We start from the raw sequence: 123,335 nt of genomic DNA on the forward strand, positions 1-123,335 counted from the left end.
TATGTTTGCACTTTATCCTGTTGTAAATCACTTTGAACAACATCTGGATGAAAAGTGCTCTATATTACGCTCGCTATGATTATTATTATTTTGAGGCCCTCTGCTGGCTGGGATTGACATTGGATGCTGTGTCCCAGTTGTCTACACGATACACAAGCCAGGGCAGTACGATATGGCGAGCAAGCTGTTGCCAATGTAGCAGACTCACCCTCTCCGTGCAGCTGACGAATCCAAAGGAACTGCAAACACCCGTGTAATTTGGCACCAGCAACATCGCAGGATTTCCCAGTCAGCATGGAACTTAACTGCCTTAGGGGACTCCAGCTCCAATTTCTTTCTCAGGGTGTACTCCCAAAGCCTTTCCCCATGGGTGGATACAGCTGCAAAGCAGCGGAGGTTGAGATCAAGGTTTTCCCTCTCAATGAGCTGCCACCCACACCTGGTGAGCCCCGTCTGCTCAAGATGACTACTTTAAGGGTGCCAGTAACCCGCCTTTGCCCCTTCTCCTGTCAGTAGAAACAGTTCCACAGGCTTAATAGCTAAGCCACACGCGAAAGCCAGGAGCCGAACTTGGTTGTCACAGGCTATTTGAGACGCACACCATTGGGAGTGTTTAATAGGTAGCAGAAGCATATCCCCATTACCACCCCAGGCTATAACAACCTTAAGCATTATTATTACCATATGTCCAATGGAGGTGATAGGAAATCAAATTGAGCTCTGCTGCGGTGCTGATAAAGAACTTCCTCCTCTTGAATTTATATTCTATAAATATAAAAATGGACAATCACAAATTACAGTGCACTACTCAACATAACTGCAAGTTAACAGGCATAACAAATCACTTGCATAATTAAAAATACATGTAGTCATGTTCTCAATATTTTTTTGTTTGTACAATTTGTCTTTTGCACATTGACAGTACAGTCTTTGTTATCTATAGAGTTTATAAATCCAATTGCATTTATGTATTTTTCCTGTAAATGCCTGCAAGAAAATGAGTATAGGCAGTACATGGTGACACACATTCAGTGGCCACTTTATTAAGTAGAACTGTACACCAGCTTGTTAATGCAAATATTTAACTAGCCAATCATGTGGTAGCAACTCAATAAAAGCACACAGACATGATCAAGAGGTTGTTGTTTAGATCATACATCAGAATGTGGAGGAAACGTGATCTAGGTGACTTTGTGGAATGATTGTTGGTGCCAGATGGGGTGGTTTGAGTATCTCAGAAACTGTTGATCTCCTGGATTTTCATGGACAAGTCTCTGGAGTTTACAGAGAATGGTGCAAAAAACAAAAAAAAAAAAATCAGTGAGTGGCAGTTCTGTAGGTAAAAATGCCTTATTAAAGAGAGAGGTCAGAGAAGAATGGCCAGACTGGTTCAAGCCGACAGGAACTCAAATAACCACGTGTTAGAACATTTGACCATAACACATAGTATTTGGTCAATTAATTATCCCTTTCAATCTCATTCTCCTGCCTTCTCCTCATAACTTTTGATTCCCTGATTAATCAAGAACCTATCAACCTCTGCCTTAATATACCCAGATGACTTGACCTACACAGCAGCAACGAATTCCACAGATTCAACACCAACTAGCTAAGAAATTTTCACTGAAAAAATGTGTGAAATGGATTTCCTTCTACTCAGAGCCTGTACCCTCTGGTGTCCATCTCCCACTATTGGAAACATCCTCTCCATATCATCCACTCTATATAAGCCTTTCAATATTTGATAAGTTTCAGTGAGATTCCCCCCACCATTCTTCTAAATTCCAGTGAGTACAGGCCCAGAGCCATCAAACTCTTGTACTAACCCTTTCATTCCTGGGATAATTCTCGTGAACCTTCTCTGGACCCTCTCCAATCCAACACATCTTTTCTTAAATAAAGGGCCCAAAACTGCTCACAATGTTCCAAGTGCAGGCTAACTAATACCTTATAAAGCCTCAGCATTACATCCTTGCATTCATAGTCCAGTCCTCTGGAAATGAATGCTAACATTGCATTTGCTGTCCTTACCACCAACGCAACCTGCAAGTTAACCTTTAGAGGATCCTGCATGAGGACTCCCAAGTCCCTTTCCACCTCTGATTTTTAAAGTTTTCTCTCCATTTAGAAAATAGTCTACACCTTTATTCCTTCTACCAAAGTGCATGACCATACACTTCCCTACACCGTATTCTATCTGCCACTTCTTTGCCCATTTTCCCAATCTAAGTCTTTCTGCAGACCCTGTTTCCTCAACGTGACCTATCCAGGAGACTTACCTACCTTCAGACTTTTCAGCTTCCCAAACACCTTCCTAGTAATGATCTTATCCACCCTTTAAAACACTTCTTCAGTTTTGGGATTTACCTATCCTGCGCTTTCCAAATTTATCCCAGAAACACCAGCTATTGCTGTTCTGCCGTCATCCCAGCTAGTATCTCCTTTCAATCAACTTTGGCCAGCTCTTCTCTTGGGCTTCTCCAATTCCCATTACTCCACTGTAATACTGATATTTCCAATTTTAGCTTCTCCTTCTCAAACTGCAGGGTGAATTCCATCCTATTAGGATCACTGTCACCTAAGGGTTCCTTTACCTTAAGATCCCTAATCAAATATGGGTCATTACATAATACACTGTCCAAAATTGCTATTCTCTGAGTGAGCTTAACCACAAGCTGCTCTGAAAAGGCATTATATAAATTCAATCTCTTGGATCCATCCCCAATCTACCTGCATATTGGAATCTCCTGTGACTATTGCAACACTGTCCTTTTGACATGCCTTTTCTATCTCCCATTGTAATTTGTAGCCCACATTCTGGTTACTGTTCAGAGGACCGTATCTAACTCCCATCAGGATCATTTACTTTGCAGTTTCTTAACTCTACCCACAAGGCTTTTACAACAGTAGTGTGCAGAAGAGCATCTGTGAACACATGAGAAGCTGGGCTACAGCAGCAGAAGATCACAAACATAAACGCAGTGACCACTTTATTAGGGTGGCAGGGTGGAGATACGTCTCTAACAAAGGAGGTGTAAGGCGCTCCTTCCCTCCGCTAGCCTGTAGGTCACCCTTGGCCAAGGTGCAGCATCTGATAAGCCCCTGATCAGGGTCATGGGAAGCCATGGGAGCAGGTGATGGATGGCCTGATGAGCAGCTGGTGTATATCACGTCCTGGTTATGCAACCAATTGCATAGTCAATGGCAGACAGTCAGTGAAGAGTACTAATAGCTGGAGTCACCTGTTATGTAAAGATACTGCCCAAAAGGTGGCAATAGCAAACTACTTCTGTAGAAAAAATTGCCAATAACAGTCATGGTCATCGAGCATGGTCGCCCATATCATACGACATGGCATATAATGAAGGTATGACTAAGTGTAGCACCAAAATAATAGTTAGATTTACTGATTTCTTTTAAATGCTTACCCTGTGTTACTTTGGTTTCACTTCCAGTTCCAAATCCAGAAATAAAATCTGTCACTTCAAAAACCACTCTTGAAATAGGAAATAGCATATCTCTTCAATGCCACTCCATAAATGGAAGCTTTCCTGTGACTTATTCATTATTTCGACACACAAAACATATCTCCACTATCAAGAAGCCTAACAACGAACCTGCTATCTTTAATGTGCGCATAAACAATACTGAAGATGGTGGTGTGTACAAGTGCAAAGCTACAAATGAAATCTCAGGTGTGCACAAATATAGTAAAGGGATCAGCTTTACGATAAAAGGTATGTTTTCTTACTATTTGACTTAGCAAATGAATCAGATTTTTTCCAAAACTATACAGCACTTCTCTTTGATCAAATGCAAAGTCCCATTGAATTATTTTCCTTGGTTATTCATTAAATAAAATATGCCTTGGTTTTTGAATGGGTTTTCATTCAAAAATTGGCTGAAGACGGACTCAAGAATCTTGAGGGCTTCTGCACTTAGAGGGAGTCATACGTTCAGAAGATAATAACATGGTCACTTGCCCTCATTCCCCCCCAAAGATCTGCACGTGTTCTGGTCCCCTTTACTGAAAGTCAAGCAACACTAGGAGCCAAACACCATTCATAATGAAACCATCCTCTTCTTTGATACCCCATCTACCATCTTAAACATGCAATCCATGTCCCACTTCCAAATTGTGTGTACAGTGAGCACCCTTTACCTTCCGGAAAATGCATTGACGCTACTTGTCTAAGCATTTCTGACAGTGCCTGTCAAGCTTGCTGCCAAAAAGGATAAGGGCTTCCAGCACAAGAAAAAGCCACCAATTGCAGGTTCCTTTCCAAGTGGCATAACATCCTGATTCCTTCATTGTCACTATGTTTAAACCCCGAAACTCCATATCCCACAACATTGTGGGAGAAGCTTCAGAAGAAAAAACTGCAGAATTATAGAAATCAGATCAAAGGCAATTAGGGATAGGAAATTAGTGCTGGATTTGCCAATGCTGTCCAAACTCATAGATTCATAGCAAGATAGATAGCTAGGTAGCTAGCTAGATAGATTGCTAGGTAGACAGCAAGATAGATAGCAAGTTAGATAGATAGATTTCTAACAAGCTAGATAGGTAACAATCGAGAGAGAATGATAGCAATAAAGATAGAGATTTTTAAAAGATTGGGACTTTCCAGATTGACCCTGGATAGAAGATGAAATTGAACATTGTCATTGAGCCACTTATTACAATGTGAAAACATCATGATCTTTTGAATTCTCTCTTCTCAGGTTTCCAGTCAGGTATAGGTGTTGATTTCAATCGATGTTACGATGACAAACTCTGCCTCCTTCATCAGGGATGATGCCTGGGCACATCTAGTCTGATGGTATTTATACCCCCATCGTCCATCCCTCATGATTGGTTAGTCCATATCCAATCAGGATTCTGCTGTCCCACCTTGTTTACAATCAAATTCCAGTTCTTACTTAGAGTGACCTTTACCTTTGTCAAAATTCTTTTCCTCTAGTCTTATTTCAATGGTTTCTTTCACTAGAGGGTCCCAAAAGCCACTAGTTGACCCCTTAAAAGGACCAACAGGAAGAACCCATTGCTATTGCCTGTCTTCCCTATATTTCCACAGTTTCTGGATGGATCACTAGGATCCTGAAGAAATAGAAACACAGAAATGTGGAAAGCCTACAGCACGATACAGGCCCTTCGGCCCACAAAGCTGTGCCGAACATGTACTTACTTTAGAAATGACCTAGGGTTACCCACAGCCCTCTATTTTTCTAAGCTCCATGTAGCGGACTAATACCATCTGCAAACCCACAAGGAGGCTCAAGTCACAGCTTATGCAGGCCAAAGATGACCTGGGACTCAGTTCAGCTGGCGTTTACAGGATTTCCTGTGAATGTGGAGCAGCGTATATTGGCCAGATGGGACGCATGGTGGAAACCTGGATCAAGGAGTGCAGGAGGCGTATCCGTTTGGGTTACCCGGAGAAACTGGCGGTAGCAGACATTGCATTCACTACGGCCACAGGATTGATTTCGGCACAGAACTTCGATGGCTTTTGGGACTGCCTGGTGAAAGAAGCCACTGAAATAAAATTAGAGGCAAAGAATTTCAACAAAGACAAAGGTCTCGCTCTAAGTAAGAACTGGGATTCAACTGTAAACAAGGTGGGACAGCGGAAACCTGATTGGATGAGGAGTAACCAATCAGGATGGACAGATGACCGGACTAGTCATGCCCATGTATCATCTCTCATGAAGATGGCAGAATTTGTCATTGAAATGTCAGTTAAAATTGATACTTGTACCCGGCTGGAAGCCCGAGAAGAGATTATTTGACAAGTACCAGAAAATCAGTAGATCCTTTTTCATCATGATCTTTGTTTTGAATGCAGTAGCACTATTGGTCCAACTATCTGATGACCTCCATAACCAGTTTGGTGAGATTGCATTTGCTGTAATAAGGCCAATTATTTTGAAAAATATATCAGGTTTATCATTTTATTATTAATGGTACAAATAGTAATATAAATAAATCTTTCTGGAACTATTTCAATAATCAGTGGGGAGTAGTAAACAATAATTTCTTCTGAAATAAAATATCCTTTTTCTGCAGGTACCACTTCAAATAAGTGGTTGTATTATACAATAATACCTCTTCTACTGTTAGTGGGAATTTTAGTAATTATCTGTATTAAAGGTAAGTGTCACACCTTGTTACATCCAATGCTCATTGTTATTTTAGATATTTTGCTAATTTGGTGATTTAAGTTTTATCTTTAATGCTTGTATTTCTTTCAGTAGGTAGAAACCAAATCAATAAAAGGTAGGATTTCTTAACCTGTCGTATTCAACTAATAGCTCCTGGTATATTTTGATTTCACAAGATGAATATCAAAGGAATAAAAGATTAGAATAAATATACAGGTATTTCAAAGTAACTAAGAAATTCTACACAATTACAGCATTGCCTAAAGTTGAGACAGTAATTAAAATCCCATGTAATTAGTTCTCATATTTTCTTATGACATAGTTGCCGTTCAACCCTTCAGAACAATTATATCAATTCCATATGCCCATCATTTCACTAATAATAATTTCTCTTTCAGACGTCCATTGGCTCACACCTCCCAACCCTCTGATTCTCCTCAGCCAATCAATCTACCAGCTAGCAGATGTAGGAGATGTAGGACCAGAGTGCCAAGGGAGAGCCATGCAGTCATAAGAACATACAAACTCCAACATCAACAGTACTTGAGTCAGTATTGAATGGAGTTTAATGTTTGGAGCTTGAGACAGCAGCTTTGTCAGCTGTATCACCGTCTCACTCTGTGAATGATGTCAAGACTGGAATGGAAACTTAAAGCAGAATAGCAGATGTCCAATTCCTGATTGCCTACAGATTAGTTCTAGCAGCATGACCACCAAAATAGTTTATCCAATAAAAAGTGGAGGGATCAATCTATGTTTCACATTAACATCCACAAAATGCTGGAAGAACTCGGCATCTATGGAAATGAATAAACAGTCGACATTTCAGTCTGAGACCTTCCATCAGGCTTGAAAAGGAAGGAGGGAGAAGCCAGAATAAGAAGGTAGGGAAGGGGAGGGAGGGCAAGCTGGGAGGTGATAAGTGAAGCCAGGTGGGTGGGGGAGGGAAATGAAGAAGCTCAGAGATGATAGGTGGAAAAGGGAAAGGGCCAGAGAAGGGATCTGATAAGAGGGGAGAGCGGACCATAGGAGAAATGGAAGGAGAAGGGACACCAGGGAGAGCTGATAGGTAGATGACAGGAACAGGTAAAAGGGGGCCAGAGTGGGGAATTGAATAAGGGGGGATTTGTAGAAATCAGATTGGATGCTACCTAAATGGAATATAAGGTGTTGCTCCTGTAAGCTGAGGGTGGCCTCATTGTGGAAGAAGAGGAAACCATGGACCAAAATGTCAGAATGGGAATGGGTATTGGAATCAGAATGGCTGGCCACTGGGAAATCCTGCTGTTTGTGTGATTTAATACATTTCTGCAAACTTTGCTCATCAGCCCATCTATATTTTGGTCCAAGTAGTTACATATATCACCAACGGGAAGTGGAGGAATAGATCTATGGTCAGTATTACTTACTGAATTCAATGTTATATTTCCCTTAAGTTTTCACATGTTTATATATTTAGATTTAACTGATAAAAATAAGGTTTTTATTGCGTTGCAGTGAATTTAAGGAAATTTAGACCATCGTTATCCTCCAAGAGCTCAATGAGCCAGAGAGCTATGCTGGCTGGAGTCAGGGCGTTATGCTTTCACTCTTGGTAGGGTCACCCATGCCAAACAGGTCAAAGGGTAGAGTCCAGGCTAAGAGAGGTCCATCGGTTCTCCAGGTTCAGGAGTTTAGCTCAAGGTTAACAATCCTGACTAGTAAAACAAAACTGTTACAGAAACAGCAATGAAGAATCCTTCTACGTCTGGGTAGAGGATTTTCAGTGTTGCCCTAAACGCCAGCAGTGTAACGGGCAGTTAAATAAAAGAACATCATAATTATAGTATATCACAAACAACAACAAATCTTGTCAGATGTAATTCATTTTTAAAGTAGAAATTTAGCATGTTTTAATTTCTAATTTAGAAATAATAATTTTAAAATGTAATAAATGTAATTTCAGGTACAAAACACAGGAACGGCATAATCAAGGTAAACTTACTTTCTCTGTTTATAACCTGGGAATAATTCTCGATGATCCTATCAAGATAAAGTGTTTACCTTTCGAAAACTCCATTTCATTTTGTTTCTAGGACCTCTGAAAGAAAATACAATGATCATTTACAGTAAAGTCAGTAAAATGACATATACAAACGCAAAAAGCTTCTTGTAATTTGCTCACAGTGCTGGACTATAAAATCACCATGACATTAACCATAAAAACAAGAAATTGACCATCGTTCAATCTGGTGGAAAAAAAATTAAAACAAATTACAGAGAAAAATCACGACTGCAATTTATTTCATGTTCTGAATTTATATATGCATACTTTAAAAAGTCAAAAGTATGTTCAAAACTGTTGCTTTACGTCCAATTTTATTTATTTAGAGATACTGTGTGGAACCGGTTCTTCCGATCCAATGAGTCAAACCACCTAGCAACCAATTTAACTCTAGCCTAGATCATGGTACAATTTCCAACGGGCAGTTAACCTACCGACCGGTACATCTTTGGAATGTTGGAGGAAAGTGGAGCACCCGGATAAAACTCACTCACTCGTGAAGGACGTACAAACTCCTTACGGACAGCGTTGGCATTGAACTCTGCTCTCGGCAACACCCCGCGGTGTAGTAGCGTCACACTTGGAATGGCATGGTAGCGTAGTGGTTAGCGCAATGCTTTACGGTATCAACGACCTGGGTTCAACTCCCATCACTGCCTGTAAGGAGTGGTATGTATTCCCTCTGGGTGGGTTTCCTCCGGGTTCTCCATTCCAAAGATGTACCGGTAAGTAGGTTAATTGGTCATTGTAAACTGTCCCGTGATTAGGCTGGGTTTAAATCAGGGGATTGCTGAGTGGTGTGACTCAAAGGGCTGGAAGGGCCTATTCCGCACTGGATCTCAATAAATATATAAATACAGCGCTGTAAACCCCAGAATTAGTTTCTCACATAATCAAAGTAAATTTATTATTAAATTTACTTAAAATTAAATTTATTACCCGATCTCAGATTGGGTGCAGGTTATTCTCGAGAGAGAGGGCAAGAACCCAGATGTTGTGGTCCATGTAGGGACCAACGACGTGGGTAGGATGAGTGAGGGGGTCCTGCGTAGTGAGTTCAGGGAGTTAGGTGAGAAGCTGAAGGGCAGGACCTCCAGGGTAACAATCTCGGGATTGCTACCTGTGCCACGTGCGAGTGAGGCAAGGAACAGAAAGATTATAAAGATTAATACGTGGCTGAGAGGATGGTGCAGGAGGGAGGGCTTCAGGTTTTTAGATAATTGGGCTGTGTTCCAGGGAAGGTGGGATCTGTTCCGATGGGACGGTTTACACCTGAACTGGAGCGGTACTAACATTCTTGCAGGAAAGTTTACTAGTGCTTCTTGGGGGGGGGGGTGTTTAAACTAAATTTGCAGGGGGCAGGGATCCAGAATGTGAGAGAGGATAGCAAGATGAAGAATAAAGGACAGGCGGGGACTACACGGTTCTGGAATATTAAGTGTGTAGTAGAGAAAGGTGAGGCGGAACAAGTGATAAGGAGGACACATGTACAGAGGGATGGTCTGACGGAACATGGAGTTAAATGTGTTGAAAGAATAAGTAAATTTAGGAAGGACAACAAAATTCAAGGGGTGTATAGCCCGATGGGAGTTCGGGGAGCTGGGTTAAGCACAATAGGCAGTGATTTAAACAGAGAGAGGAGAAATGGGCTAAAAATTCTATATCTGAATGCACGAAGTGTCAGAAATAAGGCGGATGAGCTTGAAGCTCAGGTGCGAATGGGTAACTATGATGTTGTTGGGATAACGGAGACATGGCTGCAGGGAGATCAGACCTGGGAAATGAATGTACAAGGGTATACATGCTATCGTAGGGACAGAAATGTGGGCAGAGGGGGTGGGGTGGCCCTGTTGGTGAGGAATGAGATTCAGTCCTTTGCAAGGGGGGACACAGGATCAGGAGAAGTAGAGTCTGTGTGGATAGAACTGAGGAACAGTAAGGGCAAAAAGACCCTAATGGGTGTTGTCTACAGGCCCCCAAACAGTAGCATGGATATTGGGTGCAAGTTGAATAGGGAGTTAACATTGGCATGTGGCAAAGGTAATGTCGCAGTAGTTATGGGGGATTTCAACATGCAGGTGAATTGGGAGAATCAGGTTGGTGCTGGACCCCAGGATAGGGAGTTTGTTGAGTGCCTACGGGATGCATTCTTGGAACAGCTTGTACGAGAGCCGACCAGGGACAAGGCTATTCTGGATTTAGTCTTGTGTAATGAACAGGATTTGATAAGCGATCTTGAAGTAAAGGAGCCATTAGGAGGTAGTGACCATAATATGATAAGTTTTTATCTGCAATTTGAGAAGGATAAGGGCAGATCGGAGGTGTCAGTGCTGCAGTTGAACAGGGGAAACTATGGAGCCATGAGGGAGGAGCTGGCCAAAGTTGACTGGACGGATATCCTAGCAGAAAAGACAGTGGAACAGCAATGGCAGGTATTTTTTGGAATAATGCACAAGGTGCAAAATCAGTTCATCTCCTGGAGAAGGAAGGATTCAAAGGGGGGAACGGGGCCACAGTGGTTGACAAAGAAAGTCAGAGATTGCATAGCATTTAAAAAAAAGGAAATATGACAGAACTAAGGTGAGTGGGAGGACAGATGATTGGGAAATTTTTAAGGAACAACAGAACTTAACTAAAAAGGCAATACAGGAAGAAAAAATGAGGTACGAACGCAAGCTAGCCAGGAATATAAAGGAGGATAGCAAAAGCTTTTTTGGGTATGTGAAGAGAAAGAAGATAGTTAAGAACAATGTTGGGCTCTTGAAGAATGAATTGGGTGAAATTGTTATGGAAAACAGAGAAATGGCAGAAGAATTTAATGAGTACTTTAGATCTGTCTTCACTAGGGAAGACACAAGCAATCTCCCAGATGTATGGATGGGCCAAGGACATAGGGTAACAGAGGAAATGAAACAGATTGACATTAAGAAGGAAACTGTGATGAGTAGACTGATGGGACTGAAGGCTGACAAATCCCCAGGTCCAGATGGTCTGCATCCTAGGGTGGCCCTGGAAATTGCGGATGCATTGGTAATCATTTTCCAATGTTCCTTAGATTCAGGATCAGTTCCTGAGGATTGGAGAATGGCTAATGTTATCCCACTTTTTAAGAAAGGAGGGAGGGAGAAAACAGAGAACTATCGTCCTGTCAGCCTAACATCAGTAGTGGGGAAGATGCTAGAGTCCATTATTAAAGATGAAATAGTGGCATATCTAGATAGCAGTGATAGGATTGGGCCAAACCAGCATGGATTTACCAAGGGCAAATCATGTTTGACTAATCTGTTGGAGTTTTTCGAGGATGTAACCAGGAAGTTAGACAAGGGAGATCCAGGGGATGTAGTGTACCTCGATTTTCAGAAGGCATTTGGTAAGGTCCCACATAGGAGATTGGTGGGTAAAATCAGAGCTCATGGCATTGGGGGGAAGATATTGACATGGATAGAAAACTGGTTGGCAGATAGAAAGCAAAGGGTAACGGTGAATGGGTGTTTCTCGGAATGGCAAGTGGTGACTAGTGGGGTGCCACAGGGCTCGGTATTGGGACCACAACTGTTTACGATTTACATCAACGATTTAGATGAAGGCATTGAGAATAACATCAGCAAGTTTGCTGATGATACTAAACTGGGTGGCAGTGTGACATGTGATGAGGATGTTAGGAGAATTCAGGGTGACTTGGATAGGCTGAGTGAGTGGGCAGATACTTGGCAGATGACGTTTAATGTGAATAAGTGTGAGGTTATCCACTTTGGGAGTAAGAACAGGAAGGTAGATTATTATCTGAACGGTGTAGAGTTAGGTAAGGGAGAAATACAAAGAGATCTAGGAGTCCTTGTTCATCAGTCACTGAAGGTGAATGAGCAAGTGCAGCAGGCAGTGAAGAAGGCTAATGGAATGTTGGCCTTTATTACAAAGGGAATTGAGTACAAGAGCAAGGAAATCCTTTTGCATTTGTACAGGGCCCTGGTGAGACCACACCTGGAGCATTGTGTACAGTTTTGGTCTCCAGGGTTAAGGAAGGACATCCTGGCTATAGAGGAAGTGCAGCGTAGATTCACGAGGTTAATCCCTGGGATGTCCAGACTGTCTTACACAGAGAGGTTAGAGAGACTGGGCTTGTACATGCTGGAATTAAGGAGATTGAGAGGGGATCTGATTGCAACATATAAGATTATTAAGGGATTGGACAAGATAGAGACAGGAAATATGTTCCAGATGCTGGGAGAGTCCAGTACCAGAGGGCATGGTTTGAGAATAAGGGGTAGGTCATTTAGGACAGAGTTAAGGAAAAACTGCTTCTCCCAGAGAGTTGTGGGGGTGTGGAATGCACTGCCTCGGAAGGTAGTGGAGGCCAATTCTCTGGATGCTTTCAAGAAGGAGCTAGATAGGTATCTTATGGATAGGGGAATCAAGGGATATGGGGACAAGGCAGGAACCAGGTATTGATAGTAGATGATCAGCCATGATCTCAGAATGGCGGTGCAGGCTCGAAGGGCTGAATGGTCTACTTCTGCACCTATTGTCTATTATCCAAGTGCCAGAACAAATAGACTGAGGAACAGCTTCTACCCCAGAGCTGTAGCCTCCATCACACCACTCCCACAGAACAACGACTGAAACTGTGAGCACACACAAGGACTCAAATACTTGCACTAACGGCACTTTGTGCATTACTGTGATATTCTGGTGCCGCTGCAATTTATTTTCTGCTACTTAACTGTTTAATACTGCTTTTCTATTACTGTCCTGTTTTTATCTACCACTTTATTTAATTGCCTGAGTGGAAGCCAAACAGAGTTTCATGGTACCTATGTATAATGACAATAAAGATAATTCAATTCAATTCAATTCAATATATGTCATCATAAACTACCTTGAGATTCATTTTCTTGCAGGATTTACAGGAAATAAAGAAGTACAATAGAATTTATGAAAAGCTATACACAACAAAGACAATTTGCTCAAGCCTCTACTAATCCACAACATTCTTATAAATGTGGGTTTGGTTAGTTGGATTACTAACTAAATATTCCCCATTAATTGTCAGTTTCTTTGTGTTAATTGGAGGGTGGATTTCCATTCATTCCAACTGAATAACAGCTTGGTAGAAGAAATATAGGAGTAAACTATGTTCTATACAGGGAGATAATTCATAAATCAGAGGCGCAAAAGGACTTGGGAATTCATGTAATCCAAAGACAAAGTTTAGCTTTATTTGTCACATGTATGTCAAAGGATACGGCGAACCAGCACAGTCTGCGGATTTGCTGGGAGCGCTCCATGCTTTCGGCACCAGCACAGCATGCCTACGACTTATTAACCCTGACCTGAATGCCTTTTGGGATGTCTGAGCAAATCAGAGCTCCCGAAGGAAAGCCACACGGGTCATGGGAGGAAGGAACGTCCAGCTCCTTACAGACAAGCAGAGGGAATTTGAACCGCTGATCTTCCAAATGCTGCGGCTGCAAAGCATTACGCAGACTGCTACTCTACCATATGCCGCTGTTCTTCCAATCTACCATCATCAACATATTTTGATACTTTTTTTTTTAAAACAAAATTTTCAATCAAATTAGTCAATCAGGATTACCCACCACAAAACCGTGCTGACTATCTCTGAAGAAAACCCTGCCTTTCTGAATGTTGATTAATTTTGTTCCTTTGAATTTTTTTCCAATAACTTGCACGTGGCTTATGATTACTTGCTTATCCCAGCTGCCATTCTTAATAGGAAAATAGTAAAGGGGATGATAGTCAAAACTCTGAGGCTAGCATTGACACTTAACAAAAGGTCACTCTAGACATGCAACTCAACGGGAAGAGAATTACTTTCTAAAATTATGAAAGGAAAACTATTGAAAGTGGAAATCTGAGATAATCGCAGTAAAATATGAAGAATTTGTCCTGAGAAATAGCTGAACTTCAGCTGCAAAGGATACTGCAACATCGGGATGAGTACACATAAAGGGAATAGAGTGAGAAAAGTGTAAGATAAAACAAACAAAGCCAAGTCACTGACCAACAGCAGCAGGAGAGAGACGTATAAGCCAATATGAATTAACCACAATGATTTGGAAAAATAATTTGTGTGTATCATAATTAACTTCCACTTTAATTTGTTTTTGCAGATACCAACGTGGACAACACTTGCTCTGTAAGTAAAATTTTACTTTCTGTGACATTACTATGACAGTACATAACACTTTGCAACAAATGTAAGTTTCCAAGTTCATAAAATTTTATATATACGGTTGAATACCAATAGTATTAGCTTAGCAGATCCATCCAGAAAGAACATAACATTCGCCTTCCCAACGTCTCCCATCTGACATCTAGCATTCAAGTTTTCTTTTAATGAATTAATGAAGTGTTTTTGCTCCCATTACCTTATCAAAGGTCCTAGTTCACACTTTGCTCACTCTGTGTGAAAAAGATTTTCCAGTCATTGGTTTCATGTGGAAGGGAAAACAAGTAACTAACAGCCCTGTTGTGTTTCAGATCTTTTTACCTATTAACTTATAAATGACAATGATTGCAATAAATGCAAATTTAGTTTTTTGAAGCAATAATTAAGAAAATACGAGGATGAGTCTCTTTGTAATTTCAATTTAAAAAGCAATACACAAAGATTGGAGTATGGAAAGTGGCATTCTAACTTTAGGGGAATGTGGTCATATGATTGGAGTACCAGTGAGACACAAACAATGAATGGCTACTAGAAATACAGCAGGCTAGCAACAAGCAAAGTGATGGTAAATGTTTAATGTAACTTGATTTTGGCTTTGAAATATAGGGAATTCTTCTTAAGTGGTAAGAAGTTTTTGGTTTTGAACCCAAAAATAATGAACATTGATATATTGAACACATCCCTGATGTGTGCTAAACTATTGTTTACTGTATAGTAAACAATATATAGTACTGTATAGTACTGCATTTATATACAATTTATATACTATACAATATATAGTACTGTATAGTACTGCATTTATAGGGCTTGAAGAAGGGTAGTCCCAAAGACACAAGAAATGCAAAGTGGCATGCCTAATCCTTTTCTAACTTGGGGCTCATGTTCCATTTCTTATATCTTTTATCCTTTTTTAATACCCAGACAGGAATCCTGTCGACCATTAATTCCCTGCTAATAGCGCAAGAGTACACCTCCAACCCTCCTCCACACATCGAAAACTTGACAACCTTTCAAATTGTCTTTATGACAGCAAAGCCCAACTGAGCCGAAGTCACAAATGGAATGAAAGCCAACTTATTTTACTCTCACTAGATGGCTTCTTGTCTTGACTCAAATAATCGTCCAGGATCCAATCATAGGCACGATCATGACGTGTGCATTGCAAATGCCTCTAATGTGCCCTAAGTTTAATTACCCTCCTTTCATCTTCTGCTATATCAAAAGCACATTTACCTTTCCTACAAAATCTATCCTTCTCTCACCTCAACTCAGAACTAATTCCACAGCCTATAGTCTCACTTTCAAGGATTCTACAACGCATGTTCACAGTATTAATTATTTACTTTAAAAACTATTATTGGCACAATTTTCCTCTTTTGTACATTGGATGTTTATCAGTCTTTATTTTGTATAGTTTTTAGTGAAAACTATTGCATTCCTATAAATGCCTGCAAGAAAATGAATCTCAGGGTAGTATATGGTGACATACACTGTACATACTTTAACAATAAATTTGCGTTGAACTTTGACATTCCTTGCCCAATTCCCTCAGACTTGTCACCTGCTTAGGTTTATAGAAGTCTTCGAAGAGTTAGTTTTCACCATTAATAGGACTTTAAAAATAATTCTACACATATTGGAAAATAGCTTACTTGAAAAAAATTCTCCCAAAACTACACCAATGGAAAAAAACATGGTAATCACAGAAAGAAAACAATCATGGATTAGAAAAGTCTAACCACAGCAATGACAATACAAAAATGGAGCACTCCAGAAATAATTCTGACAGTTCTTTTTCTTTATATCAGAATGAAGATAAAGTCATATACACCCAACTTAACTTACAATCCCAGAAGAATGAGAAAGCACAACAAGAAGAAGCAATAGTTTATGCCACAATTAATTTCAATGAATAGTGATGGAAGGACCATTGAAGTGTAGAGCATTGTTGTCAAAATTAGGAAGTATTTACAGCAGAAAATGCTCAAAACACTCAACAGTTCTGACAACATTCATGGTCCTCGGCCTCCACATCCTTCCTACAATGAGGTGACTAGAAATGAACACAGTATTCCACGTCTGGTCTAACTTCATATAGCTGCAACATTACCTGGCAAACTTATATTATGTTTTAGGATAGATTGGATAGACAGATACTTTATTGATCCCAAAGGAAATTACAGTGTCACAGTAGCATTACAAGTGCACAGATACACAAATACTAGAAGAGAAGTAAGAAAGAAAAAAATGTTACCACAAACAGTCTAACAGGAGGGGTCATCACTTCCCCGCTATAGAGCCTAATGGCCGAGGGTAAGAATGACCTCATACAGCGCTCTTTGAAGCTGCACAGTTGTCTTAGTCTATTACTAAAAGTGCTCCTCTGTTCAGCCAAGGTGGTGTACAGAGGGTGAGAAACATTGTCCAGGATTGCCAGGATTTTCCATAAGTTCCTTTGTTCTACCACAGCCTCCAGTGTCCAGACTGACTCCTATAACAGAGCCAGGCTTTCTAATCATTATTGAGCCTGTCGGCATCACGTGTTGATGCCATTGCCTCAGCACACCACTGCATAGAAGATTGTACTGGCAACAACAGACTGGTAGAACATGTGAAGGAGAGGCCTGTATACTCCAAAGGACCTCAGTCTCCTCAGGAAGTAGAGGCAACTCTGGCCCTTCTTGTACACAGCTCCACTTGGTGCTCCACTCAAGTCTGTCATCCAGGCGCACCCCCAGGTACTTGTAGGTCCTCACCACCAATAGTTACAGGAAGCAATGCAGGCTTAGTCTTCCTAAAGTCCATCACCATCTTTGTCTTACTGATGTTGAGCTGCAGATGATTCAGCTTGCACCATTTGACAAAGTCCTTCACCAGGGCCCGATATTTATTCTCTTGTCCTCCCTTTATACACCCAACTATTGCTGAGTAATCAGAGAATTTCTGCAGAACATGACTCAGTGTTCTATCTAAAGTCTGAGGTATACGGGGTAAACAGGAAGGGAGTCAATACAGTCCCCTGTGGGGCCCCAGTGCTGCTTATAGCCACGTCTGATACAGCTCTGAAGCTCCACAAACTGTGCTCTGCCAGTCAGGTAGTCCATTACCCAGGATGCAATGGAAGTGCCAACCTGCATTGAACGGAGCTTTTCCCCGAGTAATGAGGGCTGTATGGTATTGAAGACACTTGAGAAATCAAAAAACATGATCCTCACAGTGCTGTCCTACTTATCCAAATGGGAGTCGGCTCTTTTCAGCAGGTAGATGACAGCATCATCAACTCTAATGTGCTCATGGTAGGCAAACTGCAGAGGATCAAAGGCTGATCTGACCAGGGGTCAGAGGTGAGCCAGTACCCACCTTTTTAGGATCTTCATGATGTGAAATGTCAGGCCCACTGTAAGGTTGAGTAAGTTTGGTATAGGCCCCCAAATCCTAAGAACTTTCTACAGGGGCACAATTGGGAGCATCCTGACTGGCTGCATCACTGCCTGGTATGGGAACTGTACCTCCCTTAATCGCAGGATTCTGCAGAGAGTGGTGCGGACAGCCCAGAGCATCTGTAGTTGTGAGCTTCCCATGATTCAGGACATTTACAAAGACAGGTGTGTAAAAAGGGCCTGTAGGATCATTGAGTAATGAGTCACCCCAACCGCAGTCTATTCCAGCTGCCACCACCTGGGAAACAGTACTGCAGCATAAAAGCCAGGACCAACAGGTTCCGGGACAGCTTCTTCCATCAGGCCATCAGACTGATTAACTCACGCTGATATGAGTGTATTCTGTTACACTGACTGTTCTACTTATTATAAATTACTATGATTGCACATTTAGATGGAGACATAATGTAAAGATTTTTACTCATGTATGTGAAGGACGTAAGAAATAAAGCCAATTCAATTCAGGTAGTCATTCAAGACAAGATAGAGGCACAATGAGGCAAGCCAGGCAGAAAGGTTGTTTCCACTGCTACGTGAGACTAGAACAAGGGCACATAGCCTGAAGATTCATGGGAATAGATTTAAGACAGAGATGAGGAAGAACTGCTTTTCCCAGAGAGTAGTGAATCTGTGGAATTCTCTGCCCAGGGAGGTAGTAGAGATGACTTCATTAAATATATTTAAGACACCATTAGCTTTTTTGCATAGCAGAGTAATTAAGGGTTACAGGAAAAGGCAGGTAGGTGGAGCTGAGTCTATGACCAGATCAGTTTGAATGGCAGAGCAGGTTCAATGGGCCAGAAGGCCAACTCCTGTTCCTATTTCATTGTTCTTATGAAATAGACCTACTGTCAAACATTAACTCTGTTTCTCTTTAACAGATGAAGCCTAGCCTGCTGAGTGTTTCCAGCATTTTCATTTATTATTTTTAGATTTTTGTTTTGGATTTTCAATAGAAAGTACTTGCTCTTTTCATTAATTGAACTTGATTTTTCTTCATTTTGTATTAAATAGCTGGTCATTGTATTAATATGATGAAAAGCAAATGCTTTATTTGTGTAAAGGAAATAAACCAGCTTGCAAATGGTGAAAGCAGTTGTAGTTTTGGGCATTGCTGTTACACGGTGGCCATTCATGATGGAGCTGCTTGTTTATGTGTGATGTCACTGACCCTGGGTTTGCCATGTCCTACCACGGCACATGGTAGGAATAAGCTGATGCTGGAGACCTTCATCATTCACTCTAGATGCACTAAGATTATGTCCCAGCACATGACAGCACAGAATCATATCATTCGGCCTTTCTAGTCTATGCCGGACTAGGTAATCTGGCTAGTCCCATCAACCTGCACCCCGACAGTAGCCCTAAATACCCATCCCATCCATGTAGCTATCCAAATTTCTCTTTAACGTTGAAACTGAACCCACATCAATCACTTGTGCTGGCAGCGCATTCCACACTCTCTGAGTGAAGATGTTCCCCTTAAACATTCCATCTTTCCTGCTTAACCCTCAACCATCAGGCTCTTGAACCAGTGGGCATAACATCACTCAACTCCATTCACTCAATCACTGAACTGTTCCTACAACCTATGAATTTATGTACAAGGACTCTTCATCTCATGTTCTGGATATTTATTGCTTTTTTTCCCTTTGTATTTGCACAGTTGTCTTTTGCATATTGGGTGTTTGGGTGCAGTCTTTCATTGTTTCTATTACGATTCTTGGATGTACTGAGTACACCCGCAAGAAAATGAATCTCGGGTTTGCATACGGTTACATATGTACTTTAATAAATTTACTTTGAACTTCAACCAGTGACCTCTTATTGTCTCACCCAACCTCAGCGGAAAAAGCCCATTTGCATTTACCCCATCTTGACCGCTCATTATTTTGTTTACCTGTATTAAATCTCCCCTCAATCTTCTACATTCTAGGGAATAAGGTTGTAACCCATTCAACCTTTCACTATAACGCAGGTCCTCGTCCCATCAACATCCTTGTAAATTTTCTCTACACTCTTTCAATCTTATTTACATTTTTCCAGTAGGTTGGTGACCAGAACTATACATAATTCCAAATTAGGTCCCTCAAATATCCTATGCAGTTTCAACATAACACCCCAACTCCTATACTCATTACACTGACTTATGTAGGCCATTGTGTCAAAAGCTTTCTTTATGAGCCTACCTACCTCTGACAACTTTCAAGGAATTATGGAACTGTATTCACAGATCCCTCTATTCTACCACACTCCTCTGTGCCCTGTTGCTCACTGTGTAGGACCTACCCTGGTTTGTCCTCCCAAAGTGCAACACCTCACACTTGTCTGCATTAAATTCCATCTGCCATTTTTCAGCACATTTTTCTAGCAAGCCCAGATCCCACTGCAAGCTTTGATAGTCTACCTCGCTGACCACTACACCACCAATCTTGGTGTCATCTGCAAATTTGCTGATCCAGTTTGCCACATTATCATCCAGATCATTGATATAGATGACAAATAACAATGGACCCAGCACTGATCCCTACAGCATACCACTAGTCACAGGCCTTCAGTCAAGAGAATCAACTATCTACCAACTCTCTGGCTTCTCCTGCAAAGCCAATGTCTAATCCAATTTACTACCTCATCTTGAACGTCAAGTGACTGAACCTTCTTGACCAACCTCCCATGTGGGACCTTGTCAAATCTCTTACTAAAGTCCATGCAGACAACATCCATTGCCCAGCCTTCATCAACTTTCTTGGTAACTTCCTCAAAAAAAACTCAGTAAGTTTGTTTAGACACAACCTACCACGCACAAAGCCATGTTGACTATCCCTAATCAGTCCCTGTCTATCCAAATACGTGTATATCCAGTCACTTAGAATCCCCTTCAATTACTTTCACACTACTGATGTCAGGATTACCAGCCTATAATTCTCTGGATCATTCCTACAGCCTTTCATAAACAATGGAACAACATTAGCTATCCTCCAATTCTCCAGCATCTCAACCATGGCTAAGGATGTTTTAAGTATCTCTGCTAGGGCCCCTGTAATTTCTGCACTTGCTCCCACAGGGTCTGAGGGAACACCTCATCAGCTCCTGGGGATTTATCCACCCTAATCTGCCTCAAGACAGCAAACATCTCTTCTTCTGTAAACTATATATGGTCCATGACCTTGCTGCTACTGTGTCTCATCTCTATAGGCTCTGTATCCATCTCCCAATTAAATACAAATGCAAAAAAATCTATTTAGGATCTTCCCTCATCTCTTTTGGCTCCACACATAGATTAGTGCTCAGATCTTCCTGTGGACCAACTTTGTCCCTTGCTGTCCCAACATCATGAATGACAGTAATGCTTCACTTCCAGACAAGCCTTTTATGCTTGCTTTGAAGGGGAGAATAAAACTACAGCTGTAAGGATCCCTGCTGCACCCAGTCACCCTGTGATCTGTCTCAGAGCCAACGTCAGGCTGACTTTAAGGAGGGCGAATCATCACAAGGCAGCAGGTCACAGTGGGTTACCTGTGCCAAGCAACTTGCGGGAGTATTACAAGACATTTTGAATCTCTCACTGCTATGGTAAGGAGAACCCACCTACCTAAAGGGCAACAATTATACCAGTGCCCAAGAAGAGCAGCGTGAGCTGGCTTAACTACTATCACCCAGTAGCATTCACATCTACGGTGATGAGTTCGGTCATTGTTGTAATCAACTCCTGCCTCAGCAAGGACCTGGACCACTGCAATTTGGCTGTTGCCATAATAGGTCTACAGCAGTCACGATCTCACATTCTCGGATCACCTGGACAATACAATTATCTCTCAGGATGGTGTTCATTGACTATAGCTCACCATTTAACACCATCATTCCTGCAGTACTGACCGAAATGCTACAGAACCTGGGCCTTGTACCTCACTCTGCGACTGGATCCTTGACTTCCTAACTGGATTGGTAATAATATCTCCACCTTGCTGACAATCAACACTGCCGCACCTCAGATGTGTGCTTAACCCACTGCTCTACTCTCCCTACATCCATGACTACACGGCTAGGCATAGCACAAATGCAACCAATAAATTTGTTGATTTGTTGATGATACAACCATTGTTGGCAGAATTTCAGATGGTGATTGGAGGGTGTATCGGCTAGTTGAGTGATGTCACAGCAACAACCTTGCACTCAACATCACTAAGACCAAAGAGCTGTTTGTGGATTTCAGGAAGGGTGAGATGAGCGAATACAAACCAATCCTCACAGAGGGATCAGAAGTGGAGAGAGTGAACAATTTCAAGTTCCTGGGTGTCAATATCTGAGGATTTCTTCCCCTCTGCCATATGATTTCTAAATGGGCATTGAACCCATGAACACTACTTTTTTAAAATTTCTGTTTTTGCACTATAGCTTAATTTAACTATTTAATATATATATACTTACCATAATTCAGTTCTTATATTTATCATATATTGCATTGTACTGCTGCCACAAAGTTAACAAATTTCACAACATACGCCAGTGATATTAAACCTGTTACTGATTCCTTTTGCTATTAATATATCTGTGTAAGTCCTTGGGATTCTCCTTCACCTTATCCACTAGAGCAACTTCATTCCTTCTTTTAGCCCTTTCAATTTCCTTCTTAGATATTCTCTTGCATTTCTCACACTCAAGTACCTCTTTTGTTCCTACCTGCCTATCTATACCTGCTATGCACCTCCTTTTTCTTAACCAGGGCCTCAATATCTCTTGAAAACCGAGGTTCCTTAAACCTGTTTTTTATTTTGACAGGAACATACAAACACTGCACCTTCAATATTTCGCTTCTGAAGGCCTCCCTTTTACCAAGTACACCTTTGCCAGAAAACAAGTGGAAAGTGGGGGTGGAGGTGGGATCTCGTTTGGAAATGGCGGAAGTTACGGAGAATTATGTGCTGGACGCAGAGGCTAGTGGAATGGTAGGGGAGGACAAGAAGAATCCTACCCCTGGTGGAGTGACAGGAAGATGGGGTGAAGGCAGACATGCATGAAATGGAAGAGATGAGGTGAGGGCAGCATTAATGGTGGAGAAAGGATAGCCACTTTCTTTGAAGGTGGAGGACATCTCATTGGTCCTGGAATGAAAAGCAGATGTGGCAAAGACTGAGAGAAGGGGATGGGATATTTGCAAGTGACCGGGTGGGAAGAGGTGTAGTCCAGGTAGCCGTGAGACTCAGTGTGGGTTTGTATAAGATATCAGTGTCTCCGGAGATTGAGACAGAGATATCAACAAAGGGGAGAGAAGGGTTGGAATTGGACCAGGTAAATTTGAGGACAGGGTGGAAGTTGGAGGCAAAGTTGATGAAGTCGACTAAGTCAGGATACACAACTCAGCATTCAACACAATCATATCCTCAGTTCTAATCTACAAGCTCTAAGACATGGGCCTTCATACCTCCTTCTGCAACTGGATCCTTGACCTTCTCACCTGGAAATCACTGTCTGTGCAGGCCAGAAATAACATCTCCTCCTCACTGATAATCAACACTGGTGCACCTCAGGGTGTGTGCTTAGCCCACTGCTCTACTCTCTCTACACCCATGACTGTGTAGCTAGACACACCTCAAATGCCATCTACAAATCTGATGACACAACTACTGTTGGCAGATTTTCAGACGGTGACAAGATGTATAGGAGCGAGATAGATCAGCTGGCAGTAACTCAACGCATAACAGCATACAGACATAGTCAAGAGGTTCAGTTGTTGTTCAGAGCAAATATCAGAATGGGGAAAAATGTGACCTAAGTGGCTTTGACCGTGGAATGATTGTTGATCTCCTGGGATTTCATGCATAACCGTCTCTAGAGTTTAGAGAGTGGTGCAAAAAAAATAAATTTCGGTGAGCTGCATTCTATGGGTGAAAATGATTCTATAAGAGAGGACAGAGGAAAATGGCCAGACTGGTTCAAGCTGACAGGAAAATGACAGTAACTCAAATAACCACTCGTTATCACAGTGGTGTGCAGAAGAGCTTCTCTGAATGCACAACACATTGAACCTTGAAGTGGACGGGCTACAGCAGCAGAAGGTCAGGAACATACACGCAGTGGCCATTTTATTAGGTACAGGAGGCGCACCAGTTCTTTGGCTGAGGAGAGAAATATCACATTTCCAGGATTGTTCATGACCCTGTAAGTGTGATATGAATAATAATAAGGAATATAAGAAGCTTGACGGGGATAAAGGAGAGCAAAGAATGGATGGAATGATACCAATTGTAGTAGAATGTGGAAAATGTGACATTATCCACTCTGTCAGAAAAAAAACAGAAATGCCATCTCATCACAGAAAAATTATTTTTGAATTCTTTTGCCCCTGCTAGCAGCCATCACTTCTGTTTGAGCTTCCACTTCCTATAATGGAACTGGCTGATGAAAAGAGATATAGGAGGAGGAGGAGGAGGAGGTAGGAAACTCATAATCAGACCATGTCAAAAATAAAGTTCTGAGTTTTTTGCAGAAAGCAGCTGATCCTCAAATTCCACTTTGTGTTATTTGAAAACACTGATTGACTCATGTCATTTTTTAAAAAAGTACTATATTTTGTCCAGCATATATTCGTGTTTTTGTAAAATCACGATTAACCTTGACACCTGAAGTACTAGAAATAGTATGTCTGCCAACTGATCTGCACAGATTTTAATGAAATATCAAATTGAGATGACATTGAAAAGCTACTAAACTATGAGCCACAGTGAAATACAGCAGATACAAGCCCTTTGGCCAACAAATCCAAGCTGATCCTGTTGCCCATCCAGCAACTCCCAGTTTCCTGTGTTCTGCCCTTCTAAGCCTAACCCCTCCATGTAGCTATCTGAAACAATACTGTTGTACCTGCCTTAACCACTTCCTCTGGCAGCTCATTTCATATACTCACCACCCTGTGTGTGAATATGCTGTCTCTCTGGTCCTTTTTAAATCTTTCCCCTTTCACCCTTAATCTATACCCACTAGTTTTAGACTCTCCTACCCTGGAGAAAAGTCTGTTTTATCTATGCCTCTCACAATTTTAAAGCATTCCAAAAGGTCGCCTCTTATTCTACTACTTTCCATGGAATAAGACCTAGCCTGGCCAATCTCTCCCATAGCTCAGGCCCTCTATTCCTGGCAATATCCTTATTAATCGTTTCTGCACTCTTTCCAGTTTAACATCTTTCCCTATAACAGGGTGACCAAAGCTGTACACTGTACTCCAAACGCAGCCTCAACAACAATTTATACAACATAATGTCCCAGCTCCTATACTAAGTGCCCTGATGATAATCAACAGCATACTAAGCACATTTCTCACCACCCTGTCTACCTGTGACACTACTTTCAATTAATTACACACTTGTACTCGTAAGTCACTCTCTGTACCATTACACTACCTAATGCCCTCCCATTCAATGTATAAAGCCAATGTTGGATTGACTTACCAAATTAAGTCACCTCACACCTACTTTATTGAAATCCATTTGCCACTCCTTGGCGCACTTCCCTAACTGATCAATATCCTCCTATAACTTAGAATAAACTTCCTCAATATCAACACCACTTCCTAATTTTCTGTCATTCACTAACTTACTGATCAAGCCTTGGGCATCTGCATTTAAATCATTGATATAAATAATGAATAACAAAGGTACCAACACTGAGCCCCGAGGCACATCACTGGCCTCCATTCCCAGAAGCAACCTTCACCCTCTGATTCCTACCTCCGAGTCAACCAAATTAGCTCCCACTAGATTCCACAGGACCTAACCTTCCAACCCAGCCTACCATGTGGGATCATGTCCAAGTACATAATAACCACTGCCCTGTTTTCACCTACGTTTTTGGTTACTACAAAAGCCCTTAAAAGATTTGGCAGACATGACTACCCACACACAAATTCACAGCAACTCCATCCACTCAGAGTTCCCTCCTGTAACTTCTCCACTCCTGGTCAGGATGAGCATCTGGTTTCCTAGCTTAAATTTGCTCCCCTTTTTCAAACAACTGAGCAATTTTAGCCACTTTCCAGTCTTTGAGGAGTTTTACCCGTGACTAACAGTGAAGCAGATCTCTCAATAAGGTCCTCTGGCAATTTCCTCTCTAGACTCACACAAAGCCCCAGCATAACACTCATTCAAGCCTGGGGTCTTGTCCTCCTTAATACACTGTGTTGTAGGGAAAAGGCAGAGTGTTAGCAACCAATTTGGGATGTGGACTGTGGTAATGTGGAACAGGGAACTCAAGACAAAGCCTAGAAGTGAAGACATGGACTGCAGCAGTGACAACATCCAAGTTTTAGGAACTTCAAGTAATTATGCCACAGCATGTAACCATTGTTGTGAGAGAAACTGGATTAAGTAGAGACATGGGATGCAGCAGCAATAACTCCCAAGTTTCAGGAATTTCAGTAATTACATTAGAGCATACACCAATTGCTCTAGCAGAAACGTGTATTTGTTGTTAGACTTGTGGATAATCATTTTATTCTGTAATAAGAACCTAGTCTGTTACTTAATTAAACTTTCCTGTAGTCACCATTCTGTTATCAAAATATAGTTTTACTAGTAATCTCATCAAATGAAAATTTAAAAACCCGTACCAAATTCATACTCAGGTAGATCAGCTTTGACTGGCCTCCAGGTGCACATCAGTCTTTTTAAAAATAAATCACCTGTTGTTTTGAACATGAACTCTGTGTGATCTTTCAGTTTGCTCCTATACACTGCAAGGCTGCAAATACTACCTCCCTGGTAGTATAAATATCCATTTCCACTTGCTTCCCTTATCTTTTGAACAACCATGATTTTCTCCTGAGTAAACACCCAGGAGAAATATATTTGTTAAAAAATCCCACCCATCTCTGTGCATGGGCTTTTGCAGACTATCAGATGGAGTACTTTTTTTTTGAGATGGGTGGGTAAGAAAAAGATATGTTTCAGAACCACAACTTTTAAAAAGAATTTTAAAGATGAATTTTCATTAAATTCTGTCAGCAACAAGGGCTCAAATGTATAACCATACATTGCCCAAAATCCCTGTTCTGCCTCAGTTAAAGATAAACTTTGCCCATGTTATTTTTTTTGCATTTTAAGATTATTTTTTCCTGTTTCTCATATCTTCATGACTACTTCAGCAATTGTGCCAATTTAATAAGGCCATAAGACATAGGCTCAGAATTAGACCATTTGGTTTACCAAGTCTGCTCTGCCATTATATCATGGCTGATTTATTTTCCCTCTTAACCCCATTCTCCTGCCTTCTCCCCTTAACCTTTAATGTCCTTACTAATTAAGAACATATCAAAACCTACCCGCTTTAATATAAATATTTATTGCTACATTGTATTAAACTGCCCAACTAAATCATTACCCGGGGCCTTGTATTTGTCTAAAATCATTAAAATCAGAGGGATCAAAATTTCATCCAGGCAGATGTAAAATTTTAGGATTCTAGATTCTAAAATTAAAGATCTAATTACTTTTATTTGGTAATTACTAGTTTTCTTTTCTAATGTGACAGTGGTAACATGGAAAACAAAATTGGAATAAAGGGGAATTTTTATGGCTGTATAGATTCACTAGCAGAGTACTCCAGGGTCCTCAGTTATCTAATATTCATATGGAACATCTGGTGGAAGAGATAGAAAGTAAGATGGCCAAGTTCTGATGACATAAAAATGTGGAAGGGCAGGTTGCAGTAAGGATTCTGTGACTATGATATGAGATGTAGATTAAATATGTTCTCGTTGGGAGATAAATGATACAAGAAAGAGCATTTACCAAAAGGCTTTTCATACACACTTGCTCTTCATTTCAATGACTTCATGGTGCTTCTTTTGTTGGCATGGTAGGATGGAAGCTTAATGGTGACACATGTAACATACACTGACAAGTGACTAATAGCCAGAGCAGAAAAAATACCTAAAAAAACTATCCCTGCAAAGCACCGGTTTTCAAACAATGGAAATGACAATTTTAAATAAGTAAAGGGATAATAATCCCTTCTTGACAAAACAGCTTATTGTTTATTAGGGTTCAATTCCCACGATCTGTAAGGAGATAGTATCCTCTCCCCATGACCACTTGGGTTTCTTTTGTGCTCTGGCTGCTTTCCACAGTGAAAAAAAAATACTGGAAGTTGATGGAGGCATCTTTATTTTAAATAATCAATATTATGAAGATTTAATACTGTAATATTCTCAAGATTGCGAAATATACTTGATGAGAAAGTCCCTCACTTCTGAGATATGAACCATCTCTTTCATGGCTGTATCTCGGTTCCTGAGTTGTACCAGACCATTCTCTAATGTAGTCTCAGTGACGACAATTGTAAAAATCACTCCCATCTCATCGTACCTGCCAAGAGAGAAGATTAAGTGAACTTGGTGCAGAATATGAATATTTTCTAAGGACACTAAATTATTATGCATGAAAACAAAATGTCTAAGAAGAGGTCTGCCACTTGGTTGGCATTCTTCTTTGCATTCTACTTTTAAAGTTTCATTCTAAACCAGGTAAATAACATTTTAATTAAATATAAATTAAACATTATTCTTCCTGAATGGTCTGATATATTTGTTCTATCATAAAAATAATCCTCCCATCAATATGCAAAGGGCCAAGATATCTCCTGTACCTAATAAAGTGGCAACTGAGTCTATATTCATGGTCTTCTGCAGCTGTAGCCCATCCACTTCAACGTTGGACATGTTGTGCTTTCACAGATGTTCTTCTTCCACTGTTGTAACATGTGGTTATTTTAGTTCCTGTCACCTTCCTGTCAGCTTGAACCAGTATGGTCATTCTCCTCTGACCTCTCCTTTAACAAGGCATTTTTGTCCACTGAAATGATGCTCACCAGATGTTTTTTGTTTTCCTCACCATTCCCAGTAAACTGTTGTGCATGAAAATCCCAGGAGAAGCAGTTTCTGAGATACTCAAGCCACTGCATCTGCCATCAACAATCATACATTCCACAGTCAAAGTCACTTAGATCACATTTCTTCCTCATTCTGATGTTTGGTCTGAACAACAACTGAAACTCTTGACCATGTCTGTATGGCTTTATGCATTGAGTTGCTGAATAAATGTTTGCATTAATGAATTGTACATGTCTATCCAATAAAGTGGCCACCAAGTGCAATTTTCTATTAAAAAAACCCCTTCTTACCATCTGCGAAAGTGAATATCCAAAAGGTCAAGATATAAATTCCACTCAGTTTTAGAATACTCTAAGCTGCTCAAAATGATAGATACAGAGAAAAAATATTTCATAGCCACATACAGTACTTCAGTGCTAGAGAGAAATAAAAAGTTACTTCATAGAGAGCTGCTCCAATGACATATGCGAAGTTTCGAGGTAGCCAGGCCAGACTGTAATTTTTTTCTTCAACAATTCTTGGAATAGTCCCTCACATACCTAAAAGCAGAGTAACAAAGGAAAGTAGAAAAACTAAATTTAACAAACAAATTATTATACATTCAGTGACCACTTTTATTAAGCACAGGAGTGGAACCTGATGTGTGGCCTTCTGCTGCTAGAGCCCACCTGTTTCAATGTGCTGTGTATTCAGAGATGCTCTTCTGCACACAACTTTTGTAACGCACGGTTACTTGTGTTACTATCACCTTCTTGTCAGCATTATAGATCACGCTTTTTCCCCATTCTGGTATTCAGTTAACTGAACCTCAACCATGTCTGCATGCCTTTATGCATTTAGCTATTGCTAAGATTTGCTAATAAGGTATTTGCATTAACAAGCGGGTGTACAGATGTACCTAATAGAGTGGCCACTGAGTGTAAATGCAGCTGAAGAAACCAGGTAAGAAACATTAAAAAGGTATTAAGATAATGATAATCAAGAATGTTAAAAATTAAAATAGCAGATATATTTAACTAAACACAATTAATTCAAAAATATTTATACTGACTAATGTTCTTCATAGCCATTCTTCTGCAGAGAAATGAATGGATTGGCTGTTCCTAGGCCAAATCTAACTCAACACAACATCACCAGTGGGTTCCACATACAAGAATTCCCCACATCATAAGTTTGCTCATACTCCATCATTCAATTTCATGAGCAGACCAACATCAAACAGTAATCATCAAAACCCCAGCAAAGCACAACTTGTGTATTTAGAACTTCGTTTGTACAGGAACACCAAACATGCAGAACTGCTGGAAGATGGAGGAAGAAACAATTACCTTCCAGCATGTGCCACACTTTATTTTGTTTTAATAAATCATTCTATAGAGCATCATATATCTCAGAGTAGCTTGGGCATCATGCTTATTAGCTAAGAACTTCAAGTTCTAGAGGCATTTTTAGCATAAAGATTAAAAAAAGAATGAAAACAGAAACTGATCAGAGGCTCCAAACAGAATTATAGATTTCAAAACATATCATAAGGGCTTATAGGTAGCTAATTACAGTTGGCTTTAATAGAACAGAGCAATGCAATTAAGACATGATTAATGGCATATCTTTATAACTTTGCATTCATAAGAAAACCTAACTTACTGTACCTGTCGCAACTCAACTGTTGGTCCTTTGCCCATGTCCATAGCTACTTTAAATGGGGCCAGAAAAGGATGAAGCTTTAGCACCTAAAAGAACAAATGAATAGTAATTTTAGCTATTTTTAAAGCAAACACCTGGCATACATGAAAGCTGTTGAACAACACCCTTAAACAGCTGTACTGAATGGCAGTAACGCAACTTCAGAAATGAACCTTAGAGAAATGCAGAAGTCCACTAGCCCACCATGCCTGCACTAGTCTGAAGAAAGAGCTGAAAACCAAAACAGAACTGCAGGTATTGGAAACTTAAATAAAAATGTAAAATGCTACAAATACTCAGAAGATCTGAATGCATCAGTGGGAAGAGAACCAGAGCTGATGCTTCAGATTGACAACTCTTTGTCCGGACTGGAAAGAAGACAAGGCAGCTTTAATGGAGTAGGGAGGGTTTTATTTATTTATAGAGATGCACTGTGGACTAGTTCCTTCCTGCCCTTCAAGCTGTGCCACCTCAGAAATCACCAAAAGCCCCGACTTAACCCCAACCTAATCAGGGGACAATTTTCCAATGGCCATTTAACCTACCGGGCATGTCTTTGGACTGTGGAGGAAGCCAGAGCACCCGGGAAAAACCCAGGCATTCCGCAGGGAGTAAGTACTGATGATGCCGGAACTGAACTCCGACACCCCTAGTTGCAATAGTGCTGGGAGGGGGTACCTTGGATTGGGTGATTACAGCTTGATCCCCTTTTAAAGAGCTACTAGTCTTGATCTCGCTGGTTTTTCATCACAGCTCTGCAAATTCTCCCTTTTCCAAGTATCGGTATCAAATTTCCTTTTTAGCTGTAATTGTATCTCCTTCTGAGTCACTGTAATGCATAAAAACATTTTTCCTAATCTCTCCACTGTGTTTTCTTTTAAACAACCAAATTGAAGGTAATTGTGGAGAAGGATAGGACTGATCCTTGGGTTGAGATTCTATAAACTGGAGAAAGGCCAATTTTGATGGCATCGATAAAGGCAGGTATGGATTGGGGCAGGTCATTTTCCGGTTGCTTAGTAAGTGGGAGGCTTTCAAAAGTGAAATACTGAGAGTACAGAATTTGTGTTATGCAGACTGTTGGCACTGCTGTCTGCAACAGAACTGCAGTTCTACAGAAGAATGTGCTCTACTCCAAATATATAGATAGATAGAGAGAGAGAGAGTCCAGTTATGGAAGTGTGTATTTAAAAAAAAAAGTCCACATTCAACTTCAAAAATCTTTACTGACCAAACATTTATAAAGGATTCTTGTCATTGACTAATATATATTATTGAGATAAACTGCCGTTATTTCAATAAAGCTACAAAGCAAAATTGGGTTCATATGTGCCCTTCATTTCCCACACATCCAAGCACTTTGATTACCTTTTTCTGACTTGTTCTTAATTTAGAATCAATTTTTTCAGTCAACTGCAATGAATCAAATAAGATTGCCATCACTCCTCGATCCAGATTCCCACTCACTGAGAGAACATGTGGAACAACAGTTTTCCTTCCATCTCGGCCCTTTTAGGAAAAATAAATAAGTTCCAGCAAGAAATTATATATGAATTAGTATCAGTTAAATGCCATCTGCCCAACCTTCAAAATCTCATCTTTTCTCCCCTCTTCTGAAATCACTCGTGTCATACTCACATTCATATAAAGGTTTCCCATATGCCTCAGAAACATCACAAAATTCATATTTGATGTAACAGAATTTCTGCATTTCAATACCCCATGGGGGGGGGGGGGGGGTGAGGGTTAACTTCCAGGGCTAACGTAACATGCTCACAACTCACTAACCCTATGTGTTTGGGATGTGGGAGGAAACTGGAGCACCTGGAGAACATACAAACTCTTTACAGACAGTGGTGGAAATTGAATCCTGATCTTACAACTGGCATTGTAATAGTTTTATGCAAGCCACTACACAACTAGCTAATGTTCCAGTGGCATCAGTAGTTTCAGTGGCTTAGTTGGCAGATGAAAAATCAATAGTCTTCAAACCATACCCATTTCAAATACATCAACTCAATTCAAATGTTAGAAAAGCTGGGCTAGCTCAGAAGTAGGCAAGCCCGAGGAACATATGGGATTCATTCAGTGCTTTAGAGGGAAGTACAGCATGAGACTGCAAGGGGAATAATCTTACAGTGCTCCTGGGAAAGGGGATGATACAAGACTGGAAAGTAGCAATCAATTTAGCTGTGGCATAGAAAAAGTAAAAGCATTGAACCAGAACAGAATTAAAAGTCACCTGATGGGAAACTAAGGCAAGCTAGTCTGGATCTGTTAAGGGAAATCATGCTTACCCAATGAGCAGAGATTTTTCTGTTGAGGAGATGACTGATAGAATTAATGAGAACGTAGTCCACATGGACTACCAGAATGATTTTGATGAGGTGCCACATAACCATCTCATCAGTAAAATTGAAGCATATTGCATACAAGGAATATAGACAGCATTGATACAAAGTGGGCTAAACAACCAATAGCAGAAGGTGGTGAAGAGTGGCATTGTCCAAGGACCAGTGTTGTGGAAACTGTTTTTATTGACTGATATTAAACCTAGATAGCGTGCAAACACAATTTCTAAATTTACAGATGTCACAAAACTTGGCAGCATTATGAAATGCAAATAGCCATAGTTGCAGCACAATATAAACAGGCTGATAGAATACGTAGATGCAAATTAATGTACAGCAAGCCAATGTACTGCATTTTGATCGCGGCTGAAAGGTCATAGTTGGGAGTTTAACATCAAAGGATATACTTTGTATCAAAAGGACAGGCAGGAAGGCATAGGTGGTGGTGTGGCTCTATTGGTAAGAGACGGGATTATACCTTTAGAAAGAGGTGACTAGGGTCAGAGAATGTCGAATCTTTGTGGGTGGAGTTAAGAAACTGCAAGGATGAAAAAAAACCATTATGGGAATCATATATCGGCCTCCAAATAGTAGCCAAGATGTGGGGTTGAGATTGTAAAGGAAGCAGGAAAGGGCATGTAATAAGGGTAAAGTCACAATTGTAAAGGGGGATTTCAATAGGCAAGGGGATTGGTAAAATCAGGTTGATGACAGATTGCAAAAGATGGAATTTGTTGAATGCCTACGAGATGGTTTTTTAGAGCAGCTTGTGCTTGAGCATACTCAGCGAAAGACTATATTTAGATTGGGTGTTGTGTAATAACCCAGATTTTATTAGTCAGCTTAATGTAAAGGAACTCTTAGGAGGCAGTGCTCATAATATGATTGAATTCATACTGCAATTTGAGAGGGAGAAGCACAAGTGACATGTATCAGTATTGCAATGGGATAAAGGGAATTACAACGACGCAGAGAGAGGAGCTTGCCCGGGTGAATTGGAGGGGGATACTGGCAGGGATGACAACAGAAGAGAGGTGGCTGAAGTTTCTGGGAATAGTTCACAAGGTGTAGGATAGGTATGTCTCACATAAGTAGTTGTTCTCAAATGGCAACTGTGGCTAACAAAGGAAGTTAAGGACTACATAAAAGCCAAGGAAAGGGCATATAAGATAGCAAAAGTGAGTGGGAAGGTGGATGATCAGGAAGCTTTTAAAATCCAACAAAAGGCAACTAAAAAAGCTGTAAGAGAAAAGATGAAATATGAGGGCAAACTAGCTGATAATATAAAGCAGGATATTAAAAGATTTTTTCAGTTATATTAAGAGTAAAAGGGAGGTGAGATTTGATATCGGACCACTGGAAATGATGCTGGTGAGGCAGTAATAGGGTACACAGAAATGGCAGATGAACTTAATAAGTACTTTGCTTCAGTCTGTGGATGACACTAGCTGTAAGAGAGGAAATTATAGGCCAGTTAGCCTAACCTCAGTGGTTGGGGAAGTATCGGAGTCCATTAAGGACAAGGTTTCAGGGTACTTGGATACTAATGATAAAATAAGTCAAAGTCAGCATGGTTTCTGTTAAGGGAAATCTTGCCTGACAAATCTGTTTGAATTATTCGAGGAAGTAACAAGCAGGGTTGACAAAGGAGAGGCAGTGGATGTCATTTACTTAGATTTTCAGAAGGCGTTTGATAAGGTGCCTCACATGAGGCTGCTTAACAAAATAAAATCCTATGGTGTTACGGGAAATAAACTGGCATGGTTAGAGGAATGGGTGACAGACAGGAGGCAGTGAGTGGGAATAAAGGGGGCCTTTTCTGCTTGGATGCCAATGACTAGTGGTGTTCCTCAGGGGTCAGTATTGGGACTGCTATTTTTCACATCGTTTGTCAATGATTTAAAAGCGGAATTGATGGCTTTGTGGAAACATTTGCAGATGATATGAAGATAGGTGGAGGGGTAGGTAGTACTCAGGAAGCAATGTGATTGCAGCAGGACAGATTGGAAGAATGGGCAAAAAAGTGACAGATGGAATACAGTGTTGGGAAATGTATGATAATGCACTTTGGTAAAAGGAACAATAGTGCAGATTATTATCTAAATGGGGAGACAATTCAAAAAGAGGTGCAAAGGGACTTAGGAGTCCTCATGTAAGACTCCCAGGAGGTTAATTCACAGGTTCAGTCTGTGGTAAAGAAGGCAAATGCAATGTTGGCATTTATTTCAAGGAGAACAGAATATAAAAACAAGGAAATAATGCTGAAGCTTTATAAGACAATAGTCAGGCTGCACTTAGAGTATTGTCAAAAGTTTTGGACCCCTTATCTCAGTAAGGATGTATTAAGAGAGTAAAGGATATTTTTGAAAACGGGATCTTAGAACAGAGTATTCTGAGAGGATATGACACAAATCATTGAAAAGTGGCCAAGCAGTTTGAGAAAATGGTTAAGATGTGTGCAATTCCTACTTAGTACATGACACAGAATATACAAAAAGTGCAGATACAATTTGTTAAACCTTTATAAAACTTTGATCAGCTTCATCTAGAGTACTGTGTTCAATTCTGGTCACCATGTATGGGAAGAATCACTACGAGCAGATATCAGCAAATCAGTGATTTGCTTAAATCAGTAAATATAATTACAGTCAATTTAAACAATAACTCTGTTCCATGTAGAATGTGCCAGTGTTACGCAAGAACATAAATAAGCAGAAGTCAGCCATCTGGCCTGCTGAACTCCGTCATTCAATAAGGTCATGGCTGATCTGTCTGTGGACAGCTCCACCTACCTGCCTTTTCCCCATAACCCTCAATTCACCTGCAATGCAAAAATCTATCTAACTAACTGTGTCTTAAATATATTTAATGGGGTAGCCTCTGCTGCTTCCCTGGGCAAAGAATTCCACAGGTTCACCACTCTCTGGGAAAAGCAGTTTCTCCTCATCTCATCCTAACTCTGTTCCCCTGAATCTTGAAGCTATGTCCCCTAATTCTATTTTTTTTTAATTTCAGGAATTTCAGACACTCTCCAAATGACACAATTGAGGGTAAAAACAGACACAAAAAGCATGATTGAGCAGTGTCTGGGAATAAAGTAGTTTGAGAGAGGGGATGGTGATGGTTGAAAGTGAGTGGACTGGAGAGAGAAATGGGGTGGGGTTGAGAGGGGTGGTATGAGTGTGGGAAATGGAGTGAGTCAAAGGGGGTTGGGGATGAGCGATTTAAGGGCATTGATGAGGGTGGAAAGGGGAGTTGGTGAGGGAAGAGCTGGGGTAGGGCATGAAGGTAGGGGAGGGGAAGGGATGGGATGGGGGAGGAAGGGATAAGATTGGGGGGGGGGAAGGAAAGGAACCCTCCCTCCCTGGAGATTTCAATACTGATCCTATTGGGTTGTGCATGTCCTAGTAAATTTTTCATTTGCTCCATTGTCCTCCTGCTCCCTTACCAAAATCTGCTGTTTAATGGTATTTCTTTACACTGCAAATAAATAAGCAGCACACAATTACCTGCAAGCTTGATCCATTTCCCTGGTGTTCACGCAAAAGATCTTTGTCTCCCAGATTTGTCAGCGTCTCAATCAGTTCCTTCCCCCAAGGAAAAGTAAAGTACAGTGCAGCTCCTTTAACTCCATCATTATTCTGGGAATCAATGGCTGTAAAACTGGATGGACTTCTGGCAAACTATGAAGCAACCAAATAAATAAAAACACTTGAAATTATTAGCTGATTTATAACCCTGCTTCTTCCTTTCCCAATTCTGCCCATAAAATGTGAAAAAACAAAAGCCATGAGGAACTGGTGTTGGGAACAAATAGTCACAAGCAGGCATTTTCTCTTGCAAATTTCTACAGATATACCATGGAGGTCATTCTGGCTGGTTGCATCACTGTCTGGTATGGATCAGTATGCACAGGATTGGTAAAAAGCTGCAGAAAGCTGTAAAGTCAGCCAGCTCCATCATGGGCATTAGCCTCTCCAGCATCGAGGACATCTTCAAAAGGCAATGCTTCAAGAAGGTGACAGCCTTTATTAAGGACCTCCATCACCCAGGATGTGCCCTCTTCTCGTTAGTATCAAAGGAGGTGATACAAAAGCCTGAAGACATACACACACACAAATTTATGTCTCGTCCCCCTCCGCCATCAGATTTCTGAATGGACAATGAACCCATGTACACCACCTCACTTTTTTAAAAAAACTTGCTTTTTGCTTTACTTATTTAATTATATAATTTTAATTTATAGTTTTTTAAATTATTATGCATTGCTATGTACTGCTAAACAATAAACTTCAGTGATATTAAACCTGATTCTGATTCATAGTCTCAAATTAAGGGATCAGTCATTCAGGACTGAGATGAAGAGTAATTTCTTCACTCAAAAGGTAGCAATTTCTTTTTGGAAATCTCTAGTCAACACATATTTAAGGCATGCATCAGAAGATTTTTGAAAATAAGGAAATCAAATACATACAGGGTTACTGACACTGAGCTCAAGATTTCAGCCATGATTTTAGCAAGAGGGGTTGAATTATTATCATTTAATTGATGCACTCTTTATTTTAGGCATTTGATTTATTTATAAAGTACATGGATACCACTGAAGGAAAGACTCTCAGCTTACATATTGCAGTTTATGTCATTTCTTTCCATGGGCCATCATTCTTACCAAATTCCTTTTCCACCTCTTTACCTCTTCCACCTATCAGCTCGCAGCTTCTTACTTCACTCCCCATCCACCTTCCCCCTTAACTATGTCCTGTCAGCTTGTACTCACCCCCCGCCTCCACCTTCATATTCTGGCTTCTTCCCATTTTCTTTTCTGGTCCTGATAAAGGGTCTCATCCCAAAATGTTGACCGTTTATTCCCCTACATATATGCCGAGTTCTTCCAGCATTTTGTATGTGTTGTTCTGGATTTCCAGCATCTGCAGAACCTCTTGTGATTTTTAATGCCCCATGTCTGCTTTTAGTTCTTACGTTATTTTAACAGATTTGGAACCCCAGGAATCAAAACTTAACAGATACTTTTTGGACTAGGAGACTTTATTTACCACTTTTCAAAAATAAATAATTCTATTAGTCCCTTCAACCTTGAAGGTTTTCAGCCAGCTGCAAAATGATTTTGAAAATTTTAAATAATGCACTTCACTTTTGTACATGAATGAGATTTTTTGAAAAGGTTTGGAAGAGATTGAAAAGTAGGTGTTACTGCTTTTTTAATTAATGTGAAATTTTAACCTTCCTAATTTTTAGCAAATTTCAGACTTCTGATTGGCACGAAACATATACTGACTTGATTATTGACTTCATTTAATTGATGCACTATTTTAGGCTTTTGATTTCTCTATAAAGTACATGGATAGAACTTAAGGAAAGACCCTCAGCTTATTTATTGAACTACTGCAATTTGCACTGTTTTATAGTCTATCATTTTTTTTTACATTGATGATAATAGTTACTAACACAGGATCATTAGTGATTTTGGAACAATTTCCCTCAGAGCAAATAAGGATACAAAAATAGATTCACCCACATCAACAACTTATACATCACGTACATCTGTGTGTATCTAAGATATTGAACTTCCACATCTGGGCCATTATTCCTGGTGCCACCACAGAAAGTAAATGAGGAATAACATTTGGAGACGTGAGGGGTGTGAGATGCTAAGAGGAACTCAAATGGCAGAGTTGCATCAGTAACAGGGGGCTGGGGGAAGAAGGAATTAGCAGACAACCCCCACCCCCCAGGAGATGCTACTCAACTTGATTGTTGTAGGGAATAACATATGCCTGTAACTACAAAAGTAATGTAACTGGCAGAAAAGTGATCAGAGACAAACATTCTGAAATAAAATTTATTTAAACAGGTGCTTCTTACTTTTCTCCACCACAGTAAGCGCTGACGCACCCAGTAGTCTAGCCAATGTCCAGAAGTCCGAGGAGAACTAAACCATACCAATGATGCTAATTCAACCTCTGTGGTTCTTTAAAAGTAATGGGAGACTAAAGTTACTAAAGATTCATGAAATTGCTTGTTACAGTATTACCCTAAATCAAGCAACATTCTCAATCATGGCTTGCTCCATGAAGATACATTTCCCTTCAGGAGAAAGGCACGATATTTTTTTTTTATTTAAAAGGAGTGAATTCAGCCCAAGGAATCAAATGAATAGAGCCAATGGCCCCACAAACAATACTGAAATAGTAGAGGTAGCATATTTCTAAGAAATAAAAGAGGCTGCTAGGATTTTTAAGACAATATTAATAACAAGAAAAGCAGCAAGGATAAACAATTTACTTTGAATTGAAAAGACAAAGCTGTGAAAGATTGATACTTTAGATGCATCAACACCAATAGATAAAGTTATTAAAATCTATATAACTGGGTACTGGGAAAGCATAGAATATTAAGATGTAATAATATATTCACATTTATTCCCAAATTAGGAGTTTGCCATACAAATTTATGCACCAAATTATCATTGCGTTTAGAAGGAATTGAGTCAGTACATAGTCAGCAAATACAAGGACCTCATATTAAACAAACTAGACTTTGTTTTCTTTGTGAATAACTCCAGCAAGTTGCCCATGAAATAAGAAACTACCGTACTATATGCTGTGTGTGAGTTACTTACCTTATCATACTGCACACAGTTGTGTACTTAGTTGTAGGGATGGGCTGATAACATACCCCGACTTCAGCCAAACCAAAAGGTAACTTCCTGTTCACAAGGTTCAAAGATTTGGTGTATTCACGAAATGCTCCTACAGTAGATCAAAAGTAGTAAATGTGAAGTTCAGATTTCAAAATAAACCTACACTACCTCTATGAAAGGATTGATAAATCCTAATTCTTAACAGCTTTAACTCTCAACTTGTACTTTAAAACAAAATACATTTTAATACAGAATAATGCTGGTCTTAACCTAAACAACCTGTAAATTTTCCCAAAACATTTGATTAGATAAGATTCAACTTTATTGCCACTGTGCCGAGTACAGATACAAAGCCAACTGAAATACAGTTAGCATCTAACCAGAAATGCAAAGAACAGTGTTATTTACAAAATAACTGCGAATAAAAAGTGCTACAGCACACAAATATAGAAGTTCTGAGACAGTACAATATGGGTGCAATACTGCTTCGCGCTGTGATGTGAGGTTCAGCAGGGTCACAGCCTCAGGGAAGAAGCTCTCCCTTTGTCTGCTGGAGCAGGAGTGGGGGCTCCTGTAGCGCCTACAGTTTGGGAGGAGAGTAAAAAGTCCATGGTTAGGGGGAGATGCATCCTTGGTAATGCTTTTCACCCTGCCCAGGCAGTGTTTATGGTAGATGTTCTCAATCTGTATGCCTAATTCCCTTTTTCCTTTTCAACTCCAACAAATTTCACTTAAAAATGTGATGAACAATACAATCCAAAGGCAAAATGACCATTGATGCAAAATGATGTGCAATGAAACTGCTACTCGGAAGCCCAGGTTTATACTGATCAAGCTGATTGTGCACACAATCTATGCTTTGACATTTGTGTAGAAAGATTTCAATCAATGAAACCTCAATAGGAATAATTTCTGAAACAGGGATTTTTACATTTATGCTACACACACTAGCCATCAAAGAGTTGTTTAGTTTGTTAATGCCACTATATTATGCTATATATGTTTAAATGGTAGGAAATTTTATTAAATATCAAGTACAGTGGATTCCAGTTAATTGGTCCATCAGTTATCTGGAACAACTCTTAAAGAACTGAACAGCCAGGATTCCCTTCCTTTACTTGGGCCACAATGCACTGTAATTCTATTAAGACACATTTGAGGGCGGCAGAATCCACTGTATAAACATCCACTGATTTTTCGCACATCAATATCCAGCTACATCACAGCTTAGCATGACAACTGCTGTTTATGACAGCAAGAAACAGCAGTGTTGTGGACACAGCTTAGCACACCACAGAAACCAGCCTCTCCTCCCTGGACTCTGTCTATATTTCCTGCTGCCTCAGTAAAGCAAGCAGCACAATCAAAGAACCCACCCACTCTGGATATTCTAACTCCTCCCTTCAGGCAGAAGATACAAAACCCACCAGGCTCAAGGACAGCCTCTATCCCACTGCTATAAGACTATTATATGCTCTTCTGGCATAACAAGATGGATTCTTGACCTCACATGGACTATACTGTACAATTCCATGATTTTAAGCAATAATTCAATAGCTTGGTCTCCATTTTGTACTGCCCTGACTTGTGTATCACGCTGTTAGCGGGGATGGATTATCCATGGTTGATTCCAACCAACAAAGGGCCTCTCTGAAGCAATAATTAGACTGCCTTCAAAAGATCTTTCTCTTCCTCAGATCCCAGCCAATTATATATCAGAAGCATGCAACAATGATAAAGAGCTTTCTCTAAAAAGACTACTCAATATGAGTTAGCAATAATACTGTGGAGGTCAAATTCTTGGAGAGTGCACTAAATCCTGACTCAACCACATTTCCACAGTATTCATTCTTTACTAGTTCACCTACTTAAGTCTACAAATTCCAAATATTTAAAATCACAATTTTCACTCAACCATGTCACTAACTTCCTAATTGACTTAATTTCTGTTCTTTAAAAGAAGAGTTGCCACCTTTAAACATTTAGCCCACAGTCAAAATACCTTTAAATGCATATTAATATTCACAGTGCTCCAGCTGACAATCACGACCAATGCTGCCATCACCTGTTGCTGTAGCAGAACTTCAGGCCTTCATATATCCTGTCCGTTATCCAACATTTGGAAGACAGTATTATAGAGTCCAATTCTTAAATAGCTTTAAGAATAATTAAATGAAAAGCAAAAAAAAACTGAAGATGACAGAAAGTTGGAATAAAAACAATGTCATAAATGCAGAACAAGTCAGACAGCATCTGCAGAGAAAGGAGAAAAAAAAACAGGGATATCATTTCAGGGTGAAGTCCTTTCATTGACAGGATTAACTCAGACTTCTCTCTTCAAGGACTATTTCTTGCATTTTATGGATTTATCCAAGAATAATTGTCAGGCCTAACAGATTTCCATAGTTCAAGTGACAAAGGAGAAAAGGGATAAGGAAATAGAAAGGGAGTGGTGTAGGTGCTAGGTAAATTTAAATCAAGCAAAGTATTAAATAAAAGAATATATATATATTGATCATGTTACTTTGTTCCAACAAAAAAATCCTTTGGAGTACATACCAAAATACGCTGGAACTACAATGTAATGAAAAAAGATTAAATAATTAAAATGTAATGACAGCTTTATACCTTGCAGGAGATTAGGTCGCAATACGATGCATTCCTTAAATAGATCTGTTAGTGAGGCAATTCCTTCTTTATTAGCATCTTTGTTATCCAATGATACTTGTAACGCTGCCGCATTCACCAGTTTCATTGACTTGTGGTCAGAATTGTGTTTCGCCTTCAGCTGATGAGGACTCTGCACTCCAAACACCTGTTCCCTAGATAACACCATCGAGTCCCACCAGTTAGTAGCCAAATTCCGCTTGAGTTCCATTCCCAAATGTCCATAATTAAAACAACCGTCAATGAGCATGTCTTGTGTAATCTCATCTCCAGATACAAAATGTCTGTTCTGGCAAAGGTCAATCAATGCCTCAGTAAATCCAGAAAAGTCAGAAGTAGATTTGCTGCATTTCCTTAAACCCAGGTGAAGGTCAAGAATCGTCCGATGATTTTGGAATAGCTTATTGGAGACCTTCCATTGCTTCATGATCATGATGCCAAATTTCATTAATAAAAGGTCAGAATTCGTACATAGTCTTTCATCACCTCAGGATGCTCCAGGGCACTTTAAAACCATTGAGGTAATCCTTGAACAATCCACAAAGACAGATAATACTGTCAAATGGTTACGCTGTTGTGTCAATTTTAGAATTTTCATATAGCGAAGAATGATTTCTAGCACCACAAAATATCTGTAGAAAAATAAAACACAATTGTTCACAATAATACAATGTTTTTAACCTTCCTATTTCATGGAATACTATATTGTTTTTAAAAAAAACCAGATTCGCATAAACTTCACTGCAATGATGATTAGAAACATTTTGTAGCGTTCAAAATTAGATTTATTATACATGCAATACAATTTACAAGTTTATTAATGTGCGGCTTGCGTTATCAGGTAATTTCAACCAAGAGCAGCCAAAGGCTATAATTTACGATGGTGGGGAAAAAATGACATATTCTCATTACAGATAGGCATCCATTCTGGAAATGATATGCATGGATAGAAGTTGAATTGCAACGCCTCTAGTAACAGTCATTATCTAGATTCACACATACATCCTCACCCAGACAGGATGTACGGTATGTTACTATCAGCATTTTAAGGCCTCCGGAAAACAAGTACACCCATTCATTTTAGACAGTACGTCAGAAACTGCTCAACAGAAGCTGTTACAGAATTCCCCATCAAGCAGAACTGTAAGTACCGTACTGCTCACCATCATCCTGGATGAAGTAAGATTAGGCAATATAGAATAGTGGCTGAAGAGCTGATTTTTCCAAAATTATATGGTTACAGATTTATAGTATATTTATCTGGCCTTCAAAGAAGCATTATTATGGATGCCTTTTTAAAAAAAATCATGTTTGAAGTAAATTTATTATCCAAGTATATACATGTTATTGTATACTATCATGGGATTCATTTTCTTGCAGGCATCAAGTTCACGATCCAGGCAGTGTACAATGTCCTGCCTATCTACTGAATATTTTTGCCTGGGGCAAAAGTAAGGCACCACCATGTCCTTTCTGCCCTGGCAGAGGGACCCTGAAACACATTCTCAACAGCTGCCCAAAAGCCTTAGGCCGCTACCGCTGGCGTCATGACCAGGTAGCTGAAGGCAGTGGCAGAAGTATCTCCTTGGCCATCAACAACAGAAGGTAGCTCCACCAACCAAGAAAGCCTTTGTCAAAGCTGGAGACCAACCTCATCCTCAGCCAGATCACCAGCAGGCTTGCTTGCCATGGCTTCTGACTAGCAACTGAAAGTCGATCTTGGCGAGCAATTAAAGTTCCCTGATTTCATCACATCATCATCCCTGAGGCCTGACATGGTCATTCAGTCAGAAACCTCAAAGCAGGTGGTCATAGCAGGACCGACAATGCCTTGGGAAGACCGGATTGAGGAGGCGTTTGAGCGTAAGAAAGCCTAACACCAGGAGCTGGTGGAAGAGTGCCAGAGACGGGTGAAGGGCATGATGCGCGCCTATAGGGGTGGGGTGTAGAGGTTTTGCTGGCTGCTCGCTGTGCAGAACCTACTCTCTCCCTGGCATTACAGGGGCTGCAAAGAAGAGAGCCACCAGGACTGTCACAGAGGCTGCTGAATGAGTCTCCAAATGGCTATGGATCAAGAGATGTGACTCATGAACCAATGCTGTTGGGAACCAGCCAGCACCTGATCAACTTTAGCTGGGTCACCTGGGCAAGAGTGTCTGATGTTGAAAGACCCAAAACACCCGATGACCCCAGGTTACATCACTGATGATGCATCCCAGAGCTTCCTTGGATGTGCCTCAGCATCATGAGATTCATTTTCTTGCAGGCATTTACTGGGGGGGGAAAAGCAGCACAATAGAATTTGCAGAAAAACTATACATCAACAGGCAAAGACTGACAAACAACCATTGTGCAAAAGGCAACATCAGCTCTGAGGAGTCCCTGAAAGTGAGTCTTTAGGTCTTAGAATTAGTTTAGAATGGCGGGTGATTGAAGTTATCCAGACTGGTTCAGGTGGGTGTAGGGTACTTAGGGCTCCTGAACCTGGTGGTGTTGAGGAGCCCCAAGGCTTCTAAATCTCCTGTTTGATGGTAGTAGTGTGAAGAGGGCATGGCCTGGATGGTGCTGGTCTTTAATGATGGATGCTGCTTTCTTGTGGCAGAACTCCATGTAAATATACTCATCAGTGAGGAGGGCTTTGCCTGTGATGAAATGGGCTGTATGTATTCTCCACCTTCTGTAGCCCGACATGTTATAAGCTTTTGCATCACGCAATGGTAAATGAGTAGAAACTCAAAGTTAGACAAACAATCAAACATTCGGAATGCCTTTATTCTAATATGTTGTGTATGAGAGAAGAGCAAGAGACTCACTCTGGTCAGAAGCAGCTGAGTGCACAACAAAACCAGAAATGGATGAGTGAAAAATTCTTTACTCTAAGTTGACCTGGAGATTTCAAAGATAGGGAAAAGCTCAATCCTGCAATAATTTAGCAGTAAAGAAACTTGAAAATTGATGCATTGTTACAATAGGAGGGACAAGGGGCACAGGCATTTTCAAGGAAGGGTTAACATATGAGAGTTGTTTGATGTCTCTGGGCCTGTATTCATTGGAGTTTAGAAGAATGGAGGGAAGGCAGTTTCATTGAATTCAACCCAATATTGAAAGAGCTAGATAGAATGGACATGGAGAACATGTTTCCAATACTAGGCAAGTCTATGACTAGAGGCTCAGCCTCACAGTACAAGGATATTCCTTGAGAACAGAGATAAGGAGGAATTTTGTAGTCAGAGGGTGTTGAATGTGTGGAATTCATTACCACAGACTACAGCAGAGGCCAAGTCATTGGGTATATTTAAAGTGGATGTTAATAGGTTATTGATTAGTTAAAGGTAAAGGAGAATAGGGTTGTGATGTCAGAGTAGATTAGATGGGCCGAATGGCATGATTCTGCTCTATATCTTATGGTTTTCAACTTGAACTCACACATCCACCTGTCACATAAACCATAGGTCCCATATCAGCCATCTCATAACCGAAATACAATAGAATTTACAAATAACTATACATAAGCAGCTAAGAGATTGAGGCAGCTCACTTATCTCCTTCACCCAAGGAAAGTTGCACTCTTGTCTAGTTCTGGTCTAACTTCCACTTGTTATGAATGAACACGCAAAGACGGCAGTAGTAATAACAGTAAAACAGAGAAACACAAGAGTCTCCAGATGCTGTACTCTGCAGCAAAAGACAAGCTACTCAGCGGGTCGAGCAGCATCTGCAATAGTCGACGTTTCGGGTCGAACTCCTACATCTGGGCAAAGATGGAGCAAATCTAAGAGTTACTGTGTTATGTGCCACCCATGGCTGTGATCTGCAGCAAAAGCACCAGCTCCGACGTGAAATGAACTCACCTCCAAAAATCCTTCCCATCAACTGATACAACTCCACCATGAACCAAAACACGCTTCACTTGACTTCCCGCTTGTAGCCGCCTCGCGACTCCAATGTCGTCACTTCCGGGGACGGCGGCCGTGCCCAGGCGACGGCATCGCTCATCCTCACGCATGCGTTCTAACTCGCGCCGCTCATCCTCACGCATGCGTCCTTCCTCGCGCCGCTCATCCTCACGCATGCGTTCTTCCTCGCGCCGCCCCAGGTTCAAATAGCACAGTCCGGCTCGTAAAGGAAATGTCCACAGCAGTGTAACTTATCCAATTCGGGGTAATTATTTATTTCTTGGACAGGGTAAGAGCGGATATTTATGAATTTGTACATTTTATAGCAGGTTTCGAGCAGATACACGGACGATTATTTTCCCTCCCACAGATGCTGCTCGACTGGCAGAGTTCACCAGCAACATAATTATTCTAATATTTTTGCTGAAGTACAGCCAAAGATATATCCCTTTGAAACACTTCTGGAAGGTAATGTATTTGTTCTTCTTTAGAAATGTTCCTGAAAATATACCAAATAAGAAGTAATTTTCAATGGGATAAAGGACACTACTGTGGCTGACAAGTGAAGTTATAGCCAAAGTAAAAGCAAAAGAGAGGGTATACATGGAAGCCAGAGCTAGTGGGAAGATAGAGGATTGAGAAGTTTTTAAAAACTTGCAGAAGGAAGCTAAGAAGGTCATTAGGAAGGAAAAGATGAATTATGAAAGGAAGCTGGCAACTAATATCAAAGGAGATACTAAAAGCTTTTTTTATATATGAAGGGTAAAAGTGAGTTGAGGGTAGATATAGGACCAATAGAAAATGACGCTGGAGATATTATAATAAGAGATGCAGAGATGGCAAAGGAACTGAATGCGTATTTTGCATCAGTCTTCACAGTGGAAGACATCTGCAGTATACCGGACATTCAAGAGTGTCAGGGAAGTGAAGTTTGTGCAGTGAAAATTACGACTGAGAAGGTGCTCCGTAAGCTTAATGGTCTGAGGGTGGATAAATCTCCTGGACCTGATGGAATGCACCCTCAGGTTCTGAAGGAAGTAGCTGGAGAGATTGTGGAGGCATTAACAATGATCTTTCAAGAATCAATAAATACTAGCATTGTACCAGATAACTGGAAAATTGCAAATTCTGCTATTTAAGAAAGGTGGGAGGCAGCAGAAAGGAAACTATAGACCTGTTAGCCTGACATCAGTGGTTGGGAAATTGTTGGAATTGATTGTTAGGGATGAGATTACGGAGTACCTGGAGGCACATGACAAGATAGACCAAAGCCAGCATGGTTTCCTGAAAGGAAAATCCTGCCTGAAAAACCTACTGCAATTATTTGAGGAAATTACAAGCAGGGTAGACAAAGGAACTGTAGTAGATGTGGAGTACTTGGATTTTCAGAAGGCCTTTGACAAGGTGCTGCACATGAGGCTGTTTAGCAAGATAAGAGCCCCTGGAATTACAGGGAAGTTACTAACATGGGTGGAGCATTGGCTGGTCGGTAGCAAACAGAGTGGGAATACTGTAAAGGGATCCTATTCTAGCTGCCTGCCGGTTACCAGTGGAGTTCCAAAGGAGTTGCTGTTGGGGCTGCTGCATTTTACAATGTATGTCAATGATTTGGACTATGGGATTAATGGATTTGTGGCTAAATTTATCAGTGATACAAAGATAGTTGGAGGAGAGCGGATAGTGTTGAGGAAACAGAGAGACTGCAGAGAGACTTAGATAGTTTAGAGGAATGGGCAAAGAAGTGGCAAGTGAAATACAATGTTGGAAAGTGTATGGTCATGCACTTTGATGGAAGAAATAAACAGGCAGACTATTATTTAGATGGGGAGAGAATTCAAAATGCAGAGATGCAAAGGGACTTGGGAGTCCTTGTGCAGTATATCCTAAAGGTTAACCACCATGTTGAGTTGGTTGTGAAGAAGGTGAATGCAATATTGGCATTCATTTCTAGAGGTATAGAATATAAGAGCAGGGATGAGATGTTGAGGCTCTATAAGGCACTCATGAGACTGCACTTGGAGTACTGTGTGCAGTTTTTGGCTCCTTGTTTTAGAAAGGATGTACTGACATTGGAGAATGTTCAGAGAAGATTCACAAGAATGATTCCAGGAAAGAAAGGGTTACTGTATGAGGAACATCTGGCAGCTCTTGGGCTGTATTCCCTGGAGTTCAGGAGAAAGAGGGGGGATCTCATAGAAACTTTCCAAATGTTAAAAGGCCTGAACAGATTTCCCATGGTAGGGGATTCTAGGATGAGAGGACATAACTTTAGAATTGAAGGACGTCCATTTAGAACTGAGAAGTGGAGAAATTATTTTAATTAGAGGTGGTAAATCTGGAATTTGTTGCCACGAGCGGCTGTGGAGGCCAAGTCATTGGGTGTATTTAAAGCAGAGATAGATAGGTTCTTGATTAGCCAGGGCATCAAAGGGTAAGGGGTGAAGGCAGGGGGGTGGGAATGAGTGGAAGAAATGGATCAGCCCATGATTGAATGGTGGAGCAGATTTGATGGGCCAAGTAGCCTTCTTCTGCTCCTGTATCTTATGGTCTTAAAACTCACCTGATCTCTGCAGAGAGGCTGTGATCTGCCAGAGAATGGATATTACAGTGCATTAGGTTAGATTATGAGGACACTCAGTCCTCGTATATTGTCATTTAGAAGTGCATGCATTAAGAAATGATACAATGATCCTCCAGAGTGATAGCACAAAATAAAAAAAGGACAAACCAAGACCCACACTGACAAAACCACATAATTATAACATTAGTTTCAGCAGTGCAAAGCAATACCATAATTCGATAGACGCAGCCAATGGACGCGGTTTTTAAAAAAGTCTCAAAGTCCCGATCGACTCCAATAGTCCGATCATCAGGCAGCAAACTTCCAGGCACTGACAATTAATGCCTCGGAAGTGCCTGAAGACAGCAGTCAAATCTTAACCTGACAGTAAGAAATATTTCACCTCAGCACATTATTATTTGCAAACAATTGTATTTATGTAAAGTCTCAAACAAGAGAAAATCTGCAGATGCTGGAAATCCAAGCAGCACACACAAAATGCTGGAGGAACTCAACAGGCCAGGCAGCATCTATGGAAAGTAGTGCAGTCGACATTTCCACTCAAATGTACTTCCCATTCCCATTCTGATATGTCAATCCATAGCCTCCTATATTGTCACGATGAGGCCACACTTAGAGGAGAGGCACTTTATATTCTGTCTGGGTAGCCTCCAACCTGATTGCATGAACATCAATTTCTGAAACTTCTGGTAATGCCCCTCCCCACTTCACCAGTCCCCATCCCCTTTTCCCTCTCTCACCTTATCTCCTTGCCTGCCCATCGCCTCCTTCTGGTGCTCCTCTCCCTTATCTTTCTAACATGGCCTTCTGTCCTCTCCTAAGAGACTTTCTCCCCCCACCATTCTCCAGCCCTGTATCTCCTTCACCAATCAACTTCCCAGCTCTTTACTTCATCCCTCCCCCTCCAGGTTTCACCTTGTGTCTCATTCTCCCCTTCCCCCACCTTTTAAATCTGCTCCTCATTTTGAAAGGTGTCAACCAGAAACGTCGATTGTACTCTTTTCCATAGATGCTGCCTGGCCTGCTGAGTTCCTCCGGCATTTTGTGTGTGTTGCTTCATGTAAAGTCTGCTGAAGTTGTCACATATTGGAAGCAAGCCGTCTTCTAAAGAGAGACGGATATGGCCCAGAGCATTCGCAGGCTTGCTTGCCACTGTGTCTGACTAGCAACTGAAAGTTGATTTTGGCAAACAGTTTAAGTTCCCTGACTTCATTGCAGCGTCGCCATGGTCATTCTGAGGGAAACCTCGAAGCAGGTGGTCGTGGTAGAATTGACAATGCCTTGGGGAAAACATTGAGGAGGCGCTTGATCGTAAGAGAGCCTAATACAAGGAGCTGGTAGAGCATTGCCAGAGATGGGTGGAGGGAACGATGTGAGCCTAAAGGGGTGGGGTGTTGAGGTTTTTCTGGTTGCTCCCTGTGCAGAACCTACTCTCTCCTTGGCATTATGGGGGCTGCAAAGAATAGAGCCATCAGGACCACCACAGAGGCTGCTGAGCTAGCCTCCAGAGGGCTATGGAGCAAGAGGTGTGAGCCGTGGACCAGTGCTGCTGATCAACCCTGTCTGGGTCTTCTGGGGGAGGATGTCTGATGTCTAAGACCTGAAACACCAGGTTACATCACTGATGGTGTGTCCCTGTGCATCCTGGGATGTATCTCCACATAGAATGATGGGTTTAGTATAAATTGGTAAAAGAAAAATTGCCATTCACAGTTTGCCTGGAGAAAATGAAATCCTATATTTTAGGAACCTGATTACATTCACATGGAATATGGCAGTTAAAACCAGAACCAATCAGCTTCATCTTGGGTACTAGCCTACAAAGTACCCAGGACATCTTCAAGGAGCGGTGTCTCAGAAAGGCAGAGTTCATTATTAAGGATCTCCAGCACCCAGGGCATGCCCTATTCTCACTATTACCATCAGGTAGAAGGTACAGAAGCCAGAAGGCACACACTCAGCGATTCAGGAACAGCTTCTTCCCCTCTGCTATCCGATTCCTAAATGGACATTGAACCCGTGAATACTACCTCATTTTTGTAATATATATTTGTTTTTGCATGATTTTTAATCTAGTCAATGTACATATACTGCAATTTATTTATTGTATATTATGTATTGCATTCAATGCCTGCTGCTAAATTAACACACTTCACAACACATGCCAATGATAATAAACCTGATTCTGATGTCCATGATCTCTTCAGCTATCTCTTTCAGAACTCTGGGATGTACACCATCCGGTCCAGGAGTCTTACCTACTTTCAGACCATTCAGTTTCCCAAGAACCTTCTCTCTAGTAATTGTAACTTCAGATACATATTTACCATTTTCAATTTTGTTGCACCGTGTTCAACCTTTCGATTTCTAACTTTGAGGTGTTACCAACATATGCTTCCTCAATCTCTCTACTAACTGTTCTGGCACTCTAGTTTAAACCCTCACCGAGCAGAATTAGCAAAACATCCTGCTAGGATATTAGTCCCCCTTCAGTATAGTCCCTTCTGTTATGCTGTCCCTCCTACACCAACTCTTTAGCTACATATTAAACTAGCCTCACTAGCACATGGCATGGGTAGCAATCTTGAGATCATAACCTGGAGGTCTTGCCCTTTGACTTAGCACCCAACTCCCTATGCAGAACCTCCTCACTCTTCCTACCAATGTTAGTGGTACCTACATGGAACATGACTTCTGGCTGTTCACCTTCCCACTTAATGCTGAGAACTCGATCCAAGCTATCCTAGACCCTGGCACCTGGTAGGCAGCATCCCATTCAGGAAACTTGTTCTCACTCACAACCTTCTGTCTGTTCCCTTAACTAATGAATCCTCTATCACCATAATGTGCCTCTTGCTTCTTCCTGAGTCACGGAGGCAGACTCAGTGCCAGAGACCCAACCTCTGTGACTTTCCTGTGTTAGGTCACCCATCCCCCCAATGACAATATCAAAAGTGATATACCTGTTGAGATGAATGGCCACAGGCACTGGCTCTTTAACCCCTTTCCCCATCTTTGTCACCCAGTTTCCTGTGTCCTGCACCTTGGGTGTGACTACCTCTCTATACATCATATCCATCACTCTTTCAGCCGCCAAGGATAATCCAGAATTCATTCAGTTCCAGCTCCAACTCCTTAATGTGGTTTGTTAGATTCTGCAGCTTGTATAGAGCATGCTGACTAGTGACGAGGTCCCAATGGTGACAGGTACTCATTAGTCTCACAGCCTTAAGGGAAAAAAAACTGTTCCTTTACAGTCAGGCAGTTCTAGTTCTGATGTTTCACCCTTCATCAGGACTAGAAAGTGTAGGTGGTGGGGTGGAAGAACCCAGAATAAGATGGGGAGAGCAAAGTTGGCAGGTGTTTGGTGAACCTAGGTGAAGGGTAAGGTGGGTGGGAGGTGACAAGGCAGTGAGCTACTCTACCACCTATCAGATTCATTTTAATTTAAGCTCTTTACCTGGACAAATGCTGGCTTCATTTAAAAAAAAATACTTATTCTGAAATGCATTTTAAGCATGATAGAAATACAAGTCCTGACAATTCATACAATGAAATAAACAAGGGCAGTGTTTCCCAACCTTTTTCATGCCATGGACCAATACCATTAAGCAAGGCATCTATGGACCCCAGGGTGGGAACCCCTGCACTAGGAACTCAGGAGATGTATTAAATTGCACAGTAAGATTAATTTGCAAGTCCACTACCTAAAAATATGTAACAGAAATTATGTTCAGGGATAGTTGATTATCAGATATTTGAAAACCCATTCTGGCCACATAGAATGGGGAGCAGCAGTAAAGAATGAATTATCTTTATTCTGATGTTTTTTTCCACATTTCAAGAATGAGTTAATACAACATTGCTCCAACAATTGAAATAGTGAGAAAAGTTTGTGAAGGAGTGATCTTTTCCATTGGCATCAACTTCAAAACTTAAGTTTATTGTCATTTCAACTATATACATGTATACTGTTTGTCTAGACCAAGGTTTACAACACAATACATATAACTCACATACAACTTAGTAATATTACCTCAAATTAATAACGTGCATATCACAAGTTAAAAAGTTAACAGTATAACACTACTGGCACTTCATATGTGGTGGTGGCGGCAGGGAAGTCCTTGTCCTAATTGTATGGTACCTCCTGCTTGATGGTAGGGGGTGAAAGATTGCTTGTTCGGATGGGAGGGATCACTGACAATGCTATGGACCCTGTGCACAAAGCACTCCTGTTAAGTATCTCAGCGGTCCTCACAATCCTTTGTAGGGTCTTGTAGTCAGATGCCTTGCAATTCCCATACCTGACTGATGCAGCTGGTCAAGACACTATTAATGGTGCTCCAGTAAAAATTAGTTAGAATGGGGGTGGGGTGGGAAGAAAGAGGCAGAAGAGAAGAGAGCCTTGCTTGCCTCAGTGTCCTGAGGAAGTGGAGATGCTGCTGTGATTACATGAAGGACCAGGTGAGACATCTGTTATGTGCCCTCCCAGAAATTTGGTAGGCCTTAACTCTCCAGAGAAGCTATGTATGTGCAGAGTAGTCAGCCTGTACTTTCCAAAAGTTCACAATCATCTCTTTAGTCTTATCCACATTGAGACTTAGGTTTGGTGTGTTCACACCATTCTACCAGCTGCTCTACCTCCTCTCTGTACACTGTTGTTGCCGTTGATGAGGCCAACCACTGTACTCTCAATAACATGCAATCAGTAGTTAGAACTGAATTTAGCAGTGCAGTCATGTGTCAGCAGCAGGCTGAGCATGCAGTCCCAGGGGTTGCCGGTGCTCGGCATGATGGAGCTAGAGATGTTGTTGCCATCACAGACCTGCTGCTGCCTTTCTCTCAAGTCCAAGATCCAATTAGAGGTACAGTATTGAGACCCAATGAAGACAGTTTAACCATCAGCTTCTGAGAGGCGAGTGTGTTTAACACTGAGCTGAAGTTGATAAACAGGACGTTGGCACCATTGCCCAAGATAGGACAAGATAGACACTTCTGCATCACCAATGGACCAATTGAAGCAATAAGGAAACTGGAAAGGGTCTAATGTGGCAGGAAGTTGGGATTTAATGTAATCCATAACCAGCCACCTAAAGCATTGTTTAGGGTCCGTGCCACTGGCCAACTAAACAGAAAAACACAAATTTTTGAAGCATCTTTCATAGTTCATGGAGGGATGGAAGTGTAAGAGTGCCAAAGATCTCACCATACCCCACATCATTGACCAGACTAAAGCATGCAATGTTAAAATGGTGTAGAAATAATAGACCACAGTTGTGACAGCAAATACACCTAAAATAAGTAACAGGCAGGAGGAATAAATTAACACTAGCAATCTGACTACAAAGGGAATTAATGAATTGTAGTTGGTCTACTTCACACAAGAGTAAACACTTATGTTGCCAGTATGTAGGATGTAAGTCAATAAATCTGCCTCCATCATTAAGGTTGCTTGGAACAAATACTTTGAAAATTCATTTTAGTGAGTCAATAATGTCTAGAAAAGATAGTAAATTGGGAGTATTTTCTTAAAATACAAATACAGCAAATTCTGAATCCTCTGTACATTGTTATTGTAATAAAATGACAAAAATTCCAAATTATTGAAAACATTGTTAGGGTTTGTTACAAACGAACTTGCAGATTTCTCAACATTTTAGCATTTGTAACCTCAGTCCTCATTATCTTTAGTATGCTTAACTGATTACATGACAGTATGATTGTAGACTTATCAAGAAAAATGATTCTACAGTTCATCCCAGCAAGTGCATCTTTTAAGATAGTTCATCTAGTGAAATTGAACAGTTCTGAACAACAATAATTAATTTTTCATTTAATATGATGGACCTGGACACTACTAGCACATGGCCTTCCTATTGCAATTTCTAATACATATCACAGAAAACTTAAGCTTCATCAGGTTGAGGCTCCAATGCACTGTGCGGAGTTGTTTTCCACCTAGATGTTTCATTATTGCACAAAGCATATATTAAAGAGCAGCTGGAACTCCCAACCATACCCAGGGAATTACAACACATCATAGCAGAAAAGGTTTGCTACTAAAGCTCTGAAATCAAAGTGTAGGAAACACCCATTACATCTGCATTTTTCCATTACAGCACAGCAAAAACCTCAATTATTATAACTATCAAACTCTATCATCTCCGACAAAGTTCTTTGGGCCAATTTTTCAATTATTGAAAAGCTGCAAGTGTTGCTGTGCAGTGCATTTTATTCCTGCATATAAAAAAAGTAGCCCAAGATGAAATTTCTTACTTTAATTACTATAGCTTGTATGTTAAAGGTTATGTCACACTAAATAAGGGGGCTCCTGGACTACAAAATTATAATCTACATCAATGGTAGATAATTTAAGGAAATTATGCAGGCACACAGTTCTTCAAAAGGCATTGAGCTGTTTTATGCAATCATGCAAGCAGAAAATATTTCACTGAATATCTTATGTTCTCTGCATATAGCTTTCCTCCTTACCCCCCCCCCCCCCCCAGAGAACCAGGGGAGTTACGTTCCACAATAGTTTGTCTCAAACCACAGTCAGAACCAGCATTTGAATAGCAGTAGTAAGTCCCAAGATGGTAAGGCTCTTGAAAGCAGCTATTTCCTAGTCCTGGACAATTCTCCCCCCCCCCCCCCCCAAATGAAAGGTGGATTTCTAAATTTGAAAACTGCTGTGCATTTCCAAGTCATAAAAACAAAATACTTCCGCTATTCAGCAGCCTCTATATCAAAGCTTGATTTTATTCAGATGCAAAGATCCTTCCAAATCAAAACTTTTGCAAATTTAGATACCAAACCTATTCACACCTGCACACAGATTAGATATTTTAAAGCAAGTAATTAATATAATTTAGGGTTGAAGTTATGGAAGCTGCTTGTGTCAATACTGATGCCCAGTTAAATGTTGTATCATGGACCCTTTACTAAAGTAGCAGCTCCAAGATGCTAGCCTGCAACAGGCAATATCTATGCACTTTGATAATAAACTTACCTTGAACTTTGCAGTTCCCAAACACAAGACTAAAAATGTTCCAGTCTGCTGAGAATAAAAGTAGCTTACAGCAGGAATAGAATTCCCTGCCTTTTGGTGAGTCGATAGCAACAGCCAACTTCTCAGACCACGATAATTAGGCCATTCAGCCCATCAAGTCCACTCAATCATTCTATCATGGATGATTTATTATTCTTAATAGCAACAGCCAACTTCTCAGACAATTGGTGTAAACTTGTTTTAGAACAATCTGTGACTATTAGCTGAATCAGTGAGCAAACACCCCAGTTTCAAATTTTTTCCCCGTATCATAGCCAAGTTACATCTAAATTTGTGTTTTGGTGATTCTTTACCATCTCCCCTGATCTCACCCAATAGCAGTTCTCAGCTTTAAATTCATAGCAATAACTAGAATACACACACAAGTCATAGTGCTATTTCAGAACATGCAATTGTGTAAACTGATGTATTCTTAATAATGTACAACAGAATCCAAATTTTTAAACTTTTATTTAAAATGACACTTTGGCAGTTACATACATACAGAACTCCAAGACTTCCAAACTTCCATATTGGAAGGACATGCATCTTTACATACACTGTGGTACTTTATGCATAAGTTAAACTTGTATAATATTAATCTGCCATTCTAATAGAAAAAACTAACAAAAAATTTGAGGAATGTAAAGTAACAAAAAATTAAATAATGGGGAAAGTGCACCAATCCTACTGCTGCACTGCAGTCTTTCTTGGAATATCAATTGTTTCTAATATTAAAGAACTTCCTCATCCTCAAACAAAGTTACAGTACATGTCAGAAGAGAATGGAAAAAATTGACATCTAGTTTAATAAGTTATTTCTGCATTCCACTATATGCAAGAGGCATAGGATAACCAGTTTGTGCTTGGAAACCCATTCCCATCAAAGGTGGGGGTGGATACTGGTACTGAGCTCCCACAGACTGTTGACCAATGCCATTGCTCTGCATGGCATTGGTACCAGAATGGCCACTTGCAAACTGCTGGACCTTGCTATTAACAGCCTTGTAACCATTTTGACTCTGATTGCCAAATGCATTGGTTCCCTGGTTTACAGATCCTGGAAAATTGGAATTTCCAAACCGAGCCAGATTTGGAAAGTTGTTCGTGGATCCAAATTTCCCAGAAACAAAGGTGGTTTGTTGGTTTGCAGAAGCAAATGTCTGTGTAAAACCATTCTCTCTGCCTCCTGCTCCATATACCCTGTCCAAACTATCCCTATTCCTAAAACTGTAGCCTCCAATCCTGTTGGAACCAGAGAATCGGTCTCTTCTGTCATCACGGCGATCGTCTTTATAGCCACCTCTACTCCTGGAACGACCTGTCCAATTAAAATGCACACTTACTTAAGATCAGCATATAATCATACAGATTACCATGAAATCAAATGTCACTCAACTAACTGGCTCAGATCAAACCAAACTTATGACAACCCAAACTAGGACTTTAGGGTTTGAACCCTTTCCACAAAACCACAGCAGCTTTAAATACAGGTTTAGTTCAGTTGGCCAAGCTGCAAGTTAATTTAATCCATTTATATTCAAATTCTATTTCATGCTTCCAACTTCAAGCCAATCCACTAGTTTATTCTGAGTACCCACAAATGTTACCCTTTAATCTTCCAAACCCCTTTAAAGTCCAAACTACAAGTGTAATACTGAAATCCAGTTCGGCTGGATGTAAAATGCAAAATGTGATCCTTGAGTAGAATTTTAGAAGATTTTGCCATGTAATTACCTGAACCTCTGTCTTCCACCATCTGAATTAGCTTTGGGTTGATAGCCTGATTTGCCTCACGAAGCACAGAGATAAGGTCATTTGCCTGCTTTATGTTGCCAGGAGTAAAGAACGTGTAAGCGGTGCCAGTTTTGGAACTGCGGGCAGTTCGCCCAATGCGGTGAATATAGTCTTCAGAGGAGTTAGGGTAGTCATAATTGATGACAAATTTCACATCTTCAACATCTGTAAAGTGTTGCAGTGTTGCAAAAGCAGGCGCATGTTATGCACACCACAACAGTCAGATCAAAAACAGAAGTTAGCAAGTGAGCAAACAGCCGCAGCATCAATGACTGTAAAGCAAATGTTAAAACAACCCTTAGATCAAATCTTGTGGGAATACTACTGTGGGAAGAGAAAACAATGCACACTCCCCTTAAAAAAAAGAACAACCCAAAAATCAGAGATATTTTGAGATCTTACCATTGGGAGTATGCATTCACTAGTCCATTCCCAAGTCAGCGAACTCCCCACATGTTATCAAGTGACATCCGGATGCTTCTATACAGTTGGGGCCACTTTGTACATTGTTGCCTCTTCATGTGCCATTCAGGACCTTATAACAGTCAGGCAAGGTCCTTCCTACACATTCATGAGAAGCTCAGGATTCAGGCCACACTGCACGTCTTGCCAAGACCAAAATAGACTACAATTAAACAGAGCCCAATGGACACCTACATCCCCAGTACTTCCCTACTTAGGTTTTCCTTTTGACATCTTGTCTAGGCAAGCACTTCTAAGAAGCCAGTGTTCACTTGAGAAAATGTCTCTGTTTGGCAGGTCCCGACATGACTACACTAGGTGAGGGAGGAACTTCAGAAATTATGAGGGCATTACACTGCTAGATTCAATGTTAACTAATCTACCAATCTTTCACTAACTTGTGCCAGTACTCACCACCAATTTCTGGGAAGGAGCTTACTGAGGTTAACTGGGCTCTCCATTTGAAAAAACACATGAAGCAGTGAACAAAGTTTAACAATAAGACACTTGTTCGGCGCACCATTATTTTGGTAAACTTGCTAGCTTTAAAAAAAAATTAGCTAAGCAAAATGGGGGAAAATGAAACCAGGGCATATCCTGAGTAATCATAAAAAAAAGTAAACAAAAGAACCAAAGTTTTAATGAATGGTAAGTGCTTCACGTCATCCAGGGCGAGAACATTTTAGGGTGGCGGGTAAATGTTGACCATTCCGCCTTTTGAAGATTACTGGCACAATGCTCCCTCTGTTCAGCATCTTTGTACTCGACTGGGTAGCTGCCAGCCGATCACATCGATTTGTCCTCCTTCCCCCTCTCGCGTCCTCGAACTGTCATGCCTAGGCCCTGCCACAAAGACTGCACCTTTACACAACTTAGAAAAAAAAATGCAAAGACATGTTAAAGAAAGCAATAGTATACTTTCTTTAAATCTTTGAATAAAGTGGAGGAAAGTCACAAGGTGGACTGGCATTACTAACCTAAACCTCTGGAAGCAACATCTGTCGCAATAAGGATTGGTGCTTTGCCTGACCGAAACTCTAATTGGGGAGGAAAAGAAAAAGTTAAATAGTGCATATTCAGAAATGCTTAAAAGATAAAGCTCAAGCTCAAGCTCAAGCTGGTGAATCGCTTACCATTTAGAACCCAGTCACGCTCTGGCTGACTCTTGTCACCGTGAATGCACATGGCTGGCCACCTACAGATCAAGAAAATGAAAAATAATTAGACCTGGAAAGGAAAAAATCTGAATCTTATTTAATAAGTCCAGTAGTTCATTTCTCAGAAATGATTTCACTTACTTTTAGAAACTAGATACTTGGTGCATGAGTAATTCATAGAATCTCGCTTCATAGCCCCCTATAAATCTAACCAACCAGTCACGTGCATTGCTCCAAATCTTTCCATCATTTCACAAATGTGATTCAGCAGGCTTGAAATATATTAGTAAATCTCAATTGTTAATGTCACTATATTGCCAACCCTAACAAAAAACCTCAATTTATGCTATAGGCACAATGCATATGCTGAATGACTAATTTTATAGTGGTTTATGATGGCATGCTTTCTAATCTCCATAATGTTAGATACTACTGTGAGCAGATGTGCATAATATTAAAGCAGCTCAAGATCATTTACATTTCACCCTATATTTTTGGCCACTACTGCCCCCCTGAAAGGCTTATACTATTTGAGCAATAATCAGTTTTCACCAAAATAACCCAAAAAGCTGTTCAGAAAATGTAGGTATAACAGGAAGCAGATATGTTCATGTATCAAAAATTTAATAGTGAAACTAACAGCATGCTACATGAATTGACAAGTCAAGTTGCAACATTAAGTGCTCACCCATCTCTCCTCATTCGTCTTGTGAGTTCATCACATCTTCGCTTCGTTTCCACAAAAATAATTGTTTTGTTTTCTTTTTCACTCATTATTTCCTCCATCAACCTTAGCAATCTAATATAGAAAGCCACAATTAAGTTTTAGTCATTAGTAATTATAAATGTACAGAAGATTTTTTGTCAAACATTAAAGGCAATTAAAGACAAAATAAGCCCAATCTCAGCATCCAATCTGATTTATGGTTAGCAGATTTCATTGGATTTTTAGCTTTCTCCTTTGACAGGTGAAGCCAGCTCTATCTATAATAGTGTGCATCAAAACAAAGATGCTATTTAAAACCAAATATTCAGAAAATTCAAATGACTTTGCTTCATCCACCCATGTCTTACTTGGGAATACTTTCAAGGTCAGCAAGTTAGAAAACAGTCTATCTTTTGCTGCTAGTCCACTCCAATTTGGGGGGGGGGGGGGGCAGAGAGAAAGAAGAGGAAGCGAGTGGAATGGGAGCTGAGCTCAAGTATATGGGCTACATTTGACTCAAACCACCTTTTAAAATTGGAGTGGAAAAAGGTAACTCAACAAGCATTTAAATACCAAGTTTATTTTAGAAAAGACAAGGAAAATTAGAGGTAGGAAAAATGAATTTGGTAAATAACATTGTAATCAGATGAATGTTGCTACCCAATTTTCACTTACTTGTCATCCTTCTCAACCTCCTGACATACGTCTATAATCTGCAGAATGTTATGATTAGCACTAAGCTCCAATGCACCTATGTTAATCTGAACATACTCCTTCAAGAAGTCTTCAGCCAATTGCCGAACCTCCTTAGGCCAAGTTGCACTCCACATCAACGTCTGCCTGTCAGGCTGGGAGAAAAAAATGAAAATTGGTCCACAAAGTTAGGGAAAAATGCACTGAACACCAGAAGCATGAGAAATTACTTTTTTAAAGCTACATCGTTTGTGCTAAAAAAAAAATACTGGAACAAAATGAAGAGCAGGTGTGAAACACCTGCTGCTTATTTGTCTAACTGTACAGGAATAATTGTAGGGAAATATTACGTTAAATTTCATTGATCAAAGGGGCTGGACAAAATTGTGTATTTGGGACAATATATTAAGAACAGGAGGCATGCCATTGTTACAGCAAAAAAATTAGATAGGTAGACTCAATGGCTTTCTTCAGAAAATTCACACACAATGTTCAGAGGAGGATTTCCCAGCTGCTCTACAGCAACACTGCTGGCCAATTACCGAACAGCAACTGTGTCACCCACTTCAAAATGGCTTTCAACAGATCAATTAGTCAGACATTTTGAATAAAGCATTTCAAATGCAAGCCCATTATAGTAAAAGATTCAAAATACTTACCCTAATTTGCTCTACAATTTTCCGGATCTGTGGCTCAAAGCCCATGTCAAGCATTCGATCTGCCTCGTCCAGTACCAGATACGTGCATCTTCTAAGATTTGTCTTGCCAGCTTCCAAAAAGTCTATTAATCTACCAGGTGTTGCAATACAGATCTCAACACCTATAGGAAATAAAAAGTAGTTAAATCATTTGAATAAGAGAACAGCAGAAATCCAGCAATTTATTTACAACAAAAAGGCACAATACCTCTTTCAAGATCCCGAATCTGTGGACCCTTTGGAGCCCCTCCATAAATACAAGTTGATTTTAGACGGGATGCTCTTCCGTAATCGTGTGCCACATGTTGTACTTGTTGAGCCAGCTCTCTTGTTGGTGCTAGTACTAAACACTAAGAAGAAAGATTTTGGGTTAATGTCAACTTTCAACCCATTAACAATTCTTGCAATTCAAATAAAACAGAGCTTACTATGGGTCCATCACCACGTTCCAGAAAAGGCTGATGATTTATGTGAACAATAGCTGGCAACAAGTACTGCAAAGAAATGAGAGAGAGTAAATTAATTGTACATAAACTGCACAGGTCAAAATTAGAATAATACATTGACAAAAATATCTAGAGCCAACAAAGTTTATAGGAAGAACTCAAACTACAAACACGAAATATCCTTAATGTCAGTGAAATCAAATTCACTATCACTACAATTAGTGAAACATTCCATAGTTCTTAAAATTCATCTTGAAGGGCACATTTCACAGTATTGAAAATTACTTAATCAGCAATTAACCAAGAAATGTTATCAGCATAGCAGCAAATGACCAACTGAGAACACCAGTTTGAAATGAAGATTGGGAATCCTAGTTTTACATCACAAGTGCAATCTTTTAGATTAGACTGTACGTACCACTACAGTCCTTCAGTTTTAGGTTAGTTAATGAATACACAGATTAGCATAATTATAGGAATTGCATCTATACAAAGATAAGGCACATCACCAAAGGACTGACTAAGTTTCAATGTTGAGCTATACAAGGTTATGGCAACAATTAGACATGGTAGATAGGTAGGTGTTAAGAAGCACAATGTGGAGGCAAATATATTAAATTTAGAGTTTACAATTAAGGTACAGCCACCTGTAATAATTTAGGAAAATCAAGTGGTCAAATTTGGAGACACCTAGTTGCATATCTGAAGAAAATTAGAGGTAGGGAGAGACCATACCATGGATGGAAACAAGAACAAGTCTTTCAGAATTAAGCTGTTGCTATGTCAACACACATACCGTAGTTAAAGTTGGATATAAATAGCAAGGTTGCAGATGACTACAAGCCACATGAGTTTAAGAAGCCCCACCAATGACCCCAAGACCACAACCAAGGTACTGCACAGTGCTTAAAGGAGCCAGATCACCGCCATTATCAATACCCTTCAAATCTGCCCCGTGCCATTTGTCAAATAACCAAGACTTGTGATGTGCACCAGCTGCTCATATGACCATCCACTACCTGCTCCCATGGTTTCATGTGACCCTGATCTTGGGGGGAGGGGGGGGGGAGAAGAGGAGAGAGGGGGCACTAAGCAGTTGCTATATCTTGCCCAGGGGGGCCCTGCAGGAGGCTAGTGGAGGAAAAACAGCACTTTACACTTAATTTGGTACAGAAGTGTCTCCACTCTGCCACCCTCATGTTGATATAGCATGCACAAACATCTTACACCACCTACCAGGAAGAACAGCACAAAAAAATAAATTTAAGATAGATTGTCATGGACAAAAGGGCAGTGTTCAAAGCAGAAGTTATTTCAGGTTCCCCATCTGTCTTAGCTGGTTAAATAAAAGAATAGATAAACATGATTCTGCCAATCACAATGTCTGAATTGGGTGACACAAACACTGCTGGTACAGCCACTGCAGCACAGCCAAAAACTTGGTTCAGTTCTGCCCTCCAACTGTTGTCTGTGCACAAAGTGTGCAAGTTCATCTTTGGCCTTATGGAGTTCCTCCTGTGTCCCGGAGAGTAAATGACCATTATAATTTGTCCCTTATATAAATGCAAGTTAAATCTATGGCCATGGACCAGCATAGTTGAAGGGAACACAAGGAAAATAATAATGAGATTTGCCAAAATGCTAATGGTTAGGATGAACCAAGAGAGCCAAAGTGTTCTTTCCATGCCATACATATGACCATGAGATGGAAGGGAGAACTGTGTGGCCAATCACAGACTGTAATCAAAGAAAAACAAGATAAGATTACCTCTAGCACCCACAAATTACCAGTATACTTACAGCAAGTGTTTTACCAGACCCAGTCTGAGCAATTCCAACCATATCCTTGCCACTAAGTGCAACAGGCCAGCCTTGTGCCTGAATAGCTGTTGGTTCTGTGAAATTTTGTTGCATTAAAACATCCAATACATATGCTGTAGAGAGGAATAGGTTTAACATTTTTAGAAATGCAAGTTTGAGCCACAACAAAGTACTGCACTATTGACATTTCATCACAATGATTTCATCACAACTTTTCTTCATTTAAACTCTTCAAATTCTGGTTACTAAAGCAATAACATTCATCATACAGCAGTGTCCCATCTTTCAACACCTTTCTGCATTCTCTGTCTGTAATTGTGTACATAATGCATTAGTATACACAGACATACATCACCATGCCAGCATAGAAAAGGTTCTCGAGGAACTCAAGTCAGGCAGGATCTATGGAAAAAATGTAGGACGTTTCTAGTCAAGACCTTTCAGATACTGCCTGATCAATTGAATTCCTGCAGCATCTTTTCTGTGGCTCCAGATTACCAGCATCTGCAAGTTTGTTTCTGACATGAATTCAATTTGATACTATTTACAGATTTTAACTTTGCAAAGCCTCACATTCAACACTGAAACAAAAATTCTGCTGATATCTTAGTAAGCAAACTTAGATGTTGCAATGATAATCAAACCCATTTTACTTTATTTACACCAGTACAGATTACAATGTCTGCAATCAAGTCTCAGGGCAATATTGATAAAAAGCCAGTTACATTAAAGCCAGGATTAGTATCACATACTTACTTGGGAAACTTGCTTCAACAAAGTTGAAAACTGGTTTTGGACAGCCAAGCCCTTTCACTGTTATTTCTTTGTTTCTTCTGTACTGTTCAATTTCTTGCTGTTTTGGTTATAAAAGTACAAAATATTAATACCATAAAAGTGTTGTTAAATCCATCACAAACTTATCGCCTACTTGTATGCAAACTGAAAAGTTAAATTATAAAGGAAGTAAGTTCTGTCCACATCAACCAGTACAAAGACAAAAATGAAATTAAGAAGTCATGGCAGTTGCGGTACTCATTGAAAAAGCTAATTTTCCTTTACGTGGATAAATTACTTCAGAAGAATGTCCAGCAGGGGGAAGCCAAACATTAAAACCCAAAGCTCAAATTCAGATATCCGCTCAACAGCCATATAGATTACAGAAGGCGACCAAGCATTGGTGACTAATAGGGTTTGAGTCATCTTAGGAAAAAACCCAAGAGCAATTATCAGGAACACGCTATCACAACATCAATCACAAGTTTGGCCTCACCTTGTTCCCCGTTTTATGACTGACTTTTTTTTTCCCTTCCCCATTTTGGTATTGGTACGAAGAACATTGATATGTAACCATTTATTATTAAACGGGAACAAATTAAGGGGCCTTACCGGAGGTCGGTTCACCACGTCCATGTGCTCGACGTAGAAGTTTTTCTCGAACTTGGGCAGCTCGTTCAGGTCCCATTTCCTCTTCCTCAGCTTCTCCCCGGGCTGTCCGAACTTCCTACCGGCAACAGGCGCGTTTCGGCTGCCACCGAAGCGAGGTGCGCTCCCGAAGCTGTAAATGGGAGGATTTGTCTTTAACACTTACTGATTTGTATCGGAGCCGGGCAACTCCATGCGACGCACATGGCCGGGGATGGTAGAGAAGGTGACGAGAGATCCATTTTGTCCCACCCGCTCCATCACTACCACCCAATCTTCCGGCCATTTTAGATAAAGCGGTACAAGGGGGAAACCTCTCACACGAGGTCAGATGGGGAAAAATGAAGATTTAAGATAATATGGCTTTTTTTTCCTGCGGCGAAAATACAAATGTTGAATATTAAAATGGTCATTGGTTGAACCAAATTTTAAATTTTATAGAAACGCGTTGTATTCACAAACACGAATCATACATAATCTTAACAGTACCGCATTGGGTTTGTTTGCGGACCAGAAGGCGCTCCCTCCCCCACCCGGCATTTTCTAGCCATGAGAAGGGAACCGGTTTTATTCTTCACCGAGCAGGCGGATATTAACTTAAAATTCTGATTGAAAATTCGCTCACCCGCCGCGGTCTCTGCTGCGATCACCTCTGTCATAGCCAGGCATCATTGAAACGACGAGTGCTTTCAGAGGAGATGTGAAACGGACGGTAAAGATGACGAACACGAGGATGAATGAAGAGCTAAGATGCCGGCTCCTTGTCCGCCTTTACTCAATGCCGGCGAGAGGGAGGGAGGACGCCTCACCGCCCGGAACTCTTTCCTCCGCAACCCACATCCTCGCAGCACCAACTTCACGGTTTTTCACTTCACATCCCATTCCGCTACTCACAAACGACTCAAGATCAACACAATTCGTTTATATTTGTCTTGAATCGCTCCCTGAAAACATTATTTCAGTCTGTCTCCTGGTGTATTTCATTTTATGGGAACTACTTTGTTGCGCCGGACGATTACAAATGAGTAAGAAGTTCTTTTTTCCCCTTGACGACCGGGTGACGTCAATCAAACTACAGGTAAGGAGACCTATAAACGAGTGTATCGTAATAAATAAATGTGGGAAAAATATATTCTTCGGCGTTTAATGTTCCTAACTAATCTGGATAGGATGGAAAAGGTGTATAAATTAATAAAAGTATTTTCAGGCGAACGCCCTTGTCTGTGACGCAGTTGTGGGAGTGAGCGGTTGGTGACGCCATGGTCGCAACCAATCAGAGCTGAGGATGCGTTTAAATGTACAGGGTCCTCCGGCCAGGCAAGCTGCATGAAAACACCATGACAGGGCAGCGATTGACGTGAGAAATCAACCCCTGGTTCTCCAAGCCAGATATTTTCCCGGAGGGGGACAATACTATTACCCGCGCTCCTCAGACAGGATGGAAATCCCCAATGAGAGAGGTAGGTTGATGTTGACTGCCTCCAACACTAGGCCAGCCTGTGACCTAGAGATGCCTCTGATATAATGTTGTATCTGTGTGTGTGCGTGTGTTTGCCCTTTAATCTCATCGTCCGTACCTTAAACCTTGTCATCTGACTCGCCTTTTTACATTATTGTGGTATTTGCATTTTAAGAAATGGTTGACTAGGTTTGGTGGTGTAAACCAGGAAGTGTATGTACTCAGTCAGCTGTTCAGTGGCAGTGTCAAGGTAACTTGACAGGGAAACTTGTTCATAGGCGCCAATAGAGGCGGTAAGAGAGTGTGTGTGGGGGGTCTTGCCCAATTCACAGTTTGACTTTGTTGTTATGGCTGATCGAATTGTCACTTGTGGCTTAGGCTGACCACCTGTTTTCATATTTCCACTTTTAATACTGATTTATTCTAAGTCGGATTTTTGCCTGACAACGGTATGAAGCTACGCTGGGTGTAACTACAGTGATATTTGCATTGACTTAATTGGAATTGCTAATGTGGGTCATTGACGTAACATTGTGAATTTACAATCTGGGCTTGGTTTATTGAATGTTTTTATTAAAGTTCAAAATAAATATATTATCATAGTCCATATGTCACCATATACAACCCTGAGATTCATTTTTGCGGACATATTTTAAAAATCTATAACAGAATAATAAGCATAATAGAATCAATGAAAGACCACATCAACTTGGGCGTTCAACCAGTGTGCAAATACAGAAGATAGAAGCAATAAATAACGAAAACATGAGATGAAGAGTCATTAAGTCCATTGGTTGTGGGATCTTTTCGGTGATGGGGCAGGTGAGGTTGACCCTTTGGTTCAAGAGTCTGATTCCCGAACCTGGTGGTGTGAGCCCTGAGGCTGCTGTACCACCTTCCTGATGGCAGCAGTGAGGGGAAAGTATGGCCTTGGTGGTGGGGGTACCCGATAATGGATGCTGCTTTCCTGCGACATCGTTTCATGTAGATGTGCTCAATGAGTTGGGAGGACTTTACCCGTGATAGACTGAGCCGTATCCCCTACTTTTTGTAGAACTTTCTGTTCAAGGGCATTGGTGTTTCCATACCAGGCTGTGATGCAGCCAATCAAAGTTCTCTCCACCACACATCTATAGAAGTTTGTCAAGGTTTTGGATGTCATGCCGAATCTTCGCAAAATCCTCGTGAATTATACAATTCCACGGCTCTACGTATTTTAACATTTCTATTATTGGAACCGAGTCGTTATGTAACGGTGATCAAAGACCAGTATAGTGTTCCAAAATGTGCTGCTTCCATTATATGTAAGTGCTGTGCTGTGCTGTGCCGTTTGGAATAATGAGTCGAAATGTTGTGTTTTTTTGTGCACTAATTTTAATAACCAAACTTGTTACCCTTTAACTGAGGGTGAAATTAGCTTGGACAGATCTATGGATAAAAATGAAACAAAAAATACACTTAAGTGGCTGAAGTTATTGTAACACTTGTCCTGGATGTGCGATCACCGCGTAATAGTCACAACCTGATAAAGTTTGTTCCGTCTTAGGACTCCTGACCTGGGTGTGGAGAGGCTAGTATATTTGTTGTGATGCACAGGGACAGTATTTGTGCGGAATCGAATGGGCCATTGAGTTCTTTCCAGGTCACCGTCACATCTTTAGTGCATTTTCTGTCTGTTGTTGAGCAAAACCTTTTCATGGTTCCAAGAACGCATTACACCTCTAAACTGAGTTGTATATAGATTAGTGGGAACTTAGATTTAAACATGTATGACTAAGAGAAAAACACAGATAAGCATTTGCTATTACAAGCAGTACAACTATTTATGAGTGATGCACCATCAATAACTCACTCTGAGACGTAAGAACGAGATATCGCTTCTATTGACTGGAAGAATGAACAACGCTACATCCTGGAGAGTGAGGCCGGGCACAGGCCTCAATCGCCTTTATACAGGGGTCTGTGAGAGGAGCCACAGGAGCAGTCAGCAGGGGTCTGTGGGAGGAGCCACAGGAGCAGTCCAGACAGGTATATGTAGTTCACCACAATGAGCAAGCGGGAATAATATAGATTAAGAATATTAAGTGCCATAAAATCCATTCTGATTATGCTTATTAGCTAAATATCTGAACACTTTGTTTTGTTTTTATTCATTGATCAATCACAAGTTAATTTTCACCACATCCCTAGTTAGTGACCAATACAGTACATTTGGCCACTAAAATTAGAATTTTGTTCCCTCTCATTAGTTTTGTTTCCTTTTTATTGGCCCTGAAGGTAGGGAGGTTACTTGCTTCCATACCTTGTCAATGTCAATTTGAGAAGGATGCCTGATTTTGTGTATGCAGATTATGTTAAAATCATTGATGGTAATTTCCGGGTTTAAAAAAATTGTTGTAATTGTGACTTGAACTAATATACTTCCCAGTGACTACCTAGCTGTTGCAATGGAAAATTTGAGTAAATTTTGTCATTAAACACTGGGACTGGTATAGTCAAATGATTTCAAGAAAATGGATTCATTGCTGTATTCAAATGGCTTAAATTCATTTACATGTTGGCTTTGATTCAATGCATAGCACTCTTACTTCTGAAATTAGTTATGCTTTTTAAAACATCTCTTTCACTCCCCCCCCCCCCCCCCCCCCCAGAATTTCAAGCCGAGCCCATAATCTGAGCCAACACTTCCTTGGAATGCTGTACTGTTAGAGCTGCCACTTTTCAAGTATGTAAATGTACTTTCAGATTACAAAAGCATTATTTAATCATTTCATAGATGCTTGTGCCACTGACTGGCACAAACATTTTGTTTTCTTATTCAGCATTGGAAATCCCTCAACTATGAACCTGTGTATTTTACTTGGGTTGACTTTTATATACATACCCAGTTTGTCACAGGTAAAGCCCTTCCCACCATTGAGCACATCTATGTGAAAGTGTTGTTGCAAGAAAGCAGCATCCATCATCAGGAACCCACACCACCTAGGTCATGCTCTCTTCTCATTGCAGCCATCAGGACTCCCATCACCAGGTTCAGGAACAGTTATTACCCCTCAACAGTCAGGCTCATGAACCAAAGGGAGTAACTTGACTCAACTTCACGTCCCATCACTGAAATGTTTCCACAACCTATGGACTCTTCAGCTCATCTTCTTAATTTTTATCGCTTATTTATTTATTATTGTTATTTTTTTTCTATTTGCTCAGTTTCTTGTCTTTTGCATGCTGGTTGAATTCTCTAGATGGTGTGGTCTTTCATTGACTCTATTATGGATTTATTGAGCATGCCCACAAGAAAATTAATCTCAGGGTTGTAAATGGTAATATATATGTACTTTGGTAATAAATTTACTTTGAACTTTGTACTTTAAGATGGCTTGAAGCTATGAATGATTTTGTATACATTGTGCTTTTTTGTTCTTCTTTATTGTCCCCATAATATATGCCGACTTGATTAATTATTATATGGTGGTAAAGTTTCTCAGCCATTATGGCTAACATGAATGGGCACAGTTTTAAAGTGCTTGGAAGAAGGCACAGAGGAGATGTCAGGGGTGAGTGCGTGGAATGGGCTGCCGGCAACAGTGGTGAAGGCAGATACAATAGGGTATTTTAAGAGACTCCTGGATAGGTACATGGAGCTTAGAAAAATAAAGGGCTATGGGTAACCCTAGGTAATTTCTAAAGGAAGTACATGTTCGGCACAGTATTGTGGGCCAAAGGGCCTGTTTTGTGCTGTAGGTTTTCTATGTTTCTATTAGCTGGTTTATCTGATTAAGTGGTTCATTCTATCCATTATTTGCATACTGTCTTGTGTTGTTATACATACCTGCTGAAAGAAATTGTTCTAAAGTAGGTTGTGGGCTCAGAGAGAACATTTGGTTAAGGATGCAAGTTATCACTGAATAGTTGGTGGCAGGAGATTACAGATGGCTGAGGGAATGATGTAGACTCCACATTTTAAACTTGAATTAGCATAATCCATTTTGCAGCAAACACTAGGAATATTGATCTGGGAATAATCAAACCAAAAACAAAATGGAGTTGCTAATATCAGCATCGAAGTGTAAGACTAGAGTAGTCTTTGCTATGATGTAGAAAATATCAAAATTCCACAAAATAAGGTAGATCGACAGATGAATATTATTATTCCAGAACACTGATCACAACATCTTTGCTGTTTCTATAAATCTATTGTCTCTTCATCCCACAGTATAATTCAGAGTTAAGTGTGCCATCCATTGATCCACGAGAAATGCTGTATTTAAATCTACATTATCATTATTGAAGTATATGACATTGTGAAATGTGCATGGGTACAGTTTTTTTCAATTAGTTCAGTTGAGAGCTGTTTAATTGTAGCATTTCTTAGTGTTTTTTCTAGAGTCCTAGAAAAGTACAGCACAGAAGCAGGCCCCTTGCTGAAACCATTTAAACTGCTTATTCCTGTCGACTTGCACTGGGACCATCCACGTATCTATCCAAACCTGCTAGATACTATAACCATATCTATTTACCATCTCTATACCCTCATAATTGTAAATACCTTGATCAATTCCCCTCTCAATCTTCTACTTAAGTGCCCTATCTGAGCTTGGAAAGGTACCTGAAGCAAGAGGTATTTTATATTTCATTTGAGTAGGCTAAGTAGATGGGATAAATAAACACCTGCAGAGGTATTATTGGAAATAAAAACTTTAGAATAAAAAAAAACTGAAATACTGATTTGCAGTGGTCAGGGTTGGTTATTAGGGTAGGGAAAGCTTCAAGTTCAGATTGGAATAAGTTAGAGTTGAGTGAGGGGACAGAGTTGATTAATAGCATTCCAGCAGTATTTTTTATGGTAAGGTCTGAAGTGTATAAGAGACCAGAATGAGTTTGGGAATTTTGAAGAGCAGAGAAAGCAAGCACGCATGAGAGAATACACTCTGTGTGAGAGAGTCACAAAGGTGGCTGAAGATAACTATTAATAAATATGAATCATTATTCAGTCTTGAGCATTGAATTGGAAAAGGGACAAACCAGGCTAAGGAGTTGCAGAGGTGGTCTGAAATATCCAAAATGATAACTTGAAGATTATCTTTATTTGTAATGTGTACTGCACATCAAAACATAATCAATATTTTAATTTTTGGAACTGACATCCCAGCTAATTCTGCCTAAGAGCAATGATTTTAAATATGAACATTTCTGTCTGTTGGAATGGAGCTTTATTGCTGACACTTGACCTGTAATACAAAAAGCCTTCTATTCCTGTTGGTCCATGTTGGTGTCTTACCAACCTGTATTCCTAATCCCAAGTGGCTGCCCTGTTGGTCTGTAAACAATTTATGATGAGAGTTTCTCACTTCTCTGTACACCTGGGAATTGAATTGGGAATGTGTGGCGAACTACATATACCTGTCTGGACACGCCCCCTGCTGACTGCTCCTGTGGCTCCTCCCACAGACCCCGGTATAAAGGCGATTGAGGTCTGAGCCCGGCCTCTCTGTCTCCAGGATGTAGTATGGTAGTCAACCACTGCTTGTTCCTTCTTCCAGTCAATAAAAGCCGATATCTCGCCTTTACGTCTCAGAGAGAGTTATTGATGGTGCATCAGAATGTAAGCTTGGTGGCTTTATTTTCCTTGGAAACCGGCCCTTTAGCCCAATTCATCCATACCGATCAAGGTGTCTTCTTGAGCTAGTCCCATTGCACGGGTTCATATCCCTTTAAACCTTTCCTATTCGTGAATCTTTCTAAATATTTTTATACTGACCTCTACAGAGGTTATACTGACCTCTACCACGTCCTCTCTATATATACCCCCATACCCTCTCACTTTAAATCTACACCCTCTAGTTTTAGACTCCATTACCCTGGAGGATAAACTGTGACTACCTTTCCTATGCCCCACATGATTTTATATGCCTCCATAAAATTACTCCTCAGCCTCCTTTACTCCAAGGAAAATGGTTCCAGCCTAATCTATCCTTATAATTCAAGTCCTTCTGTCCAAGTAATGTTCTTGTGAATCTTTACTTCTTCCTCTCTAGGTTAATCACATCCTGAGGTATTTATTGATGTGTGGTTGACCCTTTAAGAAGCATTGGGAAGGGAGAAAGCAGTAAGGGCTGTCTTCATGTTAATTTTGTTTATGTCTAATACTATGAGATTTGAGCAGGTGATTCTATAAGCCTGATATGTGAAGCCAGACAACTCCACTGCAACTCCAGGTTGTTGATTAGCTAAATGGCTTGGCTTATTGATGGGATCTGGAACTCAATGAATGGGAGATGGGTTCTTCCTGCTTAGCTGTAGCTAACCTTGGTTGTGCTTAAACTGGAAGCTTCTAAAGCTAGTAAATTGCACAGATTTTTTAAACCTAGTTTTCTTGTTGGATTACTTCCCCCACCACCCTGGTTTGAAGGACTCGCAGTGGCTATATTTAAATCTGCATCACTCTGTTTCTTTGAGTTTGTGTGTCCACGAGGAGCTAGGAGGGTGGGGAGGAGGAGTCTTCACAATGGGCAAACAGAGAAACTCTGTATGATTTATCCAGCAATTTGGTTTGGATTTGTTGGATGGCATTGTGCTTTCAAACATCTAGAAGACCTGGCTGCCTTAAAACAAAATAGCAAAAAAAAGTTTATAACTTGCACAATGTTGGAACTTGCTATGGATCATAATGTACTTGTTCTTTAAAAATAAACATTTGTCATCAACAATGACAGAGTATTGAGTCAACTCATGTTGAAGTAAGATTTGATCTTTTTAATTAGTTGTACAGCTGCCTTCTAACCCTTGACCAAGGGTTTTTTTAAACCAAGAACCGTGAAGAATAATAATAAGGTCGACATAATTAGAAATGGGAGTAGACCATTTTGTCTCCTTCCGTATCCATCACAGGTCAATAAAATAATAGCTGATCAATGCCACTTTATTAATCTCATATCTCTATATTTCCTATAGATCTCTGTCCTAAATTAGGAACAGAGTACTGTAAGAATAGTAGTGCCTGATCTTTAACAGCACTATTAAGTAGATTATTTCAAAGACGGTCCGCTCTCTGGCAAAGGATTTTTGGTCCTGAATAGCTGACCTCCTTAGATGGAGTTAGTGACCATACTTTGAGAGAGACTCCAGCAGGGGAAGTTTCACCCAGCTTCTACTCAATGAAGCCCTGCAACAGGTTTGTGTGTTTCAATGAGATTCCCTTCACTTTTAAATTATGTGGGCCCAGTCTGCTTAATTTCTCCTTGTAGAACAATTTTCACGACATCCCTAGCCTAACCAAGGAATCAATCCAGTGAACCTATGTGGTCTCTCTGTTAGAAGAATGTCTTTCTTTGCCAGGATAACCTGACCTGTATATAATATTCGGATTGGTAATACCTGGCTTTATACCAAAGATCCCCCCATAAATAATATACAACCTTTGCAGGCCTCTTTATTTACACTGTGCCCTATATTACCACTACGATTTCAGAGTTAATGTGCAACATTTACCAATGTATGCAGATGGTGCCAAGTATATATTCATCTGTCCTGTGTGTGAGATGGAGGAATGGGGCTTATTTTGTGGGTTGTGCTTTGTTGCTTGTCTTGTTCAGTGTTGCTCTGTTGAACATCCTGGGCATGCTATTTTGCCACTAGAATGTGTGGTGCCTTGGCACATCCATAGGTGTGCTGGTTGTTAATACAACCAATGTTTTCACTGTAGGCTTTGGTGTACACATGACAAATAAACGTACTCCTGAGAGTAGCCAAATGCTGGGTTATGAGATGAATATTCCAGAAGTAAAAGTTCAGATCTCACCATGGGTGTGTAGAGTTTACAATCATTATATTAAATAATACTGAAATAAAAAATTCAGTGATGATGAAAATGTCAGATCATCACTGAAATGTAACTGATGCACTGATATTCTTCATTGAAGAGAATCTACTATCCTTGCCAAGTCTGGCCCTTTTCAATCTCGCCAACGTGAAATAAGCCAGTAAGTCACTTTATTTCATGGTAATCAAATGTGGGTGATGAGTGTTGTACTAGCCAGTGCAGTTTCATCCAGCATATCCCAATAAATGTTGTGCTCTTGGAGATGACATCTTGTTAATTATATTTACCTATCTCCGGATATGTTCTCTGTATCACGGTGCAACATATTGTGTGCTGAATTTGTTCTTTTTCTACCCCTCTTTAGAGTGGATTACTGTTGCCAATGATCTTCTTAGCAAGTGCCACATCAATCGGAGGGTGACAAAGCTCTGTGAGTGTGACGCAAGCGTGTTTGTTGCACTTTATGAAGCTATTCTCGGTGAAAAGGTCCCAGGTGAGTGAGCCATGAATGATGATTAGCATGAAATAAATTTGGCTCTGTACTGGAGTAATTTTAGAGGTTTATACTGCACGACATTGAGCAAATCTGTAATTATCCATTTGCTCTATTACAGATTACATCACTACCCCCAAAAGCCAAGAAGATGATGCCCATAATGTACAAGCTGTGATAGATTCATTGGCTTTGGATTACTTGCAAATCAGTTTGTCTCACATAACCGGTCAGTAATAAATGAAGCAACCTTATGTATTGATTTTCAAAGTGAACTTCACAATGCTTCAGTTGAATGCAGAAATGTTCAGGATTTATAACACCAGTGGCAACACTAAAACTATTGTAAGGTTCTGAAGGAATGTTGAGAACTGACATGTTTTCTTGTATATATAGATGTAACAAGGGTGGAGATGCATCTCTACCAAAGGAGGTGCAAGGCACTCCTTCCCTCCACTAGTCTGCAGGTCACCCTTCGGCAAGGTGTAGCACTTGCTTAGCCAGCTGATCAGGATCGTGTGAACCCATGGGAGTAGGCGGTGGATAGTTGTATGAGCAGCTGATGCATAATCTCATAAAACATGGCACGTAATGAATGATTGGGATGATATAACTTGAGAGTGAAACTGAAAAGTAACCTTTCTATATTAATCTGATCAATACTTTCCCCTCACTTACCCAGGAGAGAATATTATTCAGAATAACAAAGAAAGTATCCGCAATCTGTTGGAAATATTTGATGGTTTACTGGAATATCTCACAGAACAGATAAGTGAGGAATCCTCGCAGCCTGGTAAGTAATAAACACGAGATTCTACAGATGTTGGAAATCCAGAGCAACACACACGTAAAATGCTGCTAGAACTCAGCTGGTCAGGTAGCATCTAAAGAGAGGAGTAAAAAGATTCTATAGATTCGGCCTGACCTACTGAGTTCCTCCAGCATTTTGTGTGTGTTGCACAGTAAGTAGTTTTCTTACATTTAGTAAAAGACGAGCAGGGCAACTTACTTTGGAGTCTGAGTAATCTACTTGTGGGATGGGGGTATGGGAAAGAAACTTAATTCAGTCATGGCAATCACCTGATCACCTGTTTCCAACATGACTACAAAAGAAACAAAAGTGTGAATTTGACCTACTGATATAAATTTTGAGTGTTTTTCCTCATTTGGAAAGTAACAAATTGTGATCCTGATGTTTTAATGTCTGGTGAAATAGGGCTGCTTATGTTGTTTTGGATCCCTCTTATAAAAGTTGGCACTTACAAATGCTTGTAAATTTCAAAATCAGGTTTAATATTACAGACATACAAAAATTATTTTTCCAAATCTGAATGATGGAGAATCTACATGTAGTGGAATTTCCACCTACAGCTTTTATGCTTGGTGTTATAGATCATGAGTCTAAGGCATGCCATGCCATTTTTAATGGTTTGGGTTGTATCATTTGGATTCATATGTTGGGCTTAGCTATAGAAGAAAAAAGGGCTGGTGATAGGAAGGAGGTCTGTAACCAGTGGAGTTCCTTAACAATTGGTGCTGGAACTTTTATTGTTTACGATATAAATGAATTGGACAAAACTGTTGGTGGGATGACACAAAACTTGGTGGAGTTGTGTTGAGTGAAGAAGTGTCAAAGCATTCAGCAGGGCATAGACCAGTTGAAACTGCGGACAGAGAAATGGTAAACAGAGTTTAATTCTGACAAGTGTAAGGTGTGGCTCTTTAGGATGTCAAATGTAAGAGGAAAGTTTGTGGAAAACGGTGGGGGATTTGGGAGCATTGATATGCAGAGGAATCTTGAGGTGACAGTCCATAGCTCTCTAAAAGTGGCAACACAAGGAGTATGGCATGTTTCCCTTCATTGGTCTGCTTACTGGGTAGAAAAGTTGCAGCTATTCATTGTAATTAGTTAATCTACTAACGTCTTTGGGAATTGGAACTGGTTTATTATTATTGCTTGTACTATGATCCATCAAAAAGTTGCAAATTTTGGTTAGGCCACATTTGGAATATTGTATGCAGTTTTGGCTGTCACTTTACAGGAAGGATGTGTAGGGAATCTTTAGAAAGGATGCAGAAGAGGTTCACTGGATATTGCCTGGACTAGAGAATATTTGCTGTAAGGAGAGATTGGACAGACTGGGATTGTCAGAGGCTGAAGTATGTAAAATTTATGAGCGGCATAGTTCGAATAGTTGGTCTTCATTCCAGGTGGAAATGTCAAATATTAGGGCATCACTTTAAGATGAGAGGGGCAAGATTTAAATTATACTTACGTAACAAGTCTTTTTACACAGCACCTGGAACAGGCTGCTAGGGGAGCTGGTGGTAGCAGATACAATAGCAATTGTTAAGAGTCATTTTGACAGACACATGGATAGTTAGGGAATTGTGTGATACAGACTACATGGTGTCAGATGTGCAATTTAAATAAGTATCATGGTTGGTACAGACGTGGCAGGCTAAAGGGTCTATTACTGTGGTGAGCTGTTCTAGTAGTGCAGTCACTCATGTTGAGTATGATGTTCTCTTATGGCAAGGGTTCCCAACCCTTTTTATGCCTTGGAGCCTTACTATTAACTGAGAGGACCATGGACCCCAGGTTGGGAACCCCTGTCCTAAGGGGTTGTCTATTGGTGTGTCCTCGGGTGTCTGTAGAGGTCGATCTGGGATCCACATTCAGGTGCAGTGTGGCCAAGAGTAAATGGTGACTGTAGTTGTTCAGTCCTTCCTTTCACAGCTGCCACTTGGTCTCTGCAGCTCAGTGGAGGTCAATTTCATGCAGTGCAGCTCCCCCTTGAACAGATTTCCTGCAGGTCTATCCATTGAGCGCAATGTCTTCCCCATTCTTGAATGTAATATTGAATTTCTTCAGGCTGATTTTGATGTTGTCTTTGAAACATTTCCTTTGCCCACTTATGAATACACCATGATGTCCAGATTAATATGGAAAAAATGCAATACTTTCTGAAGGTTTGGCTGAGACTCCTGGGAATAGTTTAGAGCCTAAGCACTGGTGTAACCAATAGAATTACATGTTCTTTTTCTATGCTATACATTTTATCATACTTTGCCAGGCAACATTTTGTAATGAGAAGCACCGTAGTAGATCAAATGCAATATCAATCCAAATGAAATCTTTTCTGAATAATAGAATATTTTTATTCCCATTTCAACCTTCTGTAAACCCATCTTTTGATTGTGTCAATCTAAGATTAAAATTAGCTTTATTGTCATGTCTATTAAAGCATTCAATGAAAGCAGCATTAATATTATTAATAATATTTTTAAACAGATGATCCTGACCTGCTATCCAGTGAAGCAATATCTGTAATTAGAGGTGTACTTCAGGAGGAACTAGGAGCCTCACATAAAGAAAAGTTACCTGGACCAGGAGACCACTTATCAAAAGAGTTGAGTTCATTTTCTGGATGTATGGAGTTTTTCCTGTAATCAAAGGTGCACTGAATCACTTCCGTAAGGCAAGCACCAAGAAACTATGGACACAATAGATTTAATGGCATTATTTGAAGGGGAGATCAGTGTTCTTTCTATCAGATGTTGCTACATCAACTAGCACCAATCTCAGACATTGGAACATTTTCCTGTGAAAGGATGTCCAGGGTCTGTGGAGGGGAATGTTTTGACTTAATGGCCTAAAAGTAGATCAGTACCTACCATATCACAATATACATTCACTGTATGATGAGTTCGCAAGGCTTTGTTAACGAAGGATTGGAGATGATTCATGGGGGGGATGTGGCTAATTGGGTTGGCACCATGATTAAGTGGGAAAGTGGTTGGTTGGCAAGGGCTACAAATAATTTAAGTTTAGTAGGCTCTCTCAATATAATAGTTGAGGAAAAAAAACTAAATGTCAAGTGAACAAAAACTCATACTCTTCATGATGACACAAAAGGTAGCTATTCAGCCCATTGAGGACTATGCTGGCTTTCAAAGGAACAATCGTATTATCCTATTTTTCCCCTTGTTCTTTATACCCCTGCAATTTAACCTTTCACACATTAGGATCAATCTCTCCTTTTGATCCTTTGTCCTTGTTAATTCATAGTAATTAGTTCTTTGGGTATTGAAAGTGGTTTATTATTATTGCATATACTGAGATACATTGAAAAGTTTTAATCTGGGTACCAACCAGGCAAATGATACCACTACTATAGTAATGAATTAATTTTCTAGCATGTATTTGGTAGAAATTGATGCACATAATAAAAACCCATATAGTCATGGGAAGAACATGCAGACTTCATGTGGAAATAACCCATGGATGATGCTGAATCCAGGTTCAAGGAGGCACTAGCACTAATTGCCTAGTCACTGTGCTGTCTATGGTTAAGCCTGTATGAGGTTGGGAATGTGATCTAGATTGTCCTTTAAACTTAAGATTCATAATTGTTTGCTCTGCTAATAAGAAATATTGTTTGTAACTGGTCTAGTTCATCATCTTCAGTCCCTACGTGGGATGAAGGTGGATCTGCATCCACTAATGAACTCATTCGACTTGGTGAATCTGCTTGTACATATAGCCACAGAGTGGATACAGGTAAATATTGCATCATTTTCTCAATAAGAGGCCTGTTGTAATTGTACTCTCTCTCCTGTGTACTTTATATTAGAAACTCCTTTATGAAATGGAACATAGAAAATTACACCACATTATAGGTCCTTCACCCCACGATGTTCTGCCAACTCTAAGGTCAATCTAACCCTTCCCATAAGACATAGGAGCAGAATTAGGCCATTCAGCCCATCAAGTCTGCTCCACTATTCCATCATGGTATTCCCTCCCATTAAACCCTCCATAATTTTTATCCATGTTCCATGCACTTACCACTGAGTGTTTATATTAAAAAAAACACAACTCCTCTCTCTGACACCTCCCCCTCCCCCAAACTTTCCTCCAATCATCTTAAAACTATGTCCTCTCTTATTAGCCATTTCTGACCTGGGGGAAAAGGTATTGTCTGTTCAGTCAGTCTGTGCTTAACATCTTAAACGCCTCTATCAAGTAACTTCTTATCTTCCCTCACTCCATAGTTTGCTCAACCTGTCCTTGTAAGATGTGCTCTGTAATCCAGACAGCATCCTGGTAAATCTCTGCACTCTCTTTAAAGCTTCCACATCCTTCCTATAATGAGAACCAGAACTGAACACAGGTGTGTTCTAACCAGAGTTTTGTAGAGCTGCAACACTACCTTGCAGCCTTTGAACTCAATTCCCCAACTACTGAAGTCCAACACACCATACCTTGCCAACCTATCAAGTTGTGTGGCAATTTTGAGGGATCTATGGGTGTGGATCCCTCTGTTCCTCCACACTGCTAAGAATCAACCCTGTTCTGTGCCTTCGTTTCACCTTCCAAAGTGAATCACTTCACACTTTTCCAGACTGAGCAATTTCTCTGTGTTCTTTTTTCATTTGTTGGAGCCTCAAATATAATTAAAGTTATACAAAGTCTTGTCTTTGGTATTTTCAAAAATAAAATCTGCTTATTATTTTTGTTTTGAGACCTACCTGAAATTCGATGGAGTAGTGGCCAGCAATCAGAAAAACAGTCGAAGCTGGAGACCCGAAGGGAAAATGGGATTTGCTCGTTTCCTGCTGGCTCTGTCATTCGACACAATGCTAATCAGGAAGAAATTCTGAAATCAGGAAGTAAGCATCAAAATTATCTTTGTTCGGAAACAAGTACGGTCCTAGGGGTAGTTTGATTATTTTTTTGTTGTTTTTGTTATGGAGCTCCTTTGTCTATGTGGAACGTGCTATAATTATTTATGCCCAGGAGATTGTGGAGTTGAATCCCAAGGTTCCAACCATAAAGTTGCCTTAGGATTTTTTCCACCGTATAGACTATTTGTTTTCAATGCAAAATGAAGACCTCTTCTTTGCAAAAGAATGACAGACAGGATGCTGGTGGAACACAGCAGGCCAGGCAGCATCTATAAGGAGAAGCACTGTCGACGTTTCGGGCCGAGATCCTTCCCGACAAAGGGTTTTGGCCCGAAATGTCGACAGTGCTTCTCCTTATAGATGCTGCCTGGCCTGCTGTGTTCCACTAGCATTTTGTGTGTGTTTGAACTTCCAGCATCTGCAGATTTCCTCGTGTTTGTGTAAGTGGATTTGGGTGTGTATAAGCCCCATAATTTTCTAGTTCCAGTGAAGGATCATTTGTCTCTCCACAGATACTGCTTTGTTTGTTGAGTATTTCTAGCCATTTCTGATTTTATTGTGGATGGAAGTGCTGAATAAACTAAACCTGTTCATCCAGTTTAAATCTACCGTAGTCAATTAAGCTCAGACATTGACAATGTATCAGGTACTTTTATTGCAGTGGACTACTGTACCAGTATTGAAAGCATTGAGTCATGTTGCACACAAGTTGCTTGTCTCTGTTTTGTTATTAAAATGTGTAAATATTTATTTTCTCTTTGATTTAAATCAGCTTATTTAGTATTTTACATCTGTAATGAAGTCATCGCCTCCAGACCTAGCTTATACTTAACAAATCAGAACAAATATCAGTGTAATCATTCAGGAATGTAGCAATAGTTCTGTTTTTAAGTAATACTTCAGGTGGTAACTTATCAGATGGCCATTAAGAGGAAGTTAGGTTTTGTCAATATTTTTTCAGTTTTTTGTATCAAAATAGTCAGGCAATGGCTTCACTGTTAATATAGTACATCTCTAATCATATGATGGGGAAACCATCTGACTTGTCAGACTCATCCCAGCCAAAAGGATCAATTTAAGATACAGCTGCTTCCTTGTTCTCTGTTCATAATCCCATTGGTTCCAATGTTTGAAATGCTTACCCAATTACAAGAATAGTTTCTACCTTTAACACTGTGAAATGATCTCCAAGATCCCCTAGTTTGGACATATCTGGGCAATCTTGTAGTGGGGTTTTGGGATCCATTGCCAGTAACACTTTCTTCATTTTCCTTATACCTCACTAGGAAAGTTGTGTGTCATCATAAGTAGATAATTATTAATTACCAAACACACACAAAATGCTGGAGGAGCTCAGCAGGTCAGGCAGTATCCAAGGAGAGAAATAAGCAGTCAGTGCTTTGGCTGAGACCCTTCATGAGGACTGTGCTAATTACAGTACTGAGTGTTTGCTTCTCTGCCACTGTAAATTACTACAGTACTTAGATGTTTTTAAAAACAATATATTTCTCCCACTACCTGATTTAAATTAACGAATCTTTCTCCTTTGTACTTGCACTGCTTATTCCTCAGCTATTCCACCATGTTGAGGAGATGATTGGCGTATTCATTCACAACCGTTTCTTTTGAGCCATTATCAACATGCCATTCAGTAATTTGCTGAACTACAAGGGTACAGCAAAAACTTGTAGATGCCCTGACATAGTAAAATCCTAACCAGTGTGTTGGTGAGCTCAGCCGGGTGAGCTTGAAGCATCTGTTCAATGTTTTTATTGATATTACTGTTGTGAACTTGTATATTTGGGTGAGACCAGGCTGAGTTTCTCATCGCCAAAACCCTTTTATGAAGACCTGGATTAAAATACTGATGACTGTAGTGAGCCTGGTACAGGGTATGACCTTGGATGTTTAGATTAGAGAGAAACTTGCATCAAGTCAGTATTGGTCATAAAGGTTTGCTACAGCTTGGGCATTAGATGTAAGATAATTGCCAGATATCAAACAAGAATCATCCCACAAATCAAACAAAAATGAAGATGTTCATCCTATATGTGATGAAGACATTCTTGATTTCTTGAACTTCACTAGCATTTATACTGCAATTTTTGATAGTGGAAGACTGATTTATAAGGGGCAGGGTGTACTCTGTTGTAGGATTACCTTTTTGCAAATTATGGCATGAAGATCAAAAACAAATCGCCATGCCTCACAATACTACAATAAATTATATAGCACTGCATCAATATCTTCTTAAGAGGAAAAAAAACTGTTTTTCCATACAGAAGAGTCTCCAGCTATCTTGCCTCCTGCAACTCATTCCACTGGACCAAACACTAATGCACTGCAGCTTGGGGAACCTATTCGGCCTGCTATTCCTTTGCAGTCCCCATACCACCCTGCCAAGTACAAGTGTCAAATCCAAGGGGTGAATCTGCTCAGTTCTCAGCCCAGCTCCCATTCCGTGAACACGGTTATGGTCAATCCAGAAGATCGTATTGATTCCCAGAGAGAAAGTCCAATCCTTGCCAAAGGACCAAAAGTGGAATCAGCATCTAAAGGACATAATGTGAGTAGGCTGGTAACATTTAATGTTTTTAAAAAAAATCTATGCAAATCATGATATTTGGAACCCATGTTTACAGAGCCTGTATTGATCTTCATCTCCCTTGCGTATCTTGAAACATTTGTGCTTCCTTTATAGACATCTGACACCTGAATGTTCAGACCAACTTGTGCACCTATCATAATGACTCAAATAAAGAATAAATAAGATTAAGATTTAAAATAGAAGCAAAAAACAGCAAATCTCTTGCCATAAAAGCAAGCCTGTAAAATGCTTTCAATTGTTGAAACATTGACATTCTGAGAATGGAAAGGGTAAGAAGTAACAAGCATTGAAGTTAACATGGGTTAACATCTAACAAAGCTGGGAGCAGTCAGATGTACAACTTAAGTGGATGGTCTTTTACATATACAATAAAGTGCATGTAACCTACAGAAGCAAGCAATTACCATATTGGAAATCTGGAAAATTATTTGGTGAATATGGCATCATATTATTGAATGGAAGAAAGGTCATCATTTCAGGTCAATGACCTTTCATCAGAATAAAAAAAAACTCAGAAAGAACTTCAGAATGTGAAGAGTGGAGGAGTAGAGAACAGGTGAGAGCCAAATCTCTGATCTTCATAAATGAAGAGATTTGAATGCAAGGATGAAGATAGTAAAATGGGAAAAGTAACCCAGACCCCAGAGGTGGTTTTCTCTTTCTCAATGACAAGAATTTAGATATTATCTGTCGTACTTTCACTCCTTTTTTTGCCTATGTATTTCTCTCTTCTAATTCTGGCCCTTTTTGATTTTGCTGAAGTTAGATGAAATAAATGAACCTAAAGAGGTAACAGCAATCCATGTAAACAGGGAGATAAATTTACAAAGATTATTTTTGTTACAATGTTGTAAACAAGATGAATTCATTGCAGTGTGACTGACTCATTGTCTTTACAATGTGCATGTAGGTGCAATATAAGCAGAGTGGTGTTTTAGACTTCTGGGAAATGGAGGAATTTTAGTTAATTGACAGCATGTAAAGTGGTGGGGTAGCTCTATGGATGAAAATTGGAAAAATGATGCATATTCATAGTTTGCTGCAATTTTTAAAATAATTTCCTTTTTTAATTAAGTCATATTTAGATAACTCTGTTTTTCCTTCAAGTTCTTTATTTCAAATTGCTCCATTCTTAAGGTTCCAGAGAGAAGTGAAAAATGTTCTACAAACAAGTCACTATCAAGTTTCCCCTTGGGTGAGAATGTTGTTTATTACTTCACCTCCATGGGTTTACAAATGGATTATGTAAAGGGAATTATTCCAGTTTTTACCTCGGCTTTAATTTACAAAGTATTAGGTTTTCTTTTGTGTGATTTAAACAAAAAACTTCAGGTAATACGAATCAGTGATAGGAAAACACTGGAATTTGTGCCTGTCAATCCATGTCTTTGTATAATAAATATGTTAGTGTTCTGGATGTGGACCCTTCACAGAGTCTTCTAAGGGCTCGAGTTGAAAAATATAAATTTGCAGAATGTGAGAATCTGGAATAAAAACAAGTTGTTGGAAATACTCAGCAGGCAGGCAGCGACCTTGGAGTGGGTAACACAGTTCTCATTCCTGATTACTTTTCAACTAATAGTGGATCATCAATAAATATTCATAGCACTTTATGATTCGGCCCCAAATCCATTTTATGTTTGCTTTTGCCTCCTTTCCTCTGACGTCTCTGCAAATTAGTCTTAATTGAGTCTACACCCAGTTTCCTAACTTTATGGAATATTAACTTTATTACCTTAATTTATGATCCTGGCATTCTTTTTTTCTAAGTTATTTTATTCCAGATCTTTAATAATCCTCATTTTATCTTTACTATTGCTAATAAATGTAAAATTATGACTTCTACATAGTGAGCTACTTGTCACAAGAAATGTCAAAACCCTTCACTTTGAATACCACTATTCTATTAATATTCCAATGGCACCTCATTTGTTCTTCTCTAATGGGGAAAAAAATTCTATCTTTTTATATATTTCACCATAACCGATTTCCTTCCTGGTGAGCCCCTGTACTGCCGTGAGACTTTTGTCATTTTCTAATGGGCAGTATTTAGAACTTCACACAGTTCTCCAGGTCTTGCCAGAATATGATTTTTTTGCTGTTGCTATATTGTTTCTAACGTCCCTATTTGTAAAGTCAGGTAGTCCATATGCTTCCGTAATTCCATCTTTAAAGATCAGTTCATGGGTGGTCACAGTAGCCTTCCTTCTGACTTCAGTTTTGTGTGAAGATGTTTAACAGAGTGGGGATAGGTTACTGGCATAGTGTTTGATTAACATCTACAATTTTTGTATGCTTCAACAGAACCAAAAATAATTGGAAAGAATTCAGCACTTCATTTTTTTTTCCAGGCTTTTGCATTGGACTACTTAAACAGCTAGTGGTGATTATCTACTCCCACAGCTTCATGATCTAGTCCTTCACTTATGAGCTTATGCTTCCAGAAACAATCTATGTATGTTCCAAAGATAATCATGTTTAATAGGTTTCCTCCCTTATTCTGGGATCTAGATGTATCTGTTTTGGCTGGTAATATACAACCAGAGTGTGGAATACTGCTGTGGGATAGTCTGAAGTAATGCACAGTTACATTTAATATATATTTTGAACTCCTTTTTGGAAAAAGCACATTTTGTATAAAAGTTTATTAACTTTTTTTTTGTTAGGTTCCTTAAAGGAAAGTGCACTACAGGAGTTGCAAGCTGCAGGAGAAGTTTCAAAGAGGAGCTCTGAGTTGCAGCACATGACAGGAACTAATGCAGCAGTTAGTATTGCATCATCTTGCATTTCAGAGCCTTTAATTTTTTGTGTATAATGTTATTAAATATGTTTGTGAATTTGCAACACATGCATGGTATCCTTGACTCTGATTTAGAAGCTTGAATTAATTTAGTACGACTTTTATGATAGAAAGCAAATCTGAGAAGGTAAGTACAACTCACTGATGTATTCCTTTTTTTTAAGAGTACTACGTTCTTAAATGAACTCTGGACTCCTGTACTGTCATAGTGAGGCCCAACATAAGTTGAAGGAACAGCACTTCATTTTATGTCTGGGCACACTACAGCCTCTGGAGTCAATATTAAACTCTGTAACTTTGGGTCATTTGATTCATCAGTCATCCATCTGTAATATTAGCTCATCCTTTTTCCTCTTCCCCTTACTGGGAATGGACGACATGCACAGCTTCACTTACTGTGCTTGTCCTCCTGCTCTGTACTTCACTACTCTACATTCTTTTGTCCATGTTCTCACCCTCTAACTGTTTCCATGACACTTTGACCAAATAACCTTTTTTATATCTCATCCCCATGATCACTGCAGTTTCACCCTCTCTCTGGGACATCTCTTGCTCTACCTATAGGCTTTCTTAGTCATGGAACCATAGAGTACCACAGCACAGAAACAAGCCCTTTGGCCCATCTAGTCCATGCTGAACTGTTCTGCTGCCTAATCCCACTGACCTGCACCTGGACCATAGCCCTCCATACCTTTCCTATCTATGTACCAATACAAATTTCTCTTAAATGTTGAAATTGAACCCGCATCCACTGGCAGCTCATTCCACACCCTCACCAACCTCTGAGTGAAGAAGTCCCCCCACCACTCATGTTCCCCTTAAATATTTCATCTTTATCCTTGACTCGTGACCTCTAGTTCTATTCTCACCAAACCTCCGTGGAAAAAGCCTGTTTGTTTTTACCCTAATCTGTACCTCCTCATAGTGTCCTTTTTACGCCTCCAACCCGAAACGTAAACTATATTTCTTCCTACAAGTGCAGTCTGACCTGCTGAGTATTACTTTGATGTATTATCATTTTGATGTTTGTTTCTGTGTCCTCATCTTGAAGAAACAACAAAGTTGGAAAATTAGGTTGAATAAGTAGGATTGATGTTTGAGCTACAAGTAGGCAAAGGTACAAGCCAGGGCAGTGGAATTAGTGAAAGGAATTTTCTTTTTGGGGAAGGAACTGGATAAGCAAGATCCCACATGTGTAAATGTTCAATGATGTTGAATTGTAGCATGTCAAGATTCACATTGCAGTAAAAGGGCTTCTAAATAGAGTGAGGGACTAGGAAGAGTAGGTTTTACGAATTTTAAGAGATTGCTCTATATTTAAAGGAGCATGGAGTATTGGATGTCAGAAGCAAAAAAAAAAAGTAATCTTTCGTAATTGACCTGTGTGGATTTGGTGTTCACAAAGTGATTGTTCTGCATGGGAGAGACTTCCATTACATGTTTAATTCTCCATTCCACACCCATTTTCTCTGCTTTTTACTATTTCAAACACTGAGCTACACCAGCTCCTGTTTTCAGTTAGGCATTCTGAACCCACCATACTTCTGGACAGTGGCTGTCAGTAATGTTTCCAATATACCAGTTAAAGTCTACAATAGATCCATATTTCTTGTTCTATTATTATTATTATTTGTTTTGATTTCTGTCATATCAGACGTTTACTTCCTCTCTGCTTGTTTAAATAGTGAACCATCCCCAGCTTAAATGACACAAATGATAGAGATATTTGGCAGGTCAGGCAGCATCTACAAAGAGAGAACATATCCAGATGATCTTTCATCAGAGAGATGGCAAGAACGATTGGAGTATCTGCAATAGCATGGATTATCAATGATTATCAAGGTGACACATATACTGCTGCTGTCCAAGGGCGTGATGAATGCTTGTTGGTTAATGCTGGTGTGCATATCATCAGTAGCATTTAGACAGGTACATGGACAGTAGGGAGTAGAGGGTATTAGATCATGTGTAGATGGAACTAGTTGAATTTGGCATCATCATTGGCATAAACATTTTTGGGGTTCTATGCCTGTTCTGTGCAATTTCTAGTTCAGCACCATCTGCCTGAAACTTGACAATGAGTTGAAGAGCTCTGACCTAGCTACATTCCCTCAGTTGAAAGCTATTCAATGTGCGTTAAAATCCAGGAAGTGTAGCAGTTAGCATAATGAAATTACAGCACCAGCAACCCTGGTTCAATTTCCACTGCTGTCTGTAAGGAGCTTGCACGTTCCCCCTGTGACCATGTGGGTTTCCTCAGGGTGCTCTTGTTTTCTACCACCTTCCAAAGACCTGCAGGTTAGCAGGTTAATTGGTCACATGGGTGTAACTGGGTGGTGTGGGCTTGTTGGGCAGGAAAGGCCAGTTACTCTAAGAGCTGTATCTCTAAATAAAAATAAATAAATAAACAATAGACCAGCAAAAATACTGTATGCTATTCAGAGATACCTTTGTATGTGTTGCAGAATTCTGTCAGTGTTCAGAAGCGAGTTGCATTCCAAACACAACCAGATATCAGAATGTTAACTTTGCAGAGTAAAACTGATCAATGGCATCAGCTGTTGGAGGAAGAAGAAGAGGTGACAAACCAATGGGAGGATTTGGCAGCACGAGGCTCCAGCCGGAATGACATTAGCAAAGAAGAAAATTCCTTTTCAATGTATGTTGATTAGTTACAGTATTTTAAAACATTGAACAGTACAGCGTGATGTTGTGCTTACCTTTTAACCTACTCCAACATCAATTTAACCCTTCCCTCCTACATAGCTTTCCATTTTTATATAATTCATGTGCCTATTTAAGTTTCTTAAAATGTTCCTAATGTATCTGCGTCTACCATCACCTCTGGCAGAGTGTTGCATGCACTCACCATTCTCTGAGTTAATTAAAATAAAACTTCTTTTTACCAACATCTCCCCTTGCTTTCCTCCAATCACCTTAAAATTATGCCCCCTGGTTTTACCTATCTTTTTAGAATGTTCTGCAGAATATCTGGTAACATAAAAAAAAATACTTACCCTTGACATAACCTCAAACCTATAAATGTACTTGAGGATTTATTGATGTGTGGTCATAGTTGTAATACAAGAAAACAGGAGTCAATTTACATCCAGTGTCCTTCATACAATAATTCGTACCTGAAGATCTGTTTTGGCAAAGTTCATTAAGGAGGACTTATTGGTCAGGCTGCCTGGAGAACTCACTTGGGTTTCAAAAGATAGTCCAATAAGGTCATTGTTATTATGAGAGAGAGTAGATGGCAAACGGATTACTGTATGACATAGAGCCTACGAGATCCTTATTTCCAACCTGCCTAGAAGCGTTGACATTTTGATCATTTTGACTGATCATTTTGGCTTTCTTCTATGTGCATGCTAGACTCCAAGCTAATTGTTTAAAATACAAGGGTTATTTTATGAACTCTGACCAGTTTTTGCATATAAATGTATAGCACATCTTGTAGAGATCTACCAATTGCAGCACTTGTAATTACTGCATTTTCGGTGCTGGTTGGAATCATTAAGACAATTCTAGACCATTGTGGCTCCATTTTTAAATGCTTCAATGGCAATGATGCTTGTAACTTGTTCTTTGTCTCAAGTCTTCATCTGAAACTTATAATTAATAAATCACATGTTCTCTGAAGTTACTGCCGGGTAACTTGCCCCAGTAAAAAATAGTAAGTGTAGGAAGATCAGTTTGCCTACAACTAGTCAGAATAATTTCTAGAAGGTCATGGGCCAAGGCTGAGAGAGGGCTTTCAACCTGATTAGAATAGAATTTCTGGAAGTGCAGACTTTTCAGTGGTTTTATCTCAAATGTGGTCATAGAACCATAGGGCAGGCAGTAGTGTAGAGGTTTGTGTAGTGCCAGCAACCCAGATTCAATTCTGCTGCTGTCTGTAAGGAGTTTGGACATTTTCCCCATGACCATGTGGGTTTCCTCCAGGTGCCACATTCCAAAGACATACGGGTAGGGATGCTATGTTGATGGTGACATTTGCAAGATCCCCCCAGCACAATCCTCGGGTGTGTCATTTGTTGACGCAAACGACGCATTTCACTGTATGTTTCAATTGTACATGTGACAAATTATCTTTACCCAAAACAAATGAGCACATTTGGGAAATGGGAGATGTATTGTTTAAAAATCTAAATTAAACTTTAACTATTTAAAGAAAAGTATTAAAATTGTTTTTTCAAATAAAGTCAAACTGTTTGAGTCTCCAGGGTTCATAAAGACTCTAAGAATAATAAGCAGTTCTGCCATTGAACAGAACATTATGGGTCATTATTTTTAGCATTATAAGTAAGGAGGTTATTTGCTGCTTGTTTGCTGGCAAAATTAACAAAAGCTATGCTGTTAGTAAATTATAGTTTTTGTGGCTACAAACTTAATAGATATTTTTAGGCAAGTATTTGTGGCTTAAATAAAGCTGGTTTTATAGTGGCACCTCTTCAAAATGATTTGGGTTGTCAGACCAGTTCTCCCTAAAGTAAAATGATGCATCTGTAGATTAGTGTCTTGTCTGATGCTGGTATTGTAACTTTTCCTCGGGACTGCACTGGGTACCAGCCAGGATTTTACTATGAAGTGAGGTTTGAACACCCATTCTTCTGACCAGGGTGAAAAGATTAATCACTAAACCAGGGTGGACACTAGATTGTGCCATACATCAGCTCCTTCTTATCAGTGTTCAATAACTGCAAATTGGTTAGGAAATAAACAGTTGGTATTGTGAATTGTACCACCTCTATCATACCATCTTTCTTCTCTAAAGCAACTCCGGTGAGGATTGTAGATACTAAACCTGACTCCTTTGGATACTTCTGAAAGCAGTAGGAGACATTGAGTTTATTTTAACATGATTTTCTGTTGCGTGTGTATAGTGCAAAACCTCCCTTTTCAAATTTGGCCACCTGTTTGAAGATTAGTAGGTTAATTGTCCATATGGGTAATTACACCCAATTATGGGCAGCATGGGCTTGTTGAGTCAGAAGGCCCTGTTATGGTGCTGTAGTTCTAAATAAAATACACGTGGGTGATTGGACAGAATGCTTTCGCTTCAGCTGGCCTTGAATTAAAACATTTGAGAAACTATCCTCCGCATCCAATGTGCATTTGATTCTAAATTGTAAAATTAAAACAATGCAAATATTCCAGACTGAGTAGAAGATTCTCCTCAAAAGATGACAGATGCTTAGTGGCAGAGTTGTATTTTAAATCTGCTATTTCGTTTAAATTGCTGCAAAATTATTTAAAATGCTATTGTCCACATTTAAGACAAAATGTTTAACTATTTCTATCTTCTGTAGTAACCATAAGGATCAAAATGATCCAAGTGTTTCATTTCAAGATGAACCTCTTTCTCACCGAAGAGCCAAGAATATTCTCGCAGAAGAGGAGCTGCACGAAATGTCTGAGAACCTGTCCCAGAAACTGCATCAACTTGACCTGGTAGGGTTTCTATTCAAAAGGTTGTGCGTGGGAGGTATGGCACTTCCTACAGTAGTAACTAAGCAGATAATATACATACAGTAAATTTTGGATGTTTGGAAAAGTATTGAGCCTCTTATCAAGTTCCGTCCCTTTTGAGATTAGAATGTTCAGTTGTATGGGAAATGTGGGAACACCAAATAAGAAATAAAGAAAAGCTGTGGCTGCTTTTATAGCTAAAGGAAACCCTTTCACGCTGGTATTAGAGACAAATGACGCAGGCATTCAGAAGTTTCTCCAGGTCAGTTTTTTTGAGAAACTGAATAATTTTTTGACTCAAAATCAGACTTGTAGGATCACTGAATTTGTAAATCTGCAAGGAAAATGAGCCAAGTCTTTACAAATTGTTGGTTAGGCTCCATACCTGGAGCAATACTTGAAGAAAATAGTTCAGGTAACACCAAGGAGCTTTATTAAAGTTTTAGGTACCAAAAGATGTGTTGTGGGACCAGAGACAATGGGAGTTTATCCAAAATGACCAGGTCAGATAATGTATGTTGAAGGTCTCTAATGTCTGGTAATTTCTCCATTCTGGGTCTCCTCTTACCCTTTTGCTTCATCTGCCCATAACCTCCCATGGCTCTTTGCTACCTTATTGAATTGAGGCCTAAGTAATCCCTGATGCTTTAATTCCTAGGCCGGCTTCTTTGTGAGATGTAGAAGAGTCCTTGTTGAAGTACTGCTATTCTAAAAAGGTCTAATATAAATGGGGGGGGGGGGGAAAACACACTTGACTATTATCTAAATTTATTCATTTCAGCCATTCCAGTTTTGATCAGGGCTCACCAGTTGCGATGAACAGTCATAACCTGAAACATTAGCTGTTCCTCTCTGCCTAAATGCTGCCTGGTCTGATGTATACTTCCAGCATTTTGTTGTTTATGTTTCCTACATCAGAATGTTTTTTTTCTCTACAGTGTTTTGATGTTTATCTTGCAGTTACAGCTTTTTAAAAATTATTTGTTTCCTCCCATTTTCATTCATTTCCCTCTAATTATACCTCTTCAGACAGAGCATTTGTGATTTTGCAGGCCTTCAGCATCTCTGTCTGCTGGCACTGATGTTGGAATGAAGAACAGTAGAGCATAGTAAAGGGCTTTCAGCCCACGATGTTGTACCAACCCATTAGCTTACTCCAAGATCAACCTAACTCTTCCCTCCTACAGTCCTACCTTTTCTGTATCATTCTTGTGTCTGTCTAAGATTCTATTAAATGTCCCTAATGTATCTGCTGTATCTGCCACCCCTGGCAGTGTTCCACACACTCGCCACTCTGAGTATATTTCAGAAACCCTACTTGCCTACCTCTGATATTTCCAACCCCCCACCATATTTTTCTGCAAACTTGTGCCCCTTCGTATTAGCTATTTCAGTCTTGGCTGTCCACTCTATGCCTCATCTTGCACACCTCTATCAAGTCTCGTCTCATCCTTGTCTCCAAAGAGACAAGCGCCAGCTCCCCAAACATTTCCTCATAAGACACACTCTATCATTGTTTCCCTTGATCTCCACCTATCATGGACTTCATCTTCTCTCCAGCCTTCCCTCTTCTCTGCAACTTTGAACCAGTTTGATTTCTAACTTCTGTAAAGTCATTATCTAATTTCTCTCTGATTGCATGGTGCTGCTTGATTGCTGAGTATTTCCAGAATGAGTTTGTTTTTCTTCAGCTTTCTAGCATCTGCTGCATTTTTCTCCTTGACTGCTAACAGTCTGACTAGTCTCGTTTCCCAACAGATGCTGAAACGCGCACTGAATGACAAATGTGAAGTTCATGATTTTAAAGAAGAAGATAAACTATCACAGCACAGTGACAGCATCACAGAATATCGAAGGATTCATCGTTTGCCAGGTATTAATGGGCACTTTTCACTGGATAACCTCTGGTCTGTTGAGCAGCATCTCATAAAAATGTTGGAAGGTCCAAGCTGGCAGAACCGAGAGCCCTGAAACTAGCTTGGTTATAGAGATGTTAAAGCAGAGGCAAGGGATATTCAAGCTCCGTTCCACTTAACATGGTCTGAAGAGCCAGATGGTAATTTCCGCTCCTACAAGCTTCAGATTCATCCAATACTTTTTGCTTATGTGCTTGTTCAGCTTATCCTCAAAAACTTCCCTGCCGAAGGCTCTGGGTCTGTACTTGCTGGAGTTTAGAAGAATGAGGAAGGATCTCATTGAAACCTATTGAATATTGACGGGCCTAGATAGAGTGGATGAAGAGAGAATATTTTCTTCAGCGGGGGAGTTTAGGAACAAAAGGCACAGCCTCAGAATACAAGGACATCTCTTTAGAAGTCTAGCCTGAATATTTCTATCATTTTCCCATTAGATGAGAATGAAATTCTTTATTCAGAGGTTGACGAATCTGTGGAATTCATTGCTACGGATGGCTGTGGAGTATTTTATAGTAAAGGTTGATAGGTTCTTGATTAGTAAGGGCATCAAAGGTTATGGGGCGAGGCCAGAGAATGGGGTTGAGAGGGATAATAAATCAGCTATGATGGAATGGTGGAGGAGACTTGATAGGCTGAATGGCCTAATTCTGTTCCTATGTCTTTTAGTCTTTTTTCTTTCATCCATTTCTAGTGGTAGTTTCCCTCACTTCCCAAATGTCAGGGTAAAGACGTTTCTTCTGCATTCTCAATTTTGGCTCTAGTTTTGATCTCCTTCAGTGTTAACTTCGTCCTTGTGTCAACCTTGTTATTCTCCTCTGTATTCTGCATTCTGAGGTTCTTCAGTTTCTTTTGGACCCTTCTGGCTAATGAGCCAATGCTGCCCAATTATACCCATGTGAGCCACTAACCGTACCAACCTATGCGTCTCAGGAAACTGGAGCTCACAGAGGAACCCCATGTGGTCATGGGGAGAACATACAAACTCCTTACAAACAGCAGCAGCAGAAACTGAATCCTGGTCAGGTTACTGGGGCTGTATTTCCTTCATAGTTTAGGATTTTCACTGGTGTCTCCAAATTGAATCTCATTAGTTCATTTCAGCATGTTTAATTTAAATGTGGAATATTATTAACAATCAAAGGCTCAGTGTATTACCTTATGTTTCTTCCTCCCCTTCTCCCACCTGCTAGCACTGACTCCTCATCTTTTTTTTTCTCTCCAGTGTCTGGAACTGTCAACTATACTCTTTTTTTACCCCAAGGGGCTGCCTGGCCTGCTGTGTTTCTCCACCATTTTGTGTGTGTTGCTTGGATTTCTAGCATCTGCAGATTGTCTCTTGCTTGTTACTGGTTTAACAAGCTATCAACTTGCTCTTGGCAAACAGCCTCAATCTCTGAGGATCTCTGCTAGGAGCATCCCAGTACCGTAGAATTACTGTGCAGTGTGGTTTGCAGATTTATTCACTTTCCAGGATGTGGTTGTCTCCAGCAGAGCCAGTGTACTTTAGTCACTCTAAGCTGACCTGGAGAGATGATGGTGGTGCAGCGCCACCTTGAGGCATGGCAGTCTTTTTACTCGAGATGTTCTTGTAGCACTGGAGGAGAGTGAGTTCTAGAATTTAGGTTCAGTGACAACTTGAATCTGTTTATTATTGTCAGATGTATCAAGAGACAGTGAAAAATGTATTTCAGAGAATGTGTAGGTAAACAATAAGACACAGAAAATGCTGGAGAAGCTCAGCAGGTCATGCAGCATCTGAGTGGAATAAACAGTCAGTGTTTCAGCTGAGACTTGCCTTGTTGAAGGCTCTTGGCCTGAAATCTCAACTGTTTATTCCTCTCTATTGATGCTGCCTGACTTGCCGGGTTCTTCCAGCTCAAGATTTCCGACATCTGCAGACACTCTTGTGGTCAGGTAAACAATCACAATGAATCATAATGATGTAACTCATGAGGTCAGAAGTCCAACTTACTAGGTAACTATTTAATAGTCTAATGTCAGCTGGGTACGAACTGTCCTTGAGCCTAGTTGTACACATTTCCAGGTTTCTGCCCAGGGGTAAAAAGGAAGAAGAGAGAATGTCTGGGGTGGGTTGGGTCTTTGTCTATACTTCTCACTGCATCAGTAAGGCAACCAGCATAATTAGAACCTGTAGAAGGGAGGCTGCTTTCCACAATGTGCTGAGCTGTGTCCACAACTCTCTGCGGTTCCTGGTCACTGTCCCGCACTTTTCCTACACTACATCGACGACTGCATTGGTGCTGCTTCCTGCACCCATGCTGAACTCGTCGATTTCAGTCACTTTGCCTCCAACTTCCACCCAGCTCTCAAATTCACCTGGTCCATTTCTGACACTTCCCTTTCTCAACACTGTCTCTATCTCCAGAGACAGCTTATCCACCGATGTCTATTATAAACCGGGACCATACCTCATCCCACCCTGCTACTTGTAAAAACACCATCCCCTTCTCTCAATTCCTCTGTCTCTTCCATTTCAAGCACATCTGCTTTTACCCATCCTCCCATCACGTTGCCAGTGATAGGGTTCCTCTTGTCCTCACCTGTCATCCCACCAGACTCCGTGTCCGGCACATAATTCTCCGAAACTTCTGCAACCTCCAACTGGATCCCAATACCAAACACATTTTCCCTCCCCAGCCCCCCCACTTTCTGCTTTCCACAGGGATCGCTCCCTACGCGACTCCCTTGTCCATTCATTCCTCCCCACTGATCTCCCTCCTGGCACTTACCCTTGCAAGCAGAATAAGTACTTCACCTGCCCCTACACCTCTTCCCTCATTACCATTCAGGGCCCCAAACTGTCCTTCCAGGTGAGGCAACACTTCGCCTGTGAGTCTGTTGGGGTCATGTACTGTGTTCTGTGCACCCGGTGTGGCTTCTTGTATATCGGTGAGACCCAACGTAGATTGGGAGATAGCTTTGCTGAGCATCTACGGTCTGTCTGCCAGAACAAATGGGATCTCCCAGTGGCCACCCATTTTAATTCCACTTCCCATTCCAATTCCAATATGGCCTCCTCCACTGCTGGGATAAGGCCAAACATAGGTTGGAGCAACAACACATTGTATTCAGTTTGGGTAGCCTCCAACCGGATGGCATGAACATTAATTTCTCAAGCTTCCAGTAATGCCTCAACTCCCCCTTCACTATTTCCCATCCCCTTGTCCCTCTCTCATGTTATCTCCTTGCCCATCCATTGCCTCCCTCTGGTGATTCTCCTTCCATGGCCTTCTGTCTCGTTCACCAATCAACTTCCCAGCTCTTTGCTTCATCCCTCCCCTTCCAAGATTCACCCTTTGCTTAGTGTTTCTCTCTCTCCTCCCCCAACCTTTCATTTCTACTCCTCAGCTTTTTTTCTCCAGTCCTCCCGAAGGGTTTCTGCCCAAAACATCAACTGGACTTTTTTTCCATAGATGCTGCCTGGCCTGCTGAGTTCCTCCAGCATCTTGTGTGTGTTGCTCAGATTTCAAGCATCTGCAGACTTTCTCTTGTTTGTCGCTGCAGTTTCTTGTGGTCATGTGTAGAATTGTTGCCGTACCAAGCTGGGATACATCCAGATAGGATGGTTTTTTTTTGGTTCATCAATAAAAATTAACAGTAATTTACTTCCAAGTCATATGAGCTGGGACTTCACAGAATGGTTATGGTCTGTTTTGAATACTACCATTGCATCTTTCACCACACCTGGCATTGCATCCCATAGTTGACCTATTGTTGTATGTTACTCTTGAGGTTAGTAAGTTCTCTGAGGTACTTGCATGGTCTTTGGTGTCCTTGTCTTTCCTGGTGGTCGATGTCACAGGTGCTGTTGGAGAAGCTAAGGCAAATAACCACGGTGCATTTGCAGATGGTGTTTACTGCAGCTACGGTAAATCCCAGCTCCTTGCCGTTGATCTTCGTTCTTCATTGGTACACTGAGACAGCTCTTGCAGTCCTGGAGTGGGTAGAGCTGAACAGCTCATTCCTTCTGTTAAAGGTTTTCCTTTGAGTCTTTTGAGTAAGGATCCCCAGGGTGCTGGATGTTATAATGATTGAGGTCTATTTCTGCCTATTATGGTGTGAGGCAGAATGGATTTTGTAACTGATGGTGTTACCATGTGTTTCAACTTGGGCAGTAGGAATCACAGATCTGAGAGGTATTCCTGAACAAGCCTTAAGCAAGCTGCTGAGTGCAGGGTGTACACAGAACACACTAGTCCTAAAGGTTTAAAGATTAACAGTATTTGTCACATGTACATCAAAGTACATGTTCATTTATTTGTCACAGTCCAAGGATGTGCTGGGGGCAGCCCACAACTGTCTCCATGCTTCTGGTATCAACATAGTGGGCTCACAACTCATTGATTCTAACTTGTACATCTTTGGGATGTAGGAGGAAATCCATATGGGAGAACATACAAACTCAGTGGCAGGAATTGAACCCCATTCACTGTTCACTGTTACCGTGTCTGTACGGTGGCAAACGGGTTCAATTTCTGCAGCTGTCTGTAAGAGTCTGTATGTTCTCCCTGTGATGGTGTGGGCTTTCTATGGCTGCTCCAGTTTCCTCCCACAATCCAAAGGCATGCAGATTAGGGCTAGTACACAAGCAACATGTTTCATTGTACATGTGACAAATAAAACTAATCTTTAGAAAAATCTTGTTTCAATAACATGCTTTTGGGGTGTACCATGACCACCTGCCTCCAGACATCATCACAGCTTTTGATTTTCCCTTGACATCAGGGCAACATTTCCTCCAAGTATGGTCATACTGAAGGCAGAGTGTCTTCAGTAGTTCAATTAAATATTGGAAATGTATACAGTATACAACTTGAAATCCTTACTCTTCACAGACATCCACAAAACCCCAAAGAATGAACGTTAGAATCCCAAAGACCCCCTCCTTGCCCACCCTATGCACAACCAGCAGCAAAAGCATCGACCCTCCCCCACCACTTGCTCCAGGAAAAGTGTCAACCCACACCACTCAACCTCACCATGCAAGCAGTCTTGAAGGGAAGCAATCCAATGCTTGGAGCCATACTGAACACAGAAGATGTCAAAGGTCAGTCATCCCAGGGCACTGACCTGAGCCCAACCATCTTCACCTACCTCAAAGATTCAGATTTGGATTTATTCAGAATGAGATTTATTTATCAAATACATTGAAATTTACAGTGAAATGCATTGCTTTTATTTTGCCAACTAATATACCCAAGGACGTGCTGGAGGCACACATTCTGGCACTAGCATAGCATGCCCACAATGTTCAGCAGAACAACACAAGCAACAAGAACAACAGAGTAAGACATGATAACAACAGCAAAACAAACCCCTTTCTCACCCACCCATAGATGCTGCCTGACCTGCTAAGTTCCTCCTGCATTTTGGGTGTGTTGCTCTAGATTTCCAGCATCTGCAGAATATCTTGTGTTTATGATATCTAATTAACTTTGTCTAATTTATAAATCTGTAGAGCTGAAGGGTAAACACAGCTGTCTCTGGCCTAAATAAACTCCAACTGGCAATTAAGACATTTTTGAACCAGTATTTTAGGTAATGCAAATAGATGAGTGATTTTTCAGGGTAATGTAAATGATTATGTATTTTCAATAAAAATGTTCATGAGTGGGTGTCTCTGCTAAAGCACAATGTTTACAAACTGGCAATTCCTTAATGGAGACAATTTATTGATAAATAATAATTTAAACTGGTCATATTTGAAAATATTGAATTTTGCTTTTGCCTTTTGCCAAATGTAAAGTGACGCCACTCCTCAGGAAGCCAGCACGTGCCCGAGCGCGCTCGCTCTCACCGTCACCCCCTCGGCAAACACTACTGGCCGAGTTTGAAGACGCTCTCAATAAAGATTCAAAGGGTGAAATGCGGAAAATTCGCAGGGAGCTGCAGCAGGAAATGGACCTGCAAAGGATGAAAGCAAAGGCAAGTTACAGCTGGACAAATACTTAACCAGGCACAGCTGGTAGCCCCTCAACAAATACACTGTAGACACAACATGAGCTGCTCTGCTCGGCACACAGTTTCCGAGAACATTCAGTTATACTACATAACTGCATCCCAATACTATGCAATTACTATTGTTATAGAGTCCTAAAGTAATACAGCACAGAAACAGGCCCTTTGTCCCATCTAGTTTATGCCAAGCCTAGTCCCATTGACCTGCACTTTGACCATAACCCTCCCGTCCATGTACTTATCCAAACTTCTCTTAAATGTTGCTACCGAACTTCTGCTGGCAGTTCATTCCACAGGTGCACCACCCTCTAAGTGAAGGGGTTCCTCCTCAGATTCCCCTTAAGTATTTCACCTTTTACGCTTGACTTAGAACCTTTAGTTCTAGTCTCACTGAACCTCGTGGGAAAAAGCCTATGTACATTTATCCTATCTATACCTCCTCAATTTTGTATATGTCTATCAAATCTCCCCTCTTGTACGATCCAGCAAGTAAAATCCTGCCCTATTCAACCTTTCCCTATTATTCAGGTCTTCAAGACCCGGCAACATCCTTTTTTCTCTAAACTTCCTCTGTAATTTTTCAATTTTATTGATACTGCTGTAAGTTATTTAATTTTTCCTGCACAGTTATAAAATTATTCCTTTTCAAATACAGTGAAACTCCGATAATTGAGAATGTTAAGGATTTTGGAACCAGACTAGCAGATTTTACAGATTGTTGGTGGTTGTTTCAATTGATTTCCCAACAGTTTCTTAAGATGTTATACAGTGCCAATAAAATTTCCCAGTAATACCGGTAAGTTTAAAAAGAGTGTAGGGATCGGGACCTAGCAAGTTTGGGAAGTCCTAGCAGCATGGGAAGTTGTGTCCTGGTGGAATTGGGACCCAGCAAGTCCAAAAGCAGCACGGGAAGTTGTGTTCTGGTGGGTTGGGGGTGAACGTGTAGAACCAACAGAATTTCGAATGATTAAACTGAGGATTCTTAGATCTTTACTGTGAATGTATATCATAAACACATGGGAGTCTGATGAAAACCCCAAACCAAAACATCGACTGGTTATTCCCTTCGGTAGATGCTGCCTGACATGCTGAGTTCCGTCAGCATTTGAGTTTGTGTCTGTGTTTTATACTGTGAGTGTATATGTCAGGTTTTCTCAACTGGGGTTACACAAGAGATTGTGTTTAAAAATATATATTATCCTTGTTTTTTGAACTGCATGAACCACTTGATGCTAGCTCTGACTGTGGTGGGCAGTGATTGAGCTGCTCTGTTAGCAGTCTTAGCCCAGGATGGCAGTGCGCAGAAGGACTGCGTTTGTTTGGTTGAGTCCATTCCCAGTTTTTTTTAAAATGCAAGATGGAGAGGCCTTTGACAATTGACAAGCACAGTATTGCATGGAGGGGAGGATGGAAGGCTGTTGAGCATGCAGTGCATTTTCCAAGCATTGAATAGAGTTGTACAACTTGGGCGTGATGTCAGCCACTCCCTCTCGAATTACCTCCCCCAACTTCCCCTTCTGTGGCACCAACTGACTCGTGGGAGCAAACACGCTTACCATGTAGTCAAAAACTGGAGGGAAATTTTCATTCTAAAAATGGTCCAGAGTGGCGATTTTTGAAGAGGAGGATTCTAGGCCTAGGCCTGCAGACAATTCTGATAAAGTTAATGATGAAGAATTACAATCTAATGAGTCCTTTCATTGCACTAGTGCAACAACATAGAAAACAAGTCCATCTCTACAATGGGTTTTACATGGACTAGTGATCCAAGTTGTCCTGTTCCATTGCACCTAGTCTGTGACAAACAACTTAGAAATTTAGCAAAGGCTCCAGCAAAATTGAAAATACACTCTGTACAAATCACAGCCATATGACACATAAAAGTGCTGATTATTTTAAACTAGTATTACAACCTTAAAACAGATTAAAGCTTTTGAAAATAAAGTCGCAGTCAGTAAAAACTCAGGGAGCAAGCTATTTAGTAGCTTTATACCAGTTCACTCGAGAATGGTTTTTTTAAAAAACTGAAAACCTGGACGAAGAGCACACCAATCTCCCGTTACGTACAGAAATCCGGTGGCTTAACAGAGAAAGAGATCTCAACAGGGTGTCTGAGCTGAAAGATGAATTGCAGGAGTATCTTCAAGAAAATAGTGGGCCAGATTTTGCTGAGTGCTTTGAAGATGAAGAATGGCAGCAGAAACTAGCCTAAACAACAGATATTTTTCATCATATGGACCAGTTGAACAAGTCTCTGCAGGGCCCTGGAGAAAATGTTTTCACTTTAAGTGACAAGATTCTTGGATTTAAAAGGAAACTGAATCTTTGGAAAAATCATGTTGCAAAGGAAATCTTGAAATGTTTCCACTGCTGCTTGGGCTTGACAGTGAGGAAGGATATCAGAAATTCTCAAGTCTTATTGAAAACCACTTGGAAGAACTGCAGAGCAATATTGAGCAGTATTTTTCCTCCCTTTCGACGCAAGTGTATGACTGGGTGAGGGATCTTTTCTCCAAATCTTCTGCTCAGCCTGGGAACTTGATTTTGAGAGAAGAGGAAGAATTTTGTGAGCTGCACTTTGATCATGCACTCAAGATGAGATTTACTGACAAGTAAATGAACAACTGGACAAGTTCTGGATTTCTGTGAAGGAAGAGTATCCTGGCATTCATAGGAAAGCAATGAACATTTTGCTGCCGTTTTCAACTTCTTGCATGTGTTTAGCAAGGATAGAAATTATTACATTTCACTTGAAAGTGAAATCCATGTATTCTTTTCTCAAGTTCAACCCAGAATTGAGAAATTTATTATGTTTGCCTTATGAGTTTTTTAAATTTATGAAAGGGAAAGAAAGGGATTAATTTCAAGAAAGGTAAGCTAAGCTTAACTTTTTTTTTCATGAAAGGTTGGCTAAAGATTCATCCTCTACTCAAAAGAGTGTTGCCAATTACTTTTGGATTATTATATCTACAACTGACTGATCACGTTAATGTACCCTGTGTTCTAGATATAATAATTTTTATGCAGGAGTTCCCTGAAACCTCAAAGTTATTTCAAGGGTTGCTTCAGGGCAAAAAAAAGATTGAGAAAGGCTGGTACAGTATATGCTGCCATTGGGCATAGTTAATGTAATGACTGACATTTAACCTTTAACTATTAGGGTGCAATATACTTCAGCATTTGAAGTGACATTAGAACTTCTCCCTTTTAATGGGGCTTCTGTGCATGTATCTTTACATTGTTTTCCACTTTGAACCAGTTTCTTGAAGTCCTGTAGTTTGGACTCAACAGTAATGATTAGCTTCTGTCATAGTTTTCCCGTTCTGAGATTTTCTGGGAGAAATAAACAGTAAGATGACTGTGATGCAGATAGTTGATTCCATTGGACTGAATGTAAAGCATTTTCTTCAGTAAATTCATAAAGCACAGGAAGCTGAAGAATATTTACTGTTGAATCTTGTGTTGGGATATACTGTACACAGTTGATAGTGGAAACGTGAGTATGTTACCATGGAAACAGTGAATATGACCTGCTGATTTCTCCTTGAAACTTCAGTCATTGTAATCCTGGTTGGATGGGCTGATGTGCTGTGAAATCCAGTCAACAGGATGTATCCAGTACTGATCACCCATCCATTGGTGTAGAGGGGGGAAAAAGCAGGGACATTGAGATTTAGAACTGTTGTAAGGGTTTTGAATAGGGTGAATGGCAAAAATCTATTTCATGATTTAGGATGTCAGAGCAAGAGGTACTTGCATCTAAAATTGAAATAGAATGAAATATTGTAAATTTCGAGTCAGATGCTAGCATGATAGAAGCAACATCATCTGTATTGCACGGTTCTTTTGTTAGTATTGTTGGAAGCAGAGATGACAGGGCTGTGGAGAGGCAGCAGAGGTTGGTGTGAGGACACTTCTGTGCTATCCATGATATAATCCAAGGTAACGAGCTGGCAGAATAACCAAGCACTGGCTGAAGCTTCCTTGGACTGAAGCTACTGGCTGTTTCTGTTCCCTTGCACTATCTCTTTTATTTGACTTTTTCATTCTTTTTTAAAAAATTCTAATAAACCTCTGAGTATTAAAATGTGTATTTTATGGACTGTATAGTATATTGTTGATAGTTCTTCCTCTTTGGATGACCTATCTATGAGTGCACTAATACTTTTGGTCCCTAGTGGCACTCACTCATCTGATCCAGCATAAACCACCAGATGTCTGGTTGCGGACAGCATGGTTATGAATGGCCTTCACCTTAGGCTGTAGCTTGTACCTGACTTTGTCTAATTTTTTAAACTGCTATGGAATGGACCAGTCGAGGAAGCCAAGTTGCTCTCTTCAAGTCACTGTGCTCCCAGTGATCACTTGGACCAATGCTTTGAAGCATCCTTTCCCCTTGATAGGATTGAGCAGTCATGCACTTGTATAACAGTTTTGTATAGAATAAAATTAATTTGTTCAGGTGTCGTTTTTAGAACACAGAAATTGAACAAAGGCTATAGAATCTTCCATCTGCAAGTCTTTTATGTTGGAAGAAGTGTGATCTGTGTTTTTCTTTAAATAAAGTGTTCCCATTCCAACAAGAAATTGTTAATTCAGGGGAGTTTGCAAACATTGACTGATTAGTAATCTAGGTTTGTAGTAAGATGCTCATTGTAAGTGCCTTCCCTGACAAATTCCTATACATTTTTCACCTTGCAGGTTGTGAATGAACATTACAGACAAGAACTGGAAAATTACAAGAAAAAAGAGAAAGCAAAAATTGGAAGAGAAAAGTCTAAAGTCAAGAAAACAGTAAGTCATTGAATGGGTGACTTTTTTTTTTCCAAAATGACTTTACCTGCTCTGTCCCAACCACAGGACAGAGAGCTTTAACCACTGGACTATTAGTTTTGGACGTATCCAGAAGACTCTTTAGTAGAAATGAGTTGCACTGTATTTTGGCTCACAACATTACATTTTTTTTATTCCTGTATAAAATGTGCTAACTCATTCCACAGTGGGAGGGGATGTTCTGGTCAATAAATAAAACCAGCAGACTACTCCTGTCGGGTACTTGACATCTGTTCTGCATCTGTTATGAAGGAACAAGAATATAAAGAAAATATCTTCAAAGAGACTCCAAGAACCCTTCAGCCAGAGAGAGTTTACTCTGCAAAAACCACACCACGAAAGCCAAAGCATGGCCAGTGGACACCAACAGGAGTGGCAAAGCCAAGGAAAGCAACACCGAGTAAGAATTCAAAGAAATAGCTTGATTTTTTTGCTGAATGGGAAGTTGTGATTTTTGAGGAAAAACGTGTTAACTTGTGGAACCACCAAGTATAATTGTACAGAACTACAACGGAGCCAAAGTACACTGGATAAAGCACCCATCCTGTACCCGCCAACACTCCCTACCATTTGAACTTTACCATGGTATTTGCTGCCGTTGTTTTAATCTCTGCTTTCATTTGTTTCACTGTCATATGTTCAGGGGAAAGCTGGCCTAGTCAGTACGACCATCAACAAGATACATTTGTTCAGTTTAATTGGCAGGAGGCAGCACCCAGGTTGTAGATGACAGGGAGAATGGGTAAATGATTAAAGACGAGGTCGGACTTTGGGCTTGGACAATGGTGAAAGAATTGGGAAGGATTCAGAAACAGAATTTCAGACCTAATGATTCTGGACTGGGCTACAGATAATGGATCAGAGGGAGGAGAATTGGGGAAAGACAGAAAGTATGGCTCGCTTGAATCAGAAGATGGTCAAGATAGAGCAGGGTTGGAAACAAGATTGGGAGTCATAGACTCTAGACTCCAGAATGGTTCTGGAACATAGCAAAAGTGAGTTGGGTAATCTGATTGGGAATAATGGCCATCAAGTGGCTGCACTCCCTGCCTGCGTCCTGTGATCTCCATTCTCCTGATGATCCTAAAGTGGGGCGGTACTGATAATCATAGCCCTCTGTACCCCTCCCAACCATGTACTTAGCCAAACTTTTCTTGTATTGCAATTGAACCTGCATCCACCACTTTCACTGACAGCTTGTTCCACACTCGCAGCATCCTCTGAGTGAAATGTTTCCCTTAAATATTTCACCTTCGTTTATTAAAATATAACCTCTAGTTCTAACATCACCCAACATCAGTGGGGAAAAAGTCCTGCTTGCGTTTACCCTATCTATACCTCCCATAATGTTGTCAAATCTCCCCTCATTCTCTTACTCTTCAGGGGTAAAAAGGACCTAACCTATTCAACCTTTCCGTATAACACAGATCCTCAAGTCCAGGCAACATCCTTGTAAATTTTCTGTGCATTCTTTCAGTCTCTATGCTGAGAAATACCAAAGCTCTGTGCAGAACTGCTTATAAACCTGGTGTCCTTTAATCATTATGTATTGCTTAATCTCTTCAACTATCCAGTTGTTTAGTGTTCTAGTATTCATTGTTATTCAGTCATGCTCTTGGCTCCATAAACTACCATATTATCAGATGGAAATTGGCAAAAAAATCTTTTAAAATGTCTAAGATTGGCTGTTGGGAGAAGTGTACATTCTACCACACAGCTGCTGAACCCTTGTCAATTTGGAACTCAATTTTCCAAACTTCTTTGACAAAGCATCAACTAGCCCCTACAGTTAAATACTCTCCAGTTCGAGGATTAACTGCAGCTCCTGCACAGCCTGCTCCTTATCTCACATCCTCTGCTTCAGCAAGCATTTAACATTTCTTCAACCCTGTACACTTCAGGACCGTTGATATTGATAAGAAAATAATTGGATTTGCACTGCTGATGACAAAGCTTTCCTGTAATATGCCATTTAAACTATAAAGACATTGGGCTATTCAGTCCCTCGAGTCTGCTCCGCCATTCAATTGTGGTTCATTTATTTTTCCTCTCAAGCCAATCTCCTGCTTTCTGTCACAGGAAAGCAGCATCCACCATCAAGGAACCCCACCACCCAGGCCGTGCTCTCTTCTCGCTGCTGCCATCAGGTAGAAGGTACAAGAGCCTCAGGACTCACACCACAGGTTCAGGAACAGTTACTACCCCTCAACCATCAGGCTCTTGAGCAAAAGGGGATAACTTCACTTGCCCCATCACTGAATTGTTCCCATAACCTATGGACTTGTTCTCAAGGATCCTTCATCTCATATTCTCAATATTTATTGCTTATTTTTATTTCTGTTTTTCCTTTTGTATTTGCACAGTTTGTTATCTTTTGCACATTGATTAGTTGCCCATCCTGTTGGGTGCAGTCTGTCATTGATTCTATTACGTTTCTCGGATTTGCTGTGAATGCCTGCAAGGAAACATCTCTGGGTTGTATATGGTGACATATACTGTATGTACTTTGAACTTCTCCCCATAACCTTTGCCCTTACTAATCAAGAACCTATCAACCTCTGCTTTAAATATCCCAAATGGCTTGGCCTCCACAGCTGACTGTGGCAATCAATTCCACAGATTCACCACTCTCTACCGGAAGGGATTCGTCTTCATCTCTGTAATAAAGGGACGTCCTTCTATTCTGTGGCTGTGCCCTCTAGTCCGAGACTACCCCTCAATTGGAACCATCCTCAGAATTGTTTAAGCACGGGGAGGAAATGTAATGATGTGCCATGAAATCTTACGATTTTGCCACTAGCATGCACAGACATGTGCATTGGTAACTAGTACTGCACAACGTGAGCTTCTGTTCCGGATCTGAGACCTGCACTGGTCCAGGCTAGTCGTACAGACGCAGGGTGTCCAGCCGTGGATTCCACTTGGGATAGCTCCCCCTCAGGAGCCTCCACAAATTGGCCTGAGTCCAGTGCCCCAATCCACTCCACCAAAGGATCCTGGCCTGTAACATTGTCTGTTGTGCCCTCTATAGTTGCTCCCTGACCTGCTGATTTCCTCCAGCATTTTTCGTGTGCATTGCAGAATCCCTTGCATTTGTGAGAGCTGCAATCTGCCTGTTTCTCCTTTTGGGTGTCAAACAATCTCTGGTGGTCTTTGACTCATTCACTGGCAGTTGTGTGAGTGAGAGATTTCATGGCTGCTTGTCTTAATTCCTGTAACATTTTTTGTTGAAGAATAAGAGACAGTTTTTGTAGGTTGAGTATTGTATAATCCATGATATATTGAATGTGATTATTTTCTCCCTTGAGGCCTGACTTGTTTGAATAAAGTGTGTTGTCTGCCCTCTGCTGGTGTTCTAGCGTCAGTTCATGTTTGCTGCCACCTGGTGCTTGATTGGTAAACTTCAGTCTGCTGTTCTGATCAAAGTTGTGCTTTTAAGTCTTGGCTTCTTTCTACTGTGCAATTGAACACTTCTCTTGTTAAAGTCTAAACCCTATGAAGGCTGCCTAAATATGCTCTTTCCTTTGCAGTGAAGGTACATGATAATGACCTCCTTCCTTTGCTACTTGAAGAGTTCCCCTATCTTTCAGTCTCTCCACACACAATGAACCGAATGTGGAAGCAGCAGTTCAGGCAGATAGAACAGCTGACTAGGTCCAGTTCTGAACAAGACCGGAGCCAAGCTAAACTCCAGTCAGCTGTGAGTTATATCTACCTTATTGTTTGGGAGAAGGGGTTGGGTTGTTTGGTGTTTTCAAATATTGCATGACACTGGGTAAACCCTCCTGGCTAATACCTGCCACTTTCACTTTGTCAGATTGAAGACGCTCGAAGAAAGCACGATCTGCTGATGGACATCATTAAAAAAGAACAGGATCATAACCAGCGGCTGGTGAGACTTGCAGAGGCTTTTTAATTAAATAACATTGAAAGAGATAGCACATTTATGTGTCATTATTTTGGATTGCACCAGCATGGTAACTGCCTTTTGCAAGAGATAGTAATTTCTCAAAAAGTAATCTTCTTGCTAACATATCCATTAGATTGTGGGTTCAAGTCTCAGTTTTTAGAAAAATGTTAACTGCAAAAATCTGAGCATATCCAATGTGGTACAGGTAATTTCTTTTACCTTAGCTGTTTCAGCTGGAGGTACCCACTCTGAATTCCGTTCCCTTTCTGTGATTTCAGCGGCAGAATCTCAATCAGGTTTATTATTATCACTGACATATGTTATGAATGTTTTTGTTTTGTGGCAGCAGTATAGTGCAGTACATACACTGTTATATAGAGCAAAAACAGTGAGATAGTGTACATGGGTTTATCATCCATTCAGAAATCTGATGGTGGAAGGGAAGAAGCTGTTCCGAACACATTGAAGGTGGGTCTTCAGACTCCTATACTTCCTGTCCGATGGGGACAATGAGAAGAGGGAATGGCCTGGGTGGTGGAGTTCTTTAGTGATGGATGCTGCCATCTCATAGAAACATAGAAACATAGAAAATAGGTGCAGGAGTAGGCCCTTCGGCCCTTCGAGCCTGCCTTGAGGCATTACCTTTTGAAGATGGTGGAGAGGCTAGTAACCACCATGGAGCTGGCTAATTTTACAACCTGCTGAAGCTTTTTCCCATCATGTGCAGTGGTTCCCTGCAGACCAGTTAGAATACTCTTCACAGTACATCTGTAGAAATTTGCTAGACTTTGGTGACGTACCAAATCTCCTGCCACTGATGAGATAAATATGTACACATTGTAAAGCTTTTGTGGTACTACGCTGGTAGCTATTACAGAAAAATTATTCCTTCCGCTCAACTATGTTCCTGTTTTTCCTTCAGAAAGAGTTTAAGGAACGAATCCGGCAACAGAAGTTGGCCCAAAACAAGATGAAGGAACAGAGGCAGCAGATTGCTCGTGCCAAGAAATACTACAACGACTATCACGTCCAGCTCCGTGCAAAGATGATGAGAGCAAGGACTCGCGAAGAAAGGGTGAGGCATGGGAACTGTTGCTGGTCAGCAAAGATCAACTGCATCTCCTGCTCCCTTTCTACCCCCCTCTCGTTTAATCACATCCTTCCTATAGCAGGGTGACTAGAGCTGTGCACAATTTCGCAGGGACGCTCTCACCAACATGACATTGGCGACACCGTACCTGGAGTATTGTGTGTAATTCTGATTGTCCTACTGTAGGTAGGCTGTGATTTAACTAGAGAAGGTGCAGAAAAGATTCACAAGGATGTTGCCCTGAAAGATTCACAAGGATGTCAGTCACCTAAGACATGGGCTTAAACAAAGAGAAACCACTTAGGCTGGGACTTTTCCCTAGAGTGAAAGAGAATGAGGGATGACCTTGGAGATTTATCAAATCTAGGAGGGTGGATGGTCACAGCATTTCCTCTATGACTAACGGATTAACTGGAATGAAGCAAATTATTCTGCAGTGACTTCTTGCTGTGTCAGTAAAAGGCTATGTATTTTTAAAAAAAAAACCTGAGAAAAGAGATAAATCCTTGGTCCTGGGAGATCTGGGCAGGCTTTTACCAAGGAAATTTATGCAGCAACAAGATTTTTAAAATCTGATTTGGTTTTTTTTAAAGCCTTCGATTTTTCTGAAACATCATCTTATCCTTCATATGGAACTTGGAAATTTTTCAGTTCTATCTTTCCTAACCTCTTCGATGATCATCTTCCTCCATCTCCCCACCTCCTCATCTGACATTCTCCTAGGTTGAACATGATTACTTTAACTGTGACAGAGCCAGAACTACGTGTCTCCACCACAGCTACTCACTCCAACTGTAATTTCACTCCACGTGGAGCTGGTCTGCTGGCAATGATTATTTCTTGTTCTTGCATTTCTCAGGAATTTCACCATATATTTAGTCTTCTATCTCCTTCAGGTCATTTGAGGGCCTGTAGAATACTCCAGGCAGGTTGATACAGTGCCAGGACTAGGCCACTAGAAGAACCAAGAACACAAACAGCGAAGACTGTCTCTTCCGGTTACAGCCTTGGTGTAGGGCAATCATTAGACTGAGTAATTTCAGGTTTGTTAGCCAATGCAAGGTGGGAAAAGTATGGCCATACACATTGTCATTTTAAAGTGTCTATAAATCAAAGTCAGTCAGTGGGGAATTTGAAGAAGGATTGAAGGGAATAACCCTTTAATTTCCTGGAATGAAAGTGTTACCATATGAGGAATGATTTGATGGCTCCGCACCGTACTCCTTGGAATTCAGAAGATGAGAAGGGACCTCATTGAACTCCATTGAATGTTGAAAGGCCTCAGTAGAGTGGTTGTGGAAAGGATGTTTCCTATGGTGGGGGAGTTTAGGACTAGAGAGCACGCCTCGGATTAGAGGGACATCCAATTAGAATAGAGCTGAGGAAGAATTTCTTCAGCCAGAGAGTGGTGAATCTGCAGAATTAATTGGCACAGTTGGTTGTGGAGTCCAAATCAGTGGGTATTTTTAAGGCAGACGTTGATAGATTCTTGATTAGTCAGGGCATGAAGGGTTAAGGGGTGAAGGCAGCAAGAAGAGAGCATGTCCTGGGTGGTGGGTGTCCTTGATGATTGAAGCTGTTTTCCTATGACATCTATACAGTGATGGGGTGAGTGAAGTTATTCCCACTGGTTGAGAGGTAATAACTGTTTCTGAACCTGGAGGTGTGGGTCCTGAGGCTCCTGTATCACCTTCCTGATTGCAGTAGCAAGAAGAGGTAATGACCCGGGTGGTGGGAGTCCTTGATGGATGAGAAAGAAATGGATCAGCCATGATGAAATGGCAGAGTTTGTAAGAGTTCAAAGTAATATTTATTATCAGAGTATGTACATGTCACCACATGCAACCATGAGATTCATTTTCCTGTGGGCATACTCAACAAATCTATAGAATAGTAACTGTAAACAGGATCAGTGAAAGAACAAGAGCATAGAAGACAAAAAATAGTGCAAATGCAAATATTTAAAAAAGCAATAAATAATGAGAGCATGAGATATCAAGATAAAGAGCCATTAAAGTGAGGTAATTAGTTGTGGGAACATCTCAGTAGATGAGTGTAGTTATCCCTTTTTGTTCAAGAGCCTGATGGTTGAGGAGTAGTAATTATTCCTGAGGCACCTGTGCCTCCTGCCTGATAGCAGCAGTGAGAATAGAGCATGAATTGGGTGGTGTGGATCTTTGATGATGGATGCTGCTTTCCTACAACAGCATTTCATGTAGACGTGCTCAGTGGTTGGGAGGGTTTTACCCGTGATGTACTCTCCGGCCAAAACATCGTCTGTTTACTCTTTTTCCACGGATGCTGCCTGGCCTGCTGAGTTCCTCCAGCATTTTGTGTGTGTTGCTCAGATTTCTAGCCTCTGCATATTTTCTTGTCTTTGTGTCCTCAGCAAACTTGAATATGGTGTTGGAGCTGTACTTAGCTACACGGTCATAGTGTAAAGTGAGTAGAGCAGGGGGCTAAGCACACATCCCTGTGGTGCTCCTGTGCTGATGGAGATGGTTTTTGTCAGGAAATCCAGGATCCATTTGCACAAGGGGGTGTTGAGGCCATGGTCTTGGAGTTTACTGTATTAAGATGGTACCTGATATCATCTCATCTATTACAGCACCATCTTCAAGTAATGAGCCAAGGGAGGATGGGTTAATTGGCCGGTTCCACAGTTAGGTGACTGGTAGGCTACATTTCTGGAAGTGGGGACAGTACACACTATTGAGTTAAAATAAAAACCAAGGTTAGGATTACTATCTTAAAAAAAATAATTAGCCCTGGGGTTGACAGTTGAGTAAAAGCTGTAGATTGCAGGTAAATGTTTGTCATTGTGCGCATTTCTGGTCAGCTACCTACAGGAAAGATGTCAATAAGGTTGAAAGAGTGCAGAGAAAATTTACAAGGATGTTGCTGGGACTTGCAGACTTGAGTTATAAGGAAAGGTTGAATAGGTTAGGTCTTTTTTCACTGGAGCATAGGAGTGAGAGAGGAGAGTTGATAGAGGTATACAAAATAACGAGCAGTATGGATAGGGTAAATGCAAGCAGGATTTTTCCACTGTTGGTTGAGACTACAATTAGAGGGGAAAGATTAAGGTGAACATGAGGGCGGAGCTTCTTCACTTGGGGGGAGAGAGAGTGGTAAGACTGTGAAGGGAGTTGCCAGTGGAAGTGGTGGATGCAGGCTTAACATCTAAGAGAAGTTTGGTTAGGTACAAGGATCTTTGCTCTGTGACTCTTATGACTATTATTAATAAGGGCTCCAATGAGGCTGAAATAGCTACAGTCTTTATGAGTCAGAGCCCTCCCTTTTGCTGCTTCCACTGGGCTTCTGTGAGCTCCTCCATGGGCTCTTTCTGAATCCCATCCTGATTCCAAGGAGTGGCCTTGGCCCAGGAATTTCCCTGAGTCATTGTGGGCTGCTGAACTATGCTTAAAGGGAGACTCTGACCACATTATTGGATCTCTTCCCCTGCCCAGCTGCTAATCTCTTCCCAGAAGATTAGTAAGTGTGTCTACCTGTGTGTAATATATGCTGGGGGAAATTAGGCAATGAGTTAGAGCAAGGGGCTAATGAGTTACTAACCTGGGTCAGGATGGACTGGATAAGTTGAAAGGCATAATTATGCATCCTATTTAAATACCAATTGTTGATTAGAGGTTAGCAAGTGCACATCCAAGGTTATTGATCAGAATTACGTTTATTTTCACTGGCATACTGTATCTCATGAATACATAAATATATACTATAAATTATATTAAGAAATATATAGAATATTAAAGTAGTTCAAAAAGAGAGCAAAAATAGCAAGGTAGTACTCATGGATCATTCAGAAATCTGATGGCAGAGGGGAAGAAGCTGTTCCTAAAACATTGAGTGTGTGAGTTAGCAGCTGGCAATTGCATTTAGAATCGGGTTTAGTATCACTGGCATACGTTGTGAAATTTGTTGTTAAATTTCTAATTCTACAACTCCTGATCCTTAACCACAACCACCTGAATCCAAGTCTATAGAACCAGCTATTCCTTACCATTGCTGTGCATCACCAGTAACAGGCATCCCAGAATTCATTACCATCTTTCACTCCACAGAAAAGACCACAAAGACTACAGAGATGTTTTGAAAATCATACCCGAGTGATCACCATTTTCATTGTAGATAACTCGAGAGCCAGTCCTCATCAGGCGAACAGAGATGGAGAGAGTCAGCAACTTTAAAATCCTCTATGCTATCATTTCAGAGGATCTGTCCAGGGCCCCAGCATATAAGTGCAATTATGAAGAGGGCACAGCAGTGCCACACTTCCTTAGGAATTTGTGAAGCTTCAATATGACACCTAAAACTTTGACAAACTTCTATAGAGGTAGTGGGGAGTATATGAACTGGTTGCATCACGGCCTGGTATGGAAACACTAATGCCTTTGAATCCTAAAAATCCTAAAAATATTAGTGGATACATCCCAGTTCATGTGTAAAGTACTCCCCACCATTGAACACATCTACAGGGAGTGCAGTGACAGGAAAGCAGTATCCATCATCAAGGGCTCCCACTACCCAGGTCATGCTCTCTTCTTGCTACTGCTATCAGGAAGAAGGTACAGGAGCCTCAGGACCCACATCTCCAGGTCTAGAAATAGTTATTACCTCTCAGCCAGTGGGGATAATTTCTCACCCCATCACTGTATAGCTGTAATAGGAAAGCAGCTTCCATCATCAAGGACTCCCACCACCCAGGACATGTTCTCTTCTTGCTGCTGTCTTCAGGAAGAAGGTACAAGAACCTCAGGACTTGTACCACCAGGTTCAGGAACAGTTATCACATCTCATCATTGAAATGTTCCCACAACCAGTAGACTCCCTTTCAAGGTCTTGTCATGTCATGTTCTTGATATTTATTATTTATTTATTGTTATTATTGTTTCTGTTTGTATTTGCATGGCTTGTTGTCTTCTGCAGCCTGTTTGAATGCGCTGGTTGGGTGGTCTTTTATTGATTCTGTTTTAGTTATTATTCTACAGATTTGTTGAGTATGGCCACAAGAGAATGAATCTCAAATTGCATATGGTGGCATATGTACTTTGATAATAAAATTTATTTATTATTACTATTATCCTTTTTTCTTTTTGTATTTGCACAGTTTGTCGTCTTTTGCACACTGGTTGTTTATCCATGCTGTTGGGTGTGGTCTTTCACTGATTCTAATATGTTTCTTGGAAGCCTCCAAGAAAACAAATCTCAGGGTTGTATATGGTGACACGTGTACTTTGATAATAAATTTATTGTACTTTGAACTTTGAATTACTGGATGTATGACCAATCTAAAATAATGATGCTGTTTGTTTTGATGTATGTCTGACTAATAAATCTAGTCTAAATGTAATGTAATTAATTATTTCATTATTTACACAATCCTAAAGATTTTCAAGAACTTGTTTGAAGGGGGCTTGGAGATTCAGAAGGAGAGACTGCGTGAGTTGAAGGCTTATGCCAAAGAGAAAAGGGAGGAGCACAAGAAGCGACAACAGGAGGAGTTGGAGTCCATGGAGAATTATTATCGAGATCAGGTATGTGAAAGCTAGTCCCTGGTAAACTCTCCATTTTGGCTGGAACGCAGAGGTAACGAGAATAACTTGTATTTACATTTAAGCCTTTGTTTGAACTGCCCAGAATCCTTAAGAGACAACCAAGTACTCTGCCAGTTACAACCTACTTAAACCTCACAGTTGAGCAGAAACCACCCTGCCTCAGCACAGTCAAGTCCTGCTTACAGTAATATTGTAATTTGACCAGACCACCCTCTTGCAATGTTGGGTGTCACTTAAGTTTTACTGAAGGCATTAAGCATTCACCAGTTCTTCTTTGAAAAGTGCCCTGGAAATGGTCATACTTACAGTATCTGTCAGAGTTAATAGGAAACAGAGTGACAGTCTCATGTACATCTCTGTCCAATAATGCAGAAACCGTCATGGAATTAGTCTTGCAGCAGCAGTATAGTGCTCTAAGTTACAAAAAGAAACATATTAAAACTGGCAAGTACCGAAAGAGAGCAAAATAGTGAGGAAATGTTCATGGACAGTTCAGAAATCTGATGCTGGAGGGGAGGTGTTTCTAAAGAATTCAGTGTGTCCTCAGGCTCCTGCACCTCCTCACTGATGGTAATAATGAGACGAGGGGACGTTTTGGATGGTGAGAGTCTTTAATGATGGATGCTGCTTTTGTGAGGTATCACCTTTTGAAGATTTCCCTGATACTGGGGAAGCTAGTGTCCATGGTGGAGATGGCTGAGTTTATAACACTCCCTGCGGCTTTTTTTTTTAATAATCTTGTGCAGTGGAGCCCCCCCCCCCCCCCCCCCAGCCATGCAGTGGTGCAACTAGTCAGAACATGGATAGATAGTGTCTGGTATCCTACACTTTACCCCCTGGGATACCAGTAACATTGCAACTTCTGTTCATTAGGGCCATCACACTGAAATAGTGACATTACTCTTTTATATTAAAAATGACAAGTGTGTTGTAGTAATAAATAGTAATTCCAAGAGACCAAACAATTGGCTTGTTCATCACTACCAAAGTCCAAGCAATCAGATAAAGTTTTGATGTAATGCAGTCTTGATTAACTGCCTGGGTAAGTCCAATCGTACTGAAAGAGGACTCCAGACAGGTGACAAGAGTGATTTAGTTCGCAGAAGGTGTGCTGGACAAACTGATTTAGATGAGTTCTTGATCTATCCTCTCTTTGGTTTTCGTGCCACCAGCCCTCCCTAAGAGGCAGAAAACGAAGAGGCTGGTAGGCTATGGGTGTGGCAGAGTAGAAGAGATTGCTCTGGCACTGTTTTATCACAACCTTTGAAAAGTAATTTTGCCAGTAATTGCAGTGCAATTTTGAGTATCATACAAACCCTTAATCATGAAGTTCTTTCATGACTGCACATCATGAAAAAGGTGAGGAACCTTTCAGATGCAGTTGTACACTTATGCCTGCTTCAGTATAAACATATAATCGTGCAATGAACTGTTTAGAATTTGCAATTCACTTATCTAACTGAGATCCTTTATTGTTCTAGTTTTTAATGCTGGCGGAAACTCTGGCACAAGAGCGGCAGAAAGTTCACATGCGAGAGGCGGCACAGAACAAGGTAGTGTTTCGCTTTCCCACTTATTATGCACCGGAGGAGGCCATTTAACCCATTAGGTCCTTTGCTGGCTTACAGCAGAGCAATCATATGTTGCCTGTTGATCTACCCTCTCACATTCCCATTGTGTTCTCTGTGGCTCTTCCCCCATCCCTAGTAAATGTAAACAATTGATCTACCAATACGTTGGTATTTTCTAGGACATGCAAAGAAACAGCTAGAAACCACATGGGAGTATTGCTCTGCTTTAGTCCAGCAGATCCTGGCTAACCAGGTTACATATTACAGTCGGCCCTCCTTATCTGCGGGGGATTGGTTCCAGGATCCCCCGCGGATACCAAAATTCACGGATGCTCAAGTCCCTTATTTAACATCTATCAGTGCCGTGGTCTTTAGGACCCAGTGGAACCCCAGACTTTATTTAACATGTCTCCGTACGGTAGACATTAGGACCCAGCGGAACCCCAGACTTTATTTAACATGTCTCCGTACGGTAGACATTAGGACCCAGCGGAACCCCAGACTTTATTTAACATGTCTCCGTGCGGTAGACATTAGGACCTGGCGGAACCCCAGACTTTATTTAACATGTCTCCGTACGGTAGACATTAGGACCCAGCGGAACCCCAGACTTTATTTAACATGTCTCCGTACGGTAGACATTAGGACCTGGAGGCGCAGCTCTGAATCCTCAGTGTTTCTGTTCACAAAAATAATCACGAGCGTGATTGAAAATAAGGTGGAAGTAATAATGCGATTGGAAAGAGGTGAAACGGCATTGGTCATTGGAAAAGTGTTAGGCTACAGTTGGTCAATGATCGGAACAATTTTAATGGAGAATGTGAAAGGCCCTGCCCTGATTATTACTAAGCAACGCAGTGGTTAAATTATTGAAATACGTATGTTTCTTAAGTGTTTTATATGCATAGAAAGGTAAAATATGTACTATATACTAAGAAAAATGTTTGACTAACTGACGCTAAATAATACCAGATGTACCTGTTCCAATTTCAAATCCGACTTAAAGACGGACTCAGGAATGGAACTCATTCATAACCTGGGGACTGCCTGTACTTTAAAGTCATTTCTAGATTACTTATAATACCTAATACAATGTAAATGCTATGTAAATTGTTATACTGTATTGTTTAGGGAATAATGACAAGAAAAAATAGTCTGTACATGCACAAGCAACGAGTGCTGGAGAGAGAACTTCCGGGTTTTCCTGATCTGCGCATGCAGAATCCGCGGATAAGGAGGGCCGACTGTTCTGTAGAAACCCACTTTGTTCACAGCACCAGAACATCACTAGCAAAGCTAGTTATTTGTCATTCTCCAAGTTGTTCCCAAAGTTTACCATTTCAAAGATGTCCCCATTTCTCAAGCTTAGACAAGGTTCTCAGATTTGATTCCCTGTGGGAAATGGATAGCTTGTAACAATATCTCATGGCCTTTAGTGCTCCTAGCAACTTCCATTTGGGATGGAACTCAATAGTCCAGCCTTAATAACTAGACCAATATTCACTTGTTATCAAACACCTGTAAATATTGATGGCAGTAGTCAAGGCAAGAATTCCATGTGTGAACTTTTCTCCAAACCGTCTCATTGAAGATTTTTACTTTTAGCCACAGTAGAAGCTGGAGTGATGCACCAGCTATCGACTACTCCACTGCATTTGCCCTTTCTTTATTAGGGGCCATCTTCTTGTTGAAGTTAAATTCGCAGTCATCACTTATTGCTCTTTGGCAAATTTAAAAGATTAACTTGTTATCATGGTTGTAGTACTGCTCCTGTTTAGTTTTTAAGACTTTTAAAAGAAATGGAAAATGGAATGAGAATAAACAAGCAAAAAATATTAACAGAAATGGAAAAGACAGGGCAGATACGGTATATAGGTTCCCTACAGACCAATTCAAGACAGGAAAATCATGTTTGATGAATCTATTGATGTTCTTTGAGGGTGCAGTAGAGTAAATGAAGGGGGAAAAATGGGAATAACCAATGTCCACTGTCTCCTCTACTGTTGTGATGAGGCCATGCTCTCAGGTTGGAGGAGCAACACATTATATTCTGTCTGGGTAGCCTCCAACCTGATGGCATGAACATTGATTTCTCAAACTTCCAGTAATGCCTCCCTCCACTTCACCAGTCCCATTTCTTTCTCTCCCCTCCTCTCCTTAACTGCCTATCACCTCCCTCTGGTGCTTCTCCCCCTTTCCTTTCTTACATGGCCTTCTGTCCTCTCCCATTAGATTCCACCTTCTCCGGCCCTGTATCTCTTTCACCAATCAACTTCCCACCTCCCCTCCTCCCAGTTTCACCTTGTGTTTCTTCCTCCCCTCCCCCCACCCTCCAACTCTGACTCCTTGTCTTTTTTTCCAGTCCTGATGAAGGGTCTCAACCCAAAATGTCAACTGTACTCTTTTTCATAGATACTGCCTGGCTTTGCTAAGTTGCTCCAGTAAACTTTCACAAAGGTGTATGAAATTTACCCGTCAGTGGGAAAGGAATGTCAAAGCAAGTTGCACCACAGTACAGTTTACATTTACAGATGTGACTACTCACTAATGTTCTAAAGGTTGCAGCAAGTTTGCTGAGAGTGGTGCCAATCAACATCAGTGTCCATCGCTAACGTGTGCAGCTGGTAAGTTGTTAATTCATTTTGACTCCTCTTTGCAGGCCCTCCAGAAGTTGAAGAATGAGCTACGTGTAAAGATGGAGGAGGAGATCCGAGAGCTGCAGGAAATGATTACACGTGATGATGACGATGTGTACTTCAGAGAACTGGAGGCTGAGCGTGCCCAGCGCCAGCTGCAGATGGCCTCGTTTCAGTACAGCAAGACCCCAACACTGTAAACATCTGCTAATGGTCAACCAAGTCCTGCAGTTTTTTTTAAAAAGGGCTCAACTAATTCAAAGCACAACCCTATGTTCCTAAAGCTCAGAGATGCACAAGTGGATATGCATTGAACTGTGGTAGGGTGAGATCATGTCCTCCGCCACTGACACTCTTGCTAGGCTCGTCTTTTAACAAACTCTTTTAAAAACAAATTACTGATAATCTGAAGGTCAGTTTTTACCTCTGTATAGTCCATGAAGACTGTATGATACTGTCTCCTGAGATGTTTTAGTATAAATACTACTTTGATTATTACTATTCTTCCAAGATCAATGCTGAATTAGTGATCCGTTTTTCTGTTGCATCTCAGCTACTTGATCATCTTCAGCACTCAACATGGTTGCGTACACATGATCCCTGTCTGACACTAATACTGTAAAGCCCAAGTGTTCCAAAATTACTTTGTACATTTATCTTGTACAGTAGATAACTAGACTGGAATATTGAAGGAAGTTACATTAACAATTTTTCTATGCAATCATGTTTTTTTGAAACTATGTTCTAATTTATTAAAATTTTTGCTACCTAAATATTTCAAAGTAAATGCTCTGTGTGATTTGGTTCTAAGTTTGTTTTTACTTCATAGTTCTTGCCAAAACAACAAGTCGGGACATTGCTTTATTGTAAGGTGCATTAATTTGAGATGTTAAGTAAGCACCAATCATTCTACTCACAGGTCTGTACAACTTCTAATAAAACTAAACCAAGCCCATTGAAATCAACTAGATTAGTCCTGAACTATTGATCAAAACAGTTGTCTGACTTGAGTGATATTAGAATCAGATTTATTATCACTGGCATGTGTCGTGTAGTTTGTTAACTTAGCAGCAGCAGTTCAATTCAATACAATACATAATATGGAAGAAAAATAAATAAATCACAGTATATGTATATTGAATAGATTAAAAATAGTGCAAAAACAAATAATATATATTTAAAAAGTGAGGTAGTATTCACAGGTTCAATGTCCATTTAGGAATCGGGTGGCAGAGAGGAAGAAGCTGTTCCTGAATCACTCTGTGTGTGCCTTCAGGTAACAGTGAGAAAAGGGCATGCCCTGGCTGCTGGGGTTCCTTAATAATGGACATTGCCTTTCTGAGACACGGCTCCTTGAAGATGCCCTGGGTACTTTGTAAGTTAGTTAGTTCCAACCCCCCCCCCCCCGCCCCCCACTTACCAGAGTGATGCAGCCTGTCAGAATGCTCTCCATGGTATATCTGTAGCAGTTTTTGAGTGTTTTGTTGACACACCAAATCTCTTTAAACTCCTAATGAAAAACAGCTTTGATCAACTTTGCTTTTAAAACTGGGACAGTTGTTAAATGTTGGCTTTAATTTTGAAACAGAGGAAATTAAGGAAAGATCTGGGCTTGGCAAGTGGAGGTGGGGGTGAACTCATCTGCTGAGATGTTTCATAATGATCATAGTTGTCTTTGCCCATATGCACCCAACTTGGGCCATGGGTCAAGTTGAAAATGAGCAGCGCTTTTATCATTCCACTTTCATAGAGAGAGGCAGGATCATAATACAACAGCAAAATTCAGTTGTGAAAGCCCTGAACTTGGTCAAACATCTTGTCTCTTTTAAAAAAAGTGGTTTGGGATACCTACAGAAAGCAGCAAAATGCTTCATGTCTGGAAAACACTGACACAGTGGAAAGGATATTTGTACAAGCTAGCACAGAGAGGAATGAGTTGTGATCATGGCCTTCAGTGTTCACTGCAAGTTAGTTTTGACTGTTCAGAGTGCTGTTCCTACTGTTCGTTAATTTCCTGATTTTAAAAAAAGTATTAAACCTTCTAGCTATCCTTCTTCCCTACACTCTCCCCCCACCTTTTTATGCTAGAGTCTTTTCCCTTCCTTTCCTGTCCCGATGAGGAGACTCGGCCTGAAATGTGGACTGTTTATTTATTTCCATTGATGCTGCCTGACCTGCTGAATTGCTCCAGCATTTTTTGTGTGTTGTTTCAAAGTAATGCTTGGTAATGTTTTCAAACAGATATTGAACAAGGACAAGACCAGGCTGAAATCAAAATTATTGCACTGCCAACTTTATAGTGCCTATAAAAAGTATTCACCCCCTACCCTGGAAGTTTTCTTGTTTTACAACATTGAATCAGTGGATTTAATCTGGCTTTTTTGACACTGATCAACAGAACAGAATCCTTTTATGACAAAGTGAAAACAAATTAAATTATTAAACCCAAAATAACTGATTGCCTAATTACTCACCCCTTCAGGTCAGTATTTGTTAGATGCACCTTTGGCAGCAATTGTCTGGACACTGCGATTTTTTCCCCCCATTCTTCTTTACAAAACTGCTCAAGCTCTGTCAGATTGCATGGGAATCATGAGTGAACAGCTATTTTTAAGTCCAGCCACAAATTCTCGATTGGATTGGGTTCTTGGCTATGACTTGGCCACTGCAGCACATTGTTTTTAAGCCATTCCTGTTAGCTTTGGCTTTATGCTTGCGGTCATTGTCTTGCTGGAAAACAAATCAAGTCACAGTTCTCTTGCCGTCTTCATCAGGTTTTCCCTGTATTTTGCTGCATTCATTTTACTCTCTGCTTTCGCAAGCCTTCCAGGGCCTGCTGCAGAGAAGCATCCCCACAGCATAATGCAGCTACCACTATGCTTCGCAGAAGTGAAGGTATATTTTGACAATGTGCGGTGTTTGGCTTACATCAAACTTAGCGTTTAGTCTGATGGCCAAAAACTTCAACTTTGGTTTCATCATACCATAGAACCTTCTTCTAGCTGACTTCAGAGTCTCCCCACGTGCCTTCTGGCAAACTCTAGACGAGATATCATGTGAGTTTCTTTTCAACAGTGGCTTTTACTTTGCACTCTCCCATAAAGCTGTGACTGGTGAACTACCCGGGCAACAGCTGTTGACTGCACACAGGTCTCCAAAAGCAGATCTCTATTTAACTAATTATGTGATTTTTAAAACCAATTGGTTGCACCAGTGATGATTTGGTGTGTCATATTAAAGGGAGGGGGTGAATACTTAATTATTTTGTTTTATTTGTAATTAATTTAGATCACTTTGTTTCACTTTGACATGAAAATCTTTTTCTGTTAATCAGTGTCAAAGAGTCAAATTAAATCCACCGTGATTCAATGTTGTAAAACAATAAAACATGAAAACTTTTTATAGGTACTATACCATTTAGTAATAATTCTTTAATGAATACAGTGCCTATAAAAATATTCAATTTTGTGGGAAGGGAAAATGGGATTAAGGATGTAATGAGGCATGTGCAGAATTAACTTGTAAAACTTTTTTTAATATATAATAAATTGTAGATAAGTGTAGTTAGGACCTATTTTGGTTTTAGGCAGTTTTTGAGTACTGCCAAAATGGGAGGAACATCCCCAAAAACCTACTTGGAAACCTTTTCTCCTACTAACAAACAGAGCTTTGCCTTGGCGCACATTTCCCGTCAGAAATTGTGAAGGCATCCTAGCAGACTCCTACCTAGGTACTTGATTTATAAGTTTAGTTGTAACAATGACTGCATTTCCTGGCAGAATGCAGAGCAAGTTCATGTAGGTGTGAATAAAATAGAGTTACTGCCAGATTTTATCAAATCTCTGGGTTCCTGCAAATATATTCTTCTGAAGTCTGGGTAAGTAGGTTTCAAATTACAAACAGCTTGCTGAACCAGTTATCGATCCCACACATCAAGCTGATTTTACCACTTTGATTCTGTTGCACCAACCAAAGCCTGAAGTTGATGCATCTTATTTATTCAAACAGCTTCTGAACAACAAACAAATTTTGCCAAGCACCAAGATAGCTGAAAGCAAGTCAATACCCAGCAAAACATTCTGGCCACTTGGGTACCGGTAGTTCACATTCAATGCTTTACTTGTGCTACACTTTGCTTAAAAGGGCAAAACATTCGAAAATGACTTTGCCATGTTCTCCTGTTTGTTCATGACAGAGATCCAACAGGCCAGTTTACCAAGAAAGTGGATGCTCCCATGACAGAATGAGTTTTGTAAGTCCCCTCCTGAAGTCATTGCAGAACTCCCATCTGACCACCTGAGAGCCATTTCAAGGACTACTTTCCCCACAGATGTGGTCACCCAGGCACCAAGAATATAGTTGCGCTTATAGCTGGACACTAAGTATACAGTAATTTCTGTGGTAAGCATTCACACCTTGGGAGAGTGATGTCAAAATTTTAAAAATCATGTATTTAAATAAATTATGCATGAGTCACACACTCCAACTCTAAAGATATTTTTCCTACACATGCCACCTACTTAAATTCCACACCTTTGCTTATTTACCCTCCTCCTTAACATGACCCTTTAATCAGCTATTTCCTTTAAAAAATTTAGGTATCCCGATTTAGCAAGATTTGCATGAGAGTTTTGTATTTTGATCTTAGTCTCTGCTTTTTGTGATT

At 40.4% G+C, this 123,335-nt stretch overlaps 4 protein-coding genes across 6 annotated transcripts; 2 read left to right on the plus strand and 2 right to left on the minus strand.

Annotated features, from left to right (window-relative positions):
- Nucleotides 1–366: 366 nt before the first annotated feature.
- On the plus strand, nucleotides 367–19,778 carry LOC140714862 (allergin-1-like). Its single transcript, XM_073026544.1, has 7 exons — nucleotides 367–442; nucleotides 3,456–3,737; nucleotides 6,071–6,154; nucleotides 6,256–6,280; nucleotides 8,111–8,139; nucleotides 14,341–14,366; nucleotides 16,208–19,778. Exons 1-7 carry the CDS (start codon nucleotides 367–369, stop codon nucleotides 16,313–16,315), a joined length of 630 nt encoding a protein of 209 aa, XP_072882645.1. The 3' UTR covers nucleotides 16,316–19,778.
- Nucleotides 19,779–27,991: 8,213 nt separating this feature from the next.
- polg2 (polymerase (DNA directed), gamma 2, accessory subunit) lies at nucleotides 27,992–46,041 on the minus strand. The gene is made up of 9 exons (XM_073026365.1): nucleotides 45,935–46,041; nucleotides 42,045–42,715; nucleotides 39,396–39,525; nucleotides 38,639–38,744; nucleotides 36,265–36,438; nucleotides 31,773–31,913; nucleotides 30,371–30,451; nucleotides 29,160–29,260; nucleotides 27,992–28,197 (listed from the first exon to the last, which is right to left on the minus strand). The coding sequence occupies exons 2-9, from the start codon at nucleotides 42,529–42,531 to the stop codon at nucleotides 28,041–28,043; spliced, it is 1,377 nt and encodes a 458-aa protein (XP_072882466.1). The 5' UTR covers nucleotides 42,532–42,715; nucleotides 45,935–46,041; the 3' UTR covers nucleotides 27,992–28,040.
- Nucleotides 46,042–56,063: 10,022 nt separating this feature from the next.
- On the minus strand, nucleotides 56,064–65,618 carry ddx5 (DEAD (Asp-Glu-Ala-Asp) box helicase 5). Of its 2 annotated transcripts, none has more exons than XM_073026364.1 (13): nucleotides 65,439–65,613; nucleotides 64,778–64,946; nucleotides 64,148–64,244; nucleotides 63,371–63,504; nucleotides 61,553–61,618; nucleotides 61,333–61,474; nucleotides 61,086–61,246; nucleotides 60,409–60,581; nucleotides 59,716–59,826; nucleotides 59,004–59,065; nucleotides 58,848–58,907; nucleotides 57,349–57,573; nucleotides 56,064–56,932 (listed from the first exon to the last, which is right to left on the minus strand). In XM_073026364.1, exons 1-13 carry the CDS (start codon nucleotides 65,483–65,485, stop codon nucleotides 56,427–56,429), a joined length of 1,953 nt encoding a protein of 650 aa, XP_072882465.1. In that variant the 5' UTR covers nucleotides 65,486–65,613; the 3' UTR covers nucleotides 56,064–56,426. The 2 variants fall into 2 exon arrangements, 1 of the variants encoding a protein (XP_072882465.1); XR_012095998.1 differs by lacking the exon at nucleotides 56,064–56,932 and adding an exon at nucleotides 57,811–58,741 and having other exon boundaries at nucleotides 57,431–57,680; nucleotides 65,439–65,618.
- A 475-nt stretch (nucleotides 65,619–66,093) lies between these two features.
- LOC140714789 (centrosomal protein of 95 kDa-like) lies at nucleotides 66,094–119,456 on the plus strand. 2 transcript variants are annotated; one of them, XM_073026361.1, is made up of 22 exons: nucleotides 66,094–66,273; nucleotides 74,456–74,584; nucleotides 74,706–74,813; nucleotides 75,267–75,377; nucleotides 77,880–77,997; nucleotides 79,042–79,148; nucleotides 80,114–80,260; nucleotides 82,558–82,841; nucleotides 84,021–84,078; nucleotides 85,550–85,647; nucleotides 88,149–88,342; nucleotides 90,999–91,140; nucleotides 92,917–93,031; nucleotides 98,842–99,020; nucleotides 103,755–103,847; nucleotides 104,139–104,286; nucleotides 107,417–107,586; nucleotides 107,704–107,778; nucleotides 108,719–108,871; nucleotides 114,295–114,441; nucleotides 115,944–116,015; nucleotides 118,693–119,456. In XM_073026361.1, the coding sequence occupies exons 1-22, from the start codon at nucleotides 66,252–66,254 to the stop codon at nucleotides 118,867–118,869; spliced, it is 2,847 nt and encodes a 948-aa protein (XP_072882462.1). In that variant the 5' UTR covers nucleotides 66,094–66,251; the 3' UTR covers nucleotides 118,870–119,456. The 2 variants fall into 2 exon arrangements, with proteins under 2 accessions (XP_072882462.1, XP_072882463.1); XM_073026362.1 differs by having other exon boundaries at nucleotides 88,218–88,342.
- Nucleotides 119,457–123,335: the final 3,879 nt, after the last annotated feature.

The sequence above is a fragment of the Hemitrygon akajei genome, chromosome 22 (assembly GCF_048418815.1).
Source record: "Hemitrygon akajei chromosome 22, sHemAka1.3, whole genome shotgun sequence".
NCBI classification, from domain to species: Eukaryota; Metazoa; Chordata; class Chondrichthyes; order Myliobatiformes; family Dasyatidae; genus Hemitrygon; species Hemitrygon akajei.

Bases quoted from the DNA above. Each gene is read 5' to 3' on its own strand.
- LOC140714862 (XM_073026544.1), top strand. From the start codon at position 367: ATGGGTGGATACAGCTGCAAAGCAGCGGAGGTTGAGATCAAGGTTTTC. The intron at 443-3,455 runs GTGAGCCCCGTC...TTTCACTTCCAG, and splicing joins TGAGCTGCCACCCACACCTG to TTCCAAATCCAGAAATAAAA. The intron at 6,281-8,110 runs GTAGGATTTCTT...ATGTAATTTCAG, and splicing joins AGAAACCAAATCAATAAAAG to GTACAAAACACAGGAACGGC.
- polg2 (XM_073026365.1), bottom strand. From the start codon at position 42,531: ATGAAATTTGGCATCATGATCATGAAGCAATGGAAGGTCTCCAATAAG. The intron at 38,745-39,395 runs GTAAGTAACTCA...TTACTTTTAAAG, and splicing joins ACTGTGTGCAGTATGATAAG to AACCACAGAGGTTGAATTAG. The intron at 28,198-29,159 runs GTAACTTTTTAT...CTCTCTTGGCAG, and splicing joins TTGGAGCAGCTCTCTATGAA to GTACGATGAGATGGGAGTGA.
- ddx5 (XM_073026364.1), bottom strand. From the start codon at position 65,485: ATGATGCCTGGCTATGACAGAGGTGATCGCAGCAGAGACCGCGGCGG. The intron at 64,245-64,777 runs GTAAGGCCCCTT...TAACCAAAACAG, and splicing joins ACGTGGTGAACCGACCTCCG to CAAGAAATTGAACAGTACAG. The intron at 56,933-57,348 runs GTAATTACATGG...TTAATTGGACAG, and splicing joins GGTGGAAGACAGAGGTTCAG to GTCGTTCCAGGAGTAGAGGT.
- LOC140714789 (XM_073026361.1), top strand. From the start codon at position 66,252: ATGGAAATCCCCAATGAGAGAG. The intron at 107,587-107,703 runs GTGAGTTATATC...TCACTTTGTCAG, and splicing joins AAGCTAAACTCCAGTCAGCT to ATTGAAGACGCTCGAAGAAA. The intron at 107,779-108,718 runs GTGAGACTTGCA...TTTTTCCTTCAG, and splicing joins AGGATCATAACCAGCGGCTG to AAAGAGTTTAAGGAACGAAT.